Source organism: Myxocyprinus asiaticus, chromosome 1 (assembly GCF_019703515.2).
Source record: "Myxocyprinus asiaticus isolate MX2 ecotype Aquarium Trade chromosome 1, UBuf_Myxa_2, whole genome shotgun sequence".
NCBI classification, from domain to species: Eukaryota; Metazoa; Chordata; class Actinopteri; order Cypriniformes; family Catostomidae; genus Myxocyprinus; species Myxocyprinus asiaticus.
Window position 1 is genome coordinate 46,103,365 of NC_059344.1, and position 144,179 is coordinate 46,247,543.

General features: G+C 40.1%; 1 protein-coding gene across 7 annotated transcripts; it reads right to left on the minus strand.

Moving 5' to 3' along the window:
- Window positions 1-30,216: 30,216 nt before the first annotated feature.
- Window positions 30,217-90,165, minus strand: LOC127443315 (teashirt homolog 3-like). Of its 7 annotated transcripts, XM_051701845.1 has the most exons (5): window positions 88,430-90,164; window positions 87,651-88,038; window positions 42,932-43,079; window positions 37,737-37,784; window positions 30,217-37,516 (listed from the first exon to the last, which is right to left on the minus strand). In XM_051701845.1, the coding sequence occupies exon 5, from the start codon at window positions 37,428-37,430 to the stop codon at window positions 34,119-34,121; it is 3,312 nt and encodes a 1,103-aa protein (XP_051557805.1). In that variant the 5' UTR covers window positions 37,431-37,516; window positions 37,737-37,784; window positions 42,932-43,079; window positions 87,651-88,038; window positions 88,430-90,164; the 3' UTR covers window positions 30,217-34,118. The 7 variants fall into 7 exon arrangements, with proteins under 7 accessions (XP_051557805.1, XP_051557783.1, XP_051557782.1 ...); XM_051701823.1 differs by lacking the exon at window positions 37,737-37,784 and having other exon boundaries at window positions 88,430-90,165; XM_051701822.1 differs by lacking the exons at window positions 37,737-37,784; window positions 42,932-43,079 and adding an exon at window positions 45,506-45,601 and having other exon boundaries at window positions 88,430-90,165.
- Between the last annotated feature and the right edge of the window lie 54,014 nt (window positions 90,166-144,179).

Below are 144,179 nucleotides of genomic sequence, written 5' to 3' on the forward strand. Positions count from 1 at the left end.
GGAATGAGTCATGCGGCTTTGTAACATAATTCACCTTTCTGTAGTTTGTACAAAACCTTAGTTTTACCAGACTTTACCCATTACCCAAAAGATATTTAACCTCAGCTTCCAAAACGCTTTGCATTTCAGGGGATACACAATAAAATCTGTTGAATAGGTGGAGAATTCCCCCACATCTATATTGTGCTGTATTACATCCGTATGTGACGGCATATTAGAAAAGTGATGGAAACTCCAATATAAGAAACTTCAGTTCAGAACAGTTTTTCTTCGACAAATGCCAGAACATATTTTCCAACTCTGTTAATTTTTCTGAATTACAAAGCAGAGGCTGGACACAGTCATCAGGAACATTCCCCCCTTCAGCGCAAGCTGCAACCATTTGAGAGGAAGAGATGGACATTTCCTGTGACCAGCGCAATGGACTTCACTTCAGCACCTTGTACAACAGCTTCCGACCTGGACACATGACTGTAATAAGGTTTCAATAGAGTTACATAACAGAGCTGTGTAGATCTTTTATGGTTAGGAGTTGAAAGTACATAATTTTTGTTCGGACACCTGATGAAAAACTGTATAAGGGCCCACAAATTTCGCTAAAAGGGGTGAACCTGTAATGGGAGCAGCGAAAGCACTTGATCACCAGGGCTAAATTCTCTATGCTCAAAACCAATTAACATTCACCAACAGGTTCACTGTTAACTCCGGTTTTACCAACTCATCTTGCAGAGTTGCTAAAAGGCCTCTCACTCTATGCCCAGACACCAAGTCATTGGGGCTAAAGCCTGCACTCTCCTTGGTAACTTCTCGTGCGGCCAACATAAACCACGGGAGTCCCTCTTCCCAGTCTTTAAGCTCTGTGCAATAAGCCCTCAACTGCTTCAGGGTTTGAGCTCCCTGACTCTGTGGATGATATGCGCTACTTTTCTGATGGTTAACACATAATTGCTGCAATAATTGAGCAAACAATCTAGATGTGAAATTAGACCCCCTATCACTTTGAATAGTTTTTGGAATACCAAAGATTGAAATTAATTCGGTTAATACTTTAACACAAAGTCAGTTGTGAATGGACCATAACGTATACGCAGCTGGATAACGCGTCACCTGACACATGAGTCAAAAGGTACGTGGAACCCGACCCAGACTGACTCAGTAGACCAACACAATCATCAAATGTTCAAAAGGATTGCTCACGGTGGGAACAGGATATAATGGTGCAGGTGCTATGACCTGATTAGGTTTGCCAGTTGGTTGACAGGTATGACACGTTTTAAGAAAACTAGCCACATCTCTCTTCAAGCGAGGCCAAAAGAAATAGCGCATCTCTCTATCATAGGTTTTCTCAACCCCTAAATGTCCAGCTACATCACTGATTTTTACAAACGATGTCACTATCTGAAAGACGGGTTCACCCATGGCACTGTCATTACATGGAGACCATTTACGAACCAACACTCCATCTTGCATGAAATAGCCACTAGCAACACTCTAGATCTTCTTTGGGGCTAATTTCAGCAAAAAATTTTGCCAAACATGCAGCTTTTTTCAGACCCATAATTAGCTCACTACGGGAGATCAATGGACAAGGAGCTGGCACACTCGCTGGTTTAAATTTGCATCTCCCGATGCACAGTTCATGACACAAGTTACAGTGTAAGATACAAACACATCTGGAAAGCCTTGAACACTCTTATCAGACTCATTTGAGAGAAGTGGGGTCGTTTTCACAACATGAGGCGGTGGGACACCACACGTGTCCTCTGGCCAAATCATTTCTAAACCTTCTACAGGTAAAGAAGGTCATAGAGCAATGTCAACATCTCCCTGCATGAGATCTGATTCTAATGGAATTTTATGAATGGGCACAGAAAATATTTGTAACACTATTTTTTGGATCAAAACACTACTCCCTGCACTCAGCTCAATAGAAAAGTAATTTTGACACCAATATAAAGGATTCGGAGGACCCCATATCATGCAATATTCTAACAGGTATTTTGTTAGAAACATTCACCATGGAAACAAACCCAGTAGCGATGAAAGGCCATAATCTCGATCTGACACTGATTGGTCAGCACTACAATGATCCTCAGCGATCTCAGCGGTCACAACAGCTGACGATTTTTCACCAAAAATGCCTACAGATGTACTTCCGTGACTGCACACAGGCTGGGAAACAAGAACTACTGGTCTTGCGGTAGCAGACTTCCGCTTACCTTTAAGCACTGGACATTCTTCCAATGCTCCTTTTCCAGACTGTGTTGTAACAGTTCAAGATACATTCCATTTAAAGAACCATACACTGTTTCATAGAAGGTAAGTTTATTCATCGTCATTGTTCAGCAATTCAAAGTCACATGGAAGGTGCACATTCCAGTGTGACTGTTTATTATTCTGTGTTTGTGTCTCTGCAAATACGAGTATAAACTGGAATTAGATAAACAATGCTTTGTTTAATAATGGGGATTTTCTTCGTCTTACCTTTCCCTTGAGCTTCCTAGTAGGAGGGGCCCACCAACAGGAAGCCATATATATACCACCTTGAGGGGGAGGAGCAGAGTCATTTAGAGTGTTATTGCATAGAATGCATGCATTTTAAAGTGTTTGTTGGTTTCTATGGTAGAAATAGAGCATGTTAATGAAGATGTTATCAGGGTATTACTGACCTGATTCCAGCTACAATCTCAGACTACGAGCCCTCAAATGTTACAAACCACTCGGCTCAAGGCAGAGTAACATGAAGGGGTGGCCACACGTGGATACAATTTAACAAAATATAAATGTTTATTAACTATAAAAAATAAAATAAATAATAACTTAATAAATCCAAAAAGAACACAAAAAGCAGATCCAGGTGATGGTGAGAGGAGGCCAAAACTCTGGGGAGAAGGGCCTTTTTATAAGCCTACTCAATCCAGGTCTCATCAGGTAACTCATTGCACCTGTTCCTAGACTCCACCCTGGAAGACAACAGCATGTGCTGGACAAAATAGCTTCCACACCCAGGGCCATAGCACTGCATTGTATTTAATTTGTTTTTCTATGTAACAGGGGTATATACAGTATGTGTCTCCACTTGCCAGTGATGAACTGGTCAAATAATCACACTAAAAGTTGATTGGTCAGAAAGGTAGTGGGGTTTCCTATTGGCTGGCTGTCTCTCTACACTGGTGTTCCCTGTAACACTGCTCAGTTTGTGTGTAAGGCCAGCGGTGAGTAGTGTGATTGGTAGCTCTGTAAATTAAATTCACCTTTTATTTGAGCAACTTCACTGTCATTAAAATGTGTGGTGTATCATGTGCAACAGTATATTCAATGTTGGCAAAGTGTGTGAAAAACGTGTTTTATTTTAGCACCAGCACTAGGGCCGTTGAGCATGCTAGAATATATCAGCTCACCCTGTGTTATGCTATTTCCTCAGTGAATAAACTGATAGAGAAAGATTGGTTGTAGAACGAGTTTTATTGATGCACAACACAACGCAGAAGGGAAAACAAACCAGTTACATTGGTGCCGTGATCGGTCTTCTAAGCATCCTATCCATGTCGGAGGAGTGGCGCGAGGCAGAGTTCGGAGAACTGTGCGAGGCAGAGCTCGTGGATTGGTGCAAGGCAGAACTTGGAAAAGAGGTCAAGGTTGCTGCGCACATTATTGCACACACGCATGTGAGAATGGAACTGAGACTTTGATTTATGAAATACAGATAATCAGTGTGATATGAACTGCATTTGAAATATTTCCTAATCTGAATAAGTTGTTTTTGTTTTTTTTCTCTCTCTTTTATTTTGGGGTCAATTCAATTGAGAAATCACATGGAGACATTTTATAGAAAAGGTTTGGGAAGAGGTACAGGGATGTGTGAAACTGATGTAACGTTCTCTGTGGGTAGATGATTTTCTAGTTACCCTCTGACTTCCATGCCACGGGTAAACTATCAAAATTGTGTGTATACATGTAACAGCTGAACAACCTAAGGTAAATATGGTAGGTGTGCATAAATTAAAGTCTTCCACTTTAATACTACTGCTTAGGTGGTATTTCTATGGATGGTGGCCAGCATTGTAAAAAAAATAGGTCACTCCATCAGCGAAAAAAATCATATCTTGTCTAGAATAAAGAACAATTGGATGTGGGAGGGGACCTAGAGCAGAACACACTGGCAGTAGTGTACACTCTGAAATGCAAAATCTGAAGTTGGTGTTTCATTCTGACATTAAAGAGCCAGCATATTATCATGGGGATGGATCTGACAAATGTACAATACACGAGTGGGTGGAGCTGATGTCAATATACTTACATAAATGTGAGTATAGCCAAGAATGTCAGGCTGAAGAAGTTTTGGGTAGATTAATGGGGAGGGCACGGGATGATGTAAAAAATAGCCCTGCGTAACTACGCAAAAATTGACTTGAGTAATTTCCCTGGACCGATTTTTGACGTTCTGAAGCAACATTTCAGTAACACGGCATACACTGCTATGCCCCTAGTTGACTTTTATGCTACCATTGAAAGGGGAGCGTCTGTTTGGCTATTGGATAAGACTGAATAGGGCAATTGATGTAACGGAAGACTGTTTGAAAAGACAAGGGAAGAAATGTGTCAATCCATCACAAGAGGTGACGGTCATGTTTGTTAGACATTGCGCGGACCCCAAATGCAGTTGATTTTCAGATGTAAGCCTCAGCAGCACTGGACATCTGCTGAAGTTCAGGAAAGGCTGGATGAATTCCAAAGAGAAAGCAAAAATGCCCAAAGTCAGTTGTCATGTTTAGCTCAGAAACAGGAAACTGTAATGCCAATTTTGCCTCTTGATCATGATGAGGTTGATATTTGTGAGGTATCAGCAGCCAAAGGTAATGTTCCTCAAGTCCAGCAGTCTTCTGCTTACAGTTCTGCTGAATCCCTAGAGCGCCTAATCACACGTCTAGAGCATGTGTTGGATAAGGTCCCAAATGGTGTGACAAAACCTGCTGAGAAATCTGCTTGACTGAGGCCCAAAAATAAAGTGGATGGGCAGGTGGTATGTAAGGTATTTGGAGACATTAACCACACCACCTCTTACCACTGTCATGCAAATGGGCTCTCTTTTGTATGCTATACCCTGAACCACACATTTTGAGTGCCCTAATGCTGCTGCTGATGGGGTTTCAGGGCCCATTCGGCTGCATGGCCTCCTACCCAGCAGGGAAACTGAATGGCCCGCATGTGGTGTGGGGTGGGAGGCTAATACAACTCCCCAAACATTTGACAATGTTGATCTAGAATCGTTGTACTCTACTGTATGCGAAGAAAATGACCAAGACATGACTGTAATAATTCAGAATGCACAAAAACTGTCAATGCATGATGGATTGTTTTATACTGATATTTTGTTAGAGAAGACATTGACAGTTCGAGGTATGATTGATTGTGGATCCATGGCTTGCACAATGAGTCATGTGGCTGTGTCTAGGTTACAGGATGCCGGTGTGGCCTTGAATTGTTTGGTGACTCCATCTGATATAGTACTGTTCGGCTGTGGAGGGGCATGAACAAAACCAATCGGTATGTGTGACATAACCATGACTGTTTATGGGTGGTCTGTTCAAGTTCCGACCTTAGTGGTGGATGGTCAAGTTGATGACATCATTGTGGGCAGTAACGTGATAAAGCATCTGATCAAAGAGATGAAACTTAGGGGAGATTTGATGGGGAAAGTGACGTCCAATGTGAATAAGGATTCTGAGGATAGCAAACTAATTCAATTGAGAGATGGAAAGAGGGAGTTGTCCCAGAAAAAATTGGGACAGTTAAACTGAATAATTCGGTGACACTTGAACATTTACAGGAGCATTTAGTTTGGAAGAAACTCTCTAATCCAAAAAAATTGTCAGCAGGCAGTGCCATCATTGCAGAGCCTTGCAGAGTCCGCTCAAGGCCAAGAAATATCTTGATTGGTAGGACGGTGGTGACGTTGTGGGCTGATGGCTGGGTTCCTGTTAAGGTAATTAACCCCTCGCCTGCACCAGTCACTTTCAGACATAATACAAAGCTGGCTGACATCTATTCCATATGGTATTGGAAGACCTTGACCTTGATTTGCGTGATGCAAATATAATTGTGCCATGCTCAATCAGACAGCATACCAACAATGTAGAGTTTCCTGACAATTTGAGCGCTGGTAGTTTGTCTGATATCAGAATACCCAGAAAAGACAGTGAGGTCAGTGATACTTTGATGAATCTGGGGCTCGCGGACATTGATTTGAGCTCCTGTCAGTTGTCTCCAGAATGGAAGGAGAAGCTTGTTCGGCTAAATACGAAGTACAAGTGTATCTTCTCTAGACACAGACTTGACTGCGGCAAAGCTGAGGGTTATGTACACTGGATTAGACTGAGTGATGAGCGTCCATTTATGCTCCCATACAGAAGGCTTCTGCCTAATCAGTATAATAAGCTCAGGCAGGCTTTGGATGAAATGGAGGAAAATTATCAGGAAATCCAGTTGTGAGTATGCTTCTCCTCGTTTTTTTTTTTTTTTTTTTTTTGGAAGAGGAATGGAGATTTGAGACTTTGTACTGATTTTAGATGGCTCAATGCTTGCACTTTGAAGGATGCTCATCCCCTGCCGCATCAAGCAGATGCTTTAGCTGTGTTGGGTGGAAACACCTTTTTTCTACTATGGATTTTACATCTGGTTATTACAGTGTCAAAGTACATGAGGAAGTCTGCAAATACACTGCTTTCACATCCACTTTTGGGTTTTATGTGTATAACCTCCTTCCTCGGGGACTTTGTAACAGTCCAGCAACATTTATGAGAATGATGCTAGGGATTTTTGGAGATCAGAATTTCCTGAGCCTTCTATGTTACCTGGATGATGTGCTTGTTTTTGCCCCGAATGAAGAGTTAGGGTTGAAGAGACTGGAGTTGGTATTTGAGCGCCTGAAATCTCATAACTTGAAATTAGCTCCCAAGAAATGCCATTTTATGCAGAGGTCAGTGAAATTCCTGGGTCATGTGGTCAACGAGACTGGTGTAGCCTCAGATCCTGATAAAATCAAAGTGATTACTGAAATGTCTGAGTCAGATCTTATGGATGAGAATACAGGTGCTCCATCAAAACAGAAGATACGTTCATTTCTTGGGATGGTAGTATATTACTAGCAGTTCATAGAACAGTGTTCAGTTATTGCAAAGTCACTGTTCCAGTTAACTACTGGGCCTAGGGGTCAGAGACGTGGAAAGGGTAAGAGGAAGTCAGTGTTGAAAAAAATACTCACTGCAGAGGATTGGACAGATGATTGTAGACAGGCATTCAGTCAGCTTAAACAGGCCCTGATTGACTGTGTTTTATTGGCTCATCCTGATTTCAACAGACCCTTTTTGGTTTCGGTGGATGCAACCAGTAATGGCTTAGGTGCCGTCTTCTCGCACGTGCCAGATAATGGGGATACTGCAAGGCCAGTTTGGTTTGCCAGTAAGTCACTTTCATTCGCTCAGTCGAAATATCCAGCACATCGGCTGGAATGTTTTGCATTAAAGTGAGCTGTATGTGACAAATTCAGCCACTGGCTGAGAGGTTGCTCTTTCACAGTTTGGACCGATAACATCCCACTGACATATATCTTGACAAAACCGAAACTTGATGCTTGTGAACAGAGGTGGGTTGCCAAATTGGCACCATATCAGTTCAATATTAAGTACATACCAGGTCCAAGGAATGTTGTGGCAGACACTCTCAGCAGGGAGCCATTTGTGAACATACATTACAACATTTTACTAGGGTCCCTTACAACTCACTGTTGAAAGAAGCATCAGCAGTTCAAGGGGAGGGAGTGCAAGATGTATTCCGATGGTTTGCTCACCCTTTCGAATCTGGTATTGAGCAAACTCATGGAATGCTGACGGTGAATTTTCAAACTCTGGTGAGTGTCCCATTTGGTTCTTGGTCAGTGGCACAAGTGTCCATAGTTATGGAGGCGAAGAGTTCGAATGCAGTTACTCCACATGGTGACCTTTTGTTACCTAAATTGATTCATCATGTTGTGCCCACGGACCAACTAGTACGGAAGGGCTTGTCTCACGAGAGTTGGCGAAACTGACAGTGTGTTGGCTAGAGTGATTTCTCATGTGGAGAAAGGTAAGAAGCCATCTAGACGTGAGTGTAATCGGGAGTCAGTGGGAGTTGTGAGGCTGCTTATATCCTGGGATAAGTTTGATATAAGAACTGGGGTGCTTTACAGTGTTTCAAGGGATGTAGTGTCAAAGAAGTAGACGTTCCATTATGTTGTTACAAAATCATTAGTGGGGACCGTGTTGAGGGGGGTTCATGATAATGCTGGTCATCAGGGCTAACAGAGAACAATGCATTTTGTGAGACAGCATTTTTTTGTTGTTGTTGGGTTTTTTTTTGCATAAACTTGAAAAAAATTTGAGAGATTATGTCAAATGTTGCAAGAGGTATGTATATAGTAAATCCCCTGAGCCAGAGGCTAGGGCTCCACTTGAAAACATTGTTACTTCTGAATCTTTGGTGCTTGTGTGCATCGATTTTTGGTCAGCTGAGGACAACAGGAATAGATCAGTGGATGTTCTTGTTGTCACTGACCATTTTACAAAGATGGCACACACATTTATTTGTCCAAATCAGTCAGCCAAAGCTGCTGCTAAACAGTTACAGAACAATTATTTTTGTATATATGGCTTTCCCAAACGAATCCACGTGGATCAGCGAGCAAATTTGAAAGTGTGCTAATTTCTGAGCTCTTATCTGTTGCAGGTGTGGTAAAATTGCACATGAACCCATATCACCCAATGGGCAATGGAGAAGTGGAAAGATTTAATAGAATTTTAAGAAACATGATTCGAGCACTGCCCCCTGCAGCAAAACAAAAGTGGCCTCAAATGCTCAAATCACTATCATTTGCATACAACTGTACTATTCACAAAACTACTGGATACGCGCCATTTCAACTGATGTTTGGAAGAACCCCAAGACTTCCAGCTGATGTGGTGTTTGGGTCAGTCTTGCGCGACAATGATGTTGTTGCTTATGACGAGTACATCAGGGCTTTACTAAAATACCTAAAAGAAGCAGTGACAATTGCGAGGATGACTGCTGGAAAGCAACTAAGAAGACACGCTGCTCTTTATAACAGAAAGCTTAGAGGAGCTCCAGTGGATTTTGTGGATAGGTTGTCGAACAAGGGAGAGTTTGGGAAACGGAAATTGGTAGACCACTGGGAAAACAATCTGTATGTTGTTGTTGAAAAAAATGCTGAGACACATACTTTCAAAATTGAGAATTCATCCACGGGCCAGATGAAGATTGTTCACCATAACTTGATCATGCCTGTGAATTTTCTGCCTCTTCCTCATGATGTTGCAGGGGGACCATTGAGTGTGGAAGGGTGTGTTGGGTGTGCAGAAACCCAAATGTCTGAGCACTTACCTCTGTCTACATCTGACGTGAGGACTGTGGTATGAGTTTCTGAGCTTGAATGTACAAAAAGTAGTGAGGATAGGACAGAGATGTTGGAGAAAGATGTGGGGAGTCAAGACATGACAGACAGCCATCAATGGTCCAATGAGTAGTATCAGGTGGCTTGGAGGGCTCTCATGAATATCAATACTCACTCAACAATGGAACTGATCGGGACATGAATTCAGGCCTGACTGTATCCCATCATTGGACACTGACTGTCAAAGTGATACAGCTACTGTGGTGACGGTTCAGTCAAATAACCGAACTGATGATGGGTTTTCAATTACTTCAATTAGATCGAGAACTGGAAGAATTATCAGACCAGTGGTGAGGCTCATTGAAACAATGTAAGTACAGAGAGTAGACGACCAGGTTAACGTCCCTATGAAGATTTAAATGTGAGATGTTTTTATATTATTCGTTTTTTTTTTTCTATCTTTCTCTTTTGCACTGGTGATATGTGAATGTAATTGGTAAATGTAAAATGATGTGATTACAAGGGATACCTGTATGTTCATTGAGTGTACTAAACATGTAACAGGCATGTTTACCTATGAGTATGGAGGGGAGTAGCTAACCTCTCCTTTCTCTAATTCTTCATAAAAATAGTCTGTGAACTGGAACACTCAACAACGTTTTTTCTGCAAACATTTGCATTCCACTATAATGCTTCTTTTGCTAGAATGATCTGTTATGAATTCTGATGTTCCTTGTACCTGAAAGTTGTTAACTGTGAGTGATGTATTGAGCCATGATACTTTTTGTGCCTTTGGCAAGTGGAGTTCAGCAGGGGAGAATGTAACAAGGTTATATACAGTATGTGTCTCCACCTGCCAGTGATGAACTGGTCAAATAATCACATTAAAAGTTGATTGGACAGAAAGGGAGTAGCGGGGTTTCCTTTTGGCTGGCTGTTTCTCTGTACTGGGTGTGCCCCCTGTAACACTGCTCAATTTGTGTGTGTAAGGCCAGCAGTGAGTAGTGTGATTGGTTGCATTGGATTGGTTACACTGTCTTTAAAATATGTGGTATATCATGTGCAACAGTATGTTCGATGTTGGCGAAGAGTGTGAAAAACGTGTGTTTTATTTTAGCACCAGCACTAGGGCCGTTGAGCATGCTAGAATATATCAGCTCACTCTGTGTTATGCTGTTTCCTCAGTGAATAAATTGATGGAGAAAGAATGGTTGAAGAACAATTTTTATTGATGCACAACACAACGCAAAAGGGAAAACAAACTATTTACATAAACATGCACTAGATGTACGTTTCTGACCATTGTGCTGTGTCTTGCTGTTTTTTCAGCATCTCGTACATGAGTGTCACATTTTTTAGATGGCTTGCAAAGTTCAAAATAACTTAAGAAAAGCATCATAATATACCTTCATTCTATTTTATTTGTTGAGCTGCATCTAGGTTTTTTTAGTGCAAGAAGTTGTTCTGAATGGATCCTAATACATTTTGTTTTAAAAAGGGTTAGGGTTATCTGTAATAAATACGTGTTATACAGTGCATCGCACATGCTGTTGATCGTATGTAGATCCCCCTCCTTAAACAAACAATGATATATATATATATATATATATATATATATATATATATATATATATATATATATATATATATATATATATCCTAACAAATATATGCTTGTGTGCATGCTTGAGGTGTAATATTCCCTTGTTATACATAGCTCTGAAACACAACATAGACCTATACTAGTGTGGTGTACTGAGATATCACAACACTGGATGTTGTAAAACCCCTCACTTAACAAAGCCATAAGGTCAGACAGCTTGTGTAAGTAGAATCAAGTAGACTTTCACCATGATGAGCTCACTATGTACAATGTGTTCACCCCCTTCATAAGATCAAAGATAGACGCCCAGTATACTTTGTTTATATTACTAGAATAACATGATGATGGCTGAAATATGTCCAGCCTTCACAAACCATCGGAGGTTTTTGAAGGGTCTCACTGCTCTATGTAAGATGTTTTGACACACTTTCCTTTAAAAGTGCTCTCTATAACGATGCTGAAACCCATCTTCTCACAGCTCAAATTTTATTGCTCACAATAAATCTCAAGAATGGCAAAAAGGTGCTGCTTAAATTGAGGTGCGTGTAACTTTCAGATGAGTTGTGGCAGTCAGAATGCTGACTTTGACAAGCATATCAGCATGTCTCCCTGGATTCTGCATCAGAGGCGCAGTTGAAAAACATACCGTGATCTACCTGGGCCGTCTGCTCTGCCGGGACAGAGATAGCAAAATCACGCCACACTTCCCCCATCTGTGCCAAATCCTGCAGTGACAAGCATGAAAACCAGTGTAATCAAAGCATAATTGATTATACTAATTGCAAGGGCATAATTGGATCCGACTCAATTAAAAAGCCTGAGTAATTGAAATGAATTACAAATGACGCATTTATTACCATCGGGGAAAAAAATGTGAGACTGGGAGCAATAGAGAGAGAGAGAAGGCAAAAAGCTTGCAGGGTTGGGCTTTGTCTGCAGAGCTTGGTCCTGATGCACCTGCAATGCTAAATCATCAGCGCCTCACTAGATAGCGCCGGGCCGGGAATGCTTTGTGCTGTTTTTGCAATTCCTCAATGCGGATTTATATCTTTTGCTTCAGGAAAGGTTGTAATATTTCACAACGCACGGCACAGAGTGTGACTCAGTACTGTGCAGACGTTCAGAATGAGTGCTGGAGGGGGACAAGGAGGAGGGTTGAAATACAGTATCAGCATATATTGTAATTTTATTTTGATAAGGCCATACTTAAAAGCCAAGGAGGCTCCCATCTGCACAAAGGACGAGCAGGTTTATTTATTTTACATATACACAAAGCCTACTGCCGATTCCTCAACCATCATTAGTGGTCCCTCTGCGACAGGGGATATCAGCATATGAGAACAGGTGCACCCCCCACCCACCCCCAAAAGCCACAATTCAACAGTAGATTTGATAACATAAACCACTTTACAGCCACTTCCTGAGATGCAGCATGTGTGTAGTTTACGTCGACGTGTGCCTGAGTGTGTATGAGTGTGTGTATGTGCACATGAGTGCGCATTTTTATTCTCTAGCCCTGTCAGAATTTCCTTTCAAACTCGTCTGATCGGGTCAAGTCTCATCACGCTGTCACCCCAGCTCGCTTTTCATTAGTCTGCCTCTCTCTCTCTCTATCTTTCTCTGGTCTCTCTCTCTCCCTCCCGCTCTCTATCTGTCTCTATTCGCCTAGCCAAGCAGAAGAACTCAAACACATGTGCAAATTAAATCTCACTCTCATATACAAAGCAATTTAAATGATATTCATTAGAGCGATGACAAGTCCTGATGAGGCTTCCAGGAGGAGAACACTCCTTCAGTGCTTTCGCCGACTCCGTTTCATGCTCACCGGTGCATGATGCCCGTCGCCATACCATCACTTAAAATACAGAGAGAGGAGAAAGTGAGGGAAAGAAAGAAAACACATATCCCACAACACGAGGGCTTGTCTGAAAACAGCTCCCCCATCCTTTCCCTTCCCCACATTCATAAATGCACATCCCTTGACCCCTTTCTGTGTCTCCGTCTGGCTGTTTGCCTTTTGTGCCCTGTCCAAACATCTGACCTTTCTGCTGACAGATTAAACTTCAGTCTACCACCCCTAAGAAAACATGATAAAAAAGGAGAATTTCTGATGCCTGTTTCTGCATCTCCTTTTTTCTATTTTTACTCTATTTATGTCCATGGCAATTAACTGCTGTCAGCTGCTCTTAGTGTATTAAAAAGCTGAGATTTATTTCTCTTTTTTTTTTATTCTACCCTTCATCCGGACGAGAGCCAATTAATTTGGGCTTTTTTTCTCGGCCTCTAATTAACCCCTTCAGGACTGAGATGATGGCTAATGCCACTAATTGAGGCCAAGCCTGAAATTAGCAAGAAGGGAGATTACTGCATACCCATTGTTCAGAGGACCGCCATTCATTAGCTTGCTTACCCATAATTCATTACAAGGAAAGGGACAAAATGGAGTCGATAATGTAGTAAGCTTGTTGGAGACGCCAAACGTAAATTTCTCTTACTTGCTCCTGGCCTTCTTTCCTCTCTCTTTGTCTGAATCAAAGCTTTGGCAGACATGGGAGTCTGATGTTGTAATCAATATATTTGAGCTGATGTGAGTCTGGACATGTGTGTTAATTAAGCAGCTTGTGGGTGGAAATAATTTGAGTGTGATAATGAGTTTTGAGAGGGGACTCGAGAACAAGATAACGGCCTTTGGAGCCTAGCCACTTACATAGAGCACTGTCTAAAAGGCCCCACCCATTTCTGTCAGACAGGTAGCAATTAACCAATTACAAACAGGATTCATATTAACCACTGTTTTGGGGGATTTAGGTGTGCACCTGTTACCTACCTCAGCGTGAATGTCTTATCAGAAGTCAAATGTCACCCTTTGTGAGGGGTAGTAGCTGTGAGATTTGAGAATTATACTGTAGTCATGTACTGAAGTATTCAAAACATAGCTTTTGTCTATTTTTTATTTTTTTTATTTTTTTTTTTTTTTACTATTTTATAACTGTTTTATTTATTTACAGATAGACATGGACTGTTAATAGCAATGTTGCATTGTTCAGATTCTGACTGCACAGTGAGTTTGTGAATTCTTCAATTTATATTTGATTATTTTTGTTTCCATGCCAACCTCTAAAATTAATTCTATGTTCTTACCTATTTCTTATATGTGAGTTAGGAGCTAAGATATTTAAGAATCATCCTTTGAAGACATTTATTATTTTACAGCACTACTTTTCAGCGGTGGCTGAATCTTCAGCACCACAGCAAAAGAGTTATACCCAAGTAGTGAGCTTGAAGTCTGAATAGAATGTGATACGATAAAAAGAGTGTGTGGCATGAAATAGCACAAAAACAACACCTTTTGTGTAGGGCTGAACGATCAATAGAAATAAAATCAAAATCAAGATATGACCTCATGTGATTATTTTTCCCCATTTTCACCCAATTTGGAATGCCCAATTCCCAGTGCGCTTTTCAGAGAGGTTCTGTGCTTGCGGCACGATTCGGTTTAGTAATGTACAGTAAATGTTTTTAATTTACAGCGCTCCAAATTCACTTGAATTGGCCGCTACAAGTTACTATACAAATCTAAAATGTGACTAGATCTAACTATGTGACACCAGGTTTTTGTGGATAGAAGAGGAGATGAGATCATATCACCTTATTTGGAAAGAGACGCTGATTTAAATACAACTTCGCACAGAAAGTTCCTGGAATTTTATGTCAAAATAAAGGTTCACGGGTTTAACCAGAACCGATAGCAATGCCGTGTACAAGTTTAGACATTATTACAGAAATATTTCTTGTATAATAATAATAATAATAATCATTGTTTTAAAAATACAATTGAAATATATTTAATAATAACCATTGTTATTATTGTTGTTATTATTGTTGTTATTATTATTATTATTATTATTCAGTATTATATTACAATGCTATAAAATTCAAGTTGCATGGGTTCCAAAAAATAATGAGGAAAAGTGGGCTAAGTCCCGATCACAAGAGTACAGTCCACCCCCCGCTGCAAGAGCTGAATTCTGTTGGAAACACTGCATTGTTATATTATAGAGTAACACAGTGTATGATGAATATGAAGACATTGTATGATGGTCTTTGTATATTTTTTGACTATTTAATACATGGACAATTTATAAAAACCACTGATATCTCTGGTTGTCGATCCAGTATTTAATTCTGACTGTAACACGCAAATAAACATATTCTTGGCAATTGTAGTGTTGTGTTTCCAGGACTATTGCTAGAAGATAATGATGAGAAAAAAAAAGAAAAAAAAAAAACTCCCCTAGGCTGATCACTGTTCTTGCCATCCCAGAAAATAAGACACCATAGTTTGTTCAGGCTGACCTCTTAATTATGTTATTCTATTAGAGTTTGGGGTGAAATTGAATTTGTGTGTGTGTGTGTGCGTGCGTGTGTGTTTATTGTGCAGTGTGAGGGGTGCTCAGGTTAAATGGTGCTAAGCACTTTCCCTTATCACCCTGCTTTAGAAGATCCACCTCTGACCTGTCTGAGAGGTCCTCTCCAGTCTGAGCCCCGGGGCAACAAACCCTCCTACATAAGCCAGCCAAACAGTGACAATCAGCTCACATCACTTCTGTGACTGCCCTCAAGCGACAGTCGCAGAAGGATACTTTCCTTTCCTTTCAAAACCAAAGCAGTATGCATACAATCAACGTTTATTTATCTAACAGATAGAACAGAAAACTCCACACATGCTTCTATTTCAAGATGAAAGAGGAGACATTTTTTTTTTTACGAGAAATAATTACATCAACAATGCCAAACATCAGATGTCAAATGACTGTCACAATGTGAAAAAAGAAAAGAAGATGAAAGCCATGCTTTGGTGTTGACACAGACCTGGAGAAAAGTAATACTATTGCACTCATAGCACCCAACATGAGTTGCCCATCCATGTGGCACTCATGGAAACTGTGTTGTGTACATATAAGATGTTGCAGCGAAAGCGAAAGTATTAATACCTGAAATAAAAAAAACAAAAACAAAAACAACGATTACCACAATGCAATGCGGTAATTAGGAGGAGTCGGAAGTGATGGGAAAACGCGAGGGGGAATCATATAAAAGGGAGTAAAGAGAAAGGAGTGTGATATATATGATGATAATGATGATGATGAAGATGAGAACAAGACAGGTGCGATAAGGTGGTGCGCTGTGAACGGTGTGCAGTAGGAGCAATGGTGTGAAAGAAGGGAAGTGCACCCGCAGTTGTACAGTTGTACTGATGAGAAGAAAGGCGGGAGGGAGATAACGACCGGTGTATTGCAGTTTTAAGACGCTGAGATAAAGTTATGTGCCATACTATGGAAAGTCACGCTCTCGCTGCAAACAGAATGACGGACTCCTAGTTGAGAAACTCACCTGGATCATAGCTGGCTGACTACATCATTACAAAGCTTGGGTGATGCCAATTCTGAGTGTGGATGTGGGGCTACGAAACACAGAAGGTGAAAGTGTCGTCTGTTGCTGGCTAGGGAGAGGTTGACTGTGACTGTGTACGTATGACTACAGGTATGAGCCCCGATATTGTTTCTTTTTGCCTCTACAAGTTCATTCATAGTCAACACAAAGCTAACTGACTTTGGAGAACTGTAACCCGTCTCAACGGTGTTGGGCCTCATGTATTCAGAGAGAAGACAAAGGCAGGCCTAACACAGTCGTTAAACCTAACTGAGGCCCACAAACTCCGTCATAAATCTTACTGATAAAAACCACGCCAAAATCAAACAAAGGGAGTCCAAAACAGACTACATATCCCATGAAGCCTTGCTCATTAAAGGATCGAACTCTCAACTCCTATTGGATGAAGCACACAACAGAACGCCCCTCAACCATGACGTCATCAGGAGTAGAAATTCCTCTGAGATGCTTCCGGGATTTGATTCCAGTAACTTTGCTCGCCGTGTGTAAACGCAGCTCATCGCTGCTCTCAGGTGTAGCCTCGTGGCACAAGGAAGTAACATCTGACTTGAAACTGTGGCCAAACAATCTCCATCTCGCTGGACGAGCTGAGATTACTCTGTGTTCCACCGAACACTCTAACGGATCCGAAGGAGACCGCCGAGCAATCCGCATCTTCATCCGTTTGCCTGCAGAAGTGAAGAGAAAAGATTTCTCTTCCCTCTTCAATCAAGTCGACGTCGCTGATTTCTCCGCCAGCCCGCCGAGAATCAGCAGCCGTATCGCCCACCGACAGAGCGAGGAAACAGCCTCCCGTCATCACCCGAGCCTCGAGAAACCGAGTCAGAGTTAAAGGACGGATGAACACCATTCTGAGTTTATCCATTAAAGAACCAAAGACCGCGGGACGGTTTACGAGCCGTCCACCGCGTCTCTGAGTGATAAACTAACAGCTGCTTTCTCTCCCACAATCGTGAAACCGGCTTTGGTGCCGCCACTTTACTCTCTCTCTCTCGTACTAACCACACACGCACATGCGCGACCCCTCACAAACATTCTCGCACACACTTTTGGCTAGTAGATAACTTTGTGATAAAGCTCAGCTTTGTCCCTAAGTTATCGTACAAGCGGAGACACACGGTAAACGGGCAGACGCCATTCGCAGCCATATTCTCTGGCCGGAAATCTCGCATGACATACTCTCCACGAGAGTCATGTCTGCCATTTTGTGTGCGTCCCTCCTTACACACACACACACACACACACACACACACACACACACACCTTCCGTTCATGTGTTATAGGATTATTTTGGTTACCATATCTAATCATGTCACTGTTTAGTTTGTAGTTGTATGTCGGAAGTTTAATGACTGCATTGTATTGATTATTAATTGATATTACTGCATAAATAAACTTTTTGTTATATTTCAAAGATAAGTGTTTTGGTTTGTTTTGCATACACCTGTGTCAAATGCTAACGGGATGTCAGTGCTCGGATTCAAGCCTTCATTGTTTTTTTCCGAAAATCGATATTCTTCGGATGTCGATTTTCCTAAGAGAACAATCTAATATTGAGACTGTTACACTATCTGGTTATTAGTCCCTGATTCCAGGGTGGTGCCCCGGCGATATTAATCCTCATTAATATTCTATTGATTTCTATTGATAATTGATAATTATTTTTGATGATTTTTGAATTTGAAGGATCAATAAGCTAGTGTTAATTTTAATCAATGTTTCATCTATGTTAATAGTTAATGATTATCTTTGATAATTGTTGATTTAAAGGGTTAAAAAATCTAACATTGATTCTCATCAATGTTCTATTGATTTTAATAATTAATAATTATCTTTGATAATTATTAATTATTGCTAATAACCAAACCCGCTCTTGAACGTGGCGCACTATATTTAATTGTGTGCCGTGTGAGGTTTTAATGAGTTAGATTCTATTATTTAATTTAAATAATAATTAATAACTAAAGAAATAATTATTAATTATTTCTGATAGTAACACTGATCTAAACAACCAGTAGAATCTACAACAGATTAGTGTGGCATGGTACAAACCCACGTGGACAAACATTTAGTGCCCACAACTGCATCACACACACTCTATACTAAACTGTACTGTACTATGGACTATTAATTTACGGGAACTAAAAAGGGGTTGTTGCACAGAATATAGTGTAACATTTCTAAAGGACTTGCATTGGTTTGTTTGTTTTCTTTTCTTTCTTTCTCTCATTGCAAACCAAGAATATAGTTGGGTTCTCTTTGAAAAAAAACTTGCGTTTGTTTATATAGTCTTTGTTTTCATGTTTTCTTACTTTGTATGCCTAAAAACAGTTCACAAAAAGTGAATATATGTATGTGAAACTCATCTCATCAAACAAGAACTGAGTAAAACCCTTTATTTGTGATCATATGGTATGTGAAAAATGTTCACTTCCCAATTGATTTATTTTTTTTTATATATATTTTGTAACTGTGGTAAAAGCTATTTGGGGAAAAATCTGGTGTTCTACTAACCATAATATTAATTTTGAAACACCACCATTACAGAAATGGCGCCCAAACAGGGACGCGAACATTAAAAGGTGGAAATACTTGTGATTGAACAATTACAGAAGTATCTGTGTATTAACTGTGAAGTGTATATATACTGGCTGGTAATTTTTCTATCCTTGCTTTAAAGTTCATTTTGGTGTAGATACAAAAATACTTCATTTACAGAATTAACTGTGACTCTGACTTTGACTGGTGCATCAAACTTATGGTCAAAGTGTGTATATGTGTGAGACATTTATTGTTGCATTTTCCCTGTTTACACATACTAACAACCATTTAATCCACCCACTACTTCAGTAGATCATGGCAGACATGATACAGCCACAGTCAAATCTTGTGGATATTGAGGTTCCAGATGTAGTCATTCCAGTCTTGACACCTGTTCCACAAGCTGGTCAGCCTACTTACCCCTATACTTCCCCCCCCCCAAACAATACCATGCAACCAAGAACAAATGTACATTTAAATCCTTCAAACATTACTGATAGCACTCCTGTTCAAGCTCTTGTATGGAATCATAACCACAACCACATGCAATTATGCACTTTGTCTCCAGTGGATGCTGCAGCTAACGTTTCCCTATTATCTTCAGTAGCCCAGTATGATTTGCCAGGAACTGTTCCAACGCCTGCAAGAGAAATTGGACAGCTTACCACTCAGGTACAGGGTAACTGGGAAAAAATTTATGAGTTTATAGAAGAACAGGAGGAAGCTGTAAGCAGACTTACCAAAGAATTGAAGACAACTTCTAAGCAACATGATAAGCGAAATGAAAAACCTTGCTATTAAAGTGGAGGACCACACACGCAACACATTTTTGGCATTTAACACACCTTTTCATGAAGTGTCTAATATCTGACCACATTCAAGGCCAAAAGGCTACGTCTTGAATTCTTTTGTAGGTTTTGTAAGATTCCCGCATGACCATTTATGGGACTTGCATGGTAGTGTTGTGGAATTGTGGGAATAAGGTCTTTTGGTATGAAGATACGGTAATGGTAGGTGTTTTCTGACAAGTGAGTTTTACGATACAGCTTGTCTTCGATGACTTCATATTTCTCCTGGTCTGCAGTACTCTCTGGCAGGTTCTGGAATATTTTTACACTTTCCTGATCTCAGTGCTGTTCCTCCCAGATCCATTCAGTGGTAATGGGTAGTGCTTCCATATCCTGTCTTGGTGTGTACAAGTTACAACTGGCATGGGGTGTAATTCTTGAAAGTGCATCAGGTACTACATTCAACTTTCCTTTTCTGTATTCGACTATAAAGTCTAATTTCTGTAACTGTAAGGCCCATTTCATAAGATAGCTGGTTGTCTTGGAGCAGTTCATAACCCACTGTAGGGCAGAATGATCTGTGACAACAGTAAATAGTCTGTGGTCAAGATAATATTGCCTTTTGTCAAGTGCCCACACTACTGCTAAGCATTCTTTCTCTGTTGCAGTGTAGTTCACTTCAGCACGGTTGAGGGTTCTGCTTGCGTAGGCTATCACTTCCTCCACACCTTGTGTCCTCTCATTTGGGTCAACACCGCACCCAGTCCAGTCTCGCTGGCATCTGTGTACACGATAAAAGGATGTTCTATGTTAGGGTGACTGAGGATGGGTGGAGACATTAAGCTCATTTTTAGTTGTTCAATTGCCTGTTGGCATTGGGGTGACCACTGAAAAGCTTGGCCTTGAACACCGATATTGTTTCTTTTTGCCTCTACAAACTCATTCATAGTCAACACAACGCTAATACTGACTTTGGAGAACTGTAACCCGTCTCAACGGATTAGTGTGGCGTGGTACAAACCCACGTGGAAAACACTTAGCACCCACAACAGCATCACACACACACAAATACACATTTCCACAGTCCCACCTTTTCAGTGGTATGGTTTGTGAGATAATGAATTATAGAATTATTTTGTACTATGGCTATTAACTCACAGGAACTAAAAAGGGGTTGTTGCACAGATTATAGTGTAACATTTCTAAAGGACTAAAAGACTTGCATTGGTTTGTTTTCTTTTCTTTCCTTCTCTCATTGTAAACCAAGAATATAGTTGGGTTATATTTGAAAAAACGTACGTTTGTTTAGATATTCTTTGTTTTCATGTTTTCTTACTTTGTATGCCTACAAACTGTTCACAAAATGAATGTATGTATTTGAAACTCTTCACATCAAACAAGAACTGGGTAAAAGCCTTTATTTGTGATCATACGGTATGTGAAAAATGTTCTTGTCCCAATGTTTTTATTTTTATTTTTTATTTTGTAACTGTGTTAAAAGCTATTGGGGAAAAATCTGGTGTTCTACTAACCATAATATTTATTTTGAAATGCCACCATTACAATGTACATATATGTAAGATAAAATCTGGGATAAAACACTTGTAAAATTGTTGGTTGGAATTAGGCTAAATAAGGTATAACAATCAATTAAAAAATTGTCTCCTACAAAAGGGTTTCAAGGTCAGAGGTATGCACACCCCAGGAGGTACTCCAGCAGGTTTAGAGAATACTAAATTTTATTTTGTTAAACCAATAAACCAATCATTTACATATTTTTATATATATATATAATAACTGTTTATTAAAACAATTAATCTAATGATTTTTTATTTTATTTTATTTTTTATAGCTTAACATGTTCAGTTACTTTCTAAGGAAAGAGAGCAAAATAATATGTGTAAGTTTTGTACATTTGTGTGGATGACAATTGTAGATGAACACATGGAGTGGTGGTGGTGTAGTGGGCTAAAGCACATAACTGGTAACCAGAAGGTTGCAGAAGGTTGCTGGTTTATTCCCCACAGCCATCACCATTGTGTCCTTGAGCAAGGCCCTTAGCTCCAGGTTGCTTTAGGGGGACTGTCCCTGTAATAAGTGCACTGTAAGTTGCTTTGGATAAAAGCATCTGCCAAATGCATAAATGTAAATGAACACATGTATAAAGACTCTGGACAGATACATTTTTGCAAAAGTACTCTTCGCTTGTCTCACTCTCCATACAATGATCTTTAATATTTTGTTGCATCAAATGTATCAGTCAACCAAACCAATATCAAACTAACAGAAACATTGATAGCTAACCATACTCATCTGTGCTGGTGGAGCTTTAGAGATGTGATGGCTCAGGATTGTCCATTCTAATTCTAATTTTGCTCACAATGAAAAAATTAACTGTAACTGTGCCAACAAGCCCGGATACGTGAATAGTAAGATTTATGGAAATGCGAAATGATATCCTGTATAATATGGGTTAAAAGGAACACGTTTCAAGTATGGTGTCAATGAAGGGGTAGTTGACACTTACTAATGGGGATGTGGAGGTCCTACAACATCCCTAAACAATACTGGCTAGCTTACAGTGATTAATTAGCATTTTATCTACTGTATTTGTAACTTGTTCTTGTTACTGCCAATCTCTTAAAATACTGTTACTCAACGTGCTGACCTATTTCCCAGCACCTGACTCACTAGTCCTCACACTCATCTTAAAGAAATAGTTGACACAAAATATGACAATTCTTTTATCATTTACTCACTCTTATGTCATCTTAGACTTGTATACCTTTCTTTCTTCTGTGGAACACAACTATATTTTAATAGAGACATGATCTTTGTTTGTCCACACAATGCAAGTGAATGGTGACCAAATGTTCTAATTCCAAAAGGACATGAAGGCAGCATAAAGGTAATCTAGAAGACTCCAGTGGTTTAATCTTGTTTTCTGTCTTCTGAAGTGATCCCCACTCTACGTTAAGCACTAGGAAGTGTAATCAAGCTTGAAATTATGATCATGCCTAGAAACTTAATGGCAAGATGTACAGTGAAAACAGAGTTACATTTTGGCCTGTTCTAACCAAAAACTGATTGGAATGCTTCAGAAGACATGGATTAAACCTCTGGAGTCGTATGTAGCCCTTTTCCACCGTAATGGTGATGGTTCTCATGTTGAGCCTATGCTCGGCTGGTTCACGGCCAGGGCAATTTGGAGCCTATTGAAAACCGGACACGCTTTTCCACAGACTTGAGAACTGGATGGTGACGTAATGGATTACGTGGCCATGTGGTAGTTTTATGTGACTGCCTCAACTGCCCACAAACAAACATGGTGCGTTACAGTCTTTGTGTAAAGCTTTTACTCCTGTTTACTCATATTAAGGACCTATTTAAACACACAGAGAAATGCAATTCAACATTATTACATTGCTCAACAAGATTGTTAGAGATGACGTCTAAACTCAAGGCAACTGGTAATGTAGGTGCATTAGTTTGTATACATTTTTTTAATGTGGCTTAAATTGCTAAGTACTATAAACTGAACAGTGGAGTCGTTATTAACATTGGTGTAGCAGGTGGTTATATTTGGGTTTTTGCCATAGCATATAACAATGTTGATGTCTTCAAATTTTTTACTTAACAGATAGCCGCAATCTTCCTAACAAAGTGATTGTTTCCCTTACTGAAGAAAAAAAAATGCAATAAAATAAGACAAGAGTGTAAGGAAAGCTAACAAAGTTGGCAACTGAAATAATTTACCGAGGTTAGCTGCAGAGGAGACCAGCGATTCAATGTTTGAGCGTGACTGACAGAATTCTATGCACCGATTAGTTAGCTGGCTGATCGGTGACAAGACATTGTTGCTCCGTCCACTGCCGCTTTTGCTTAGTTTCTTCTTGGTCCCTGTCCTCTCTTTACATGTTTTAAAAATTTGTCAATGTTTTGGGTGATCGTCCGATTGAAGCCGGTGTGCATAATTTCTTGCCATATCTTCTCGTAGACTTTCTTTTTCCCTTTGCAATCTCTAGTTTATCTCGGATCTATGATGAAGGCCATATCGAAAGGAGAGTGTTCATTTCCTCTGCGATTCCTGAACATTTTTGATGTCTGATATTTTTGTGGATTTTCTATTGTTGTATTGCAATGGAGTTAAGAAGTACTCCTTGCTGCAGATGGTAGCTACTGTTTTAGTTTGGAAAACTTTATCTGGTGACAAATTAGTATCCCGCCCTCCGCCTCCTGACGTAATCGTTTGTGTAGAGACCAGCAAGCTTCTGGGGCCGGTGCAGAACCAGATTTTACACCCTGGAACGGCCTTTTCTGTGGTGGAAACACCTGGAACAGTTTGAATTTGCAGCGGCACAGGAACCCGTCCACAAACCATGCCGGTGGAAAAGGGCTAATGGAGAGAATAAAGAGAGAATTATCATTTTCAGGAGACAATTCCTGTAAGCTGTTTGCTTTTGCTGGGAAAGGCTGAGCTCTAGGGGTGTGCACGAATTCAACTGCTGTGGCCTGTCATTCACCCCCAGGCTCAGGTCAAAGACCAGGGGTGAGTGACAGGGCAAGAGGGCCATGTCAGGGCCATGTTTGTTTAACACTGAAATGGTATGCAGACTCATTAGTGACAATAATAAAGGCACACACATACACAGATGCAAACTTGCCATTTTAGTAAGGCATTGTTATTTGTGTGTATATATATATATATATATATATATATACACACACACACATATACACTTAATACAGTATTAACAAACAAGTACAATGTGTAAGACATTTGCATTAAGGGACTTCACCTTTTGCTGACATTACAGAAACAGTAAGTACACTGTGACACGTGTAAGCGTAATCCCATTGCAGGCATTATTTTATCAATGAAAAGGATAGTAGAAAGCATTGCATTTTTACTATTATTTCTTTCTTTCAAATCTTTCAGCAAAACAAAATTGTGGCAAATCCAATTTAATTTGGATTCTCATGAGTGTATCATTTCAAAAGTCTTTGTTGTCTTATTTGCAGCTTTTGAACAGCTTCCATGCTCGTGAAACAATATCATCTACTTGCAGCTATCTGGCATCAAAATCTTATGAACACTGTTTTTAGCATGGCAATATTTAAAATGCATAATTTCATTTAGTCTCCAGGGTGTAGGTGCAGCACAAACTGAAATAATGTTGTTTTGAGGGCAAATTAAAATGAATTATTATATAAATAAAGTCATGGTGCAGGCATCAGCAACTCCCAAACGATCTCAGACAGATTTTATTGTGTTACATGCACTAAAAGAATTACCCTCTGTGTCCCTTTTATAAGCCTTATATTATAGGGGCTTTTTCATTCATCTTTGTGTGTGGGGAGTTTAATGTCTGCCCTTGTGTGATGAATACTGAGGTGTGTATGTGCATCTGTATTGCAGCTAACAACGTTTGTACTAGGTAATTCTTTCCCTGGTGTGTTTTGTCTGTCCATAGGCACATAGGCCATGTGGGAATGCGAGGAGGTTGGGTGGGAGTGAGTGTGCGCTCACTGAGACCGTATTACCTCTTCCTGCGTGGAGTGTGTTGTGTCTCGAGTGATTGGTGATCACATTTGTAATGGCACTCTGCTGCAAAACGCCATTATGCCTTTTGTCTTGCTGAGCCTCTAACAGCCAACCAGCTCTCAGAGTAAAGAGGTATAAATGAAAAACAGGTACACACAGACTCTTAACAAGTGTACTGTATGTGAGATAATTTTGCTGTAGGAGACTAGCTATAGGTGTGTTAAGTAAAAACTAAAGAGTGAAAATGATGCATTTAAAAAAGTTATAGTCAGTTTTGGGGAGTAGTTTACTAAAAGTTATAACACTACTAACTTAACATTTTTCAGCAGCGTAACATTAGCTCAGTTATTTGTAGCTTTTCCAATAACGAGCTACATTGTCCAACGAGCATCTCTGGCATTTGTTACATTGTATTGCGAATGCAGCAATGGAACCGAGGAGGAGACATCAAACACACTCACCTAAACTGTCCTCTCTCTCATGTAGCTCTAGGGGGAAAAAAATAACTTGAATGTGAATCGTTTCTTTCGGACAGTTCATGTAAATGAACCAGGTGAAACAAACAATTCTCTTATACTGTATTTAGCGATAGTAACTCAGATTCATTTTAGCAAGTCAGTTCTTTCGGACTATATATGTAAAATCACTTCAATGAGTGATTCACTTAAGCCCCATTTAGCCTTAAAGTCACTTTTCTTTTTTGAAGTGACATTTTTTGTTAATTGCTGCTATCACTATATTTCGATTCAGTTATATGAAAAAGGGTGAACTAGTTTTATTAGTGTATATTAAGTATACATTTATGCTAATTGAATGTTGACGCCCTGTTTAACCCTTATGAAAATTAATCATGATTTTACTATAGTAATAGACCTGTTCAGCTGTGACATCAATTTGTAGGTAAACCCAGAAGTCTAATTCGCCATGGGTTCCCTCAGGATTTTCCTAAGGTTTTATAATGGGTTTTTCAACTTATGTGTAAAATAAGGTCTGTGGTAAACATTACTTGACAATACATGGTGTTTTGTTCTACAACATATATTACACACTTTCATACCTCAAATGTCAATTTTGATGCCACCGTGTGATTTTTTTAAAAAAAAGTATACAATTCAATACGTTTTCAAAATTCACATTTGAGGTATGAAAGTGTAATATATGTTGTAGAACAAAACATCTATGTATTGTCAAGTTATGTTTACTACAGACCTTATTTTACTCATAAATCTAAAACTCCCATTATAAAAATCCCATGGGAACCCATGGCAAATTCTCTTCCGTGTTTGTGGACAACAGCCTTAACAGCTCTATTATACTGTAGTAACTATATGTTTTTTTGTTTATTCGTTTGTTTTTGCCTGAAACATGGTTTTACAATAGTAATACTGTAGTAAGCATGTTATATTTTTTATTTTATTTTTTGTAAACATGGTTTGATGCAATTAACTAAGGTTTTACTACAGTGATACTGTAGTATCAATATAGTAACCATGGTTTTACCAGAGTAATATAGTTAAGTATAATGTAGTTTTTTTTCTTATTCAGTAGCTTGTAATATAGCTAGTGAAGAGTAGCTTCACTGTAGTGTAACTATAAATTATGAGTAGCTTGTAGCTTGGGAAGCTACAGTTCCAAAGTACAAAGTACACTGGTTACAATTCTTTTTCATATTCTAGTTTAATATGGACAATCAGCTACAGGATAAATAAGCTATTAGTAGGCTGATTTCCTCAAAAATGTTAACACTATGGCACTTTCAAAATATTGATTCGTTTATTTTAGCATCCCTACTGCCTGGTACAACAACATTGGCTCAGCCGATGCCGTGAGTTTGGAGCAGGATTATCTGTTTGTCCAACCATTGGAAGACAAGGGGATTATTCGGGAAACTCCTAGTTCCCTTAGCTGTGTGGCATATTGATTTCTTGTTGTGCGAAGGACCGTTCAAGCCCCATTTAAGATTTCTATTCTGCACGTAGCCGGGAGCACACCAAGGCCCCGTAAATTAGGGAAATTGCACATTCATCACTCGCATTATTTTAAGATACTTTGAAAACCTGACAGCTTGAAGATCTACGGTGGTGCATTACAAAACGTTACAACTCCTCCCTTTCTATCTCTCCCTCTCCCCTCCTTGGGGTAATGTAGGGGTCATTGGGACACGCCCATGATTTTTTTTTTTTGTGTAGGACTGTGTGTGAGTTGATTGTCTGTGCATGTGATTGAGAGAATTTATAAGGTACCCTAAATTAGCATTTGTCATGGGAGTGCTTCCAAGGTGAGACTGCAGATGGTGAGTGAATTACAGTGCATGTAAATTACACAGGGTAAGAGAGACAGCTCGCCTCAAAGACGTCAGCAGACAAAGTGAAGCCTTGGGTCAGCGCAGCAGTGAATCAGTCAGGCCCGATTGTTGACGAGTGAAGCACATGGATGTGCGTGTCACCTTCATCATTGTAATTTGCTATGTGCTGGATGCACCGGCGCCTGCTTATTGTGTAGGACAACTGAACATAGTATGTGTGTTTGTATGTGATAGCGCAAAAACAAATAGATTTCCACCACCATGCATAATCCGCAAATTCGTTTATCTGAAAAGTCCAGCAATACATGGAGTCTCTCAGAAGTTCAATAGCATTACAACACGGCATCCATTTGTGTTGGAGAGTGTTGTGTGTGAGGGCTGGTTTGTGAGTTTCACTGTGCTTTAGACACTCTCTTCTTTTGTAACAGTGCAATGGAGATAAAGCCACCAATGTGTGGCTTAGTCCTGCTCAAGTAAACCTCTCATTCTGAGTAGATTATGTGTATAGACCAATTATGCTCCTCACATCCTGGGAAATATACTCATTGTTGAGGTATTTGAGGTGTTTGGGCACAAAGCAATCATATAGGCCTTTTCTACACACAGATACCTTTGGCTAGGTTTTATTGTGAATGTGTGTGCCTGTTTACAATTTGTTTACTCCCTGTTGTGTATTGGGTCAAATACAAAGCACACCAATTTCTAAAGACTAATATCAGCATATTGCTAGGACCAAATGAATCTGGCACTTCTTGACATGACAGTATCTATCATAAATAGCCTGGGTTCCTTTAAAAGATGCTATTAGCATCAGGGTGGTGTGGGATATTTTTTATTTGTGTGTGTGGGAGTGTGTAGGCATTTCTTGATAGTTAAATGTTGTGTCTGTGCTTACTTGTTTTCAACTTTAATAATCCCTGAGTTCTGTGGCTTGCCTAGGCTGGAACAGAGGAGAGAAAATGCTTTCTTACACTTCAATTATATTTTATTTTTTTGTTACTAATGAGCACTGTAAATATGGCGCAAGACTTCAGGGAAGCCTGTGAAGGCTGACATTTTCACACACAGCAGCACCTTGCCACCACACATGATGTCCCCTCTACCTGTCTCTTGATGTCTTCGAGTGTGTGCATGTGCATGCTGAATGCTTTATAACAGAACTGACTAGGAACATATACAGTAACTAAACAGAGTAAACCATTTTTGAGAAAACGTTCCACCATTATGAAATCTATCATAAACATTCCCTTACTTCCAATGATCTATTCACACAGGCTCTCTCTCTCTCTCTCACTGTGACTCTATTTCTCTCTGTCTCTTGCTCCCTAAGCCAGGCAGAGGTGGGTAGAGTAGCCAAAAACTGTACTCAAGTAAAAGTACAATTACTTAAAAAAAATTATTACTCAAGTAGAAGTAAAAGTACTTACATAAATAATTACTTGAGTAAGAGTAAGAAAGTATCCAATTAAAAGAGTAACTCGTTACATTCACAAATGACATAATGGACGTTAACTTCCCTATATTCAATTACATAATACACATTTAACATGTATTACAGAATTATTATTATTATTATTAATGGAAATGCTGTCATCATTCACCATCATGTTGTTCCAAACCCGTATGACTTTCTTTCATCCATGCAACACAATAAGGAGATTTTAGACAGAATGTTTGCCTGAGTCACTATTTACTTTCAGTGAATGTGTTTTCTCTCCATATTTTGAAAGTGAATGGTGACCGAGACTGTCAGTCCCTAACATTCTGTCTAACATCTTTTGTGTTCCACATAATACAAGGCATCACACTGGTTTGGAACAATATGAGGGTAGGGACATTAAGACAGAATATTAAATTATGGCTGAGCTATCACTTTAAAGACATAGTTTACCCAAAAATGAAAATTCTCTCATCATTTACTCACCCACATGCCATCCCAGATATGGATGACTTCCTTTCTTCTGCAGAACACAAATTAAGATTTTTAAAATAATATTTTAGCTCTACAGGCCAACATTTTGATGCTCCAAAAAGCAAATAAAGGCAGCATAAAAGTAATCCATAAGACTCCAGTGGTTTAATCCATATCTTCAGAAGTGATATGATAGGTGTGGGTGAGAAACAGATCAATATTTGTCATTTTTTGCTAGACAGCAGGGGGCGATATGCAGAGAAGTATGTGAATCACCAAAAACTCAAGAAGAATGCGAAAGTGATCTGTTTCTCTGTTTCTCATCCACACCTATCACATAGCTTCTGAAGATATGGATTTAACCACTTAAATGGTTAAAGAGTCTTATGGATTACTTTTATGATGACTTATGTTTGTTTGTTTAGCTTTATAATGTTGCCACCCATTCACTTGCATTGTATGGACCTACAGAGCTGAGAAATACTTCTATAAATCTTCATTTAAGTTCAGCAGATGATAAAAAGTCATACACATCTGGGGTGGCATGAGGGTGAATAAATAATGACAACTGTAATTTTTGGGTGAACTATCGCTTTAAGGGCTCTTGTCAGATCTGGATGAATTTGTCAATAAGAGAGGTTTGGAAACATTTATTGTAATTATTACAGTGAAAACATGAAAATGTCCCACAAGGACATTATATATTATGCTGAAATATAAACCAAAGCAAGATCATGCTTTATTAATCCCTTCTTTTGCTATTTCATAGCTTTTAAAGTCCTGTGTGGATTCTTATTTTAGTGTAGTTACAGTTTTCAGTGTTGTAAGTATTTAGATCATTAGTTCTGTACAGCAGTACCACCGCTGTCTAAATGCATATACGCAGCCTAGTGAGTATGGCACCAACCCCGGTCGTGGAACACTCGCTGTGTCTGAAAGCACCCCCATCCACTATATAGTGCACTATTTCGGGTGTCTGCCATTTTGTAGGAGGGTCTGAATTCTGAGTGAGCCACTCGTTCCCTACTTTTGTTCACTCATTATTACCGACAATGCACTCTAATTTTGAGTGTACATTTGGTGTACACTCGACGACGGTTAATTGCCCACAAACCACAACGGGGAAGATGTACGAGCTGGGAGTTTACTGCTTCCTTCACTCCTGCAATGTTTTATTTCATGCTGAATGTAGTAAATTACTTTGACAAATCATTACTTGATTAAAATAACATAATAGCATATAGAGAGACAAAACATACAGATACATTTTAAAATGTACTCTTTATTTGATAAAATGTGTTTACTCTTTATATTAACACACAGCATATATTAAAATGACCGAATGACTAAGAATTAAGATTTATTGTATTAATATATTATTTAATAAGAATAACAAGGCCCAAGTATTTTTAAATTTCTTATGTGACGTTGTTTCTGCGACAGCCCCAGAGCTCCGATACTTGGTGTATAGTCAGCGTCCGAATTCACTCATTTCGTTAATTTACTGCTGAGATATAGTGCACTAACTGCCATTCACTATATAGGAAATAGTGAATGAGTGAACGATTGCGGACACAGCCACTCTTCGCCATACAATTGCCTCGCGCCCGCACATCTCACGCGCGCCCCGCACACCTCGCTGTGCATGGGCAGAAATGCTGTCTGTTCGCGCTCCAGTTGTCGATCACGCGAATGGCCGTGATTTACACTTAACTTGGATTTATACAGTTAATCCGCCTGAAGTAGCTGCGATAGTTTCCAGAACCCCCACGAGGGCACGGGGGAAATGCATAAATACTGCTCATGACATGTGGAACGCGGGACAAAGCGCACTGATATAGTGCTGCACTGATTTAAAAATGTTCACTTAAAAACTGGTGTCATAAGAGCCCAGTTACATTATCACCCTGAAAATGACCATCTCATTACACAGAAAAGCTCGCGTTAGGATTAGAGCCAAAACTTACCTCAGCGTGCTGCCTTAAATTGGAGCTGTGATTTTAATCTTGAAATATCAGCATGTCTTCGTGTTAAATGAAGGCAATGCATGACGAAACTATTCTTTTTTTCACTGTGCGGAGCGAAGAAAGTGTTGCAGCAGTGATTAAGTGACAGTCTGTGACAGCGGCTCAGCACGTGCAGCTGTGTGAACTTCCGCTCTTGTAAAAGTCTCATTTAATAATCTCTCAATAATTACACATTAATTAAAATTAAACCCAGTAATGTAATGACAGGAACGCCACCCATTGTAAAGAAGTAAAAGTAAAAAAAAATAAAAAATAGTTTGAGTAAAAAGTACCCACTTTTAAACCTACTCTAAAAGTCCACCTCTGAAGCCAGGCATTAACACATGGTATCATACAGATTTTTTTTTTTGTTTGTTTTTTTTGTGCAAGCTATGCTAAAGCAGAATTCAAAAGTCAAACACTATTTGTGGTACTGTTGCCATCCTGGATGAGGCCCAAAAAAATAGTTCATTACATAATAGGAGCCTGTGCTAATTACAATTGTGAAAATGCGGAAAAAGTGACAGTTAATGCCAGAGCAATTATTAGCAAGATTACGCTGTAGAGAGAGAAAGGCACATTGCTCTTCACAATGTCTGATGCTTCCCTTGTTAAGCCATATTAAGAAACACTGTGAGTCGGTGTGTCACCAAGCAGGGTATTAGATGAGAGGAGGGAAGTGATAGATCTGCCAAAAACACACGATGCCACTAAATTCTGCTGCATCAGAGATAAAAACGTAATTCTTGAGAGATCAACAATAAATGTTTACACACACACACCTGGCTGATTTTAAAATGCTCAGGTCTGGTGGTCGATCCCTACTGCCACACAACACCTTTTCATACACTTGTCATCTGCTATTTAACTGACAGCAGCTCTCTTTAATCTTTTCATTTCTTATCCCCCGGCGCCCGACAGACTTGTGAGTCATGACACGTCAAGTTATTGCAAAAAACCCAAAACAGTTTCAATTTAATGCTGCAGTAGAAAAAAAAAAAAAAAAGGTTATATGAAGTCATATAATGAGTGCTTCATTGTCAACAACAACAAAAAGAAACATGGCACAGAATGCATAACAGTGCCTGTTCTGTTAACATGCCAATATTTTACACATAAGATTTCCATTCACTGGCAGCTGTCAGTTACTTCAGTAAATTAACTGCCAAAATGTCACGGAACTGTCAATGGAGGTAAGGTAACCATGGTTACCTTTCATATCCCCAAAAATGATGAAGCTGCAGTGTGGTTTTATGGAGGAATAATTAGACAAACAACAAAATAAAATATACCAATCAAAAAGGCATTCTACAATATGAAACAACAACCTAGAGTGTTCATAAATAAAAGGTTACATTGTGAAATTCCTCCTTACATAATAAAGTAGCATCTTATAGTACAACCATTTAAGTGACATGATGGAACAAGTACTGTCTTGTACAAGAAGTTTAACCCTTTGAGCACGAGGTGGAAATATAACTTTAGGGTGTTACTTTTCATGATTTTTTTCTTCTCGTTTTCATATCATCTGATTAAATAACATATTTATAAAACTATTGTGCAAAACAATTTCATTAATGTCTTCATATATTGTGCACCAGTAGATAGTCATACTCATCTTAAATTAAAAAATATAAAATGATGCATAATTTAGACAGAAATAAGTTTATATGTTTTTATGTACACATTTTTACACCGACCTGAATTCATAAAGGCCCCTGATTTGAGCAAACTAAAAGACTGCTATTTTGGATTCGCATATATTCCTGCACTGCAAGCTTTTGGAGTGTAAGGAGTGATCTATCAGATGATGTGATTTTTGGGTGGTTAAAATAACCTAGAACTTGCCTACTCAAACTTGTATGAATTTGGCAATTTCCAATCTCTAATTTCTCTCTTTTTATTTATATTTTTTAATTTGCGTACTCAGAGGGTTAAATGTTTTTTTATTTCTGCTGACACCAGCATATTAAGGTCATGTAAAAAAAGGAAAAATAAGAGAGAAGGAAAGAGAGAGATAAATAAAAGCCGAGATTTAGTTATCAAATATTGAACTAAACCATTTCATTAATGCATGCAGCTTACTGCATCTCAAGGATGCCAAAAATCCAATTTACACAACTTTCAAATACATACAACTTCATTTTAAGTCATTTTTTTATTTTTATTATTTACCTTCATATTTTACCAGTGACAAAAGCACCTCTTCACTAAGCATTGCACAGTTAGAAAATTATCATTTGTTTTTCTATGTTTTCCATTTTTAACTAAAAATGCAGAAAGTGAATGTCTCTGGGGCTGAATGAGTGTTCCCCTGAGGAAAACTCCAAAAGATGTGCCAAAACTAAACAGTAGTTTTCTGGCACATATGTGCAGTTTGTTCTTCGTTATTTACTTTCAATTCTTTTAATATTTATTTTTATTTTTTCATAAGAAATGTTAGTCAAAAAGCTTGAAAAAACAAACAAAAAACAAACAAAAAAAGGACCGTAATAGAGTTTTTTTCTCCTTGGCCATTGCTAAGGTTTTTCAAGTTCACTAACATACATAAGATGGTCCTCAGGGGATTTACCATGGGTCTTACTCAGATGGAGCTTGACAGCGTGCTTGCTGGCAAAAGTCCGGTTGCACAGTTTACACTGATATGATGTACCATTAGCATCCTCATCTGGGGAAGGGGAGGGGGAGAGTGAATGAGGACTGGGGTTGGGGATTGAATGGGCCAAAGAATGCACCTGGGCTGCGAGCAGTTTCTCAGAGAGCCCCTTGGTGTGGCGTGAGATCTGGCTAACAAGTTGTTCTCCAGATAATTTAGCCAGGTCTCTAAGCCGGAAGCCTAGATGTGACTCAAGATGGCTGACATATGTGGAGGGGGAGCGGATTTGTGATGCACAGTCACTGCAGAAGAAGACAGGGTGGCCAGAGTCAAGATTTTTCAGGAATTTTGTGCCACCTGTCCGCCTCAGCTGGTATTTGACATTGGCCAGCCAGTGGCTGATGGTAGTCATTGAGAGGCCAGTAAAGCGGGAAATATGCATGCGCTCCTGCGGACTGAGGTCTGACATTATGTACTTGCCATCACCTGTTTGCCTCAAACTAGAGGCAAACTGTGCCTGCAGGATAAGTAGATGCTGAGGGTTCCAGTTGGATTGCCGGCCTTTTCGTTTCTGAGCAGGAGAGATCTCCTCTGATTCCTCAGGTGTCGATCTGTCTATATCTGAGCGCTCTGAAAGACTTGTTGGTGTGGAGGACTTGGAAGTGTGGTTCTCTGTGAGGTTGCGTAACATATCAGAGATGTCAGAAAGGGCATTCTCACGCAAAGGCGAGTTGGACATGAATGAAGCCACTGCAGATGAGGCCTTCGTCATAGTGATGGTTGATGAGGGTGAAATAGAGTTGGGAGTGGAGGTGGAGGAGGACAGGGCAGCAGATCCGAGGGAGTTGCTCTTATCGCTTTTGCCTTTGGTCAGATCAATAGGCTGGTCATTGTTGATGTGGTAGAAGTAGCGGTCCAGATGCTCATTTGTTTTTTTGGTCTGAGAAGGAGTGGAGGCAGCTACTGCTGCCTTCTCTGCCAGGCTGTTGCTCATCTTGAAAAGCATGCTCATGGGGTCAAGGGATGGCAGAGCAGGTTTGGCAGCTTTGCCAAGGTGAACATTCATGACAGACTGAAGCGCACTTAAAGGGTTGACGAATGGTTGCTCTGGAGAATGCTCAGTTATAATAGCAGTGCTGCTGCATAAGGTGGAAACAGGGGTTTTGGCAGCATGGTCAGTGCCATTTTCCAGAAAATCTTTTGTGAGAACATCACCATTTGAGTCTTTGTGAGCGTTTCTGCCACCATTGGTCTCAGGGGTTTTGGCTCCTCTTCTTTCCTTGGGGGACTCCCCTCTGGCTGATTCCCCTGCATCACTACTGCAAGGAGAAGGAGTGGTCCGTCTAAGTGGGGAAGACCTAGCTCCAGGTTCCCGCATCTTCTCCTCTACTTTGGCCACTTTTTCTGTCACTTTTTTGACAAGCTCCTCCATGGCATGGAAGTTGTTTTTGGGCAAAGGGGATGTTTGGCAACTAGGTGGGGAGATTAGTGGTTGGCTCTTGGTAGGAGACATGATCTCTTCTCCAGAAAACAAGTATTTCAAAGGGGAAATTTTCCCTGAGTTGCGCAGAGAAAGTTTCATAATGTTTGGAAGCTGGTAGGCAGCGTGAATACTGGTGTAGCCTCCCCAGCTGGGTGTGCCATTCTGTGCTTTGTTGATGGCAGATGTTACTGTATTCTCTAGAGACTTCAGAATGTCAAATCCCCCCTTTGGGCTTTCTTCAAGATCTTCCTCTGTCAAGTATGGGTATTTAGATGAAACTTCAAACTTCTCCTCTGTCTCACTTTCTGTTGCTTTCTTGTCTTTGCTATTATTTGGCTCCTTGGTACATTCTACTTCCTTCTCCTCCTTTTTTATCTCCATGGGTGTGATGGATGGGGAAATACTAGGGGGAGTAGGAGCAGGAGGTGGTGGGGAGAATGCAGTGGCAGCTAGTGGAACTGACTGTACCTTGTCCTCATTAGTTGGTACGATGTTAGGAGCAGTTGTGTGCATTGAATCGATGGGTTTGCCTTTCTTGATGGCAGAGTTAGTGACCTTGATGAAGTGACCTGTGACCATCATATGGGCTGTTAGCTCCTGCAGTGTGTCATGTGAGCTTCCACACTCCATACACTTCAGGATCTGAGATTTACGTGACTCAAACTGCCATGCATAGCTTGCACCATTCTGGTGTCCGTACCGATGGTTGGGTGTGATGTAGGGATTATGAGTCTTCTGAAGGTCACTAGGATCAGATAAAGAGGGCTTGGGGGTGCCACCATTGGAGTCTGGTGAGCTGGGGAGTTCTAGCTCAATGGGGGCTCGTTTACGAGCTGAGGAGATAATCTTGGCTGCCACAGGTGTTACAGGTTCCTTAAGAGGCACTTTCTGGTAGTGTTTCGTCTTGATCATGTGAACACTAAGGTCCTGCAGTGACTCAAAAGAATGACCACAGTACATGCACTTAAGAACTTTCTGTGCATCCTCTTTTCCTTCCATCTCCAAGAGGGAACGTTTGCGAGGCTTTGACCAGCGCTTGGCACCTTCACTGTCTGTCTCATGGTTATCATCTCGATAGTGTCCTGTCTCATTCATATGTACGGTGAGCTCAACCAGAGTGTCATAAGCAGCACTGCAGTCTTTGCAACGGAACTTGCTTGCACCAGTGAAGATGGATCCATACAGTTTGGTGCTCTGTCTGTATAGCTGCACAGTACTGAAGAGGTTTGGCTCGGATGCTGGGTGCAGCAATCTATTCTGGTTCTGCGAAACATGCTGCAAGGTCTTAGCCATAGCTGTCTGGTGCCAGTCGTAACCTCCACTACCACAGCTACTGCTGCTGCTACTACTGCTGCTGCTACTACTATGACTACGTGGGGGCTTTTCTGCTGGCTGCTGAGACATATTCAAGTTCAGAGATGACCAGTAGGAGTTGGTCAGGAAGCTAGTGTAGATAGCTTTCATCTGCTTCAAGCTGTCTGGGCCTAACGGTGCCGCTTCCTCACTGATTGGCATGGCCGTTGTTGTCATCATCATAGATGAAGTTGAAGAAAGTGAGGTGAGGGGCTCCTTGGCTGAGCTGTCCTCTTCGTTCTTCACTGATGCACTCTCGAAGTCTGACATGCGGTCACTGGACTCACTCAGGTGTGACTCGCTGTCCATCTCATGGCTTGAGAAATCAGCAGGTGGAGAGTCGTTGAAGCCTGGCCTATCTTTAAGGAGTAAGTCCTTTTCTTGGCACACATACTTCATGGCAGGTTCCTCCTCCACAGCTGAATCCTCTCCCTCAGCGTCCTCATCTAGTAAAGCAGCCCCCTTTAGCTCCTCTGGTATATATGCTGCAGGTAAGAAAATAGATACAAGAAAAGAAAGAAAAGACATGTTATCACAATGTTCAATGGTACACACACAACACACTGCCTACTATGTTGGATAGACAGCTGATAGAAATGTCAGGCATCAGTCAGGCATTCCTCAAGCACTGACAAACAAAACAATCAGTCAGGCTTTTTCATATCATAAACTGTTGCAGTAATTCCTTCTCTACTTTCCTCTCACATTATATTGCCACATGGAATGAAGTAATGTTCCTCCCTTCCTTTTGTTCTGAAAAAATAGTGAGACAAAAAAGAGGGGGAGGGGGTTTAAAAGAACAGAAAAAAATTACTCTTCAAACCAGAGTTGCCACCTTATTCTTCTCAAGGGGCAACAGCTTGAAATTAAAACTAAATTTGAAATTAATGAAGCACATTCTGGAGGTGGCATTCGTTTCTGAAGTAATAAATTACTTGTATCAACCTCAGAGACAGCAGTTCCTGTCTGTCAATTAATATGTCTTACGCTTCTTCAGCAGCCCCTAATGCATTCCCAAACAGACACACTCGCCATTTAAATTAAGAAAGCATTCTCACTCATTACCCAGCTAAGGCTTGCCTGCCTGTAAATAAAAATGATTGTATGTACATTTTCAACATAAAAATCCTTGCAACAAACACATTTCAGAGACAATTACAAAAGATTAGAAAGTTATTATTTACAGTTTAGCCTGGAAAATGCAACAGCTCATAAAATGGTCATGTTATGCATAAGGCAGCATGATGAAATATGAAACAAAAATATACTCTTTTTAACTTCAGTGCAAGAGAGACAGCACAAGAAATGTAATACATTGAAATAATTCTGTGCATTTCTAACTGTGTCTGTTAATCACACTTCTGACCAGGTATGTAAACAATGGAGGGAAAAGACACTCCATTGGTCACATTGGTTTTCTGTGAACACATTCTATCTTGTCTAAATACCACAAATGTCAAAATTGTCATACCAAAACTTCAACACACAGCAGATAGATTTTATTCTAAATATATGTCAATTTGTCTACAAGGAACATTTGATGATGCTCCAGCCTTTGTGCAATAAAGACAACAGTTTGAAAAGAATCACCTATCAAACAATTTTATGAATAAATAACCTCTTTTTAAGATTTCTAATGGGATTTCATTTAAGCTTTTCGTAAAAAAAAAAAAATTAAATAAAAAAATAATAAAAAAAAAAACACTGTCATGATGCAACCATGATGGTTGTGTATATAAAAATACAAAAATACAAAGAATGCTATGAAACCAAGGACAGTCATTTTGTAGCTGTTGGCAGAGTGACACAAAGGGTTTGGCAAATGCACAATGTTTTTTTTTTTTTTTTTGGTTGTAATGTACATACCTCATGGCATCAGGCATACTGTGTTCAAATGTTTTAAAGTCTTTACAAGTATACTATATCTCTTTATTTTTCATTTTGTAATGCAGTGTGCTTAATATTTAGTATTAATTTGTTATTAATATTTATTATTATTATTATTATTATTATTGTTATTATTATTACAGAATAATACAATTAAACTGACAAATCCAAAAAAAATAATGTAATATTATTTTTATCCTACAAGTGTAAATTGGAAAAATGACGTTAAATATCTGAACTGAATGGCAAAAAAAATAATTAAAAACTGAATAAGTCCCAGAACAAAAGACTTCTTTTCCAAGACAAGAAATGTATTTATTTTTTAAACAACATTATTATTAGGATTCATCCTCTCACACACATCACAGCCAGTCTGTGAAATTTAATCGCCCCCTACACAAATCAAAACCAACTGTGATCGTGCAGCACACACAAACATACATGCACACACTCACACACAGCCATCTGTTCTGAATCAGCCAAAACGACAGCTGTTTAAGAGAACAATGCCTTCGTTCAGGAAGCAGAAGAAGCCGAGCTTTACATCAAGGCCAAATAGCAATGTAAAATCCCCTTCCTTCAAATATATACACTGACTTTAAACCTACTCACAATTATTTCTATATACACACACACAGACATATGTGCATACACACACATAAAAAGATGTCACTTGTACCATGAAATCTTTAGATCCTAGTAAACCACTACATGTAAAATATTAAGGTCAACCTTGAACATAATTACACAAAATGATTAGCTGGTAATTAATGTTAAAAAGGAGGGTCGGGTGCTGATGGGAGAAAAGAATAAGCACATGAGAGAGAAAGTGTTTGCTCATCACTTCAAGAATAATGTCGCTCTCCGATGAAAAACACGTATCACCACTTTTGGCAATTTTGAATTTTTACCATAGACGGAATGCACTGAATGACCTCTTCCTACTGTTTGAATTGTGCATCGAAATGACCAATGAAAAGATGTTTAATCAGGCTATCTGTTTAACAAGTATCTCCATTGGCCTTGAGAAGTGTCCATCAAAACCGCGTATATCCCGCCCTTAAGTTTTGAAGAACATCAACTACCACACATTGTGCTGGCTCTGTGATTTCCCTGACAACCAAAGCCATTCATGCACGCACAATGTCAGGAGGCTTTCAAATGTAGACTATACCAGCCATGTACGGTTGCCAGATTTCCATTTTCACGAAACTGCGAGTGAAAGCTAATTCTGAAAGCTAATTTTGCGTTAGACCCAGAAAACGCGTCTCAAAACTGAACTGTCCACTCAACAACTGGACTAGAAACCTTAGTCATAAAACTGATTTCGATCTAAAATAGTAAGTGAAAGCTCAGATTATATCCAAAAATAAATTCTCTAGCAATTGATAACCTACCAACTGTATTCTGGGAAACAAGAACAGTTAGACTAGAGTCTGTAACTGAACATGAGCCATTGGAACCCATGATAAGAAAGCTGTGTATGTCCACGTTCGCTAACAAAAATCCAGTTAAAAAGTCCAATTAAAATAACAAACTGTTCACTAACAGATATGTAATGACAGAATTCTATTTTTTGTGCTAAAGGTGAGTAATACATGTTATTTTTTATTCATTTCGTAGGATTGTTTATGCGAAAAAGTTTTTCCATGCTCTTGAAAAATACATTTTTTGGAGATACGTGCTTTTCATCAGACAACGACAATAAGCAAACCTGTCTTACGGTAACCTTGACCTGAACGTGATTGTATGTGGAGCACAGAGTTTAAGTATTACCGTTGAGGAGACGTACGCCCTACAGCAAATCTGAAGGAGATGTGTGTACATGTTTTTGTATGTGTGCATATTTTGTTCAAAACTCATTCTCCGACACCAAACACAGAATTAGGTCTGCTTGACAACGCCACAATCGGCCCCCGGCTAACAGGTAACCTGAGAGGGCTGGAAGACAAGAAGAAAGCAGAGGCAGGGGCTAATGAGAGAGACAATCTACAACACACACACACACACACACACACACACACACACACACACGAGTTGGTGCATATTCTGCCTGTAATCCAGGTTCCCAAGCCTCTAGTGTACCCAGAGTCTGTGTGTTCTGGCTGGGAACAATATTTAGCTTTCATCACTGGACCTTCTGAAGCCTGTGCTCTCCAGGCCTTGCCACACAGGTGCTGTTTTAATTAGAAAACCGGATGCTTGGGTGGCAGGGTGGGGGGGTAAAACGAGACTGATCTCCCAATGATTTAGCATCAGATTAGAAGAAGAGCTTGGTCTGATTTACACTCAGATGTCCAGGGAGACAACCAGCAGGGAATGCTGTTTTCTAAGGCAGTGAAGAGCATAACCTTGAAAACTTAGATGGTCGTCTGGGTCTGGGCTGTGTTTCCCAATAACAATCGATTTTAGTGGTTAAGAGCGTTTTATACGAGCAATTTTACGAATGTTCATTATTTTTTACGTTTGTTTCCCAAAACTGCACTTATTGTTTTTACAATAATTTTGTGCAGAACGAACTTTTACACAATCTGCTTCTATAATCAGGTGTGCATTTGTAATATTTCGTTTTCACAAATTCCTCTCGATATAAAAGCTTTCAGGATTAGTGAAGACAGTGGAGGCTCTGTGTATGATCCTGCTATTTACAAGCATTCATTGAATATTATCCCGTGTTATCGTGAAGCGCAAAATAAGGAGATGTTTGGAAGATGCGCTTTAGGGACATTCACCAATAAGGTCTGCTCTTTACTCCCAAAAGTGATAACGGTGACAGTAAAGCTGCATGTGCAGTGCTACACAACTTTTAGTGCTGGCGAGTGAACCTTTGGGTGTCAGAAAGGAAGAGGAGACAAGGATAAAAGCATCTGCCAAATGAGTAAATGTAGGATGAGCAAATATATGGACAATTTTCATGCATGGCAGCAAGTTAATGACTTTTTTCTTCTCTTTCTAATATTAATTTATACAGTTGTCTGCATCAATCATGACACAACATTGTTGTTAACAACTTGTCCAACTAATCCACACAAATAACTTTATTTGCTTACTAATTAATCTATTCATCCATTTAGACTACTTTATGTGTTTCATTATTATTATTATTATTATTATTATTATTATTATTATTATTATTAGACTTGTCTGTTAAAATAAAAATAAATAAAACACATATATTCTGATATTAAAGTCTCAGCATAAAGTGTAGCTATTACTATTTAAATTGTATAAAGTGTAATTTTGTGTTTGTCCTGCAGGTGTCTGCTTGAGTCCTCACGATGCTCTCAGTGCAGTAGGAATACTCCAGAGCACTCGTTAATCTACGAGCATTTTCAAGAACTACTTAATTTACAATGCTTTTGGGAAATGGGCTGCAAAACTAAGATGAATCGTAAGTTGGATTCTACGATCTACTTAGGTTTATGGTGCTTTTGGGAAACGAGGCTCTGGACTATTAGAACACATACTATATGCAAAATCATCAGAGCGGAAACCTTAACACATATCCAAGTAATATAAAATCCCCAAGACATTTAATCAAAAGAATAAGATTTAATGCAATTGAATGTTACGCAAGTACATATCAAAAGCATGTGCAATCTTTAGAATTATTTCAGGAACTAAGGTGCTCTTATTAGTTAACATGAATGCACTTGTAATCCTCATGTATATTTTATATAATATAAATTACATATAACAGAAAATTTACATTATGCATTGACAAAGCTATCAGTACATTTTAGAACTTTTACACAGGTAAAATACCACTTTGGTTAATCTGCCAAGTGAGCATGGTTACCAGCCTATGCAAATAATCTCAAAGTGGCCAAATATCAGCAAATTAATCTACCTGGTCTGTATATTGGTCTAGCACTAATCTACTCTACATCTGACAGAGCATGTGAATGTTAAAAGTGAATTTTTTTTTTTTTTTTAAATAAATAAATAAATAAAAAACAGACAAAAATGTCTCAACCTTCAGTTGTTATGTATTTTTAATGTATGATTCTTACTGTGCAAGAAAAATGTAGAACTATATGTTTGAATCAGGTTAACACCCCTCATCTGCTGGTGTTTGGTCTTGTTTGCAATCTGCCTCACTGATACAGACAGCAGCTGAAGTCGGCAGCCCAGTCCAATACTTCTGGGTGTTCAGATGAGCTGGAGAGAGTGAAAGAGTGAGTAGTTGGTAATTAAAGCTGCTATATATAGCCACCAAAGCCCACATTTATAATGGGAGGTATCTCTCTCTAATATGCCAATATCTGCAATGTGATATCATTAGGAGGAAAATGGTTTGTAGCCTTAAGCAGACAGGCTGTCTGTGTGCGGCTGGAGGATATGAGATAGCACCAATCCACTGCTGCTCTCCTCTTTCTCCTCCTCCTCCCTCACTCCTTTCCTCACCTTCCACCATCTCTCCTCAGCTATCATGACCCGTGTTAATGAAGTTAATTGAATCTGGGATCAATAATGCTTAATTATTGTAATTTGACATGCACAGACAAATTGGTGGGGAGGCCAGATGTGTATGCACGCATGTGGACATTAGATGAGAGTGTGTGTGTGTCCTGCACAGGGACGGGTGAGAGGGCATGGCTGGACAGAGAAGGAAGAGAGAGAAAGATGTACGAAACAGACAGGTGTGCCATCGATTCCAGAGAGATGCTCCATCGACCAGGACTGCTGACTGATGGAGGCCCTACTCCAAGGCTAGCCAGAGAGAAATAAAAAGCTCTGTAAGACCATTCTTGCCAGCCTGCACTGCCCTGCCCACAAATGGCACATTGAGATGGATTGGATGGATGGAGGTGTTTAACAGAGAGAAAACATGGAAAAGAAAATGTCCGATGCAGATAAGGGGGTTCTACCTATGCAATCAATGATGTTTTGTTTATAGAGTTCTTGGTTGTTACAAAGCGATAGTTACCATGGCTATAACCGTAATGAGTTCCGTTTCCCTGCATTGTCTCAGCAACCAGATAGAGATCAGATATTTTTATTTCTGATTAAATTAAAGGAATATTCCGAGTTATTTACAGCCTTATATCCATGGACAACATCTGTGACTTTAGTGTGATAGTTTAACATTTTATTCACGGTGCAGCATGCTTGCCTGCTAGGTTTCCATCGCAAGAGTATTACTGTTAACATGTTTTCCATTAGTTTTTACAAAATGAGCAATGAGTTTAAATTAGTGAGCATGTTTACATGCACAACCTTATGCTTAAGCCGGCAACCTGTAAGGTCATATAAACACCTCAAAAGGTTATCTTTTATCGGGCTAATGTCATAAACAGTTTAACCAAAAAATAAATAAATATTGACACAGGTAGATTTTTGCCCATTGCCCCATTTCACGATACATTACTGTTTTTTTTTTTTTTTTACTGGCTTATCCAATGCAAACATGCTTGTTTACTTTTTGACATAAAAAGCATTGCGATTCAAATGTAATCGCGGGTTTACTGAATTGACTTTTTTTTATTTATTTTTTTATAACCTGACAAAAAGCAGCAAATTGCTCTGTATGTATTTGTCATCATTGTCATCAAAATTGTGGTAGGCCTAATCGACAGTATGCTACAGGGGCAATAAAGTAGATATTGTAAATAACCTGGGAATATTCCTTTACAACAGTAACTGATTTCCAAAACCTTAAGTATGCTTAGAATTAGTAACATGCACTAAACACCTTTAAAATCTTTGCATCTTTTGTTATTATAATAATGTGAAAATAAAAGGTGGTGTTTGGGAGTGAGAGAGAGCAAGAGAGAGCAAGCAAGCTGGTGTGGATTAAAGAAAAGAAACAGGGCTGGAGGTGCATTGGTGCTGGCAGAACTGAGAGAAAGAGCTGGTAAACACAGACGCTAGCGCGGCTAATCGCCCGCTCATGCCACTCATGGGGAGAGCCCCTGACAGTGTGTGTATGTTTACACACCCCCGCTCTCCCCCCTGCATGTGCACAGCAACCGGTAACCACACTGGAGAACAGAGCTTCCCCCTGCTGCCATAGCACCTCCACTGGAGTTAACACTCCTACACGGCATCAAGATTCAACAGCCTCCAACACACGAGCGCTCAGTCATACAAATGATCCATGTGCAACACAATAACGTACAACAAAAAGTTGATTTATATACAACAACAGACTCGGTGCTGATGCAGGTGTTTAGAAAACGGCAGCAAAGCGATCAAACCTCAATTAGCAATCTGCTAACGCTAACAGACTTTAGAAAAGAGGCCGAGGGGGCCGAAGCTGCGCGGCCAGCTAACCCTTCCACAGCTGATATCATGACTGCCATATCTTCCCTCAATGAAAATGATGACACCAAATTTAATAACATCGCTACCTTTATGCAGGCCAAGCATAACTCACTAGAGACAATCAGTGGGAAAGTATGTGAAATAGAGGAGGCAGTGAACATGCATGAGAAAAAGATGGTAGCCTTGGAAAACAGGTGTGCACTCCTGCAAGCTAGTGTGGATAAGCAACAAAAGAAGCTGGAAGATTTGGAATCGCGCAGCAGGCGTAAAGACATCAGAATACTCGGGATCCCAGAGGGCTCAGAAAAAGGGAGACCTACTGAGTTTGGCGGAACAGATCCCAGCTCTGCTTGGAGCGGAACATTTCAAGTCGCCCATGGTGGTTGATCACACACATCGAACCCTGGCACCTAAGCCTGCAGAGGAACAGCATCCAAGGCCTTTAATTGCAAGACTTCATCACTACTATATTAAAGAATGCATCATCAAATTGCAAAATGCATCACAGCAGTTCCCTTTAAACTACAGTACATGGGCTCAAGGATGCACATCTTTCCTGACCTTATTGAGGCATTGAGAACGCAGCGGAAAGCTTTTGATGAGGTCCGATAGAGATGTAAGACAGCCAAGTTCAAGTACGGATTTCTCTTCCCGGCGCGCTTTTGTATCATGGTGGACGGAGTGTCGCATATCTTTGAAGATGCGGGGAAAGCACAAAAATTGATTGACGGAAAGCTGACTTAAACTATAGGTTGGACAATCCCTTAATCTAATCGAAATTGGAACATATATACTGGACCAGTTTCATTACCTTACTGTAAGTTTTAATATTTGGTTTACTATGATTAGGACAATATATTGCTCATCATAGACAAGATGATTTTAAGATGTGGTAAGGTAATATTGGTTAAAGTTGATGTAACAAGGTTAAATGGGCAAGGAGGAGGCGGGAACCAGCTGAACAGTCAAAATAATGTTTAATGAAAACTTAAAAGACACAAACATAAACATACACGGCAGCTGTGTGTGGGTCACTCTCCCGAACTGCCACATCCAGCTCTGCCTTATCCCTCTCCTCGGCTGATTAGCTTGATTGGGGGCCGGCCGTGCGGATTCACGGCCCGGCCCCTGCCCTCCTCCTCATCACAGTTGATTATGCTAAGTTTGTGTCTTAGTTGCCAGCTGGTTTATTTTGGCTGGAATACAAGTGTTCCATATAAATGTTCTCCAGTGCAAGTTGAATGGGATCGTTGATAAGGTTGAATATTTGTTCATAATGTGTCAGGTTAGATTTTAGTTGGTCTAGATGCCTGGTAGAAGTCATAGTTATATAGCTAATTAGTCATTAAGGGGTTAAAGTGGAGCCTCAAGGTATAAGCTATGGGGAACGATGCGTGTGAACCCTGTATTCGTTGGGGAGTTAGAGAGGGAATTCAGAAGATGGAGTGACGGGGGGATGGGACAAAATTAATGGGAGCTCTATGCATTGGTGGTTGTGCTTTTAATAGACAGTTTAGGAATATAGACAGAATATTTTTTTCTTTTACTATGACAACACCTAAGAATGTAGATCATGCGCAGCATCGTGATGCACTCAGGTTAGTTATTTGTAATGTGAAGGGCCTGGGCAGTCCGGTTAAAAGGGCGAAAGTTTTAGCGCATCTTAAATATCTACAACCTGATATAATGTTCCTTCAGGAAACTCATGCCACACGAGGTATATAACCAGTTTTGCGTGCAAAATGGCTTGGACAGTCATATCAAGCTAATTTTGGAGCTAAAGCAAGATGGGTTTCCATTTTATTTAGAAAAAAATCCCCTTTTCTCTTTCAACAACGGTTATAGATCCCAATGAAAGATATATCATATTAACTGGTACATTATGCTCAACCCCGGTTAACGTTTACAGGCCAAACTTGGATTGCCCTGATTTTTTCCGTAAAATGTTTACTGCGATTCCGGATCTTCACCATATGAATTTGATTATGGCTAGCGATATGAATTGTGTTTTGGATGTATATTTAGACAGGTAATCATCTTTTCCTATTCATCAGTCCTCCGCTAGTTTATGCTTAAATACAATTTTAAAAAGCTCAAACATAGTGGACATATGGAGGTTGTTTAATCCAACTGGTAGAGAATATTCTTTTTTTTCTCCAGTGCATAAATCATATTCTCAAATTGACTATTTTTTGTTAGATTCGAGACTGATATCATCCGCGGTAGATGCAGCTTATCACCCTACCTTAATTTCTGATCATGCCCGGTGTCTTTATGCTTGTGGCTAGCAAATGCCACAAGAGGGTGCCCAGGTTGACGACTACACGCCCCATTGTTTTAGGACAGGGATTTTTGTGCGCAGATAAAAGAAGAAATAGATTTATTTTATAGAATCTAATGACAGAGGTGATGTGAATGATCTATTACTTTGGGAAATTCTGAAGGCTGTTATTAGAGGTCACATCATTTCATATGTAAAAAATGCAAGAGGACACAGAGGGCTCAGTTGGAACATCTTGAGGCAGAGCTAGTTGACCTAGAACAACAATACTGGTCCTCTCCAACTTCAGACACCATAAGTAAAATCACAAAAATTAAGTATAATTATAATATTATTTTGACCAAGCAAGTGAGTTCCCTTCTTGCAATAAAACAACTGCATGTATTTGAGATTGGGGACAAGCCAGATAAGTTGCTCCCAAGACAGTTAAGGCAGCGGCATGGATCACAAGCCATTCTCAAAGTTAAAGATGGGAGAGGGAACATTGTTACGGATCCTCTGAAATAAATAGATGCTTTGCAGAATTTTATTGTAATCTCTATAGATCAAACTGTAATACCAGTCAGACCAATATTAATGTTTTTCTTGAAGAATCTGAACTGCCGCAGCTTGACAGTGAAGATCTAGGGGAGCTGGATGCTGATATCTCTCTTGAAGAATTAAAAGTAGTTATATCCCAATCACCAAACAATAAGGCACCCAGCCCAGATGGGTTCACTGCTGAATTTTACAAGGAGTATAGTGATGTTCTGGCTCCCCTGCTGCTTCACATGTTTTAATATATTAAAGTGAATGGTTAATTTTCTCAAACATTATATCGAGCTAACATAGCTTTGTTACTCAAAAAAGATCGGGACCCCACCAACATTTCTTCGTATAGGCCTGTGTCTTTACTCCCATATGAAACTAAATTGTTAAGTAAAATCCTTCAGTCCCATATAGCCAAAAATGTTCACCCTGATCAGACTGGATTCATCCCGAATCAATGCATATATTTCAACTTGTGGCAAGTTTTTAATATTATATATGGCCCAGCTCACTCTAAAGAAAATGCTGTGGTGATATCTCTAAACGTCAAGAAGGCTTTTGACCAAATCGAGTGGAGATATATGTGTTTGGTTTTGGAAAACTTTGGGTTTGGTAAGGCATTCATTAATTGGATTAGAATTATCTATAAAGAACCTAGTGCATCAGTCATCTTCTCCACCTTTCCAATTGCATAAAGGGATGCGACAAGGAGACCCATTATCCCCTTTTATTTTTGGCCTTAGAGCCGCTAGCCCATCATATCTGCTCCAGTACAAACATACATCCCATATCTTGTCAAGGTACCTATCATAAGATTTCAGATTATGCAGATGATGTTTTGCTTTTCATCTCAAACCCTAAAATATTTGTTGCTCCATAATTTCATCTAATAAATGTATTTGGGTCCTTCTCAGGATATAAGATCAACTGGGAGAAGAGCGAACTGATGCCCCTATCCCAACAAGGAAATAAATAGTTTTTGGACTCTACTCCATTCAAAATAGTTTCAGAAAATTTTGTTAATCTAGGTATTACAGTAACAAGAAAGTGGGATAAATTACTACAGCCTAATTGGGATAGGAGAATAGAACAGATGAATAATAATATTTAATTCTGGAATACATTACCAATTTCCATGGTGGAGAAAATACATGCAGTAAAAATGGTTGTGCTGCCCAGGTTCCTCTACCTTTTCCAGGCCATTCCAGTGTTTATTCCTCAAAGCTACTTTAAAATTAGGTTCAATTATTTTTTATCTTATTTGGGGGGTAAGCAACCTTGGATAACCAGGAAACATCTCAGTAAAGCCAAAACAGAAGGAGGGTACTGTCTTCCTCAATTTAAATTATATTACCTTGCAGCCCACTTGACTATTTTTTTTTTTTCTTTTTGGTGGAACTGTCTTCTAAGTCACAACATTCAAGACATGCCTTCTTGGCTTCAGATTGAAATTTTTTTCATGTAAGCACCTCACTCCTGGCACCTCTCAATAGTCCAGTGAAACTAAAGAAATCTCTGTGCGATTACAATCCAGTCATTCATAATTTGTTGAGAACATGGAAAACATTTATGAATATAATCAAGGCCCCGAAAATGTATTTAGATAGTCCTATCTGTTGGAATCATGCCTTTCAACCAGCACTAACCGATTAAATTTTTCAAACTTGGAAGAGCTTGGCATAGTCAAGCTGAGAGACCTATATATTGATGACCATTTGGTATCCTATTTATTTACAACAAATTACAACAAGGTTACCAATTACCAGCCTCTCATTTTTTCGCTATCTACAGTTGAGGCATTTTTTTGAGAACACACATTTTACAGTACTGGACAGGTTGGCAGGTATAAAGCATTATGAGAAGGGTACATTGTCTATAGTGTACGGGATATTTCAGGAACTGAGCTCTGCATCCTCGGGTCCATTTAAGCATGCCTGGGAGGTGGAATTGGGTATTGAGATTTCTGAGGAGGTATGGGAATCATGTATTGGAAATATACATGATAGCTCAGTGAATTCTCAACTGGGTCTGATACAATATAAAGTTGTTCATAGACTTAATTTTCCCCAAGTTAAATTGTCTAAATTTTACCCGGAGATCTCACCCTTATGTCTGAAATGTTCTATTGTAGAGGGGACGCTTAGCCATCAGTTCCTGACATGCCATAAGCTCAACACATTCTGAAACCTACTATTTGGTCATCTTTCAAGGGTATACAATAGAGTTATAAAGGCTGACCCCATTATTGCACTGTTTGGTATTGTTGCGCCAGAGGTGGGGCTGAACAAGTATGAGGTACAAGCTGTGTGTCTCAGTACATTATTTGCAAGATGACTTATTTTACAACACTGGAAGTCTAAAGCAGTAACAACTATTGATATGTGGGTTATGGAGCTGGGAAAGACTGCATTTGGAAAGAATTTGCTTTGCAATGTTAAAGGAAGAGCATATTTTTCCAAGTATATGGGAGCCATTCATTAATCTGATGGGTTAAATTGTTGCTTGTTTTTATGCATCAATGCTGCTTAAGTGCACATTGTGTCAGGTCATGTATAGTGCTGTTGTCATAGATATCTTTTGTCATCTTCATGTTAATTTGTAACCACCAAAGGGATGTAAAGTCATGATTATATTGTTGGAAAATAATAATAATAATAATAATAATAATAAAAACAGCACAGCATGGAAACTCACAGGAGTAAAAACATGCTCCACCTCTTCCAAAATGCTATCAGTCACTAACGAACATAAACATCCACCAGGAAAGTCCCTTACAACATCAGAAGGTTTTCCCACAATTGCTCATTTATCCAGGATCAAATCAAACGCCCATCTGTCCTAACTGATGAGCATTTACACAAGTATGTATTTCTTCTACTCAAATGTTTAATAGAAAAATGATCAATTTACTTCAACAGGTCACAGCTCAATAGCAAACCTGATAAACACTTCAGTTTTTCAAAGATCACAGTCTCAAACATGGACTGGAGGAGAATCTGCTGCAACAAAATTTACTGAGTAGTCTATATTCTTAAAAAACTACAGCAAGTCCCTTCTCAATGGTGAGTGAAGCTGTTCTCTGAACGAAAGCTACGCTTGCAGCAGGTGTTTCCTGTATGGAAGTGACACCAGATTAACTTTGTGTGCACTGTGCTCACCTGTGCAGACTAGATGAGATAGTTGAGGGGGTGGATTTACTCCTATCTCTTCGACCTGTTGATGACTTGAATACAGTGCATCCGGAAAGTATTCACAGCGCTTCACTTTTTCCACATTTTGTTATGTTACAGCCTTATTCCAAAATTGATTAAATTCATTATTTTCCTCAAAATTCTACAAATAATACCCCATAATGACAATGTGAAAGAAGTTTGTTTGAAATCTTTGCAAATTTATTAAAAATAAAAAATGAAAAAAAATCACATGTAAATAAGTATTCACAGCTTTTGCCATGACACTCAAAATTGAGCTCAGGTACATCCTGTTTCCACTGATCATCCTTGAGATGTTTCTACAACTTGATTGGAGTCCACCTGTGGTAAATTCAGTTGATTGGACATGATTTGGAAAGGCACACACCTGTCTATATAAGGTCCCACAGTTAACAGTGCATGTCAGAGCACAAACCAAGCCATGAAGTCCAAGGAATTGTCTGTAGACCTCCGAGACAGGAGACACAGATCTGGGGAAGGGTACAGAAAAATTTCTACAGCATTGAAGGTCCCAATGAGCACAGTGGCCTCCATCATCCGTAAATGGAAGAAGTTTGGAACCACCAGGACTCTTCCTAGAGCTGGCAGCCTGGCCAAACTGAGCGATCGGGGGCAGCATCATGCTGTGGGGATGTTTTTCCACGGCAGGAACTGGGAGACTAGTCAGGATCAAGGGAAAGATGAATGCAGCAATGTACAGAGACATCCTTGATGAAAACCTGCTCCAGAGCGCTCTGGACCTCAGACTGGGGTGAAGGTTCATCTTCCAACAGGACAACAACCCTAAGCACACAGCCAAGATAACAAAGGAGTGGCTCCGGGACAACTCTGTGAATGTCCTTGAGTGGCCCAGCCAGAGCCCAGACTTGAACCCGATTGAACATCTCTGGAGAGATCTGAAAATGGCTGTGCACCGACACTCCCCATCCAACCTGATGGAGCTTGAGAGGTCCTGCAAAGAAGAATGGGAGAAACTGCCAAAAATAGGTGTGCCAAGCTTGTAGCATCATACTCAAAAAGACTTGAAGCTGTAATTGGTGCCAAAGGTGCTTCAACAAAGTATTGAGCAAAGGCTGTGAATACTTTTTATTTTTAATACATTTGCAAAGATTTCAAACAAACTTCTTTAACGTTGTCATTATGGGGTATTGTTTGTAGAATTTTGAGGAAAATTTAAAATCCATTTTGGAATAAGGCTGTAACATAACAAAATGTGGAAAAAGTGAAGCGCTGTGAATACTTTCCGGATGCACTGTACATTCACAAGCAATTGTTATAATCAAAAGGTAATGAAAGCATTTTTAGTAATTTGCATGTATTCTGGTTATGTTATAATCATAAATGTTGCAGGTCATTTGTGTATTTGACCTCTGAGGTTTGACTGAGGGTCTGACCCATGTCAGGAATGCAGTTAACAGTGCTTACTCATTCAGCCCAAACATATTAGGACAAATATACATGTGAGTTGTAACTATTTCATTGATCACTAATTCAGTTTAAGGAAGAGTTTTATTGTGTTTAAGTTTTTCTTAATTACTGACACATGCATTCTAATTCATCACTAAAAGTATATTTCTGCATAACTTTGCTCTGTTGCGTTTGGATGTACTGTTCTCTCGTCATGTTGTTCCAGCTGGATAATGTTAAGGTAAATCAGTAGCAAAACTCGATAGCTTGAATATTTGGATTCAAGAATATTAGAGTGGTGGTGGCATAGTGGGCTAAAGTACATAACTGGTAATCAGAAGGTTGCTGGTTTGATCCCCACAGCCACCACCATTGTGTCCTTGAGCAAGGCACTTAACTCCAGGTTGCTCCGGGGGGTTGTCCCTTTAATAAGTGCACTGTAAATCACTTTGGATAAAAGCATCTGCCAAATGCATAAATGTAAATGCAGAACTTGTACAACAAATATTTGTACTCGTAATTTGAAACTTACACTTACATCACCAATGTGAAAACTTATAAAATAAAAATTTGAAGATGAATGTTGCAATCTGCACTCACAGACAATAATTCAAAGCTCGTGTTCTGAATTAAAGGAATAGTTCACCCAAAAATGAAAATGTGCTGATAATTTACTCACTCTCAGGCCAGTTTTTTTTTTCATCAAAACAGAATTTAAGACTTTTAGGAGTTCATTTCAGGCCTCCTCCTCTAAACAATGCAAGTGAATGTACTCCATTTTTTGACGGTCCAAAATGTATATTTAGGGTGCATCAAAATAATCCACATGACTCCAGTCGAAAAATTAAGTTCTTCTGAACACAAACGATTGATTATTTTGAGAAACAAAACAATACTTATATACTTTTTAACTACAAATGTTTGCTTCCATTCATCTCTGTGACGTGCGCTCATGAGAGGGATGACGTAAGCTCGTTGGTAAGGTCACGTGTCACGTGGAGGAGGAGGCAGGAAACACGTCATTGTTTACAAGAGAAACTTGCACAGAGCACAGACCAAGCGCCGTTCACAAACCAAAACAGTCCAAAATAATTTCAAAACAATATAAAATAAAATAATCATTTCCAAATAATAATAATAAAAAAAAAACAATGTAAACAATGATGTGCTTCCTGACTCCTCCTCCACGTGATGCGTGACCTTACCAACGAGCTTATGTCATCCCTCTCATGAGCGCACGTCACAGAGATGTACGGAAGCGAACATTTGTAGTTAAAAAGTATACAAGTATTGTTTTGTTTCTCAAAATAATCAATCGTTTGGGTTCAGAAGAACTTTGATGCACCCTAAATATGCATTTTGGACTGTCAAAAAATGGAGGATATTCACTTGCATTGTTTAGAGGAGGAGGCCTGAAATTAAATCCTAAAAGTCTTCAATTCTGTTTTGATGAAGAAAGAAACTCAGATACATCATGGCTGGCCTGAGGGCGCTAAAATTACATTTACTTATTTATGAAAAATAATATCTTTATAAAATTATTGATCTCTTTTCATTGGTTCAGTTGGTCTAGTGATAGCGTGTCCGCTAAACATACATATCGACCTGGATTCAAATCCCCTGTGAACACCTGTATTTTTATTTACATTGTTATAACAGCAGCCTTTACTTTTCAAAGGTTATGTGCATGACAATATTGTATGTTTATAACTATCCATGACACAGCCAAAAGATGATCTTTCAGAACAGTGCATTTTTGTTTTGTTTTAAATGAGAGTAAATGAGAATAAACTCTGAGAAATCATGATACATTTCTTCATAAATGTAATAATTCTGTTTGTTTTGCAAAATCTTGAGATTTTCAATCTTAAATTGGTTTGACAATTTTAAAAAGCCTCTTAACTATGTATGGAAAATGTCGTTTTTTTTTTTTTTTTTTTTTCCTCAGTAATTCAAGCATTCTCAGAAAATTCAATAGATTATACTGTAATTGCTGGCTGTCAGATTCAGTTACAATTTTTACTGATTTATTTAAAGCAATTTTATAAATTGTTTGTCTGTGTATGTGTGTTTTACAAAATAGTTTTCATTATATCTGTTAAAAAATACATCAAAATCTGCAGCAAAGCTACAAATGCATCCTGTCTGACCTGGTTTTGAACACAGGTCACTCAATGTACTGCCAGTAAGCCTAAACACTGCACCAGCACCCCAGCTCTATTAAATCCATCACTTTATTGATTTTCAGGTTAATCAAGTCATTATTCATTCTAAAGAAATAAAGGCAATTGAAAGTATATTATTTACACATATTAGCCTATGATGCTTTAATGTTGCAAATAGAATAATTCCACTTGCGATTTACTGCTCTGACAAGTGTAATCGGCAGTTCCCATTCAAACCAATTGCCCACGTTAACATGGGAAACCAGATGTTACCCTGTGAAACTGTTAAAATCGCTCTTAAACTGTGTAAAAGTTCATTAGAACAGACATCAATGAAACAAAACGGATTAATATTGATACCAGAATTTTTTTTATAATGTGCAAAATGTCTTTTCTTTGCTCCTTGGCAATTCACATTGAACGACTCTGCTGAAAAGGCAAGTGAAATTATTCACATGCACGCGCACATCCCCAGTTAACATGATCCCCAGTTGATCCATATCACTGTCTCTGCTTTGCCCTAACAAAAAGGCGTGGGCTGGCACTGTGGTGTGACGTCATCGTGTACAAAAACGTCCCATTTCATTGGCTAGGCATCAACCAATAAAACGACGTCACTGACCCCACCCCCGCCGGACACTGGTCTTGCTCTCTCACATCAGGATTTTACAAGTGCACAAGTGAGTTTTGCTACAAGTTATTTGCAAAAGTAGTTGCAAAAATCAAGGCGGGAAGATTTAAAGTTGCAATGCCAGATTTGAGAGGTTGTAAGTGACAATTTGTGGTTGTACTGCGAAAATGAATTAAAGTACAAAAGTTAATGTGTAATAAAAGTTTGTGTCTGTAATTGTATTTATGTGAATGTCATTTTACACATTTATGACTACTTGTCGGCAATTGTGAATTCAAAACACAAGCTTTGAATTATTGTCTGTGAGTGCAGATTGCAACATTCAACTTAAAAAAATTAGTTTACAAGTTTTCACATTGGTGCTGTGTGTAAATTTCAATTTATGAGTACACATATTTTATTGTGCAAGTTCTCAAATCCAAATATGCAATCTCTCGAGTTTTGCTACTGATTTACCTTCATAGATAAAGTCTGATCTGAGGTCTGAATCCTGATTCATCCTTGGGAGAAAAGACAGCCTATGTTGTGTTCTGTATAATGATGTCATTGCAGGGATTGTTTGCAGTTTTGAGAATCATGTGACTAAGTCAGAAGAACTGGACGCCAGTTTATCTAAAGAGAAGACTCACCTCTGACCCATTTCTGCTTACCAACTTAGTCTAGTGTCTTAAAAATATAATCTTTAAATGATTGCATTCACGTAGTTAAACAAAACACTGTGGTTGTAAGATTTCTAGAATTGTCTGTACTGTTCACCTATCAGAACTCTGTACCCATAAGAGATGATGTTAATTAATTTGCATATGCCTATAATTACTGTTGTTTCTGTAATCTAAATTATTTTGAGATTAGATCCTCAACTCATTTTCTGTTTCTGTCCTTTGCCATTGGAAATATTCATTGATTGAAACTTCATCTTTGACTCCTGGTCATCATTGTTCATGCTGGTCTCTTTACTAGGTATAACTGTATTTCCTTACATAGCAATGAGGAAAAAAATACATGCATATATTTGTCTATATCTTTGAAAGAGAAATATATATATATATACAGGGACATGTATCTAATACAATGTATACATGTATTCTAATCTTAAAAATGTTCTTATCCAAAGGCATGTGCTTAAAAGTAGCCAACAAGAGGCCAGAATACGTGTGAGTGTGCAGAGCTGTAATCTAGGCAGAGGGTGGTTACTTTGAGAAAGCTAAAATACATAATTACACTATACTACATAATTTCCATATTTGTGCTTTTTATGGTTTTGATGACTTTTCTATTGTTCCAAAATGAAGGAAATAGTAAAACTTTAATGTAAATATGGGCCTAGATAAACTCAGGTTTATAAATGATCAGTCTAGTGTGTGTGTGTGTGTGTGTGTGTGTGTGTGTGTGGACACAGGCTCTGCTGTCTTTAGCAGCCCTCAAACAGACACCACAAACAATTATAAAACAGGGAGACTATGATCTCCAGCAAATGATCCACCCGCCCGCCTTTGTTATTCAGATTTGCTCCACTGGAAGAAGTCACAATCTAAAAGCTCGGGGCAACCAGAGGTCAGACACAGACACTCACATAAATGTGGAACCCCCAAGAGGCAAAAAAGTGAGGAAGAGGGAGGGACGGTTGTCTTTGAATGAGTTTACATTTGTATCTTACTGAGATAGCCCTCTCTGAATCTCTGTTTTGCTCTGTGTGTTGTGCTGTTCCTCTTCCCCTATCAGTAATTACACCCATAACATGTCTTTCCCTTCCTCCCTCCCTCTGTCCCACTCGGAATCACAGTAGTGTGTCAGTCTCCCATTAGAGAGGGTTGCTGGGTAATGGGAGAGAACAGATCTGCCTTGCTGTGATCCCCAGGGCCTCACTTGGCTCAGCTACCACACACACACACACATTTAAACACATATTAACATCACAATATAAACACGCTTATGTGTGTGCAGTGCACAAATAAAAATATATAAAGAGAAACAACATCAGACATAAATATAGGAAAACAGTGTGACGCAAACACACAAGACACGCAAATAGACAAGATCTCTCATTTAAAACGAAAAAAGTCACTCTGTTTCACCCACGTATACAAGCCCTGAACTTGGCAGATATGTTAGGCAGCAAAATAATAGGCATTTTCCAACCCATAATGCAGCGTGTTAGCCGGTGGCAGTCCACTGATTTAGGTACTACGTTGAAACGTCAATCTAAAGGCCTTGAAAGAGCAAGGGAGAGAAATAGAGGAGAAGGAGGGGAGGTGTAGATACACAGAGAGAGAGGGCCTGGAAAGCAAAGCAGAGAGAGAGATAGAGAGATGCTCCAAATGGGAGACATGCACTCATCTAGTCGCTGGCTCTCTCCATTCAGCGTGTCACTGGGTATCCATTACCTGCCACTCTCCTCTGATCTGTTTAGACAGCACTGATCAAAAGATGTCATTTGACCTACTCGTCCACTCATGCTGGCCCGCTGGGGTATGTGGCCTGCAAGCGCGGGGCGGGGAGGGGGTGCCTCTCCTGTAAATAAAACGACATTATCGCTTCAGCATCCCGTCATGTTCTCTGGACGATTATGATAATAGTGGATCTGTCAGCACGTAAACGGACAGGGCAGCCGCAGCGCTAATATGCAGGATATAGCCTCTCTGCCTCTGCCTCCTTCGCTCCTGCTCCTCTCTTTATTGGGTCGACTTTTCCCTCTCCTGCGCCTTCTCCTCTCATTGGATGGCACCCGAGAAGCAAGCCCTGCTTGTTGAGGATGTCAGGGTTAATCTGTTAGCATCGAGCCAAGCCGTGGAGACAAACAAAACGAGATTTGCCTTATTCTGATTTGGAGGCCGACAGGGCAGAGGGTGTAGATGAGCTGGAAGGGGACTGATTGTCTATGATATTGCTCGCGCTGTGTTTGAGAGGTCTGCAGATGAGCAGCGGGGCAGATGTGAAAACAGACACATACTCTAAACAAAGCCAGACTGTGACAAGCAGGAGAACGTGGCCGGACCGAGAGGGAGCCGGGGATGCCAGAAAGAGAGAGAGAGAGATGCATGCAGCAGTGTTCATGTGTGTGCGCTATTGTTTATGTTAAATCTTCGTCAGTGTTTTATTAAAGTTTTATGTTGACTGTTCAGCTGGTTCCTGCCTCCTACTTGCCCATCTTAAAAACCTTGTTACACTGGTGCCAAAACCCAGAACTGGAGGAAGATGTGCCGTCAGAGAGCCCTCTCCACTGATGGAGGATCGTGACGCCAAGGTTCAATTGTACTGGAGCGGTCTGCCGGGAGATGAAGGAGCCGCTGCTGTCCGCCAAGAAGCGGAGGAGCCATTGCCTCTGCCAGGGGATGGAGGACCCGCTGCCTTCCGCCAGGAGACAGAATACAGTGCTATCGCCCAGCGTCGCAGAGGATCGCTGGACAGCTGACTGAGGACCGAAGGGCGGCGTGGTCGAGAACCAAAGTTTTTTTTTCTTTTCTTTGCTCTCTCTCTCCCTCTTGCTCTCTTTCTCTCTCCCCTCCCCTCCCTTCATCCTACCCAGGAGCAGTGTTCGTGTGTGTGCGCTTTTGAAAGTTTAAAATTCACTTTTCAGCTGGTTCCTGCCTCCTCCTGCCTTCTCCTTAAGAACCTCGTTACACAGACATAGGAACAACACATTGGCACACAGACACATCACAGAAAATGAAGAAAATTACACACACATCCAGGCAGTTGGACTCAGTAGGGCAGGATGGTAAAAGGCTGGGAAAAGTGCACGGTTTTAGAGGGGAGAAAAACGGCATACAATAAAGCGAGAAAACAACACTGCTCGGAGGCAATTTAGACTGCAAAACACAAACCATTAAGTTTGTGCATTATCTTTTAATTTAATCTGGAATGATTTATAATCCATCACGCAAGGCTTCAACCATATCCAATTATTCTCTCTGCCTTGATTGACAACAAAGGTGATTTATTAAGCTAATAAAAAGTGATGTGTACCCAGCCCCCCTCCCTGGCCCTCAACACCCTCCCACCCCCTTTTGAAAATAGCCAGTCAGGAAGACATTTAAAGAGACACTCTGTGTACAGCAGTGCAGCCGTTTAATACCGCCAGGGTCTAGGGTCAAGTTTGTCTTTGTAACTGCAGTGGATAATATTAGGAAGTGCGTTGATAAAACTGATCTGAGATCAGTAGTGTCAAGACAGAGCATTGCATTAATAAACCTACAGCTAAAATATATGATGATTTTTCCAACCTGGTATCACAGAATCACATTCATACTGTATACTAGTGCCCGACCGATTTATCGGTCAGACGATATTATCAGCTGATATTAGCCTTTCACAGATATATCGTATCGCCGATATGCGCAGATATGAAAACTTTTTTTCAGAACATACAATGCAGAAAACAATGCTTTAGAATTGGTGTCATAACATAGTTTGTCCAACAGAGCGTGCTCCGACTCCACTCTTTACAGTGAGTACAGCTGAGCTGCCGGTGGTTCTGCAGACAGTGCAGAGTTAAGCGGTGCGGTGTTAAGCAGTGCAGAGTTCAGCGGTGTCTTCACGGTAAGTTGCTAACTAGTTTGTGAATTACATACTGTAAAGTTAATAAACAATGAGCCCATCATTTTCCCTTTTCAATATAAATAATATAATGTTAACCCTGTCCCTGACAATGTCACTCATGTTTATCACATCTGTTTGCTATGTTAGCCAGCTATAATTTGTCAGAGCATCTTTTTGCAGCTCAGCAGACAACGGTGCGGTGGTAGACTGTGTCTGTTGAGGGTTGAATTCATGCTACATTGTTACCTAATTGGTGAGACGCAATGCTGGAAAGTAAATAAAGTCCATCTTTTACTCTCCGTGACAATTCGCTTATAGCTAACTAGCTAATCACGTAGCTACTTTCATTGCTTGTCAGCTGAGAGAAAGCTAATGTGTAAACATGTATTCAACAAACTGTTTTGTTCAGGATTCGCAGTTTGGTACCCCTTTCAACCGAACAATTCCAGTCCGAACATTTACAAAATGTAATATTTAAAAGTCTGGTTTTCCACCGTTGAAAGTTTTCCCTGAACTTGTATAGCAAAATACAGTGTAACACCACTGCCGCTGTTTATCTCTTGATTTGGCAGGTGTAAATGCAGAGAAGCTGTGCTTCTTGTTTTACAACCTGCCCCGAATTGACTGGCAGTATAAAAATTGTCAGCATTTGACTGATACTAAACAGTACTACTGATGTTCATTTTATTTTTATTATAATTTATTTAAATGGTCAGCAACTGACTGATACTAAACATACAGTACTGATTTTTATTTAGCTATAATTTTAATTTATTCTTTATTTAAATGGTCAGCAACTGACTGATACTGAACATACAGTACTGATGTTTATTTAGCTATTTACTGTAATTTTATTTATTCTTTATTTTCTCAGTGTACATTTCTAGAATTTGTTGACAATGTATAATAATAATAATATCAAATATTCTTTGATAAAAATATTTAAGAAAGCAGCCTTCTGAGTACCTTTGCATAGTCATATCGGTGCACATATCGGTGCACACTAGAAAAGGTCTGTTTTCATTCCAGCTGAAAAATTATCTATATCGACCATCATATCGGTAATCTGTGAATTTTCAAAAAAAGTAAAAAAAATCCCATATCGGTCGGGCTCTACTGTATACCCACATTTGAGCAAAATTATCTTTACGTGGCTCTTTGTACTTATCATGGCAGTTTCATAGTGAAATATACACTAGAGGTACTACCAAAAAAAAAAAAAAAGAGAGCAAAAGCACAGATTTTAGGTTCATAAACACTTACTTTCCACCCTGTTGCTCTAACAATTCTTATGACATCATCTAAACACTTTTACTACAAAGCATGACTTATAAGGTGATACATTTTACCATTTGCATTTACTAACCAACTACTTTTACAAGACTGAATGGCACGATCAAATTGTGCAGTAGCTCAACTGATAGAGCGTTGCACTTGCAACGCAATGGACTGTATGAGTCCTTAAGAGTACAGAAGTTAACACATGAGCTGAAAGTGTCATAGGAGTACTAAAACATTACGTGGTTGCTACATCAAATTGTGTTTTTCATGTCACATTTGATTTCTATTACACTATCGGTTAGGTTTAAGGTTTAGGGTATGGATATTTTTGTTGATTTAAAACTTGATAGAGCATTAACCTTCAAGACCTCTTCTGTTTGGGAGAAAATGTCACTTGCTTTTACCACCACTCATTGGACATTTAACCTCGGAACTGCCGTGATATGTGTAATATAATTTTGTTTATTTTAATAATTTCCATGAGATAAGGCTGAATTTCATGACTTCATTAAATCAACAATTAAATGCAGTAGCTTTCCAACTGATGCACTGTAAATTAAATTCACAGATGCCTGGTTCACGTGAAGCTAACTTATTGTTTGTTTACCCCTGTTGACCAGAGAACCAAAGAAATGGATATTCAAATGGTATGTATTTTCATCAGCAGAACAGAGACAGGTTGTAAAACAGTAGAAAAGATGGTCTTGGTTTTGGCAGGGAAAAATTTCATCATGTCTTCGGTTTGTTCATTTCAAGTGTGTAAGTCTCATCTTGTTGCTGCTGCTATGGGCTAATGCTCAGCTCAATCTATGGATATTAATGAAAAGCAGAGTTACAGAGTTCAACTGCATATCAATAGGCTGCTTTTCTTTGGGACACCCCTAAATAATATTAAAATATTTACTGTGCCAACAATAAACGTAGCCTCCTAATCAGACTTTAACCCTCCGAGTAAAATATGCCTTCTGTTAATTTTATTTGTCCCTACAGCTATGAGGCCAAATGTGTGTGTGGTGTGTGTGTGTGTGTGTGTGTGTGTGTGTGCACGTGTTCTGAATGGCTCATAAACCACAGGAGGACACATTAATGTCCACAATGTTCAGCCAGCCCTGGTAAACACACAGCCCCCTCAACTAATGATGCAATAAGAAAACAAGCCATCACAGCCACTGTAGCTGACAACAGATTTAAGATCTTAATATCACATACTTAAAAAGAAAGTAAATACTTATTTTATGGACCAACAACATATTTCCCCACCCTTATTTTTACAAAATTCTCTGAACTGTCGGGGAATAGCAGGAGGACTAAAACACTGGAAGGTAAAGAGCTATAGAAATAAATGAGAATTAAATGTTGTAAATAGCAAAGTTTCCACAGAGAGAGAGAGTGAGTGAGTGAGTGTGTGTGTGTGTGTGTGAGAGAGAGAAAGAGAGAGAGAGACCAAGGCTTGAAACCTCATTTTATCCTCTCTGGCTTCCTTTTTATTTTTTTATTTTTTTCAGATAAGCAGACATGGCTCTGGCAGTACATTCTCCCAGCTCATAAAATCGGGGCCCAGGGCAGAGAACCCTGTTCTCTCTCTTTACAGGCTTCTACTGTTAACGAGAGAACGGCTCTCGTTACAGCTGTCCCGGCGCAGCCGTAGACCTTTGCTTTGAGATGTTTAAAAAATGTCGGCCAGCTACGCCAGGTCACTGTGATGCTATAGAGCCATTATTTCTCTATCTTTATCTCCTGCCCTTCTCTCTCCCCATGTTTGTGTCAATTCTGTGAACAGAAAGAGAAGAAAATCTATACTATACACAAATAGAAGAAAGTGTAGGGAGGGAAAATGGTTTCACTTGTGTGCTACGTGCTGAAATGAAACACAATAGGATGTAAACAGGATGTGCAATGAAGACACCACCAATCCAGACAGTTGGGTTTATGTATGACATAACACAAACCTACAGACAGACTGAGAAATACAGAACAATGGCTGTATGTTTATTTTTTTATTTTTTTAAATGCATTATTTTAAAATGCATGCTTTTTAGTGGTAATTAAAAGACTTTGTATACAATAATAAGGCCACTGCACTATATTTCAATTTTAAGTCTTCATCTGACTGCAAATGAAGATGAAATATCTTACTGAATTTGAATAATAATAATAATAATAATAATAATAATAATACCTTCAAATATTACAATCATTTTTACAAAATGGTGCAATAAACTCTCTGGCTGGCTACTATTTTAGTGCTGAGAAACAAAATTGCTGCATATCAATCACATTTCAGAACTATTTCAATAAGGTTAGTTTCCCCCAGTGTCAGATTGCATTCTGCATATTTTCTCGTTAATTTGGCATTTTAAAACCTGAGCTCTTATTTGGAATACAACTTTGATTATTCTGTTTGTCTTTCTATGATTTATTACATGACTGAAATTAAAATGCAACTCTAGATCTTTTAAAATGGCATTCGCTCTAAAAGGGCATTCGTTTACTTTGATATTGCATTACAGACAAGTTATTCCTAAAATCACAGAGAATGATGGATAGCTAGTGCTCCACTGCCATCAACACCTCTTAGAGAGTGCCACGCTCTGATTGGCTGGGCCGCAGGACTCTCTCCACCCTCCCTCTCATATCCTAGGGGCCAGAGGGCCAGTGATCTGAACTGGGAACTGATAGAGTATCAATTTCAAAGGCTTCGCCTGTTCTACGGCTCCAAGAGAGGGAAGTATGAAATATAGCAGGAAGAGGGACGCCACATTTAATTATCTCATTATCACACAACAGCAAACCAACACAAATGGAGCAGCCCAAAGAGTGATCCCTAAAACTCTGAGTGGTAAAACGGCCCCTCTGTGCTCCTGTGTGTGTGTGTGTGTGTGTGTGTGTGTGTGTGTGTGTGAGTGTGTGTGTGTGTGTGTGTGTGTGTTTCTGAGAAAGAACGTCAAAACTCAGAGAACTAAAGGCTTGTATTTAGATGTTTAGATGTACAAGCTCTTTTAAACTGCCATTTAAACGCACACTCACACACACCCTCAGGGCTTATGCTTGGGAAGATCATTAACCTCTCCATACCCAATTAAAGAGAGAGTATGTGCAAGTATGTGTGCGTGAGTGTAAATGTTTGCCTCTATATGTGTGCGTGAGATATTGCATCTTTTCCTCTGTGTGTTCTTGATGTGAATGTTTTGTATATTAATCATATGGTGGATGAAATGTGGGCAGACATGCACAAAAGCTAATCAGAGTGTCTGCTGTGAGTGTATAAGGATAAGGAAGAGTTACCACCTAGCATTGTGTTTGCAGGATGGAACTCCACAGGGGAGCGCAGGGAACTGCGCCATGGCCATGAACTTCACAATAACACCACAATACAATCAATACCACACGCACACACACACACACACACACACACACACACACACACTAAGCACACAACTCACGGCTAAAAACAAAAAAACATGGTTCCTGCAATAACCTGCAGCACAGATGTTACTGAATAGTATGCACTGCTACCAATAGCCACTATGTCGCCTCATAAAAAACAATCATACACACAATAAGACACTTTGCACATACTGCACATGTATGGTCATGGTCTCCTGAACAACTTGAGCTGGGAACAGTACACACAATCACCCACTGAGGGAACTCTAAATGTCGCAAATATTCGCAAACACCTGCTTTGCAAGCCTAACTTGCTCAAAAAACTATAAGAATCAAAAGTGCTCAGCTCAAGGCCATGCAAAGTATTAACAGTACTTTTATTCATTTTTCTTAATTTAGATTATTATTATTATTATTATTATTATTATTATTATTATTATTTATAAGACAACAGAGAGACAGCAGGAAAAAATGGGAAACATGATTAGTGTCGGGAATCAAGTCAGGATCAAACTCAAATTACCTGCATATGAACACTACAGCTTGATGTGTTGAAGCATGTGCGCTAATTACTTTTAAAGGGCTTGCCAATTTAGTTTAAAAAAAAAAAAATATCTCAATATTTTTCAGCCTTTGCTGATATTCGATATGTATCTTGAATCTAGATTATAATGTATTTGCTCTGAAATGGCTTAAAATTTTGTTTTTTCTTCTTTTATTCAGTTAGAGGAACCGTCATTTCAACCAAATAGTTCTTTTGGTTACCAAGAAGTAAAAAAAAAAAAAAAAAAAGCTATGTATATTAATAATAATAATAACAATAATAATAATGCAAGAGGTAAAAGAAGATACTAATCACGACATGTTTTCCACACTGTTTTCCACTAAACTAATACAAGGAGGAATATGTAAAAACATTTATTTACATGTACCAAAATAATAATTCATATTAATAAATAGAAAATATATATATTTTTTTTTATATATTTAGCATACATACATTTGTATGATATTTATTACTATTATTATTTAACATTTTAATAAAAAAAGTCACAAAAAGACCTCCATGAACATTTCTGAGTGGTGATGCAAATGGAGATATTATGCAAAAGGAATCAGAGGTAAAGATTGATTCAATGAAACTGCAGTTTCAACTGATTCACGGACTTACCAATTATAATGGCATGTTTACTACTGAAGTTTAATTCAGAGAAACTATTAAAATATCCCTGTGTTAACGATGTCATCCATTATTAATATTTATAACTTACTGCCAATAATCCATTTGTCAAAAAGATATAATGTATCATTATCATTAACATTTTTAAAAGACATCACCACCTTTCACTCCAATGGAATGAAAACCCTGCAAGACAAAGACAGACAGCATGAACACTCCCTTCTTCCTTTACAAATCTGTCTCTCTGTGTGTGTGTGTGTGTGTGTGTGTGTGTGTGTGTGTGTGTGTGTGTGTGTGTGTGTATGTGTCAGGAAAGATGAAAAACACAAGGCTCTAAAGTTTGCCAATTTTTGCTTGATGCCATCTCCCTAGTCTCATGTTTTTTTTCCACTACCACTTCTACACTCACTCCTTTCTTGCAGCACCTCCAAATAATAAATAAAGCATGTGTGTGTATGTGTGTGTGTGCGCGAGCGGGCTCTGTTGATAATCCTCCAGAGCTGAAGCTTATCTGCATTGTAGAGAGGTGCGAGGCAGACAGTCCCTATCGCAGGTATTAATGTAGCGCAGTTCCCTGTGTCATGATGGAGAGATAAGCAAACACACTGCCACATCAGACCCCATCACACACACACACACACACACACACACACAGAAAACAGTCAGAGGTACACCAGATTTTTCCCCCCCCTCAGCATTCAGTGGAAAAACAACTAACAGAGAAACAGAGAAAAACCCAAAGCTCTCTTATGGTTGAATCTGTATTTGTGTTCAGTATAAGTAATTAATAAGAAAATTTAATTGGGGAAATTTTCTGGCACAGAGAGAATGCAGCAAGTATGCGTTTAGATGGTGAATGAGTGATTTGTAATGGCTGCTAGAAGTGTGTGTGGACACACAGTAGACACAGTGAGACAGCTGAAAGATCAGAGCTCTGGCCCAACTACGCTCATGTCCAGCATGTGTGGAATTCAATTACATCGGCCACAATTCATTTAGAGTCATTTAGAGCCTTCATTTACCAACCACCTACACAATCACACACACATTTAGCTATTTACATGGGGACATACCTTAGACTTCTATTGATTTTATATAAAACTAAATAAAATTACTATAAGCTAACCCTAACCATGGCCATTAAAGAGAACGTTTTGCACTTTCAGATAAAAAAAAAAAAAGAAGAAAAAAATATATATCCAATTGAGGGCATCCCATACAAACACACACAAGCCACCACACACGCACACACACTAAAATAACTCTTGCTCAGACAAGCATGGGTGCACGAAACACAAGATATGCGGTCAAGATCGGCAGCGTCATAACATTTGTGGTCTAACACGCACAGCTGGAAGCACAGAGATGTACTCTGGCATACAAACTTTTCCCCCAATGAATTCCAGGGTTGGGTGACTGGATCGAGGCAGAGGAATTCATAAACAGTAGGGGCCTTATCAGCCTAGAGAGGGACATCCTCTTAAGCGCACAGCAGACGTGATGTGGACCGTGTCATCAAAAAGCGCCAGAGACAGAAGCAGAAAGGAGGGAGGATTGAACTGTACTCATTAATTTCTTTTTTTTTTTCTTTTTTTTTTTTTTTTAGGTAAAATGCTGAGCAGTGGTTCTCAACTTGGTTTTGCTTCAACACCCAGATTGTACATTAGATGTGAAGTAACGACCGAAAACAGTACCAGCACTGTTTATTTTACAAAGATAAACAAAAATGTCTTGAAAATCAAGCATTGAAATGTAATAATATTACCAAGAAATTCAAAGAAATATAGGAAATTCCATATAGAGATATGGAAAAAGCATACGGAAAATTAACATAAACAGGAAAACTTACAATTTAGCAAACTGTATAAAAACAATGGAAGCTATCTGAATGTCTGTGAAAATCAATGGGACTCTAATGGGCTTTTTTTTTTTCACAGTGATTTTTTACATTTTATTTTTAATTGTATTTTACATTATATATTATCATTTTGCAAAAATACTAGATATAATAAATAATAAAAATGTATAATACATATTATTATTTGCATTTGCATTGTTTTCTCCTGCTATCAGAACAGATTTGAAAGTTATTTTTGAGCTGGGACCCTCCAGCTGAAAACCACTAAAGCAACGGCAAATATTTAAATATTTTTTTAAACAAAATAGCCCCTTTTTTGTGCAATTTATCATAGGCATATGAATAAACAATTTCTGCTTAGGCTAAATGGCAATTATAAAAAAATATATAACTACAGAAAAAAGTACAATAATGTATTAAACAACTACTACTAGCCTACAACTACTACTGAAAATGTACATTTCTTGGTAACTTTTATTTATTTATATGTTACATAGAAACTTAGGAAGAATAAAAAGAAAACTGATCCACACTGTATTTAGAATAACTTGCCATTAGGCCTAATGTGTTTTCCGTCTGTAACTTACAGATGTGATGCCAGGGGACTTCAAGGTTGCTTCTATAATTATGCAACTCAATGAGACTAAAATACCACTGCAGCCCCCTGCGATTTTTGGGAAATGTTATATTAGCAGTCCACTTGTTCACGGCTAGCCATGCTGGGGCCATTTTAACCATCTAATTTCAGAGACATTGTTTTTAACGTTAACGGGCCCCATCAAACATGCACTTTGCATTGGAGCGAACGAAATTTGCATCAGCAATCAATTGTAAGAGATAGTGTAATGTTTACCGGAGCTATAGAGTTCATTGCATAAATATCAGCTTTAGGGACTGACCCAGGACTAGGTCAATATACAGTATAACCTCACAGTGACTCAATAAATCACTTAAATCTATGTCTGACATAAATGCAACTACAGAGAGAGATTACGCTGATAAGCCATTTAGCTGCACATTTCCTGAGACCCACTGACTGAACTTATGATTGATTAGGCTATGTAACACGAGCAGAGATGTTAGGAAAACATTCTAAACATGGTGATTTACCCTAATGTAAATAAGCATTTATTTATAATTGTCTAAACTGCATTGTACGTGTAGCGTGGAGGAGGGTGGGGCCGGGCCGGAATGATGCATACCCGGACCCCAATCAGCCTGATGAGGCGAGCAAGGGATAAAGGCGACCGGAGATGGCAGTTCCAGAGAGAGAATTACAGGCAGCTGCCCTGTATGTGTTTATGTTTGTGTGCTTTTGTTTAAGTTTATTATTAAACTATAAGCCGGTTCTCATCTCCTCCTTTCCCTCTAGCCCCTTTACACTGGTGCTGAAACCCGGGAGGGAGGAGGGATGCCCATCGTAGAGTCCTCGACACTGCCGTCCACCCAGGGGAGCGCCGCTGCCATCTGCCGGGTGACGGAGTGGCCCGACCGCCCGGACACGGGGAACGGCCGCCGTCCACGAGGCGAGGAGGGACTGGACTCCCCAACCGCCTGGAGTGATGGAGCCGTTGCCAGGGGCAGAGGAGTGCCCTGCCGGCCGCCAGAAACACAGAGGGGTCGAGGGGAGACCGCCGTCTGCGAGGGGAGGTAGGAATCGACTCCCCGACTGCCTGGAGCAGTAGGGAGGGACATTCTGTCCGCTGGGGGTCGGAGGTTTGACTCCGGTCCGCCTGGGGAGGAGCGGCTGTCGTCCGCCTGAGGCGGTGGAGAAGTGATAGAGGACCACACGACGGCGCATCAGAGAACCGGTGAGTGAGTTTCTTTTTTCTCTCTCTCCTCTCTCTCTCGCTGTCACTCCGTGTTGGCCTTTCCCTCGCCTGTTTTTCAAGGGACGCCATACCAGGGGCTCCCCGGCCTGAGGCAACGCAGGGAGGAGTGTAGCGCGGAGGAGGGCAGGGCCGGGCTGGAATGAAGCACGCCCGGACCCCAATCAGTCTGATGAGGCGAGCGAGGGATAAAGGCGACCGGAGACTGTAGTTCCAGAGAGAGAGAGAGAGAATTAATGGCAGCTGCCCTGTATGTGTTTATGTTTGTGTGCTTTTGTTTAAGTTTATTATTAAACTATTATTTATATTGTCAAGCCAGTTCTCGCCTCCTGCTTTCCCTCTAACCCCTTTACAGTATGTTATTTTAAAAAAAGTTCAGAGCTGTGGCCACACTGAGTGGCTCATGTGAGTGACACTGATTTGAATCTGCTGCAATGTGACCTGATCCCATTCTGCATCCCCAATAATTTCCTTTTCTCTTTCTACTGTCTCTGTCAATAAATAATTAAATTAAATCTCCTGCTGCTAATCCAAGACTCTTTTCTAGAGACATTTTCAGAGTGAAGGCCTCTTATTTTTGCAATAAATAGTGGCAAAAGAGCACATTATTTAAAAAAAGAATTATAAGGCTCATCACATTATCTAGAGAAAGGGGCCATCCACATAGCATGCATTCTTATGTTCCACTGCTTTTTAATTGTTGGTCTATATAAACGCACAAGATGGACGTATTTGACCGCTTTCAGCATCTTGTCTGCATTTGATTCCCTTCCGCTGTGCTGTGTCTAACTGTTTCTGAATGCAAGAACATGTCCTATGTTTTGTTTATGCTAAACATATGATACACTAATTAGATATGTCTTGAACAACACTACTTAAGTAACTATCCTGAGAAAAAATGACTGTAACACTCAAACAGACACTAAGTTAAGAGCCTTGACATTTTCCTCTCTATAATTTTATCAGACAATGTTGAGGAGGTTTGAGACTAGTCGTGTCTATATAAAGGATGTTTGTAGTGCGCAGCAATGCTAAAGAGTAAAGCTATTTTTTTTCATAAAACAAAGTTCAGACCATGTCAGTGTGACGTCCGTAAGTGCGTTTTACCGTGTTTTGACTGGCCTTTCAGTCTGCACCTGTGTGAGAAGATTACAGCGAGTTTTTTATCTGATAATGACAAACCAAACACTACTAACAACAGAAAGCATGGACACTCTCCCTCATGTTTAAACTAGCATGCGGGAAAAGCTATTTTAAAAATGTTTTACACCCTCTGAGTTAAAACATTGTATGGGTATGCACAACAATTGTTCTGTGAATTCTGCAATTCAGAATAAACTTGGACATAAACCTAACGTGTGAGAGAATGTTTGGTTTGGGGTGTGAGCGCATTGTTCTGGGTCTTATCTATGTACAGTGCATAGAGAGAAATGATGGAGAAAGAGAGAGACAGAGAACGAGACAGAGACAAAAAGAGAGAAAAAGACAGACCCATGGGAGAGCTGCTGTTAGAGGCAACATGACCTCATATTACCTCAGAAACATGTAGGTGCCAGAGACACTGCTGTCTAACCAAGTGAACAGAGACACAGGCACAAACACTCCACACACCATGTTACTGCAAATTATTACACAGCTCTCTGGAATATTTGATTCTGATTGGTCAATTGTAGCATTCGGCAGTCAAATACTTTAAAATGAGTAATAATTGTACGCTAAACCTGTTTGATTGTTGTTGCAGGTAACTGATCTCCATTGCTCGCTGATTTGGAGTTTTTAATGGTCAATACTGGTACCAATATATTACTGGTATAATGGTGATATGATATATACAGTACACTGAATACAGTATATGTGTTATATATGTATCAGTATTGATCATAATACAATTCAATTATAGCAAATGTATGCATATCGGCATTATATCGGTAATATATTTGTAACGAACATAATACAACTGAAAGATAACACACAAGATATATGCAAAATATTAATGCACAATTTTAATTATTTTATTTTTTTTACTTAAAACCCAGTAAGTTTCTTCCTCATTAAAAAAGTTTTACTTCTAAAGAAATTAATTGTAATTTTGAATTATATGTATTAAATCATGACCACTCAAATGAAATGAAGTCATATCAGTAACATTATAAAGACTGTTTTATTTTACATGGAAAGGGTTTCCTCAAGTTGGATCACATGGCCAGCAAAATATTTATCTAAGTAATTACTAGTGTTGTTACGGTACCAAAATTTCATTAGTCGGTATCGATACCAGTGAAATTTCACAGTTCTCGATACCAATTTCGATACCACAGAACAAATGTTTTAATATGATAATGTGCTATTGAACACACTCCTTTGGCCTATTTAAAGTTAAATTTCAATATAAATAATAAATTAAAAGATATGCATGTTTCCTTCAAGTGTTAATAACACTTGTTTGTTTTTAAGCAGGGCCCTACTGAAATCTGTTTTATTTTTTCCCCAAACCCTTTTTTCCTTTTTTTTTTCAGAATTCCAAGTTTTAAAGTTTAATTTCATTTCATTATCAAAATGGTGACTAATCAAAAAAAAAATTCCTTCAACTTTTAAAAACTTTTAACAAGTAAAAAATAGAACAGTTACTTGTCAACATACCTTTGCATTTTTTAACAAACATTTATTCAGTACAAAAGCACTCTTGCTTGTGATATATTGCTTAATTTGTATTATTATTACAATCATTATTCATTAACTATTATTTATTATTATTATTATTATTATTATAATCATTATTATAATATCTACAGTTATGATTACATTTTACTATACAGCTATAATACAGTTATTTGCCATTTCTTCAATTTCAGGTGTTTAGCTTTTATCATGAATCGTGCTTCTATTTTGACATGTATTTTTGACAGAAGTTTAACTTCTCCGGATAAACAGTTCGCTACATGGCTCAGTGTGATCGTTAAAGTGCAAATGCTGTGATTTCATTATATCAATTATATAAAAATAATGCTTCAGAGTGGATTAGTGCTCTGCTCTGTCATCTCTCATTCAGCAAGAATGATTTTCATATTCAGTTTCCAGTGTATGAGCAGTCTGCTTCACACATTCATTTAAAGTTCATGCAGTTCATACAGACTAAGACTGCAGCTTTTTGTGGTATTAATATTCACACTACCACAATTTTAATTTGATTAGTTGTGCATTTCAGTGTAAAATGAGTAACAGAGCACACGCTCAAATAAGCATGTGAGCATTTTAAAGCAGCCATGTGTCAGTCATAATGTGCGCTGGTACCGGATAGAATCGGTGCTTGGTACTACCAGTACTGTAGAATCACTGGTATCGATACACATTTTTATTTTAGTACCGACTTGGTACCAAAGAACCGGTACTTTTGACAACACTAGTAACTACCCTGTTATTGGACATTTTCACTTCTAAATTAAATAAATCATTCATCAAAACAATCATCAATTAAAATCTTATATCACGATATCAAGACAGTAATAGTATGTTTCTTTTGTTTTTGTTTTTCTGGAAAATCAATAAAAAAATTGGTTTATGTATTAAATAACCATACTGTAATGGCTATTTTTTGATAATCCAGTCAGTAAATTACATAACTTATAAATAAAAACTACTTCCTCTTATATCATTTTCTCTATATTTGGAACTTGGCAAATATAAAGTACAAAAAAAAAAAAAAAAACTCAACTTTGTTTTAAATCAACTTTACCGTAATGCTAAATTTCACATTATGCCACATGTCATATATATGTTGTTGACAAATATTATTATAAACTTTCCTCAAGAAAGTAGATCTTCTCAAATCAATGCAAACAAATTAAATAATAATAAAAAAAAATCCAACAAAAATAAACACTTGCAGAGACTATTCAAAATCACAAACACTTCTATATATAAAATAAATATAAACACCATGCAAAAAACAAAAACAAAAAAGAAAGGCCGATTTAAAGTGGAGCACTTTATTTTTTTTTTTTTAATTTATTTTTTTTTTTTATGGCTTTCATATTATTTGACTTGCTTTATTTTGAGGTGGTAAAACAAGCACAGTTTGCAGATAATTTTTTTTTTTTTTTTTTTTTTTTGCTCTTTGTCGGTACTTGTGAACCCACACCACAGATGTCGCACCTGTTTTAATAGTATGCTCCTCTTCATTTTCTTGACTTGTTAGGGAGTCGTCCCGTTCTGTGGAGATGCCCTTCTCAGTGGGGTTATTTACACTTTGTCACTTCATGCGTTTCTGCTGATCGGATTGCCATCTGATCATGAAAAGACCAGGTGTAAATGCCTTCCAAGAAGGATTTGAGACTAATATAAATCTAACCACCTAAGGTGGTTTGAGACGCATTTCATTCAAAAGTCGGTCAAGTGTAAATGCATCTAGCTGTTCAAGCCACATATGTAAACTTTACTCTGTCCAAACAGCACAACATCAACATAGGGAAAACAAGAAATTTACAGTACCAGCTGCAGTATTGGCTTAGGGTTCACACAGGGTAATAAACAATAACAAATTATGAAACGGATGCACTTTGTAGGAGAGACATCTTTTTTGTTTTTTTCGAAAAGCCCCAAGGGGAAAAATACACAGTGTGCGTACACCCAGACACACGCAGCAAAGTTAAATCCTTTAAATTTGCTGCCCTGCATTACCATTATCATGCAAGTAAACTGTTTTATTTGCATATACCGCAGGAATTGAAGATTGGATTTAATTTGTGGAGACGCATTGATGTGGCCAAGTGTAAATGGAATGTGCTCATTCAATCGGAGAGCAATTTGATCAGTAAAAACACATGAAGTGACCAAGTGTAAATACCCACACTGGTTTAATTCACTCATTCTCACATGAAGTCCTGCCCACTGATAGATATGCCCATGCTACGCACATGGATATTTACATATTACGATATAGCAAAATTTCAATCGATTGACACAGCTGGTATATTTAGTACAATTTAAAGATAGTAAATAAGATGTATATCCATTATTGCTCATTATAATGCACACCTTTTTGACTGAAAATGTACTAAAAATCGATTTATGACCACTGTAAATTTTGCACAGTTATCGGCCGATTTCAAACTCAAACTCGCCAAATATTGTCCATTTAATTGGCTTGGGCTGCGTTGATCGTAGAGACCACTGGCGCCAATGCTTTTGGGAAATGCACAGGGCTATCTCTACAAAACATCAATGATTTTCTCTGACCCCTGTACCTGTTCTAAAATCTTTAGAAAATTACATGAGAAAACAAGGTGGATCAAAATGCTTTTCTGCATTATATGAACATCTGTACAGGTGTTGTTAAAGCAGCCCCGAGATATCCCAACAGTAACTCACTATTCTGAGCTGCAGGGCTGTCAGTCTCTCACTGTATCCAAATAACAGTCTCTTCCTTCACTCTCAGAGTAACATTAGCCATCTAAATAAGTGAGACATCTTAAGCTAGAGTTAAAGAAGGCACACCATGTAGGCCTGAGGCTTTGTGGGAAAGGCGCAGCACGTACACACACACAGACACACACGCTCTGGCACACAGGAGAGCTAGCGACATGGATTTGAAGAGGAACACTTTTAAGTACGTGTTTGTAGCATTTGCTCGTATCACAGCGAGGTACTCAGCCCTTTCATGTGGTTCCTCTCTCTCTGGGTCTCTCTCCCCTCACTCACTCTCATCTCCTCCACCAGCCCTTTTATTATTTCTCTCCCCTCTTTCTTTCTCCTCCGATCTCTTTTTAATTAATTACAACCTGGTCTAGTAACAGAGAGAGTGAGCTTTATCTTCCTCTGCTCCACTCCCTTACTGTGTCAAGAGAGAGACTGAGTTAAAGAGAGAGAGAGAGAGAGAGAGAGAGAGAGAGAGAGAGAGAGGACATGCCACACGCCAGTGCTTTCCTTCTCTTCCACTCTCTTCATTTCCCTCCTTTTTCCCCCTTCACTCTCTTCTCAGGCAACCCTGAGCAAGTGCTAGCAAGGGTCATATCTTTTTAATTATCTTTCTTGCCTTTGATTAATTATTCCGACTGACAATAGCGTGTTTCTAATGCTTTTCACCTGCCCGTCTTGATTGACAGTGCCTCTGTCTGAGTCAAAGCAAACAGCTGCTGCCATGATTGCCTAGCAACCAGGAGGTGATGGATGAGACCCAGAGATGGATGGCCACAATAAATCATGTCTCCTGCTATAAAACTGGAAGAGAGAGAGAGCAAGGGAGGGAGAGTGGGGTACTAGGAAGGGGAAGAAATAGAGCATACAAAAACAAAACAACCTATTCTCTCCATCCTATGTTTGTTTGAATGCTCGCTCTCTCGCTCTCTCTCTCTCTACCTCTGGAATGGGTTTAAACCTATCTTTATAGATTGACCTGAGTTGTCAACCTCCCTCAGAAGGGTGCAGCTCAAAAGTGGGGTTTCGACAGGCAGAAGAAACCCAGAGGGTTACATAGATTCAGACTGCTTAGCGCTCTTTAAGTTCATCATAGGGTGGGGCCTGTCATAAGTTGGGACACGTTTTAGGTGCTGGAAAATTCTGGAACAATGAATCCAAGTACTCCCACCACGTCCAACGAGACTGCAGTGCATGACACAAAGCAAAATAATTCATCAAACCCATTTCAATGCAGCCAAGAGTGTAATGTATCTTGCATCTTTGGTCATGTAGTCCCCTATCGCAACAATGGACAAATATATCAAGTATTGTTGAGAGCTCAGCTGCCACCGCCAGAGACTAAAGGAATCTGACCAGCCCGTGAACTTCAGGCACACAGCAAGAGTGCACCATAAAACCAAATTATCAGACCAGTTGATTCCTAAAAAATGATTCCGAACTTGTGTGATGTTTCTCATCTTGCAGTCAAAAAAGGGATGGAGGAAAATATGACAGAAATTTTTTCATCGTGGACTGGGTGCGGAGGATCACGTGCGATTAGAGTGCTCAGAGATGTTTTTCTTTGTCTTCTTGCGTTAAAGTTCGGCTTCAATTCCCACTAATGAAGCCCAGTTGCTCCCACTCTTTCCGCGTCCATGATGACAATAGTCACCTCGTCCTGAGGGGCTGTCAAAAGACTTTACGACCTCGGTGAAAAACGTGTCATGGGGAGGAAAACAAAAAAATGAAAAAGAAAAAAGACAGGGTTACCTAGGTTACAGGACCACAGTGATGACAAACAAAAACACTTTGAGTTTTGTTTTCTAGCACCATCACCCCTTGTTTTATTTTTGCCCTTTCAGGCACGTAAGAAAAAAAATGGGTAGGAGTGAGTGGGTGAATATGTGAGCAAAGGAGTGCGGCTCCTCTGGTATCTGGTAACGAACAGTGCAAGAGCTCGGCCCATCCATCAGAGGAAGCCCACGTCCTGCTCGGAGCTTTCTCTTGTTCTCTCTCTCCCTCTCTGAGCCCTGCTCAGGTTACAGCTTTACACGGCCAGTCTAAATAATATTCAAAATGATGAATGACATGGCCAGCCTCGTATCCATCATCAATTTCTTTTTTTAAGGAGCATCCATCTTCAGTAATGCTCCTTTGAATCATAGGAAAGTGAAAGAGCTCCAATTCACTCAAGCAGGCCCCTAGAGAGGCAGAAGGAGGGACAGAAGGAGGAGAAGAGGGAAGGTAGGGGACAGGGGATTTGGGTTGTGAGTGATCCCTGACATCCCGTCTGTGCACAGGGACACGGCATTCAAACTGATCAGAACGAGAAGTGAGGGGCAATATGTAGCCTACCCTACTTAAAAAAACTAAAACTTACAGCTCAAACTTCCTGTGAGTATTTAAACTATACACAAATGACACATACTTCATGCCCAAATATGCATACTTCCCTACTTTTTAGTACAGCAAAAGCAGTATGTCAGTTGAGTTGAGCAGCATGTCAGAATCCTCAGTATTCATTAAACAATGCATGAGAAATACCCAAATGACCTGCTACATCCAGCGAGATTCTGAAATGTGCATCCAATGGATATTTTTCCTGCCGATAATCCATTTCACACTCAAAAAAAATATTTATTTTTTTTAAAGGCGGAGAACAGTGAGTCAGGTGACTCTTTTCAACTGTATTCCTGTGCTACACATATCAAGAAAGTTGGCCCTTGTGGTTAAATTGAACCTGCTTAACAAAACTAGAGTAAATTATTTTTTGCAGTTGTTGTTACTGTGTCATATACTGTACAGTATTAGGGTCATGGGACAATGCCTACGTTCTCCGATTAAATTTTTCCAGGAATGGTTTTGTACTACTCACCTGCATACCTAAACAATGTCCTTTTTAATGGCTGAGAAGTACGTTCTTCATCAAATGCAGTACATATGTGAATTCAGACACAGCTATACACTTACATAAGGAAGAAAGGAATTCGGTGTAGACTGAGGGGTAGATCTGAGTGGCATTGTTACTGGACTTACTGGAGCCGTGTGTCCCCCTCACGCGCCCTCCCCTCCCCTTCCCTGGCTGTGCAGACCCCTCGGTGGCATAGAGGCTATGGCAATTCTCCGAGGGGGGGGGGCAGCCCCTAACACTGGGCTCCTTGACAAGGGCCCGTTTGATAAATGACACATGTCATTCTGTCAGGACAGAAGGGTGTGTCCATGATCTATGACCGTGCTGAGGAGCTGGGGAAATCGACTGTTTGGCATGGAGCACCTCTCTCTCTCTCTTTCTCTGTCCTGCTATCTGGGTTCAGGACACCTTCAAAAAGGCCGAAGTGTTGTGTCTGTGCATATGGGAGCCCAAGAACAGACTGGCCCTTCTTTTCATTCTCCTGTTCCCTTTTTTCTTGTCTATCCTTCCCTCTCACTCTTTCATACCATCCCATTTTTTTTAAGGAATAGGAAACAGGCCAATGAAGGAATTAAAAGAGAAAAAACCTATGTATGAGAAAGAAAAAGACAACTCCCTAAAAAACCCTGGCTCAGAGTAGTGGGAGAGGGCAATGGTATCAATCAAAGTTAACTTCGGCAACAACGCGACTACTATTTCAAATAAAAACTACATACGGCAGACAAATGACCTTAACACAAGACTGAAACCCGAAACGCCTCACCGACTGAAACTCTCTTCTCATCCCGTCTCTTCTCTCCTCAAAGATACGCTTCGACCGACCCCCTTTACTGTAAATCTCTCTGTCTTCTCTTTTTCCCTCCTCTATCCCATGATCTTTTCTTTTTTAACACACTGGCAGTGGGGCCCTGACATCTGCAGAGTGCATTTAAAGAAAAAAAATGTGTCAAGGAAGCGTGATCCCCCCCCTCCACCCTCTCCCTCTCTTTCATTAGCTCACTGGCAGGGTGGCACTTCTCAAGCTCATTACAGCCAGAGGATTTATGGTGCCGAACCCAATGGCGGAGAAAAGGCATCTGTCAATAATTGCAGGGAGTAGCACACACACACATCTTGAGAAGCTTTGAAATCTCATTAGGTATGCAGTTATCAGGCATAAAGATCAAAAACATTACTCAACTCAGACAGAATCCTACCAAGAAACATTAATTAGCAACAGGCCCACAGTATAAAATAAAACAGACTTCCTCTCTCCCTGTCTCTCTCGCCCTCCCTCCCTCTCTCTCTGCCCCTCACACCTGCCTGCCTCTGCCAAGAATCCAAGCAACTAACCCTACATACAAACATGCACAATCATACACACTGGGGATCACACGGGAAGGAAATGCCGACGTGACATTACACACAGGAAAACACACATCATCATACGTAAACACTCATATATGTACGCAGAGGTTCTGCAAATGCGCCCAGACGTGGACACACACACACACCAGGGACTCCGACAGAGTTAACAACATCCCCTACCCCCAGTCTCCGTGTTCCCCTGTCTTCCTTGGCCCTCATTAAATAAAACACAACGCAGAGGGAGGAGGGATAATTCCCAGCATCTGAGACTGATCAGAACATGAAGATCAGGAGTACGCAGTCGTTTGAGGCCGCCCCTCTCTCTCTCTCAATCCTTCTCTATTTCTCCTGGTCTGGGTAGTGAGGAGAGAAGAAGGAAGAGGCCTGTCAGGCCTGAGAAGGATGTAAGAGCTCAGGCTGGCCCTGATTACTAGGGACCCTCTCTCATTCTCTGCTGCTCTGCCTTTCATCACCAGCACCACCATCAAAAAACAGCCAGCATGTCACACACACACAGAAAAAAAGCAGTGTAAGACTGATGGCTGTCACTATTCAGGCATGGCATGCTAGAGGACAGAGCTGAGTGGAGCGTTGGGGCAAGACCCCTGCCATTTCTGTGGGGGAGTCACACACACACAAGAAATACAGATTTAGAGCAAAGGCCCAAGTGACACTCTGAACCCAACCCCTGCCGCGAACCAAAAACAACCCCCCTGCCAAAATATTTACCGTCTAGTCCCTGCCCCCAACTTTCTCTCTCTCCTTCTCTCTACATGTCCCCATCGCTCTCTGACATAACAACAGCACAGACAGGGATTACTTCCACTAGGGGTGGGTAAAAATATCGTTTTTCCAATGCATCACGATCTTCATTTGAACGAACTCGATATCGATTCTTAAATCCCAAGATCAATATTTCACTCAATGCGTAACCCTACACTACAATGAGAGGAAATCACTCGCATTTGCAACCAAATTTCACGCTATTTGACTAAAGTGAATATATCTGGCAACTGCTTGGTAAATGTTTACATTTCACTCACCAGTAATTGTGTAGTTTAGTCTTGAAATGTTCAGCAGCTAGATCCTTTCACAGCGTGTTGAGAGTAAAAGTTGTTCCGTGTAATGTGTGTCAAAGACGGGATCCACACAACCCATTTGTCATGGAATGCTGTCTCTTTTAATACCCTTTCTGTTATTTACAGTCAGCTGTTGATCAAAAACAACTACAAAAAACATTTAATTCTAATCATGCATCGCACAGATGAGGTAAAGCCATTCGAGTCCTCTCTAATTAACATGTGCTCATTTCAAGGCACTGTGTTTACAGAAATGCCGTTTTTTTGTTAAAGAGACAATACCAGTTTTGGCACATGTTCAATAAATCAATGTAAATACTTGTAAATAGTACAAATTATGCAATTTAACAATAAATATGTAACAACAATAATATATGAAATATAATATCTTATTTACTGATTGAATACATTTATTTGTTCATTTTTAAAAAGCCAAAGTGTGACCAAAATGATGAAAAAGTAATAAAATATAATTAGTAAAATGTATATTTTCCCAATGAACCAAGTTAAAAGGTACCCTGTATAATTAACAGCATTAGCTGGGAGATAATTTATTTTATATGTAAGGAAAAGGGATATTATAAATGAAATAAACCCATATGAATCCATATTGGATCAAACCGAATCAAAATCAGAACCAAATCGAGAGCTTGTAAATCAGAATCAAACTGAATCGGGATATCTGTATCAATACCCAGCCCTAACTTCCACGCAGCAATATTCCAATGGACTACACTGGAACTTTCACAGTTGCATGTAGCTGCCAGAGTGGACTGGCCTTAGACACACAAAGACCTACAGTATTGCTCAAGCTCAGAAACAACTCAAGCAGACGGAAAGAGTGCGGGCCGGATGATTCATTAGTACTGTGATACTCAGAGCCACCTCTGTGCAAGGCTAAGCTAATATCCCTCACGGTACTGGGCGGACAGGGTAAAAATAACCATCTACCACAGCCAGACACATAGATCCCAGAAACCCTTTTCATTTCCTGTCTGCTTCCAGACCGCCCTAACCCCCGGAAGATGTGGGAGACACGGTTGCAGCAAATCATGTAGCTGTGAATCTTGACCAATCACCACTGTGAACTAACAAGCATGTTTGGAGATTCAAAACCGTTTATTGGGTACTAAACACTGTCTGAACTGTCGATCAGAAAATAAATTAAGAATAATTCAGTGTGAAAACAATTTTATCTAGACTAATCACAACTAACCTATGGTCAGGGATGTTCTTAAGTATGTTTTTATGTGTGAGCAATATGTGCTAATTTATGTACACAGCATATTGAACTGGGAAAACACTTTATGAATTTTTGATCAGTATTATAAAATAAAATATTTTAATGAAAACAAATTGATCTTTATCTGTGCTAATAACAACAAACCTGTGGTCACGGATGTTAGTGTTGAAGTTACACATTGGAACAAAGTAAATGCAAGTACGTGCTCATTTATGTACAGTTAAAGTAGCCTATATTGAACTGGGCAAAATACTCTCTGAATTGTCGATCTGCAAAATAAACAAGTATTAGCAAAATAAGAATAAAAACTATGGATCAGAATCTGATCAGCACTTACAGCGATACATTCTATCCATGAGAACTGCTTTATAAGATAAGTACAATTATTGTGGTACGTGTAGTTTCAATTCTCTGAACGACAAAACAAATTAATTTCAACACATTACAGCAAGTTACAAAACAACCAGCTGAACCAAACTGAAACACGTGGGAACCTTGACAGTGAACCTATGTAAACATTTAGGCATGTTTATTTTTCTGGTATGTTTTTTTTTTTTTTTTTGACATGTAAATATGTTTCCCAAAATGTTCGCTTAAACCTCGCTAACAACAAACAATTTATTTTTGTACTTTGTCGTTTCCTCAGCTATATTTAAAACAGCGTAATCAAAACTGGAGTGACAGTTATGCAGTCTTATCTTTTACAATTTTTATTATTTAACTGGATAAACAGATTCAAAATTACCCAGACATAAAATCAAAGACAACGCAAAACTCTTAGCCAGCAAGCACATTTTTACAATCTGTCCAAGTAGCAAACACCAAAAGCCTCTAAGCTAATTTAATATATATACATTTATTTATTGATTTATAAACTGAATTCCACACAGCAAGATAATCCGAACCCTATATTTTAACATTCTTTAGAATTTTATATGATTGTGTACAACAACCTGAAAGATATCAGGTCAATATGCTGCATCCTTCAACAGCATGAAAAAAGTGTTGGAGCACGTGTAAACGTAAACACACAAACACACTGTTATGTGTGTCGCATGGAATTGCCTTGCACTCTCATTAACCCTGCTGCAGTCTCAATTCATTGTCATATCTTCACCAAACAATCTCTGGAAAAGAGGGGATGAAAAGAAGGGAATAGATAGAGCGAGAAATACAGGAGAGATAGAGAGAGAGAGAGAGAAAGGAGATAGTAATGGGATAGAAAGGGGAAAAATGAGGGAAGGATTCAGCCTTGTGAGCCAATTTAAGAAATAAGTGCTGATGCATCAGCTATTGACTGTGTGAACGCTCCTGATAACACTCAAGGCGAAACTGTGAGGGAAATGACAGCATCAACCACCTGCAATAAACTGCAGCCCGCGAGACCAAGGGAGCCCTAATTGACAGCTGTCAAGCTAATGGCAGCCATGACGGAGGATTCGGGGAAAAAAATTCTGTTTATCAACCATCAGCCCTGGCTTGGATCCACAGGGAGGAGAACTTCCCCTCCCCTCTCTCTTTCTCTCCTTCTATCTCTCACTCTGACTGGCTGATAGGTTATTCAGCTTTTCCCTTAACCCCCATCCCTCCTTCCTTCATTCTTTCTCTCTCGTTCTCTCTGTTCCTGTGCTTTTTCCCCACCTCCTCTGCTCTTAACTCTCCTCATTGTTGCTCACTTCTTGCGGTGAAAAAGGCGGAGGACAGCCATAACTAATCATAGTGTCAGTTGGCTGCCTGGGAGCGCAGGGTTTGGGCCAGAGCAATGTGAGCAGGACGAAGACTCAGGCCCCATAATCCACACTCACACACACACTGCTGAAGGAACATATACACAGGGCCAACTGCAGCCCTCTGTCCAACCGCTGAGTGCAGGAATCAGAACCAGTGTAAAAACGTGAAAATGAAAGCAAGGAGAAATATGTAACAGCTTGATTTCTATGATTTAAGCAAACTCCAACCATTCATAATTTCACTGTAATATTCTGTCCAACGGGCAAAGTAACATCCTTTTAGCTCTCTTGATAAACTGACCCTCTATTTACAATAAAATGTGTTCACGTCTTTCATTCATAACACTGTCAAATAAGGAAGACGTTCCTGAAATACTGATACAGAAATACCTATTAAAGAGCTACAGATGATTTTGTTTTCTTTTTTTTAGATCATATGCTTGGTGCATGCAAAACATCTAGATTAAAATTATATAAATTTGGACATGCATTAGAATGCAAACTTTTGATTAATAATTTTCTGAAAACCAGTAATTTTACAATTTTAAATCCATACAGAGAAAGAGCTGAATGTAATTCTGGACAGTGGTGTACATGACAGAATTTTCTTTTTCTTAATAATGCATATGATTATCATGACTAGGCTTTAATAAGGATAATTAACAATCAAGTCGCCATGTTTCATTATAATTTAATTTAATTGCAGAGGTGTAAAAAAAAAAAAACCTTGAACCAAAGTGGATGACTCTTAATTTATAAATACATCAACCGTAAACACACACAACAAATGTGAAGAAACTTTACGTATGCACAGCTAGACGCCACCAATTGGTATGGTATGCTTTCTGAGAATGTAGGTATGAAAATATATTTTATCTAACCACAACTAACCTGTGGTCAACATGGACTTAATTGTCATGTTACTTTTAATCCAAGTATGTGCATTCAATATATGTGCATGCAACTGTATTTACAAGCCCACCGGTGTTCCCCCGAATGTTCTCAGGTATCCAAAGCTCCACACCCTCTCCGGAACAAGCTTTGAGTTTGATTAATCATTGCTCCCTGTCTGCAATCAATCAAACACACACAAAATCACAGAAATCAGCTCCTTTCCCCAACTGCAATCCATCTCAGCGCAGCCTCAGTTACATTTGTCACAAGCCAAATATTTTTATAAATCATATTTAGTCGCTCTAAACACAATGCTGAGAGTTTGCATTTGTTCCAAAGCAGATGCGATAAACTAACTTATAACTATGAACGGTATAATAATGACCAATATCAACATCATCCGTCTTCATACATCAAATCCGCTCGGTAGAAATGCAGATCCCATTTTGCTAAACCAAGATGAGAACCTGGGCCAAGACAGACACTTCAACGTAGTTTCGACACTTAGGTATTGAGGGCACATGGTGTTTCCAACAACAGTGTGTTTTGATATTAAAAACTGAGATGAACAAAAAGATAGGCCTAGCTTGCAAAAAAAAAAAAAAAAAAAACAACAAAAAAAAAAGTTTAATGTTCTCTTTGACTCCCCAAAACAATTGATATGTTTGGTCTGGTAAAAGCTTTGAAGCCTGTGAACAAAAACACGGTGGGTACGCTGCATTGCCTGTGCCTGAATGAGTGTTTTTTAATTTTTTTTGGTAGGGGGTGAATCACCCTCACTAGACAGAGAGTGCTGTGTCTGACTGTTAAAAAAAAGAGAGATGGAGAAGACTGTACTAACAGAGAGCAAGCCATTTTCCCCCATAAACAAATCACAACAAAGGTGTGCATGTATGCGTACAGAAGCAGTGACGCATTTTCTTTTTTTATGGTTTTTGATTCTGTTTTGTCACCTCGCTGTTATTGCTCTAAGTCTCTTGACCATTAAAAGCACTCTATTCCAGCCAATGTGATTACCCAGGTACCCTGGCCCATTTGTCACCTGCAGCAGCAAATTGAGTTAGTGCACCAACTAAAGGCATGGAGGACTGTGTAATATCAACTTGATTACATCAAACTAGCAGCAAACCTAATTGGGCTGGATGACAGTGTGCGGAGCTTGTCATCTCCAATCATTAGGTCTGTCAGGAATCCATCAGCTTTACAGCTAATTAGGTGAACACTAATGAAGCTGGCAAAACAACTTTTCTTTTTCTACGGCTGAGCGGGCCTTCCAGACTTGGTGGGAGGAGGGAGGTAGAGAGAGAGAGACAGAAAGAGGGAGAGAGAAAGAGAGACAGAAAATGTGAGGGAGGGAGAAATTTTCTCATGCAAAGCTCAAGGTTACAGGGGACTGGATTTCCCAAAGTTCCTAATCAAGGCCCATCATCTGCCATCTTTCCTTTGCTCTTTCCATCACGACGGCACAATCAATTTGTCATCACTCTTTGTACGCCACAGTGCAGTCGTCAACCTTATAACTTGCAGCTGTGAGGGCTGCTGGGAGGGAGGGAGGGATGGAGTGAGAAGAAGATAGAGAGACAGGGGAGGGGCACTGGGTTGAAGAAAGGAGGGAGTAAAAAAATAAAAAAAAATCACAGGAAGTTGCCTCGTCTAAAGAGAGAAAAAGGCTCTCAGTCTGTTCTCGTATTTGTCTTCATCCACTCATCAAAGGCATAAATGCCTGATTTTTTCTCGCTCTCACTCCTCTGAAATGAGAAGCTTCTCAGTCACCCTCATTCCCCTCCTCCCTCATTCCCTCTACCTCTGTGTCCATTAGGCAATGCGTTTTGATAAAGTAAGCCTAACGTATTGTTTGGGGGGGGGCAAAATGAGAGCACTCACTCTGCCAACTTCTGATTGACCATTAGAGCTATTGATGAATGTGGCTGTCAAAAGAGAGACAATTAAATCAAATATGAAACAAAGTTGCTTTGACGGGTCAGACTGATGGAGCAAACCATTCTTCCGTCTCCAGATTAGGTTATTAGTTTTGTGTGTGTGTGTGCGCGCGCGTGTTTTTAAACTTGCAGCACGTGTAGACTGTAGGTTGATGTGCCCTCTATTGGAGTGTGTTCATGTAGTGCTCCAGTCAGACCTTTATGAGTGCAAAAGCGTGTCAGTGTTGATCATGCCCATCAAACAGTACTGATCTAAACTTGAAAATACGTATGTCTTATGCATAAGCATACAGCACAGTAACCTTTAGAAGTATGTAAATACGTAATAGTTACATTGATCGTGTGATTCATCAGTGAATACACAAAGACCTCTGGTGACTTTAAGTAAAGTTTAGACAAGGATTCAAGATCACAAGATGTATGGGTTCTAGTTTGAACTAAAATATGATATCTTAAGTCACCACTTTAAAGAGTGGGCAAATGTAGGCCTATAAAGAAATTAGTAACAATTTAGCCTTTTGTATTATTGCTTTTTTGGTACGTTTTATGGTTATAAGTAAACTGTACAAATTCCATGTTATGAGTCATCCCTATAGTTGTTTATAGCTTCCTTTTTTCTTTTTTTTTTCGTGTTCCTCATATTAGCGGTCTTCAGCGGTGGAAGTAAATGTGGACTTGTGCCTGATCTTTGTGAGAGAAAAAAAAAGTATAAAAGCAGCAATTAAAGATGCTTTAATAGGCGGTTGTCAGGGCATATGTGACGTCACGGGGTTCTGGCGTTGCCAAGGCGAGTGATTTATTGATGTTTATCAGAAATGAATAGATAAAAGAGCAGTCAGATGACAGGCAATCAATCAACCTTCAAATCAAAGATGGCAATTGTTCATTAAAGCCTCTTCTTAGACCCCTTCGTAGCCTACTCCCCAGTGTCTGCTACAAAAATAATCTTTCCAGGAAACGGTGAGGAGGAAAAACGAAACGGAAAACTAGGCGAAAGTTGGTATTTTGTGATCAAATTTTTTCGCACAAAAGCCCCCCAAAACAACGAAGGCGAGCATCAAAGACAGTCATGACAGTCAGCTGACACCCAAGCCCTTTTTTTTCCCACGCGCTTCTTTATAGATCTCTAATTCATGGAGTCAATATCTACGCCCTTCGAGGAAAGAGAGCGGTATAAAAGAAGCTGAAGAAAGAACAATCAAAGACTTGAGTCGACTCAGACATCGTCAGGCGGCTTTAGCGGGGGACTGACCATAGTAGAAAAAAACTACGAGGGTAAAACCACTGAAATAATCAGGTTTTACGGGAATAACAGTTATTATGCAAGTTTAACTGTGTTATTTCAAAATAATAACGGAAAAACAATCTGCTACATTGCCATCATTAAACTTAAAACACCACCCTTTCGTAAAAGGTGGGGGACGTGGAAGAAAAAAAAGAAAAAGATAAGACTGAAAAACTTTTTTCTTCGGATCCAGTGTAACCATCTTCCCACTGGAATAAAGTAGCAGTAGATCATTCCAGATCACCCCCACACACGCGCGCGCGCGCGCGCGCATGCACAGCGTTAATATGAAAATAGCGCAAAAACAGGGGTAAAAAACAGACAATTAAGAGGAAGAGCCGTACCTGCCGAGCGCCGGGGCGCTTGCTGTTTCCTCCGCGGCATGTTTCTCTTTCAGGGGGGCGTTCAGGAGCTTCAGCCCCTGAGATCCCGAGAGCTGCTCCGCTTCTGCTTTGATACACGGCACCTGGGGCGCTTTCACACGCCTGACATGTATCGGCAGTTTAAAAAAAAATAATAATAATAAAAAAAAAATAATAATAATAATAATCAGACGGCGAGATCTGAAGATGATGAAGACGAAGCGGGATTTTCCTCCTCTTTTCCCTCTCACTTTCCCCCCGCTCGGCTTTTGGATGTGACGTAGAGTCGAGCCGTTACAGTGGGGAGAAAAAAGGCTCGTGCCTCAGTGCGATTCTCACTCACTCCGCGCTGGAAGCTGCAACAGGCAAGCTTAAAGGAAAACGAAATGATCGCGTCACTCAAAGTCTGCAAACAGGGGCAAACATCAAGCACTGTCATATTAACTCCTTCCATCTCGAATGGGTTAGCTAGCTCATGTCATGTGGGCAGGCATATGTCTCTCTCTTTCTTTCTACCTCTCTCTCTCTCTCTCACTCACACTCCCTACCGCAGCCAACCCCAATGCACTACAATAGTAAAAGTAGCAAATCACAAACACAACACTATTGATATGCAATGATTGACACTTACATGTATAGTATAAAACCAACGATTTCACTTAATTCTCTAAAGCAACGAATGACCTGACTGTTTTATCTTAATAAACGCATGAAAAGGCAGCAGTCAATGATTAACCAACATAGAGCAAAGCTGTACTTACTCAATCGTTTGAATAAACGTGTTATCCATGAGGAATCCGATCCGAGTATTAGCATACAATCTGAAAAGAAGAAAAAAAAAACAAAAACAAAAACAAAAAAAACAACACGGCCGACGCTTTAATGCGTCGCCGTTAGCTTTTCTGTGAAAATCCACAAGACTCCAAGTCCCCACCGCCTTTCAAACGTCCATCTCGTCCATAATAAAATAAGATAAAATAAATAAAAACGAGGAAAAACACAAAAAGCTTTGAAGAGGAGATGGACGGACTTGTCGCCCGCGCGCTGCCTCGATTGCTTATTTTGTCCGCGCGCGTTGGAAATCCGCTGAGAGCGGTGCGAATCGATGCTATAGGTGTTTGATTGGGTATTCCTGCTTGTAATAACGCACATCAGAAGGAGGGGATGGACTCGGACTGCTGCTGCGAGAGCATGGATCACTGAGCTATTGCCAAACACTTTCTTGGCCGCTAATAGCACTTTTTACCCTTCTTTGTGTGGCTTGTAGCAGGTAGGCTATTTAAAAACAGCAACGGGCGAAGCAGACGTGTCTTCCTCTAGCGCCGAGATGCCTTTCTCTCTAATGTCACGTTCAAAATCCGTTAGCAAACGCTTTCCTTCACAGAATGGACTTTTAATGACGGTAAGATCAACATTTTCCAGATATGCCCATCATCACCGATATGTCACTTATTTAAAAAATAAATAAAAAAATAAATAAGAAGAAGAAGAAGAAGAAGAAGAAGAAAAGAAACTTAAAGTCAATGTTATGAGACAGGTTTTTTTTTTTGTTTTGTTTTGTTTTTTTTTTTTTTTTTTTTTCGTAAGCGTAAATTAGAGTGAAGTGGAAACTCTTCTCAGTGGAGAAAGGGAAAAGTGGTCCGTATTGGATTAGAAATGCAGTCCCTTCACTTTGAGAGGGGCAGATGGGAACTGTTTCCTCTCTGTTTACTAGCTGAGGGTGAGTAGTCACACACTGCCTCTTCTGCAAAATGCGTTCAGGTCCGTGTCTACGCCTTTGAGTTCGTGCTGTCTTCTCTCACGCAAGTCAGTGCTCACATCTGACCGCAAAGGGAATCGCATCGAGCGGACGGGGCATTTGGGAGTCCCGGTGTTCAATAAAAGCCGAATCTCAAGAATCTCTCGAATCTCCGTACGCCGAGCTCACAGGGGCAGATTGAAAGCAAAGAGCAGTCTTTCACGGATCTTGGATGTTTTTGCCCAATCTCACTCCGTGTGTTCATGCCGTTAGATCCGCCCAAGCATCTGTCCGTCTAACCATTGGCGTATCCATCAGTGTAACACGCGCGCGCGCACACACGTACACACGACGCACAGAGTCGCATTACTATACGGAAAGCTTCTCTTCTTCATCGAAAGACTGATGAAGCAATAATAAAAGTTATTATCGGAGATGCATTCATACAACAACAAAAAAAAAAAAAAAAAAAAAAAAAGAAGTTGGACAAAATGTCATTTTATGCAATTGATATATCGTTTAGAAGTAGTGGTGCATTGCAAAGCTGTTTCTTGTCGAAGTGTAAAATTGCTCGCTGCACCGAACATGTGTAGCCTACAAGGCTGTATTTTCAAACTTAGTGAACTAATGTTTTTTTTCTGTATTACCCACACATTATATTATACGATTATACGACGAGTAAGTATTAGCATTGCATAATTGTTTAGAAATGTAAACCATTTTCAGCAAATTCTCTACAAGTAACACACGCAAGTGGATGCAGAGACTGCTTTGAATCTTTAATTTATTTAAAGTTTGACTAGACTTTTCAGTCTCATTTTAAAGCATGCTTTGGCAGTTGCAACGTTGGAGTAAAGTTAATTTCCTTGATTTAACATGTGAATTGCATGACATACCTGGGCTATCTTTATTTCAGAGTCTGTTTTCACCGATTGTATTAGTTTAAAAGCATGTGACTATCAACCAGCGAAAGAGCATTATTTATATAAACAAAATTTCTTGAGAATCACGTCTTTGATTTAACTTAATTTAAACTTTTAGTGACTGTAAAATTATATATATATATATATATATATATATATATATATATATATATATATATATATATATATATATATAAACCCACAAAGTAATAGGCTAAACCGTGCTAATGAAAATAGAGACATTCAGTTGTAACACAGTTCTCCCTTAAATTTGACTTTTCATCAGTGTAGATAAATACATTTATCTAAATTGAGTAATGAACAAATACATATAATGGACACAAGAAAATGTCACCTATAACTTAAAGTGATTGTGTGTGTTTGCGTGCGCGTGTGTGTGTGTGTGTGAGTGTGTGTGATAAGAGTAGCCGCATGAGTGTGTGACCGTGAGCGCGCATTGTCCATTGAAACCGCCCCCTTCAATAGGACGTATCCGAACAAAAAAATCTTAACAATTTTTACATTTTCAATAACACCGGCAAAGGAAGTTTTACCATTTTTTTTTTTTTTTTTTTTTTTTTTTGCGAAGTACAACACTAACTGTGATTATGCTCACATATCCAAATAGAAGAAAAGATATTTCATTGTTTCATTTTAACTTGCTGTGGTTTCCTTCATGTGTACCCTCTATGCTTTAAACTAGGCTCATATGAACTATTAATAATGTCAAATAAGAACTGTTTAAAATGTCAAAAATAGAGACATCTACTTATTGTGAAACACATTTTTGCTGCCACAGGCCTAACAAATCTTCACAGCTTGAAAAAAAAAAAAGTATTTTAAAGGGGCCTTACATTATTATTATTATTATTATTATTATTATTATTATTATTATTATTATTATTATTATGTACAACAATAATGCACAATCTTCTCCATTGCAAAATGTGCAGACTTGTGATTTATTGTTGTTGAGGTACAAGAGAGTGACACCACAGTCAAAAAAATATTTTCTAAGTAGGCTTTATAAAGCTGGACTACATTCCTAAGACAGGAGGTAAACGTTATACTTTAATGCAGCTTTTAATTTTAAATAAAGCTTATCTTAATTTCTTGGAAATTTTGGTTCAGTTTAATTTTATATTTGCAGTAGGCATCTCTGCCACTATATATAGTGAAAGAGAGAGAAGAATACCTTAATCATAAATAATGAGTAATTTAGTAGCACGTGCAGGCTAATTTTAATTGCCACATGCGCTTAAGACAACTGGTATGCTAATATGTGTTATTTGCCACAATAGCATTGCTTTTAGTTGCTTGACTCAGTATTTATTGTCTACAATATATTTTTGGTTCAGCTTAAAGAGCTAACATTTCATTCTGTAAAGTTTCTTGTCGGATATTAATAAAAGAATGCAAGTGTAATGAGAAAAAAAGTAGATCACGATTTGAGTTCTCTAACTTCTCTAACAAAAAGTGACTAACTTTGTTCTGACATACAGAACACGAAAAAAAAACTAGGGATAAAGAAAATATAATATATATATATATATATATATATATATATATATATATATATATATATATATATATATATATATATATATATATATATTCTGCATATATTAGGCTATTTCAGTTCTCACAAGTCGAAAAGAGTTGAGAGTTAGTTTGCATTTAAACTGTGAGCAAATCTGAAATAGCCTAAAAGGACACAAGTCAAAATAGTCTGACCATAGCCACAACACATATATATATATATATATATATATATATATATATATATATATATATATATATATTCTATATGCTACGTTTTATAGTCTAAACGAGGACTATATTTGAAAGTTCTAACCCATTTGTAATTATACAGATGACTAAATACAAATTAAATTAGTCCATACTAATCCAGACACTTTAACTTCAGTTCTATAATTTCACAAAGTATGGTTGGCAAAAGTGTCCAGTGCAAGCCCTAAAGAAGGGAAAGGCAAGGGACAGCACACATTAATAAAACTGTAACAATCATGAGATCGCTGTTTTTTCGCACTCTTTTACAGACTCATGGACTTATATTCTTTGTTTTCTTGTTCATATCTCTTTCTTGTGTAAGTTAAATATTACCTTTAAAAGAAAGTAAAATACTTAGAAGTTAATGTATAATCTAAGGCAATTGTAATCAAGTCACATAAATTGACCAGCGAAGACTCCAAAGTAGCCATGTTTCTTTTACGCTAAATTTTGCAATAATAATAATAATAATAATAAAAATAAAAAAAAAACGTAATCAACATAAATGGCTGATAGCCTGTCAGATCAGCTCCTTCTAAAGCTACAAAAGAAAGTCTTTAATCACATTGATTGATTTTACATTGTCTATACTCTTGTTACTTATAACTAAATGCAAATAAAAAGTTCAACATCATTCCAGACGGTCCTTCATAATCCCTTTCCCTTAACACCTGTTTTACATTTTGTGATTTCTCTCTCTGTACTCGAGCTGACGCACCACAGGAGGGCTTAGAATTCATCCAGCATCTCAGTATGTTCATATTAAAGCGAAACAAAGGAGTGCAAAGTAACAAACGTAATTCACGACACGAGTTAATCATGATTTATAACATTTCAACTTCCTTAGATCTGAAGGTTTAGTTATCCTGTATGATGATGATGATCCTGATGTTTGTGCACGTGTCACTTGCAGTTATTTTGACTGATTCACTGTTAATTTAATTAATATGAATTTGTTAGTGTTGTCCCATGAGTAATGTCGGTATGTTTGTGTTGCAAGATATGTTATAGCCTATTTGACATTCAGACAGTTACAGATGTTCAGGGTAAGCCCAACACGCATACTAACCTATCTCAAATTGATAAAAAGATAATGCAAATATATATATATATATATATATATATATATATATATATATATATATATATATATATATATATATATATATATAAATTATTATTATTATTGCTAATTTTAACTTTACTTTAAGTCATCAAGAATTCAAGCCGCCTAATTAACGAATCTGAAATCGTCGCGTAGTTTAATTAATTTCTTTATTACAATTAGCCTAGCATTTTTATTTTATTTTATTTTATTAAAAAAAAAAATTCTCTCTATTACTGTGCGTGCACGATAGACATCTAGTAATACAATAAACTAAATGATGTACTCCCTAGTTCGGCCAACCTCATGGAGAATGAGCCATTTGTCGATTATTTATACTCTTACCATGCCGACAAGAGCACGTTTATATGAAGCACAGCCTGCACAGTTGGATGTGATCGATAAATAAGTGTAGAGCATCAGTCATCAGTCAGTGGAGGAGAAGTTAGGTGTTCTTGGCCAAGTATGACTGCTCTAATGAGAAATTTGTTTTGGTGAGTTGCCCCTAATATTAAACTCAATGCCATATACAATCCAATCCAATCCAACATGGAATAATACAGCATATGGGAGCACAAAGCATCATTCTCACCCAAACGCACGGCAGGGGCTCGTTGTTTGAGGTTACATCTCTTATGAATAAAGGTTAATATACAGTGAGCACGCCCCACTCACCCATAAAACCAGGAGACCCAGCAGTGCCATGCCGTGATCATGCGAGTCTCATGCAACAAAAGATCAGTTAACAAAGTTAACAAGGGCAGAGGGTTTACCGTCATATCCTTACTCTCTGAAAACAATGGGTAGTAATATATATATATATATATATATATATATATATATATATATATATATATATATATATATATATATATATATATATAACACGTCGTAATTAGAGCTAGAGGAGATATTCCGCCTCTGAACCGCGCACATCTTCACGGCACACTTGTTCCTAGTAGTGTGTGTAAAGAGGGTAGGCATCAGAGAGATCTCCTCAAGAAAGGGAAAACATTTTCTCAGTTACAGACAGCAAATGCCATTTCTAGATATGTAGTGGGGAATAATACCCAGTTTCACTGGATTACGTCCATTCTGCGTTGCGCGCACCCCTTTCCCAAATAATTGTGACGTAGCTGGTAACTTTTCCCGATCTGTGCTCCCTGCAGTGCTCCTTGTGCTGTAGTTCATCGCTGCCCCCTCGAATTTCTGCTGCTTTCTGCACTATAGAAATAGTGTAAGCGTCCCAGAAGCGAAAAATGGGAAAGCGATGGATGATAATAGCAGAATGCTAGGTCAAGTTAATTAAATAACAAAATAAAATGCACCTTCATTATGAACTTATTTGAATTTGTAATTTATCTAGCCAGGTTAAAAAAAAAAAAAAAAAAAAAAATCAAATCAAATGTGGTGCTATACTCAGAATAAGGTCTATTCTCCTGTTGGTGGTGGGCGGGGGACAGTCTTATAGCACCTATGGCACCATGTGAGTCAAAACTGCCACTGTCTAATCACATGTAGATAACTACCTCAGGTACAGAACTGATCCATGCATATAGTTTGGCATAGCTCACAGTTGTTGTTCATCCCTGGGAGTTCAAGTGCTCTCTGAGGAAGAAAAGGACTGCTGGCCTCTTACACAATATTTCCTCTGCCTCTTACCGGTGATATGTGTGGTATGTTCTTTCTCAGAAGAGGTACCTTTAAGTGTTAGAGGCTCTCTCTCTCTCTCTCTCTCTCTCTCTCTCTCTCTCTCTCTCTCTCTCTCTCTCTCTCTCTCTCTCTCTCTCTCTCTCTCTCTCTCTCTCTCTCTCTCTCTCTCTCTGCTTGCAGGGTTGATAGGGCAAGTGCTGACCAGCCCTCTTTCTCTGCCTGTTACTAGGTCACGGAGTGTCCCCCTCCCCACTCTTGTACCTCTTTTCCATCTACTGCCACCAGGGAGAGGGTAATTTAAGCTCTGCTTGATATATCCAATTCATCACTGTCTCACAGACCCGCATCAAAATTAAAGTCTGATCTACAAAGTTAAAGCAGGTTGAGATGAAAATTGGCATAGGTCAAAGAAAGTGGGGGCAGTCAAAACACAGGTTGCTTTTTTTCATCTCCTTTGATTTATACTTTCAAGGAAAAAAATAGAGCGCTTTAAACATTACCCAGTTTAGGTGTAACCACTGGCTTGGTCTTCAGAGCCACAATACAGGACCAGGTGCAGGTTAGTTTGGGAACTTTAGGTTCATGGGTTTGATATTAATTATCTGCCACAAAGTCTTTCCAAAATGTTTTTTTTGTTTGTTTGTTTGTTTGTTTGTTTTTTAAGAAAATTCCGGGTTCCATCTTAATTGACAGCATAAGTAGCATAATTTGATTACCTAAAAATAATTTTGACTTGTTTCTTCTTATATTTAAAATAAGCAATGATATCGGTTATAGGGAGGCACAATGGAATAGAAGGGGGGCCAATCCTACACATTAAAATACTCACTGTTTCAAAAGTACAGCCACAAGATGCAAACATTATATGTGTTAACATAATTTTAATGTGATAAAATCACTAATATTTTATGTTTAAAGTTATATCCAGACATTCAACTTCGTTGCGATGACAATGAAACACTGTTAACCCTCTAATCCCACAAAAATTACAATTTAAACCACTTTACAGCTATAAAAAAAAAAAAAAAAAAAAACAATACACAAGTTTTAACAGAAAAATTAAAGTAAGTGCTTTTATAAAATTATAAGCTTCACATTTATGTCTCTTCTCGAAAAGAGTAGGGGTGTAACCCTGGTGTCCTGGCCAAATTCCCTCCATTGGTCCTTATCAATCATGGCCTTCTAATAATCCCCATCCTTCAACTGGCTGAATCTCTCTCCTCTCCACCAACAGCTGGCATGTGGGGAGCGTACTGTCGCACTATGGCTGCCATCAAATCATCCAGGTTGATTCTGCACACTGGTGGTGGTTGAAGAGAGTCCCCTGTTCACTATGTGAAATAAGAAATAAGTTAAATTCATATTACTTTAGTTTTATAGTTCTTTTTTTTTTTCTCCCCAATTTGGAATGCCCAGTTCTCATTGCGCTCTAAGTCCTCATGGTGGCATAGTGACTCGCCTCAATCTGAGTGGCGGAGGACGAATCTCAGTTGTCTCCGCATCTGAGACATCAATCCGTGCATCTTATTATGTGGCTTGTTGAGCACGTTACCGCAGAGACGTAGCGTGTGTGGAGGCCCACGCTATTCTCCACGGCATCCACACACACAATTCAACACGCGCCCCACCGAGAGCGAGAACCACACATTATAGCGACCATGAGGAGCTTACCCCATGTGACTCCAATTATCCCATGGCCAATTTGTTTGCTTAAGAGACCAGGCTGGAGTCATTCAGCACGCCCTGAATTACAATAGCGTCAATACTCGCTGAGCTACCCAGGCCCCCAGTGCTATAGTTCTTTAAAACTATTCAAAAGTAGCCCCATATTAATGTCTTGACAGGAATGAGAATTAGGCTAAAGGACAGACTTAAAATCTCTTCAATTGCAATCACTTTATACAGCTATATAAAGCTACTAGATCACATTTAATTTTCACAACGCGTTGTTTTCTGGAATTTCTTTTTTATCTACTAGAAGCTTTTTTTGAAAGATTGTATTCAGTGTTTCGTCAGCTGAACGCTCAACACCAATTTAAACAATAGTACAACCCATTGAAGAGACTGTAAGTCTATCCCTCATAGCCTCGTTTTTATTCCCGTAAAAAATTAAATATGACGCTACTCTGAGTCTGAATAATGTACATATACTTTCCTGGTTTTATGTCAGAGCTAGCATTTAATGCATGCAGTTTAGTGCATTTGTTGTTTGATCGTGAAAGTAATTGCTTTTTAATTTTTGAAATAGACAGTGTTTGAGGCTGATTAGATAAAGATTTGCAGTGTGTGTTTGTGCTGAAGATATATGATGGGTGACTGAGTGAGTATACAATAAAGCAGCAGATGTGGGTGAAGAGGTTGATTATGAGTGAATGTTTTGTCTTTGATGTAGTGGTGAAAGAATGACCAAGTAAAAGAAAACAACTTTCAGCTTAATGGGCCTGTGGAACGTACTCTGATTGGATGGAATGACGTAAAGCAGGCATGAGTCAGTCGTGATTGAAGGAACATGTGAGTGTATGAGGGACACAGAGCAGTTAGAAAGGAGGTGGTGGTGGGAGGGGGCTGGAGGAAAGATGTGGGTGGAAGTACTACTCACAGTATCAGCTCACAAGAAAGAGTGATTGTTAGTGTGTGAGAGTGTGCATGATGTGTATGGGAGAGGAGAGAGATAGGAAGTGAGTGTGTCTGTGTCTATGTGCGTCTGTGTGTGTGTGTGTGTGAGCGTGACCGCAGACATGAGTACTCATGGGAGTGTGTATTAGAGCATGTCTGTGTGCGCAAAATGGCACATTTTCATTCATCTGAATGTGTGTGTGTAATCCTGTATGTGATCGCCTCGCATCTCTGTGTGCGGGAGCTGATCCACAGTGCTGTATGGTAAACAGGAACGTTTTCCCTGGAAGGAGGAATTTCACTTAGCAGCCCCCTATAGCAGTAATGGTGGTGGTAATGAGCTGCAGCTGTCAGAGCTCTTTCCGCCTTTCGTCCCTGATTCATGTTCCTGCTGCACAACATCTACAACTGGAACAAATGTTTACCCCAATGAAAACCAGACAAACACGGCCGGCCCGGCTCACAGCTCCTAAAGGAATATCTAATAGCCTTGGCCCTGTTTTAATGCTATTAATGATGCAAGCGGGCTCTGAAATGCAGACCTACATGGTCAAAAACACCGACCATTAAACAGGACTGTTGTTAAATACAACATCTCGGACTAGGGCATGTCTGAGATTTAGATGATCCAAAAAAAATATTATTTATTATAAGTTTAGATAGTATTTACTCTTTGTTTTAGTATTCCAGAATGATGTAGCATGAAGAGAGTCATTAAAGAACATGAACTCATTAGAATAGTGCAGAACACAATCCAAGCATCATGCATTTTTTGTGAAACCTACCTGCTCCAATGAAGGCATATGTGTGTTTTTATATAGCAGATGAAGCTTGACTCATTCTGGCTTCCTGACTGGGTTTACTCAGTATTTTGCTCCCATGAAACTGATATTACTAGAGAGCACAATCTATATCCATTGGAATGAGTGTCATGATTCAGGATTTGGAGTGAGTCACTGATTGCGTCTGAGCTAGGATAATCCGAAATGTGCTTTCATAACTTTTTATAACTTGCTGTCATTATACTGGTGTTTAAATATAGCTGCTGTCTATTCATATTCTGGTTCGCCGTTTTTCCCCCTCTGCCTATGACATTCTAACATCCTTTTTTTATCCTTTTTTTCCCCTTTCTTCTATTAATACTAAAGAATCTAATGCATCAAGTGATATAGAGAGATAGAGTGCCTCAGAGCGTGTTTGTGTTTACCCCATGCAGCCATTAATGCTACGGCTGCATGCCAGCAATGACATTAATCCATTAATCATGATTTTTTTTTTTATTATTTGTGCAGCCCTGCTTTATTAATTAGGTGTGATGTAACGCTGATACGACCTCTCTCTGTCAAACGTCCTTCCTCTTTATGCACACAAACTCCCACCACCCACCTCTCAAAAGACCACACCCTTGAAATTATTAAAGACTCTAGAATGATAAATTATGGAACAAAATAATAAGGGTTTACAAACAAGAAAAGAGTTGTGGAAAACGATGCCGAAATGGCAAGCATGCTGGGGGGAAAAAAAACAAAACAAACAGTTATTCACATTAGAGCCACAACTGGTCTAAAAGATCAACTTCTCCTCTCTCTTTCTGGTGCCTTGTCATGCGTGTGAGAGCCACTTCAATATGCTGGCGTTTATCTTATGCTGACATTCTCTGCTCCATCTATTTTTCAGCCCCCCTAAGCAGAAGCCTCACCTCTAAACACACACTTGGAGAGATGAAGTTAATGACAGAGAAAGGGATAAGAATAAATATACTTAGGAATAGTCTTTGGTAAATTACGTAATCCAGTAAAAAATACTTCTCTAAAATTGTGATCAGATTGATTTACTGATAAGCTAGCTCCCTAGCTCCCAATGTTGTGAATCAGTTCATTTTGAACACTAATTCGGGCACTGGCAATGGTGTTGATCATTGGTAAATGCATTGAACATTGCTGTATAAAAGACACTATCGTGCATTTTGGTTGTAGATATTGTGGCAGGGTGAGCAAGAGACAGACACAGTGGGTGTGGTGTCAAGCCTCGGAGAGGCATTTATTGGGAACAATAATAAATGTAAAAATGTCCAGAAGAAGTAATAAAGTGTCCAAGGGGGAGTCTGGCATCCTCGCGGTGAACAGGGCTCTGTGAAAGGGCGGGGTAGTGTCCATAGGATAGCCCAGGCACTGGCTGGGTCAGTCGGCCACTCACGCTCCTCCAAAGTCCACAGTGCAGGCGTGGTGGCGTCACTGGCGGCCTGTCTTCCCAGGCCCGCGGCAAGCATGAGGGGAAGGCAGCCCCGCATCTAGCCCGTCGGCGGCAACGTGAGCTGTTCACCCCCGGCGACTCATTAACGTGTCCGGGGTTCCGAAGAACGGGTCTGGCAGCACACCATCTCGTCCAGCTCCAAACCTTCCCAGCTCTGGTCCTGGGCGTGCGAGGATGCCAGTGTGGGCACACGTGGAGATTTGAAGCCTCTTCCCGAGAAGAGGTGCACTCTGCATTTTAAAGACAGTGGTGATGAAGCATTATTCCCATCAGGTGTGCTTCAATCACCGCTGACTAAACGAGGCTTATTAATTATGTGCCTCTTCTCGCTCTCCCGCCCAACTCCCGTCGTGAGCCTGGCTGAAGGGCAGCCCTAAGAGGCGGGGCAATGATGAAGAGCTGGAGGGGTGGATCATTCCACCACATCCTACCACCCCCCCCCCCACCCCCAAGCGTCACCCCCTCCCACAAAAGTGCCCGCATTCTCTACCACTGTGGCAGAGTGAGCAAGAGACAGACACAGTGGATGTGGTGTCAAGCCTCGGAGAGGCATTTATTGGAAACAGTAATAAACGTAAAATGTCCAAAAGGGGTAATAAAGTGTCCAAGGGGAAACTGTATTTATAATAAAGGGGGAGTCTGTCATCCTCGTGGTGAACAGGGCTCCGTGAAGGGCGGGGTAGTGTCCATAGGATAGCCCAGGCATGGGCTGGGTCAGTAGGCCACTCACGCTCCCCTCCAAAGTCCACAGCACGAGGGGCGGTGGCGTCACTGGCGGCCTGTCTTCCCAGGCCCGCGGCAAGTGCGAGGGGAAGGCGGCCCGGCATCTAGCCCGTCGGCAGCAACGTGAGCCGTTCCCCGGCGACTCATTAACACATCCGGGGGTCCGAGGAACGGGTCCGGCAGTACACTATCTCGTCCAGCTCTGAACCCTCCCAGCTCTGGTCCTGGGCTTTGAAGATTTGAAGCCGGCTCCCCGAGAAGAGGTGCGCTCTGAATTTTAAAGACAGCGGTGATGAAACATTATTCCCATCAGGTGTGCTTCATTCACTGCTGACTAAACGAGGCTTATTAATTATGCACCTCTTCTCGCTCTCCCGTCCAACTCCTGTCGTGAGCCTGGCTGAAGGGCGGCCCTAAGAGGCGGGGCGATGATGACGAGCCGGAGGGGCGGATCATTCCGCCACAATATTAAAATGTAAAGTTTTATTATTAAATCATTATGAATTCTTCTAACAACTTATATTTAAAATATTGTTTCCCTTTCAAGCAGTTTATGAATGAAATATAATTATAAATGAAATCTCTTTTAAAGAGAAATTAAGGCTTTGACTTTAAGTCAAAGCAAAAGTCTAAATTTAGACTTGTCTTCTCAAGACCTCATCCTATAACAACTTGAGAGACATGACGACATTTCTGGTAAGGAAACAAACAATGCTCACTGGTTTTTACAATGCATTCAGGGAATTTTTAGGGATTGAATGTTTCAGTGCGTTGGAACGATTTTGTGAATGAGACAGCACAAGAAATGAACGACTCCCTGACCAGTGCCCTGACTTCTGAACAAGGGAGCTGATTGAGACGCACCTATTGCACACAAGTCATACACACAGCACCACATGTTTCTTCCATGTACAATGACTCGTTAGGGAGCGCATGCCCTTCAACTCTCAGAGAAACAAACAAATGTATGTGACGTAATTAAAGTATTCTACATCAATTATATTATTTTAAAAAGTGTGTAACCCAAGTATTGTACTTAAAAGTAAATACTGAATATTAGTGTATATTCAGTAACCATATTCTGATTAGAAGAATTTAAAATGCAGAGTGTTATGCTACTTTTTTACTAAAAAGTAATTAGATTACACCAACTCAGGTTACACCCAACACTGCTTAGGAACTGCTTGCTAATTTTACAGGGATAGAAGGAAACAAAGGAGAGAGAGAAAGCAACACCTTTAACTTGTCAGTGTCATAGAAAGGAGTTGTATACATGTGGTTATGTGGACAAACACCACTTTTCTCCTCTCTTCTTTCAAACAGCTTTGTTTGTCAGAGGTGACACTGCAAGGAGACAAGAATCCCCTTCAATAAACCCAATAATCATATCACAGTTGAACCAACATTACACATTATATTTGAATTTAATTCTGAACAGAGGACAAATTCAAACACTCATATCAGCGCACGCACGCACGCACACTATTTTTCCCTGTATTACCAGTGATTTAAGATCTATTTTTGCCTACCAAAGCACTTCAAATTACAAATATGTATGTGTGTCTAAGTGAGTTCTCTAAGGGGGTTTTCCTTTTGAAAAAGGATCTGATTTGGAGAGACTGGATATAGGCAGTGATACTTCTTTCACCTGATCTTTAATGACCAAAGACACTCTTCCCTAGCCAGCAGACCCATTCTTTTTCTCTCCAAACAGGGATCAGTTTGTGTAAGAGCCGAGGCAGGTGCAGGACAGAGGGAACCATAGAATTCTGAGAAGCAAGTTCACGTCAAAGTCAAATTGTTGAGCGCACAAGTTAGCAAGCCAGCTATGTGGTAAATTAAATAAATTGTCGCTGTAGATCTAGTATATGGAGTTGTCTGTGTCTCTGTGTGTGCTTGAATGTGCACAGGAAGGTGACTAATTAAATGAATCTATTAATTATGCAATAGATACAAGACATTGTGCACACATAGAAATCATGCACTTACACTTCAAACAATTCAAAACCGCGAGTGCAATGGTAATAACATAAAATAGGCACACACTGTGTGTGTAATGACTAAATGAAATGAAGCCTGCTGGTTTTCCTGGGCTCACTGTGGCCTGTGTTCAGCTGTATTTTAGTGCTGCGTTTCTCAGCCAAGTGTCATGCAAAGTGTCTGCAAAATGGTTTGATCTAAGCAAATTAATGTTGGACATAAAAGTGTAGCTTTCTCTTGGGCAGAGGCCAGGCTTTTCAGAGAAAAGGGGAAAAGCACTTAGTTGTAAAAGCAAGTTGCACTTTACATTTTGATTAGGTCATTTTTCATGAAAAAAAAAACAAGCTTGAGATATGAGGGTTTAATGTGAGGTATTTATACCCTGTGGTGCTGCTGAGAAATTTCACATTTGTGTTACCTTTCCCCACAAAATTGTACTAAATATAATTTTTTTTTAATATATATATAATTAAATAAATAAATAAATAAATAGTGTGTGGATCTCTCTCCACACACACACACACACACACAGGTGTAACGAGTCTGGTTTGTAGGCCTCCTTGCTCGCACATGCTTTTTCAGTTCCGCCCACAAATCTTATTGAGGTCAGGGCTTTGTGATGGCCACTCCAATACCTTGACTTTGCTGTCCTTAAGCCATTTTGCCACAACTTTGGAGGTATGCTTGGGGTCACTGTCCATTTGGAAGACCCATTTGTGACCAAGCTTTAACTTCCTGGCTGATGTCTTGATATGTTGCTTAAATATATCCAGATAATTATCCTTCTTCATGATGCCATCTATTTTATGAAATGCACCAGTCCCTCCTGCAGCAAAGCACCTCTACAACACAATGCTGCCACCCCCATGCTTCACGGTTGGGATGGTGTTCTTCGGCATGCAAGCCTCACCCTTTTTCCTCCAAACATAATGATGATCATTATGGCCAAACAGTTCAATTTGTGTTTTATCAGACAAGAGGACATTTATCCAAAAAGTAAGATCTTTGTCCCCATGTGCACTTGCAAAATGTTGTCTGGCATTTTTATGGTGGTTTTGGAGCAGTGGCTTCTTCCTTGTGGAGCAGCCTTTCAGGTTATGTCGATATAGGACTCGTTTTACTGTGGATATAGATACTTGTCTACCTGTTTCCTCCAGCATCTTTACAAGGTCATCTGCTGTTGTTCTGGGATTGATTTGCACTTTCCGCACCAAACTACATTCATCACTATGAGACAGAATGCGTCTCCTTCCTGAGTGGTATTACGGCTGTGTGGTCCCATAGTGTTTATACTTGCATACTATTGTTTATACAGATGAACGTGGTACCTTCAGGCATTTGGAAATTGCTCCCAAAGATGAACCAGACATGTGGAGGTCCAAAAAAAAAAAAATCTGATTTTCCCATGATGTCAAGCAAAGAGGCACTGAGTTTGAAGGTAGGCCTTAAAATACATCCACAGGTACACCTCCAATTAGCCTATCAGAAGCTAATTGCCTAAAAGCTTGACATCATTTTCTGGAATTTTCCAAGCTGCTTAAAGGCACAGTTAACTTAACGTATGTAAACTTCTGACCCCCTGGAATTGTGATATAATCAATTAAATGTGAAAAATCTGTCTGTAAACAATTGTTGGAAAAATTACTCGTGTCATGTACAAAGTAGATGTCCTAAACAACTTGCCAAAACTATAGTTTGCCAATATGAAATCTGTGGAGTGGTTAAAAAAATATGAGGTTAAATTACTTTAACCTAAGTGTATGTAAACTTCTGACTTCAAATGTATACCATGTATATAAAATAAAGTTGTGCTCAAAAGTTTGCATACCCTGGCAGAAACTGTGAAATTTTGGCATTGATTTTAAATATGACTGATCATGCAAAAAAAAAAAAAAAACAACAAAAAAAAAAAGACCCCACACACACACACCACTGTCTTTTAAGGATAGTGATCATATGAAGCCATTTATCATCACATAGCTGTTTGGCTCCTTTTAAAATTATAATGATAACAGAAATCCCCCAAATGGCCCTGATCAAAAGTTTACATACCCTTGAATGTTTGGCCTTGTTACACACACAAGGTGACACACACAGGTTTAAATGGTAGTTAAAGGTTAATTTCCCCACACCTGTGGCTTTTTAAATTGCAGTTAGTGCTTATGTATAAATAGTCAATGAGTTTGTTAGCTCTCACATGGATGCACAGAGCAGGCTAGATACTGAGCCATGGGGAGAAGAAAAGAACTGTCAAAAGACCTGCGTAACAAGGTAATGGAACTTTATAAAGATGGAAAAGGATATATAAAAAATAAATAAATATACAAAGCCTTGAAAATGCCAGTCAGTACTGTTCAATCACTTATTAAGAAGTGGAAAATTCAGGGATCTCTTGATACCAAGCCATGGTCATGTAGACCAAGAAAGATTTCAGCCACAACTGCCAGAGGAATTGTTCAGGACACAAAGAAAAACCCACAGGTAACCTCAGGCCAGAGAGAAGCCTGAGCCAATGCCACAAAAAAGCCTGGTTACAATATGCCCGACAACACCTTGACACGCCTCACAGCTTCTGGCACACTGTAATTTGGAGTGACGAGACCAAAATAGAGCTTTATAGTCACAACCATAAGCGCTATGTTTGGACAGGGGTCAACAAGGCCTATAGTGAAAAGAATACCATGCCCACTGTGAAGCATGTTGGTGGCTCACTGATGTTTTGGGGGTGTGTGAGCTCTAAAGGCACGGAGAATCTTGTGAAAATTGATGGCAAGATGAATGCAGCATGTTATCAGAAAATACTGGCAGACAGTTTGCATTCTTCTGCATGAAAGCTGCGCATGGGATGCTCTTGGACTTTCCAGCACGACAATGCCTAAGCACAAGGCCAAGTTGACCCTCCAGTGGTTACAGCAGAAAAAGGTGAAGGTTCTGGAGTGGCCATCACAGTCTCCTGACCATAATATCGTCGAGCAACTCTGGGGAGATCTCAAACGTGCGGTTCATGCAAGACGACCAAAGACTTTGCATGACCTGGAGGCATTTTGCCAAGACGAATGGGCAGCTATACCACCTGCAAGAATTTGGGGCCTCATAGACAACTATTACAAAAGACTGCACGCTGTCATTGATGCTAAAGTGGGCAATACACAGTATTAAGAACTAAGGGTATGCAGACTTTTGAACAGGGGTAATTTCTTTTTTTTCCCCCCACTGTTGCCATGTTTTGTTTTATGATTGTGCCATTCTGTTGTAACCTACAGTTGAATATGAATCCCATAAGAAATAAAAGAAATGGGTTTTGCCTGCTCACTCATGTTTTCTTTACAAATGGTACATATATTACCAATTCTTCAAGGGTATGCAAACTTTTGAGCACAACTGAGAGAGATATATATATCTCTCTGAGAGAGAGATAGAGAGAGAGAGAGAGAGAGAGAGAGAGAGAGAGAGATCACGATGCAGGAGCAGTCGGCTCCATAGTAACCAGTATTAAGTGGACACTATAATCATATCATTAATTCAGCTTTGTGACCTCTTTGTCTCTTTTTTTAAAAGCAGGTGAGAAGGTAAGTGAGCTCCACACTCTCCTGCAAAACAGCTCTCTGCTCTCTCACAGCAGAGAATTTTTACACCATTGAACATCATTGGAGAAGCAGTGGGAGGTCACTTAATGCCTTTGCTGAGAAAACAGACAGATTTTTTGTTTAATTTCACGAGATAAGTAGATATGCAGCCTGCTGTGACTTGACATTATAAATTGTACAGTGTTGTAATAGGAATATGTATTTCTCTGTTGCTTTGTTTCTTTAGTTGTGTTCTTTAAATCAATAAAATATTTATTTTATTTTTTTGGCTTGACAACACTAAGAATCTAAATACATTATTGACTTATTGAAGTTACTTTTAATCGTTTTCTGTTTTCTTTTTTCCTCTCTCTCTCTCTCTCTCTCTCAGAAGAGTGAGCTTCTGAAGACTAAGATGGATAACGATTGTATGTGATCTTGGATTTAGGTCAGTGCCAAAATACTTCACGTTCACATTCATGTAGTTCACATTCATGCTTTCACTCCCACAAACATATGGTTCTGTCATCCACCTATGGCAAAGACAAGAATCAGTCTAGTGAGACTTACTTCCTGATAATTTTGGCTCAAATAATACACTCAAAGACATTAAGAGTAATTATGCATGAAAAGGATCATATACACAGACACGCACATATGAAAGCATGGCATGCACCATGCCGCTGATACACATAGAAATGTGTCTGCCGCTGTTAATATCATTCTCACTGCTAAGTGAACATCTCAGTTACCTCTCATTTCCTCCTGCTCATCATCAATCGCTCTCTCTTTTTTACTCACACACAAGTAGACACATCTCACGTACATCAGCGTCACTGGACACACACATGCATATCCAGAAATGAAGAGATGCTCTGGGTGAAAGAGGTAGAGATGACAAGAAAGAGGGGAGAACACAGGAAGCACATTAGTTATCGGTCTCTGTCATCCTTTCCCTTTCACATCCCATCAGTTACACTCTTCCATCTGCACCCTCACTCTTCTTCGCCTCTAACGGTTACAAACCACCCAGCTCAAGGCAGAGTAACATGAAGGGGAGGCCACACATGAATAAGATTTAAACCAAAAATATTAAAGTCAAAATAATCAAAACATATAATAAGAAAAAGAAAAATGAAGAACAATAAATCTGAAAAATCAACTGAAACAAAACATTCCACATCTCATGTCAGGTAATTCAGAACACCTGCTCCCAAACTCCACCCTGGACGAGACAACGCCATCTGGTGGACAAAAATTAGCATCAACACCCAGGGCCGTAACACCTCCCTCCTTCAAACAGATGTTCCTGGAAGAGGGACTCTGTAACCTTGGATACCTACCAAAAAACTAAATATTCCAAAACATATACATTCCATTCAGAAATTGAAGATGTTTGTATGGTCGCCAGAACAATGCTTTCACAACTGACTTGGTGTTAATGGATACGCAGCTGGATAACATGTCACCTGACACATGAGTCAAAAGGTACGTGGAACCCAACTTGGAGGACTCAGTGGATCAACGCAATCAATAATCAAATGTTCAAAAGGATTGCTCACGGTGGGAACTGGATATAATGGTCCAGGCGCCATGACCTGATTAGGTTTGTCAGTTAGTTGACAGGTATGACACGTTTTAAGAAAACTAGCCGCATCTCTCTTCAAGCGAGGCCAAAAGAAATAGTGCATAACTCTATCATAGGTTTTCTCAATGCCTAAATGTCCAGCTATGTCACCAGGAGCAGTTTGTAATACCAAGTCACGGAAGTCAGCTGGTATGACTATCTGTAACACGGCTTCACCCGCAGCACTGTCATTACATGGAGACCATTTATGAACCAACATTCAGTCTTGCATGAAGTAGCCACTAGCAACACTCTAGATCTTCATTGGGCCTAATTTCAGCAAACAAATTTGCCAAACCTGCATCTTTTTACTGACCCGAAATTAGCTCACTACGGGAGATCAGAGGAAGAGCTGGCACACTCGCCGGTTAACAAGATATGCACAGGTTCATGACATGAGTTACAGCATATGATTCAAACACATCTGGAAAGTCTTGCACACTCTTAGCAAACTCAGTTGAGAGAAATGGGGTCTTTGGACAACAGGAGGCGGTGGGACACCACACGTGTCCTCTGGTCAAATCATTTCCCAAAATAATGTCTACACCTTCTACAGGTAAAGAAGGTTAATCTCAACTCCTCCCTGCACGAGATCTGATTCTAATTGAATTTTATGAATGGGTGCAGAAAATATTTGTAACCCTATCCCTTGGATCAAAACACTACTCCCTGCACTCGTCTCAGAAGAGAAAGGTAATTTAGACTCCAATATAAAGGATTCTGAGTACCCCATATCACGCAATACTCTAACAAGTACTTTCTAAGAACAATTCACCATGGAAACAAACCCAGTAGTGATGAAAGGACCATAGTCTCGATCTGACACTGATTGGCCAGCACTACACTGACCCTCAGCGATCTCAGCAGTCACAACAGCTGACGATTTTTCACCAGAAATGCCAACAGATGTACTTACGTGACTGCACACAGGCCAGGAAACAAGAACTATTGGTCTTGCGGTAGCAGACTTACGCTTGCCTTTAAGCACTGGAAATTCTTTTCCAGACAGTAGTTACAAGTAGAGGTTGGATCTATTTTTCGACTCCGATCTAACTTTTGTGGAGTTGACCTTCCCCCGCCCTCATATTTGCATTATTCTCTGCGATTAGTCACCATTACCTTTGTGAGTAAACGTGAACTCATCCGCGAGAACGCTCTATCATCAGCCACATTCTCAAAAAAAAAAAAAAAAAAAAAAAAACCCCGCATCTGGATTTTTCATTAAATTTGGACAATTTAATCATACTCGTGATATTCGATAATCAGACAACATTTTAACTTGACTGGTCACCGGAGGAATCAGCGCCCCCACTTGGCATTTTTCCCCTTAGCAATCAATCTCAAACGTTCTGCTTCTTGTGTCAATTTAGTTCTCAATTTTTTGCTGAGCTTTAAACTTTTCAAACTCTAGCTCACGCTCTCGGTCCCATCCTCAAGTTCTTACCTTTTCTAATTGGTGATCAAATTAACATTCCTGACTTTGAATTTTCATGAGTTCCTTTTGCTGCTCAAAAGTTAACCCGCCAGTTTCAGTGCCCGCAACCGTATGCGGAGTTGAGGTGGCTTTCGGTGACAGCACTTCCTCATCAGACTACGTATCTAAAGTCAATATTAACCTTTTAGCCAGCTTTTCTTTAAAACAACTTAAGAAAGTGGTTAATGTAGTACTTTTAAAGATACCTCAAAATTGTAATGTTCAGTAACATTCCGCAGCTGATCCTTTGTAATAAAATCAAGTCTTCCATAGGTGCAACAAAAAACTTGTTCAACCCATACATTTTTGTAATTAAAAATAAAAAAAGCACACAACTACTGAGCCACCCAAATTACTTACCAATTAGAATCAATTGAAAAAGAGCCCAATCAAACAATTATTGATCCCCACTAACCCAAATTCCCTTGACTGCGCACAACCAATTGAGCAGCGCAGACAGCACTATGATGCTGGATATGCCCGTATCTAAACTAATAGACCAATTAACTAATATTAACACTGGTCTTCAGTACGCCCACATGCAGCTCAACTGTTAATCAGTCTACCCATGTCCGATGCTCCAAAAACAATAAACTAAAATAACAAACAGCGTTAATCTCTCTACTGCCTAGCACAGGGTTTTACGTAGCTCTGGCGGTCTAAACCGCACTTAAACTTTTCTCCTGCAAACGTAACCCAATCTCTCACTCACCTTAAATTGATCATGTGCATCAAAAGCTCGACCTTCGTCAAGGTACTAGAACCTTGACCACAGGACGATCTTGGTGTTCCCATCTCCAGCACCAGGGGAAAAAAAACATCCAACAAAAGGAAAAATATTTTCAAAGTTAATGAAAATACAGATTTTTCCCCAATCAATAAATCCACGCAGCACTCACAAAACCCAAATAGACCCATTTTACAATCAAATACCATTAAATGATAGACTTGCCAATTAGTAAACAGGACCACCCAAATATTTCAAACCAACACTAACACAATACCTTACACGTAATGTGTTGTGAAAAAACAAATATTCCCAAGGGCATTACTGACCTGATCGCAGCTACAATCCCAGACTACAAGCCCCCATATGTTACAAACCACCCGGCTCAAGGCAGAAAAACAAAGAAAAATAAATCAGAAACTCAACAGAAACAAATCAAGGTGCTGGTGAGGGGAGGCAAACACACTGGGGGAGAAGGGCCTTTTTATGTGCTGCTCATTCCAGCTCTCATTTCAGGTAATTCAGAACACCTGCTACTAAACTCCACCCTGCAAGAGACAACGCCATCTGGAGGACAAAATTTTGCATCAACACTCAGGGCCATAACATAACAGTCTGCCCTGCTGCACTTTACTACAGCAACATATCTGACTAAATGACACTTCACTGCATGCACACACAGATGACCAACTGAAATATTTACAGAGCTGGGTAAAGGGAAAAAAGCAAGAATTGATGAACAGGAAAGAAAGAATATATATATATATATATATATATATATATATATATATATATATATATATATATATATATATATATAGTGCATTCAGAAAGTATTCAGACCCCTTATGTTGCAGTTGCTAAAATGCTTAAAAACAACAAAAACAAATCACATCAATCTACACTCTATACCCCATAATGACAAAGCAAAAACAAATTTTTTAAAACTTATATATATACTATATATATATATAAAATAAAAAAAAATTAAAAATGAAATATCTCATTGACATAAGTATTCAGACCCTTAGCTATGACACTTGAATTTAGCTCAGGTACATCCCATTTCTCTGGATCAGTGGTTCCCAACCCTGTTCCTGGAGGCCCCCCAACACTGCACATTTTCTTTATCTCCCTTATCTGACACACCCAATTCAGGTCGTAGAGTCTCTATTAACGAGCTAATGAGTTGCATTAGGTGTGTTTGATTAGGGAGATATCCAAACTGTGTAGTGTTGGGGGGCCTCCAGGAACAGGGTTGAGAACCACTGTTCTGGATCATCTTTGAAATGTTTCTACACTTTGATTGGAGTCCGTCTGTGACAAATTACATTGATTGGACATGATTTGGAAAGGCACACACCTGTTTATATAAGGTCTCACAGCTGAAAATGCATATCAGAGCAAAAACCAAGCCATGAGGTCAAAGGAACTGCCTGCAGAGCTCAGAGACAGGACTGTGTCAAGGCACAGATCTGGGGAAGGCTTAAAAAAAACAAAAATAATATGGCTGCACTGAAGGTTCCCAAGAGCACAGTGGCCTCCATAATTCTTAAATGGAAAAAGTTTGGAACAACCAGGACTCTTCCTAGAGCTGGCCACCCAGCCAAACCGAGCAATCGGAGGAGAAGGGCCTTGTTAAGAGAGGTGACCAAGAACTCAATGGTCACTCTGGTTGAGCTCCAGAGATCATGTGTGGAGATGGGAGAAACTTGCAGAAGGACAACCATCACAGCAACACTCCACCGATCTGGGCTTTATGGGCTATCAGTGCAAGATGCATGAAAGCCTGCTTTAAATTTGCAAAAAAACACCTAAAGTACTCTCAGACTGTGAGAAACAAGATTCTCTGGTCTGATGTAATGAAGATGTAACTGTTTGGCCTCAATTCCAAGCATCATGTCTGGAGGAAACCAGGCACCGCTCATCACATGCGCAATACCATCCCAACGGTGAAGCATGGTGGTAGTAGCCTCATGCTGTTGGGGTGTTTTACAGCGGCAGGGACTGGGGGACTGGTCAGGATTGAAGGAAAGCTGAATGCAGCAAAATACAGGGATATCCTTAATGAAAACCTGGTCCAGAATGCTCAGGCCCACAGACTGGGCCGAAGGTTCACCTTCCAACAGGACAATGACCCTAAGTACACAGCCAAGACAATCCAGGAGTGGCTTAGGGACAACTCTGTGAATGTCCTTGAGTGGCCCAGCCAGAGCCTGGACTTGAACCCAATCGAACATCCCTGGGGAGACCTGAAAATGGCTGTCCACCAACGGTCCCCATCTAACCTGACAAAGCTTTAGAGGATCAGCAGAGAAGAATGGCAGAAAATCCCCAAATCCAGGTGTGCAATGCATGTCGCATCATACCCAAAAAGACTTGAGGCTGTAATCGCTGCCAAAGGTGCTTCAAATAAGTACTGAGTTAAGGGTCTGAATACTTATGTCAGTGTGATATTTCAGTTTTTTCTTTTTAATAAATTTGCATAGTTATCAAAAATCTGTTTTTTTCTTTGTCAGTATGGGGCATGGAGTGTAGATTGATGTGAGAAAAAAAATTAATTTAAAGCATTTTTGCATAAGGCTGCAACGTAACAAAATGTGAAAAAAAATGAAGGGGTCTGAATAGTTTCTGAATGCACTGTATATGTATGTGTGTGTGTATATATATATATATATATATATATTCAGTATCTTGTGCTATTTATCTCGTACTATTTTTCTGACGAATTTCTTTATCCTCAATTTTCATTACTTTACAAATCCTCCTATACTATACACACAATTTTATGCAGAGTTATAGATCATGATGAATGTTTCTAGTTCCGGCAGACCTAACTAAAGCAGCCTAATTGTGAGTTGAAGGATAAATTAGGTGTATGCCTGGCTAAATAGATGAGTCTTTAGTCTAGACTGAATGAGTGTGTCTGCATCCCGAATCGTGTTAGGGAGACTATTCCATAGTTTTGGAGCCAAGTATGAAAAGGATCTACCTCCTTTTTTGGATTTTGATATTCTTGGAATTATTAACAAGCCAAAATTTTGTGATCATAATGAATGTGACGGAATATAGCGTGTCAGAAGGTCACTTAAGTACTGCAGAGCTAGACCATTCAAAGCTTTGTATGTAGTTAACAGAATTTTTAAATTAATACAAAATTTAACAGGTAGCCAATGTAGCGACAATAAAATTGGGCTAATATGGTCATATTTCTTAGTTCTAGTCAGCACTCTGGCAGCTGCATTTTGAACCAATTGAAGTTTTTTTATTGAACTTGCTGGACATTCTCCCAGTAATGCATTACAATAATCTAGTTCTACAAACATTGGAAATGTGATTTTCAAAGGACAGATTGGAATCAAATATAACACCTAAGTTCTTTGCTGAAGAAGACAACGTAACAGTACATCCACTGAGAGTCAAATTATATTTTAGCTGCTTATTTTTGGAGGTTTTTAGAGGTTTTTCGTCCAATCATTAGTACCTCTGTTTTGTCGGAATTGAGTAGAAGGAAATTGCTGGCCATCCAATCTTTGACTTCATTGATACACTTGATAATTTTTGCTTTGTCATTATGGTATAAAAAAATTGGTAATTTTCATTGGGTTTAGAAGAAATATAAAGTTGGGTATCATCGGCATACAGTGGAAACTTATTCCATGATTTCTGATAATATCTCCCAGGGAAAGCATGTATGAGGAGAAAAGCATACTTAACTTTTTTTTTATTATTTGACAATTCCTCGTTTACACATAAATAGGATAAATAGGACCTAAACCATGCTAATGCAAGTTCACTAATGCCAACATAATTCTCCAGCCTATTCAAGAGAATGTTGTGATCTATCGTATCAAAGACAGCACTAAGATCTAAAAGCACAAGAAGAGAAATGCAGCCATGATCAGGTGATAAGAGCAAGTCATTTGTAACTCTGATAAGTGCAGTCTCTACTGTGATGGGGCCTAAATCCTGACTGAAATTGTTCATATATTCCATTTCTCTGTAGAAATGAACATAGTTGGGAGGACACTACCTTTTCTAGTATTTTCATCTTAAATGGTAGATTTGAAATCGGTCTGTAATTAGCCAATTCTCTAGCATCAAGCTGTGGCTTCTTAATAAGCAGTTTGATAACTGCCATTTTAAAGTTTCTTGGGACATGTCCTAAGGATAGCGAGGAGTTAATAATATTAGGAAGAGGTTCTGAGATTACTGGGAATACCTAAGAGCTTAATTGGTATTGGATCTGACATGTTGTGGCTTTTGATTTTTTTATAAGTTTTGTTAGCTCTTCGTGACCAATAACAGCGAAGAATTGAAGTTGCTCGTGAGCTAAATGATGAGACACTGTTTTCTGAGGTGCTGTGGCAGTTGATTGCATAGTTCCAATTTTATTTCTGATAATTTCAATTTTATCAGAAAAATCATTTCTGTTGTGCTGCGACAGAATATCTGGTTCAGTCGATGCTTTATTCCTAACCAATTTAGCCACAGTACTGAATAAACACCTAGGATTGTTGTGGCTATTTTTCTGAGTTTGCTAAAATATGCTGACCTGGCAGATTTTAGTGCCTGTCTGTAACTCCAGACACTATCCTTCCATGCACCACGAAATGCCCCTAATTTTGTATTCTTCCACTTGTGCTCCATTTTCCAAGCTGAGAGCATGAGTGTGATCATTGTACCACAGTGCAATCTTTTGCTTTAGTTTTCTTTAATCGAAGGGGGCAACACTATCAAGAGTGCTAGAGAAGACTGTAATTATATTTTCTGTTATTTAATCAAGTTCTTCTAGACTTTTTGGCTTACTAAGTATGTGAGACAATTCTGGAAGATTATTAGTGAAGCTATCTTAAGTGGTTGAAAGAATAGTTCTACCAGAACGATAGCTTGGTGTAGATTGAGTGACATTAGCTGATCGCAACAAACAAGAGACGAGGTAATTATCTGAGATGTCATCGCTCTGCGGTAGAATTTCTATAGTATCAACATCAACTCCATATGACAGAATTAAATCTAGCGTATGATTATGGTGATGAGTTGGTCTTGTCACCTTTTGTCTGACTCCAAGAGAGTTGAGAATATCAATAAATGCTAATCCCACTGTGTCATTTTCATTATCTGTGTGAATGTTGATGTCACCAACAATTAAAGCTCTATCTACATTAACTACTAGATCAGGTAGAAAATTTGCAAATTCACCAAGGAAACCAGAGTAATGCCCAGGTGATCTATATACTGTAGCAAGCACAAAAGATGAGAGATATTTTATTTATATCTGATGGTGTTATATTAAGCAGTATTAGTTCAAAAGACTCAAACTTATATCTCGTTCTCTGAGTAACACCAAAAACGTCACTGTAAATTTTAGCAACACCTCCTTGACCCTTCAGATGAGGCTCATGTTTATAACAATAACTTGGGGGAGTAGATTCATTTAAACTAATATATTCATCTGGTTTAAGCCAAGTTTAAGTCAAACAGAGCACATCCAAACTATGATCTGTAATAATTTAATTTACAATTAGTGCTTTCTTAGAAAGAGATCTAATGTTTAGTAGCCCTACCTTTATATGATGTCTATCTTTATTTTATTTACTTTTTTCAAGTTTGACCTTAATCAATTGTTTTTTCTAAATGATTTAGTGAAAGTTTTGTGTTTGGTAGTTCGGGGAACAGACACAGTCTCTATATGATATCTAGGTGATACAGTCTCTATATGTTGTAGTTTATGTGACCTATGTGACATCTCAAGGCAGCTAGCAGATGTTCGGATTAACCAGTTAGTCAAATACTATCATTATTAAGACTATGAGCAAAATTACTAGAGAGGAGAGCAGCACCTTCCCTGGAGGGATGGAGTCTGTTTATCTTTAGCAGGTCAGGCCTAGCCCAAAAACTCTTACAATTGTCTATAAATCCTATGCTATTCTCCAGACACCACTCAGACATCCAGCCATTCAGTGACACTAATCTACTGTAAACCTCGTCACCACAACGAGCAGGGAGGGGGCCAGAGCATATTACAGTGTCTGACATCTTTTTTGCAACTTCACACACCTCTTTAACATTATCTCTAATGACTGGCAAAGCCGGACATCATTAGTGCTGACATAAATAACAATTTTAGAAAATCTACGTTTAGCATTAGCCAGCACTTGTAAATTTGATCTGATGTCAGATGCCTGAGACCCCAAAATGCATTTAACAATGTTTGCTGGAATCTCTATTTCCACATTCCTTACAATAGAATCACCAATTATTAGGGCTCTTTCAACATGATGCTCAGTGGGTGCATCACTGAGTGGGGAGAATCGATTGGAAACCCTAACAGGAACGTGAGAGTGGTGTCGCTTTGATGAGCGAGTATGCCACCGAGACGTCACCCAATCGCCCTGCTGCGGGGGCTCTAGAGCCTGAATCAAAGTGTATGTGTGTTGCTCACTGTTCTTCCCACATCCGAAACAGTATCTACCGACTTCTCTTTCTCACTGACCTCCACTAGTGTTCGGATGTGTGACGCTAGCGAGATGTAGACAAGTGGAAAAAAGCAGAAAAAAGAAAAGAAAAACGAGAGAAACGGGTGCGCGTGATATAATGCACACAGATAAACAACAGAAAAGCAGAAAAACCTGAAAATGGCAAAGGATAAAACGATCAACATAGAATAAGCAATGCTAAGCAGGCTAGCAAGCTACAAACACTTGTGCAGCGTGCCATCAGCAACAGGAAAAAGAAAAATGTCACGTCCAAGTAGCCGTCCAAGTAGGGGTATTCCTCCCTATTTCGCGGTAGCTGGTGTGCAAGAGTCTTTCACTATAGAAACTGCAATCTCCTCCGCCATTTTGAAAAGTATTTTCTCTCCAATGTGGAAAATCCGGTAAGAGGTAAGCGCCTTGGGCCCCTGGGTAGCTCAGCGAGTATTGACGCTGACTACCACTCCTGGAGTTGCGAGTTGGAATCCAGGGCGTGCTGAGTGACTCCAGCCAGGTCTCCTAAGCAACCAAATTGGCCCGGTTGCTAGGGAGGGTAGAGTCACATGGGGTAACCTCCTCGTGGTCGAGATTAGGGGTTCTCTCTCTCAGTGGGGCACGTGGTAAATTGTGCGTGGATTGCGGAGAGTAGTATGAGCCTCCCATGCTGTGAGTCTCCGCGGTGTCATGCACAATGAGCCATGTGATAAGATGCGTAGATTGACTTTCTCAGAAGCGGAGGCAACTGAGACTTGTCCTCTGCCACCAGATTGAGGTGAGTAACCGTGCCACCACGAGGACCTACTAAGTAGTGGGAACTGGGCATTCCAAATTGGGACAAAAGGGGATAAAAAAAGAGGTAAGCACCTTGATTTTGTGTAATTAATCAGTCTTTTGTGTCCCTCAGCTGTGATGAGCCTTAATGCTGAAGTTGTTAGCTATTTCCTAGCTTTAGTAGTGTAGTAGTAATATGAGCGATCACGGAGTGATGTTGAATGTAAACACTGAGTGAAGCTGACTCACTTCACATCACCAACTGGCTCATATTACACACAAAAATGGTCTTTTGCCTCCACCTGTTGGCTAAAATATGTAATGTCACAATATTAAATGTAAAGAGACTGCTCTTAATACATCTGCACTGCTCTTACACTTTAATTTAGAAAGGCACAAACACAAGCAGAGTGATACACACAGTGTCCGAGTGCTGATGGTGTAAGACCATCAGTACTCATGGAACGTCTCATGTCCAATCAGATTTGTGGACCGGAACTAACTGTTTTATATATATATATATATATATATATATATGCCACAACATTAAAACCACCTGCCTAATATCGTGTAGGTCCCCCTCGTGCCGCCAAAACAGCCCTGACCCATCAAGGCATGGACTCCACAAGACCTCTGAAGGTGTCCAGTGGTATCTGGCTCCAAGATGTTAGCAGCAGGTCCTTCAAGTCCTATAAGTTGCGAGGTGGGGCCTCCATGGATCGGACTTGTTGGTCCAGCACATCCCATAGATGCTCAATCGGATTGACTCTTTGTCATGTTCCTTAACCCATTCAGGGAATACCGTTGCCATGAAGGGGAGTACCTGGTTTGCAACAATCTTTAGGTAGGTAGTACGTGTCAAAGTAACATCCACATGAATGTCAGGACCCAAGTTTCCCAGCAGAACATTGCCCAGAGCATCACAATACCTCTGCCGACCTGCCTTCTTCCCATAGTGCTTCCTGCTGCCATCTCTTCCCCAGGTAAATGACGCACGCACCCGGCCATCCACTTGATCTAAAAGAAAACATGATTCATCAGACCAGGCCACCTTCTTCCAATGTTCCATGGTCCAGTTCTGACGCTCACGTGCCCATTGTAGGCGCTTTCGGTGGTGGACAGGGGTCAGCATGGGCACTCTGACCGGTCTGCAGCTATGCAGCCCCACACGCAGTAAGCTGCGATGCACTGTGTTCTGACACCTTTCTATCATGGCCAGCATTACGTTTTTCAGCAATTTGTGCCACAGCAGCTCTTCTGTAGTATCGGACCACATGGGCTAGCCTTCGCTCCCCACGTGGGATTAATGAGCCTTGGGTGCCCATGACCCTGTCTCCCATTCACCGGTTGTCCTTCCTTGGACCACTTTTGGTAGGTACTAACCACTGCACACCGGGAACACCCCACAAAAACTGCCATTTTGGAGATGCTCTGACCCAGTTGTCTAGCTATCACAGTTTGGCCCTTGACAAAGTTGCTCAGATCCTTACGCTTGCCCATTTTTCCTGCTTCCAACACATGAAATTCAAGAACTGACTGTTCACTTGCTGCCTAATATATTCCACCCCTTGACAGGTGCCATTGTAATGAGATAATAAATGTTATCCACTTCACCTCTCAGTGGTTTTAATGTTGTGGCTGATCAGTGTATATATATATATATATATATGTGTGTGTGTGTGTGTGTGTGTATGTATGAAATACTCATTGAAACCTATCCTTTTACAGACACTGATGATCTGCTTATTTCACTTCCTGTCTGTCCATAATCTCAAATGTATATGCCATTTTGCTAATGCACATTTAAGCAAACACAAAGCCATAAAACACAATTAAGTTGTCACTTATTTAGCTTATTTACAAACATTGCGGTAAACATTGCGGCAGTGGGAGTAAAAAATATTGAAAAGACACTGTTGTGTTTGTCCCTCTAGACTCTCCATACACACAGGCCTTGAGGGGTCTCACACAGAAGCTCTTCAGGGGGTTGTTAGCTGTGAGCTTAGCCACCACAAGCGCTACTGCACTAATTATTTTCATACTCAGCCGGGTGTGCAGGGCTGGCCTGCGAGTTGTGCAAATGCTTATTTAAGCTGTGTAACTGACATCCATATGGTTTTTATCACCACAAAGAAACATTTGAACTGGTTACTGGAACTCTGTTTTCATGCAGCCAAGGCTCTGACCTGTCTGTCAAAAACACTCATGTTCTGCTTCGCTGGGAAATTATATTCCATAATGTTCTGGATCAGCATGATTTTTCCTTCACTGAGTCACTGTTGTATGCAAAAAAGTGTTAATAATAATTAAACACGATTTGACATTTCTAGTGCTGTGTCTTTTTTGGGAGGGTGGAATGATTTACTGTAGGGCTGCACAATTCATCGAAACAATAATTGATATTATAATTAAGGCTGCTGCAATTAACTAATTATGAAAAGTGTCAATTCCCACTCACGTTGCATAAAAATTCTGTATATAAAATCTTTTTTTATTTTTAGTGGTTGAGCATTGTAACCCATCACAGATATGTCCGTTGAGCACAACCGCCAGGATATGAGAATATCCCTTAAGAATATGGCTTGCATTTGCCCCACATAAAATAAGTATTTTAATGTAATTTCTATTATTCAAAATTAATAATTGTGTTTACAATATCAAGGGAGATAATCAACAATCATTTACATCTTTTGTCATAATTGTTTAGCCCTAATTTAAAGTATTTATAAATTAACCTATTTAATCCCAAATGTTTCCCAGCTAAGACATTTTATTCACTGAATAGCCCAATTAAATGAATTTTTTTTTTTTTTTTTAAATTTAGTGAAAGTATGTGATTTATTAGACCTTGCAAAACAAATTAAAATAAATAAATAAATAAAAAATAAACAAATAAATAAATAAAAACAATTATAATATATATAACAGTGTCACACATACTTGCACTGAGGCACAGAGTGAAATGTGTCATTCAGTCCTACAGTTGGCAATCATACAGGTAAATGCTGCAATATCCTATGAGCTAACTGATGAGTACACTTCCTTATGAACCTCGGATGCATCCTGTGTCTGATACACCCACTGCAGAATGCTAAAATTCCGGCCCAATTACAATTCTGTTCATGCAAAACATTAAAGCCACAACCCCAAAATGCAGCTAACCACAGTCATTGTCAGAGACAATTGTTTAGGAAATGTAATTCTGTGTAAAAATGTCCAAATGTCTCTCCATACAGTAGTTGTGTGGGCAGTATTACTTTTAAATAAACATTGCAATTCCAGCATGGGTTTGTGAATAAATAGAACAAAAGGCAAAGAAGTGGATTTCCTCTGCTGATTGCAGCCAGATGTTAGCTAGGGTCTGCTGCCGCTTAACTGGCTATTAAGAGGGAAATTCAGTGTAATTCAATAAATAGAGCCACCATAGGAACAATAGCATAACGTGTTATAATGCAGGCCGAGAGCTTTCATGCTCTGCTTTTGCACACAAACACTTAAAGGTAAAAGGATAAACGTATACATGTTGTATAAAGTAGTAACCTGCAATTGCTACCATAATAAGCTATTTCTACCTGATCTAACCCTTAACATGTGTTTATTGGTGGTGGTGTAGCCTACTGTCTTCAGGTTGTTTCAGTTGTGTTAAATAATATTTTTGACTTAAATTAATTTAGATGTTACCACATGAAGTGCATTATTTAGGTTGATATTTATTTCAGTGTAGGTTTGACTTGTGTATTCACTCACCAAATGTACACATACGGTGGACACAAAGAAGATGTTGTGGTGTCCCCAGTGGATTTATTATGGATCTGTTTGCTTTGGTGAGTACATGTCAAGTGCTTTCAGGATCCAAGTTGTCTCTCTCAGATCCAGACCCAAGTGTAATTAAGTAAACTTGCAATGCTAGTGTTAGGAATGCAAGACTTGAATCAATAAAATAACTGAAATTATCCTTACAGAATCAGTGCAAGAGACAGTAAGTAGGGAGGAGAGAGAGAATAGAGAGAGAATCTAAATAATCAAACATATCCTAGAGACAGTAAAGCACGTGTCATTTCCTCCTCTCCCACCCTACTCCACACTCTTTCTTATGCCATACTTGTGTGTGTGTGTGTGCGTGCGTGTGTGTGTGTGTGTGTGTGTGTGTGTGTGAGAGAGAGAGAGAGAGAGAGAGAAACAGATGATCAAATCGTCACACAGATAACACCAGTATGAAGGTTGAGTGAGAGGCAGAAAGGTCAGAGACACTGAGTGAAAAGGATAAAGGCTAATGATTATTTCAACCTTTATCTAATCAATAATCATTTATCCAACAATATTACCAGCAGCTACTGGCCATTCTCTATTATCCCAGCATATATTTTAAGTCCATTAGTACCATGAGTACAATGCACATTTGTTAAGACGTACTTAAACATTTTGCAAACCTGTATACTGTGTGGGTAACAATTTACATTAATGTTCCCTTTAGTTAAGTGTTTATTAAGTGGTTTCGGATTCATAGCAACATGCATAAAAAAGAGAACTCTTATCCAATACTTGCCAAATAGTGAGCATTTTAACTTACATGTTATAAATGCTTAATTGATACACTTATTTATACTTATATTAATCAAAAACATAAAATAATAACAATAATTCTTTATGTCACAATATAGGAAAAAAGAATGTTATTGTGACATTAAAAGGAGGGATTATGTCCTTTTACACTCTGCTTTCTGTAGAAATTAATTACTGTAAGATCTTGAATCACTTGTGTTGTCACTTTCCTTGTAAAAAAAAAAAAAAAAAAAAAAAAAAATTGAAACTCCAAAATCCACATAAAGGGAACATAAAAGTAATTGATATGACTCGGGTGGTTAAATCCATGTGTTCAGACACGATATGATATGGTGAGAAACAGTTCAATATTTAAGTCATTTTTGTCATATATTCTCCTCCCTGCCCATTAGGGAGCGATATGCAAGAAATATGTCAATCACCAAAAACAGAAGAAGGAGAATGAGAAAGTGGAAATTTACTGAGCAGGGAGGAGAATTTTTGTAAAAAAAATAAAAAATAAAATGACTTAATACTTGATCTGTTTCTTACCCACACCTATCAAATCGCTTTAGAATATATGGATTTAACAACCAGAGTCGTCTGGAGTACTTTTAATTTGCCCTTATGTGGATTTTGGAGCTTCAAGATTTTGACCCATTCACTTACATTGTATGGACCTACAGAGCTGAGAAATACTTCTAAAAATCTTCGATTGTGTTCAGCAGAAGAAAGAAAGTCATACACATCTGGGATGGCATGAGGGTGAGTAAATTATGAGAGAATTTAAATTTTGGGGTGAACTTACCCTTTAAGTTTTCTGCAAAACACTTTTCAGTTTTTTTATTCACAGCACATATCATCCAATAAAGCTTCATGACTATTAAACCATACTAACCCTTAAAGTACAGGTTTCTAGTGTTGGCAAATCCTTAATAAATGCTTCTCAGGTGTCCACTTAACATTAAGGTACATTTTCATAGGTTACTAATGTTGAAAGAGTGTATTAAGTAGGGTTGCAATGGTATGAGATTTTCACGGTATGATAACCATCTCAGAAAATATCACGGTTTCACGGTATCACAGTATACGGTATTACACAATTATTATTATCAGTTACATTGACCCTTAAAGGAGTGAAAACAGAAGGGATTTTTTTTTTTTTTTTTTTTTTTTTTTATGGAAGTATGTGTAAAAAAAAAAAAAGTCTCCCTTTTGAAAATAAATAGAATAAGAAAGCTAACAGAATTATAATAATACACCGAATTATAAACATGCTAAAAGAAATAGCATGTAACTATAACATGTTATATAACTAAAGCATGTTTGTTTACATGTTAGCATAACATGTTAAATTAACTACTAAATGAAAAATAACATCAGATGTGTGAGCTTTTAAAGTAATATCCTATGATTATTAACAATTAACATATACTGTAGGTGCGCGACAGTGTAGTCAGACTACTCCTGTCTATACCTTTAACTCAGTGGTGCTCAAATGATTTTGCTTCAGGACCCAGATTTTACATTGGAAATCAAGCGGCGACCCACCATAGTAAAAATGTAACCTGTATTTAATGTATCCTGGGTCACATTTCCTTTTATGTTGCATAGTTCTGTTGATGGTTTTCAAGTACAAGGACATGCATCAAGTGACATTATTTTTGTTGTTGACATCAGTAACAAAATCTACAGGAAGTTTTCTCTCCCCTCTTTTAAAAATTGAAGAGCATATTTACTTATGTGAGCCCATTATTATCCTGTTTGTTTCCTAATTTCAAACATAATTCAAACAGAACATACATATTACACAGGAGGAAAGGCTCCACATTTCCATGGTTAGGTCAGTGTAGCTAGTCTTAAATAACAGTAATAATAATAACAAATTATAGTATTTATGAAAAAATAAGTACTAGATGAAACACATCTTGAAATTTTAACTACAACTGCCACTGTTGATATAAAATGAGGTCTAATAGATTCTACCTTTATATTATTTCATATGAAACTATAACATTTTGTCAAAATATAACAGTTACTTTTACTCATGTAAAATCGTAAAACAATTTTGTAAAGGTGATGATGTATAATGTAAAAAAAAAAAAAAAAAAAGACCACATAGCACAGGGTTGCTGTTTTCCTCCTCAGTGCTGTTTGGGATGTCAGGGCTGCCTACTGCTTGAGAGGTTCGTCTTGACTTCCTCTGTAACACTTTAAACTAGAAAAGTCTCACTAGAATTGAAATTGGTCACATCAGTTTTGAGGTCTGCACTCCGCAATATCAAGGGAAGCCCTGTTGTTGCACACGAGCTGATCCGTTACACTTGTGCGAAAGTGCAGATGAGAAGTCTTTAGCTGATTGCGAGATTATCATTAAATCTGCCTTGGCAGTGCCATAGAGAAGAGTATATTATGATCGCGAGCTGGTTCCGTTACACTCGTGCGAAAGTGCAGATGAGAAGCTTTTAGCTGATTACGAGATTATCATTAAATCTGCCTCGGCAGTCCTAAATAGGCTATCACTTGTGTGGCCGTTGGGGGGGGGGTGCCCGCCGACGCAAGTGCGGGCGTAGCTCCTGGGCCAGCCTGCTGGAGGTGCGGGGACCCGCGCCACTTCCGGGATCAGTGCCCTCTGATGGAGCTGGGGACGGTGGTGCAGGTCTCTGACCTCCCACAGGCTGCCCCCGACCGGGCCGGAGCATACCGGATATCGGTAAGTGTCAAGGGGGGTACTCACTAAGCGTTGGTGTACACCGGGTGTAATCAAACCACTATCCACCAATGCTTGGTTCGACCCAAGGCGTTAGGCACAACTAAAACGGTGAGGGTGAAATGTGTGCACGGGGATATTCACAAGTATCCGGTGGTGACCCTGACGATTACATTCCGGGGGAAAAAGCATAGAGTGGAGGCCGCGGTTAGTTCCCGCCTCACCCATTCGCTGATTTTGGGGACTGATTGGCCTGACTTTAGAGTTTTATTAAAGGGAATTTGTGCGGATGGGTCCTGTATGAAATTAGGGAGATGTGCAATGTGCGATGCTCTGGCAGGAGAGGTGGAGCCGGGGCTGTCCTTGACAGCTCCACGTCATAATGACGAGAGAGGGGGAGAGGCTGCAGCCCCTCCCCTTCTCAGGGAATTCCCTGAGGGGGATTTCCCTTTGGAGCAGTCATGAGACGAAACCCTCAAACACGCCTTCGACCAAGTGAGAGTCATCGATGGTCAACGACTCCAGCCTGACATCGCCCTTTCATACCCCTATTTTGCAATTATAAATGAGCGGTTGTATAGAGTGACACAGGATGCTCAGACTAAAGAGGATACAACCCAATTTTTGATTCCACGGAGCCATCAGGAAATGGTATTCCAGGCAGCTCATTATAATCCCATGGTGGGTCACTTAGGAGAAAGGAAAACACTGAACCATCTAATAGCCCGATTCTATTGGCTGGGCATTGGCGGCGATGTCCGCAGGTGGTGTGCGGCATGCCGCGAATGCCAGCTGGTTAACCCACCGGCCACCCCAAAAGCGCCATTGCACCCTCTTCCATTGATCGAGGTCCCCTTTGAGAGAATTGGAATGGAACTCGTTGGGCCATTAGAACGGTCAGCACGCGGACATCGCTTTGTATTGGTCCAAGTGGACTATGCAACGCGATATCTGTAAGCAGTGCCTCTTCACGACATCTCAGCACACAGTGTTGCGGAGGCACTCTTCAAAATAATCTCCCGGGTGTGGATTCTGAAAGAAATCATCACCAATCAGGGCACAACGTTTATGTCACGGACACTACGCGAGCTGTATGAGTTGTTGAGTATTAAATCAATTCGCACCAGTGTGTACCATCCTCAAACGGATTGCCTGGTGGAACGATTTAATAAAACCCTCAAAAACATGATTTGTAAGTTCGTGCACGACGATGCTAGAAATTGGGATAAATGGCTCGACCCCCTGTTATTTGCAGTACGAGAGGTCCCGCAAGCCTCCACTGGATTCTCCCCATTCGAGCTGCTGTATGGGCGATGCCCATGCGATGTGCTTGATGTATTGCGAGAGGCCTGGGAGGAGGGACCTTCAAACAGTAAAAATGAAATTCAATACGTTCTTGATCTCAGAGCAAAACTCCACATTTTGGGGCAGCTAACACAGGAGAATTTGCTCCAAGCTCAAGAATGACAGCGCCGACTGTATGACAGGGGAACTCAGCTAAGGGAATTTAAAGTGCTTGTATTGCTTCCCACATCGAGCTCTAAATTACTCGCCAAGTGGCAAGGACCCTTTGAGGTCACATGACGAGTGGGAGATCTCGATTATGAGGTTAAACGAACCGATAGAGGGGGCGCACGTCAAATATACCACCTCAATCTCCTGAAATTATGGAGGGAGGCGGTCCCTGTGACGTTGGCTACGGTAGTTCCTGAGAAGGCGGAGCTCGGACCAGAGGTGAGTTCAAAACATAAACAGTTCACCCCGGTCACTTGCGGAGACCGCCTCTCACCGAGTCAACTCACGGAGGTTGCTAGGTTGCAACAGGAGTTTGCGGATGTATTCTCCCCTCTACTGGGGCATACAAACCTCATTCACCACCACATCGGGGTGTCGTGGTACGTAGCCGCCCCTACCGATTACCCGAACACAAGAAGAAAATAGTTTGGGAAGAATTGGATGCAGTGCTCGATATGGGGGTAATAGAAGAATACCATAGCGATTGGTCCAGCCCAGTTGTTCTAGTGCCTAAGAGCGACGGGTCTGTACGGTTCTGTGTGGATTATAGAAAAGTCAACGCGGTGTCTAAATTTGATGCATATCCAATGCCTCGCGTTGATGAGTTGCTCGATCGGTTGGGCACTGCTCGATTTTATTCGACATTGGATTTGACGAAGGGTTATTGGCAGATCCCCTTGACACCAATTTCCCGTGAAAAAAACGCCTTCTCCACACCGTTTGGATTACACTTTCGTTTGGTTTGTTTGGAGCCGACCGCATTCAGCTTATGCCACATTTACAGCAATGATTGGCAGCAGCACATGCAACATCTGAGGGCGGTTCTGAGATCGCTGCGCCGAGCGGGACTCACAGCAAAACCAAAGAAGTGCGCGATTGCGCGGGTGGAGATATGGTATCTGGGGTTCCACTTGGGCCATGGGCAGGTGCGTCCCCAAATTGACAAGACAGCAGCAATTGCGACCTGCCCGAGGCCCAAGACCAGAAAGGGGGTGAGACAGTTCCTGGGGCTGGCTGGCTATTATAGAAGGTTCGTGCCTAATTATTCGGACGTCACCAGCCCACTGACTGATCTCACTAAAAAGGGAGCTCCAGACCCGGTCCAGTGGATGGAGCATTGTCAGCGGGCGTTCACGCAAGTTAAAACTGCACTTTGCGGGGGACCGCTTTTACATTCACCTGACTTCTCTCTCCCTTTTGTTTTACAGACAGATGCTTCAGACAGAGGGCTGGGGGCCGTACTCTTGCAGGTGGTGGAGGGGGAGGAGCGCCCGGTGCTGTACATTAGCCGTAAGCTCTCGTTGAGGGAAACTAAGTACAGCACCCTGGAAAAGGAGTGTCTCACCATCAAGTGGGCGGTCCTCACTCTCTGATACTACCTGTTGGGGAGGGCCTTCACCCTCTGTTCCGATCACGCCCCACTCCAGTGGCTCCACTGCATGAAAGATACCAACGCGCGGATCACCCGTTGGTATCTGGCTCTTCAGCCGTTTAAGTTCAAGGTGGTCCACAGTCCGGAAGCGCAGATGGCTGTCGCCGACTTCCTTTCCAGGAATGGGGGGGGGAGTGGTAGGCAGGCCTGATGCCTCCCCGGCCTGAGTCGGGCGGTGGGGATATGTGGCAGCGGGAGCGTGGTCAAGCATCTCTCCGGAGAGAGACAAAACGGTAAGGACGCTTACACCTGAGCTAAATTATGTCTAACACCTGTCTCTAATTTCAGTGAGCACGGGGAGAGCGGCATAAAAGAGCCACACCGCCAGTAGATGAGAGAGAGAGAGAGCCTGGGTCCCCAGAGTTATTAATGTGAAGATGTTTTATTATTGTAACACTGAAGAGATCATATTGTGAAGCTGAGAGTTTATTATTTTGAAGTTGAAGAGATTATTATTGTGAAGCAGAGAATTTATTATTGTGAGATCAGTGTGGTCATTAAAAAGCCTTACCTGTGAGTAGAGCAACCTGCCTCCCGGGTCCTCCTTACGACTGTCCACTACAGTATATAATATGTAGACTGTGCACATTTTCAAATAATCATTGCACTCGTGTACATGGAGGAGTGACAATAAAAGTTCCCTATCTGTCACTCACTCAACGTTGCGTCGATGTAGTGACACTAGGGGTCATTCTTGGGAGCCCGAGACACCTCTGGTCTTTGATAAAAGGCCAATGAAAATTGGCGAGTGGTATTTGCATGCCACTCCCCCGGACATACGGGTATAAAAGGAGCTGGTATGCAACCACTCATTCAGATTTTCTCTTCGGAGCCGAATGGTCATGCTCACTGAGCTGAATTCCCATGACTGTTCATTCATCTCTGCTGGATCTGACGGCGCATTTCAGCGGCTTCTCCCTCCTCTGCACTGGTGCACTGCAGAGAATGCCCCTGGGCGCTTCGGCAGAAATAAGAGTATAATTCTCTAAAAAAGTATATTTCTCTAAAAGAGTATATTTCTCTAAAAGAGCGGCACACACGGAACATCTTTTTAAAGATGCGTCTTTTTAAAGACGCGTCTTTTTAAAGATGCCTTTCCAATTGTGTGTTATTCCTGGTTGCGCTCATTATCTCTCGCCTTCTGACGGTCACGATCACTGTCTTGAGACGGGTGACCCAGGGACGACGAAACCCGCTGCTCTGGAGCTGGTAAGCAGACCTCTCCATCCCCCAGTCGAAGGCCGGGAGGAGAATCTTTTTGTTACCTTTGCATTTAATTGCGCTGCATCCTCAAGTGGCTGCAGTACTCAAGAGTTCAGCAAGAGCGGTTTCCTTGTTCACTGGGTCACGTATCCGGTGTGCACGGCCGTCATCACGACCACCGTCCACCACTCTATTTGGCAGGTTTGGTGCTCCAGCGGCGGTCTCCCGCCCCTGAGCGCCCAGCTGTGGCACAAATCCGCCCCCGATGTGACAGTCTCCAGGGGTCACAAAGACAGGCCTCTTCCTCCCCTGTTCCAGGCTGTTCCGGGGGTGGTCACAAGGAGCCAGGTAAGTGCTTCGATGTCCCTAGACTCAGCACAGCCACGACATGGTGTGGCACCTCGAGCTCCGCCCTGCCGCGAGGCCCCACCTGCCGATATGGCCAACAATGTTGTCCGTTTGTTCCCCCTTGCGCGGAACTTGGATGTGAGGCTTGCGCTTTCCAATCCTTCGCGATGGCTGGTCCGGACCATCCGATTCGGCTACGTGATTCAGTTCGCCAGGCGTCCACCCAGGTTCAGCGGTATCCACTTCACCTTGGTGAAGGATGAAAACACTGCTACCTTGCTTGCGGAGATCGCTACCCTCCTACGGAAGGGCGCGATAGGACTTGTCCCTCCGGCCGAGATGAAGAAGGGGTTTTACAGCCCTTACTTCATTTTACCGAAAAAAGGCGGCGGGTTGCGGCCAATCTTGGACCTGCGAGTATTGAACCGGGCTTTACACAGACTCCCGTTCAAGATGCTGACGCAAAAACGCATTCTGGCGAGCGTCCGGCATCAAGATTGGTTCACGGTGGTAGACCTGAAGGACGCGTTCCTGCAGTTTGCATTCGAGGTCAGGTGTATCAGTACAAGGTCCTCCCTTTCGGCCTGTCCCTGTCTTCTTGCGTCTTCACGAAGGTCTCAGAGGCAGCCCTTGCCCCGCTAAGGGAGGTGGGCATTCGCATTCTCAACTATCTCGACAACTGGCTAATCTTAGCTCACTCTCGGGACATGTTGTGCGCACACAGGGACTTGGTGCTCTCACACCTCAGCCGACTAGGGTTTTGGGTCATCTGGGAAAAGAGTAAGCTCCTCCTGGTTCAGAGCATCTCTTTTCTTGGTTTGGAGTTCAACTCAGTCTCTTTGACAGCGCGCCTCACGAACAAGTGTGCCCAGTCGGTGTTGGCCTGTTTGAAGGTGTTCAAACAGAAAACAGCAGTTCCACTAAAACTTTTTCAGAGGCTTCTGGGGCATATGGCATCCTCAGCGGTGGCCACTCCGCTTGGGTTGATGCATATGAGACCGCTTCAGCACTGGCTTCAGACTCGAGTCCCGAGTTGGGCATGGCGCCGCGGGACACATCGCACGGTTATCATGCCGGTCTGTCACCATCTTTTCAGCCTTGGACTGACCTCTCATTTCTATGGGCAGGTGTTCCCCTAGAACTGGTCTCCAGGTGCGTCATGGTCATGACAGACGCCTCCAAAACGGGCTGGGGCACTGTTTGCAATGGGCATGCAGCCACCGGCTTGTGGACGGGCCCGGACTGCATTGGCACATCAACTGCCTTGAGTTGTTGGCAATTCTGCTCGCCCTGCGGAGGTTTCGGTCGTTGATCCAGGGCAAGCACGTGTTAGTTCAGACAGACAACCCGGCAACGGTAGCATATGTCAACTGCCAAGGCGGTCTGCGCTCTCATTGTATGTCACAACTCGCCTGCCGTCTTCTCCTCTGGAGTCAGCAGCACTTCAAGTCGCTGCGAGCCACTCACATCCCGGGCAACTGCAACACTACAGCAGACGCGCTGTCACAACAGGTTACCCTCAGGGGAGAGTGGAGACTCCACCCTCAGGTGGTCCAGCTGATTTGGAGTAGATTTGGACAGGCACAGGTGCACCTGTTCGCCTCCCAAGAATCCTCCCAACTGCCCGCTCTGGTATGCCCTGACCGAGGTCCCCCTCGGCATAAACACGCTGGCACACAGCTGGCCCCCTGGCATGCACAAATATGCATTTTCCCCAGTGAGCCTACTTGCACAGACCCTGTGCAAGGTCAGGGAGGATGAGGAGCAGGTCGTCCTGGTAGCACTCTACTGGCCCACCTAGACGTGGTTCTTGGACCTCACGCTCCTCGCGACAGCCCCCCTTGGCGAATTCCCCTGAGGAAGGACCTTTTTTCTCAGGGACGGGCACCCTCTGGCATCCGCGACCAGACCTCTGGAATCTCCATGTCGGTGGTAGACACGATCAATCAGGCTAGGGCCCCCTCTACGAGGCGCCTGTATGCCTTAAGTGGCATCTGTACGCTAAGTGGTGTTCTTCCCGATGGGAAGACCCCGAGAGTTGTGCACTCGGATCAGTGCTTCCACTGTCCCCTTCCACCTTGAAGGTGTACGTTGCCACCAGAGCAGCACACCACGACGCAGTCGTCGGTAAGTCCTTAGGGAGCATGACCTGATCATCAGGTTCCTAAGAGGTGCCGGGAGGCATTAAGAGGAAATGGCCGGACCTTGTCTCGGCTCCTCAGCATAAAACCTGAATGAGTGGTTGCATACCAGCTCCTTTTATACCCGTATGTCCGAGGGAGTGGCATGCAAATACACTCGCCAATTTTCATTGGCCTTTTATCAAAGACCAGAGGTGTCTCGGGCTCCCAAGAGTGACCCCTAGTGTCACAACATCGGCACAACGTCTCGTTCCCTCCATCAGGGAACGGAGGTTACGCAAGTAACCATACGTTATTTCAATAGATTTTGATTAGAAACATACCTCAATTAGTATCAATTTCTTGAAAATATTATTAGAAAGATCATTTAAAATGAAGACACATCTTTGAAAAATAATAACATTATTATTTCACATTATTCAATACCACATAAATATCAAATACCAAATAAATAAATATGTTGTAATAAAGGTTTCCAAATTGTTCTAATTTTTATTAAAAAAATAAAAATAAAAAATAAAAAACACAGAAATTAGACCCCATTCTCTCAACTGTCTGCCACTGATACCATCATAACCTCTCTTTGCTTTTGCTCCCTCAGTATCACAGGAAAATCAGCTCACATGTCTGTGTTTGCATTTGAGAGATATGGAGTGTTATCAAGCACTGACCTGGTTCGCCATCTCATTTAAACACACTTCATCGTCCCAAACATTTTGCTACAAGCCTAGAAAACAAGTACCATCTGATCCAACTTAAACATAAGCAAAACTTCAGCTCAATTCATGGCAATCAGGACCAGAATATTGATATGAAATTGACATTGGGTATTAATTAGGGCAATCATTCACTTTGATATCTGTGACAGATATTGATTGTAATTTTCAAAAGAGCTTAGAGGTATCTAAATGCTTATCTTTTTAATTTTATTTTTATCCTTTTTTTTCCCCCAATTTGTCATCCCAATTCCCACTGCTTACTCGTGGTGGCACGGTTACTCATCTCAATCCGGGTGGACAAGTCTCAGTTGCCTCTGCTTCTGAGACAGTCAATCTGCACATCTTATCATGTGGCTTGCTGTGCATGACACCGCGGAGACTCACAGCATGTGGAGGCTCATGCTATTCTCTGCAAACCACACACAACTTACTACGCACCCCATTGAGAGCGAGAACTACTAATCGTGACCATTAGGAGGTTACCCCATGTGACTTTACCTTCCCTAGCAACCGGGCCAATTTGGTTGCTTAAGAGACCTGGCTGGAGTCACTCAGCACACCCTGGATTCGAACTTGCGACTCCAGGGGTGGTAGTCAGCGTCAATACCTGCTGAGCTACCCAGGACCCCCTCTAAATGTTATCTTAAAGAATATGGACAAATCTATTAAATTAAACAGACTAAACAATTTCAAGATGAAAGGAATTGACCAGAGCTGAAATTAATTGATTGTATAAATCCAGTATTGATATGTTCTGTAGCAGTCAGTGTACTACAGATATCTCAGAATTAACCTTTTACCATAACTGCATAACTTTTAAGAGAGAGCAAGGCATTGTTGTTGCTGTTTGTGTGTGTGTGTGTGTGTGTGTGTGTGTGAGAGAGAGAGAGAGAGAGAGAGAGAGAGAGAGAAAGAGGAAGAGAGAGATATGAAGCTACCTCCTTCCTGCTGTTCCTGGGGTAATCACTATACTTTCGTGAGTGTGTGGGTGTGCATCTGTGTGTACTGTTAGTTATTGGGTATGTGTGTGTTTGTGTTGACCCAGGTCTCACTCAGCTCATCCCTGTGTGTGTGTGTGTGTGTGTGTGTGTGTATATGAAATACTGCACACTAATAGGCAGAGCCGGCCTCTTACATTCTTTATCTCGCAGAGGGCCACTGTGCACTGTCACTTTAACAACCGGGAATTATCACCAACATCCATATTTGGGGTTAAGAGTGTCTCAAACAGTATATAGATACATTTTCCATCAATAAATTCACCCTGAATCCAGCCTCCTCAGCCAAAAGCATCCTGCTTCCTGATTGACGTTTTTACCACAGAATTATACCATGTCTGTCTAAAGGAGAAGAAACATGTCGCCATTCCAAAATTAGCTAGCCATCAACATAAAATAGGATAAGTCCACTGTGGTGTCATCTCACAAGAGTATTGATTGAGGCAGACGTTTGGGATAGGGAGCGGATTTCCCATAAAGCCAGTAGCCAGCATGTCTATTCGAAGACAGGGAAAGAGAACACATGAATGATACAATATACAGGTCTGGAGATTTAAAATCCCGAAACAGGCCTGTTCATTCTAATTTAACTCAAAGGTTTTTGGAGACACAGTTTAATATTTCATTTAATCACTTGCTAGAATATACAGCTATATACAGTATAATACATGTAAACTCTAAGAACCACCCATAGATTTCTGGCTCATGACAACACTTAATGTTTCATTATAAGTGACAGCTTGACCATCCAAATGGAATCATGGCAAAACATTTCCACAAGCCAATCAGAATACATGTAAGTGCTCTGAGAACAGTGAATAAAAAGATTGTTTAACCAGCCAATCGGATGGCAAGGAACAGCTACGGCGTGCCTGCGAAGCTAAGCCCTGCTTAACTAGTCACAGTCACAGCGCTGTAATGAAATCCAGACCGAGACAGGGTTTGGATTGATTTTCAACATCTTGATTTAATATCCTGAATTAATTATTTTAACTTGAATAATATATAAAGGAAAATAAATGTAGAACACTCTGGGGAACAAGATAGGGCTTCTTTCTAGCAGTTATCTCATGGTCAATCTCACCCCGAGAATACTTTCAGCTGTGTGCGTGCCTGCCTGCAAGCATGTGTGCGATCGAGCCAGAGAGTGTGAGACTGTGTGTGTTTGTGGGTGTGCGTATGTCTGCACTGAACGATTTCCTGTAAACTACTTTGGTGGGTTTGGACTTGTATGTGTGTCTGTGTTTGCAATATCGCAGGGAGAGAATGCATGTTTGATTTACTGTTTATTGGATGTGTCCTTACTAAAGGGCTTTGCCTTCAACAGAGACGATACACTCAGGTCACAATACATGAAGAGCAGATGGTCTTACTGCAGGTGGGAGAGAGAACTTAAGCATGACTCCAAATATTTGCGAGGATATTCACATCCAGACTGAGGACATGTTGTTGTGATGAATTTCAGTCAAAATAGCAACAGACTGAACTGGCATGTGTACACATCCTACTGCGTGCAAACTGTTAGAAAAGTGGAAAAGAGTGAATGTCTGCACACTGATATTACTGCTCCAATAATTTAATTTAATATGTGATGTTTTTTTGTTTGATTTTGTTCAGTTTTTTTCTGATGAAAATCTGAGAGGTCAAACATTGCATTTGTTAAATTCTGGCACAGTAATATCAGTGTGTGGACATTTACTTATTATTCCACACTTGTTTCATTGTGTCCTGCACCTATACCCAGCCTGGGTTGTATGTGGAAAGTTGACATTAAATGGGTCAATGATGTGACACATTAATTTATTTATTTATTTGCATCTATTAAGATACTCTTAAATGCATTAAAAATGCAATTCACAAAGCAATTACTTGAATACACCTCTAGTATGATGAACATGTTTTGCATTTCTGAGTTTGAAGGGATTTTGATAGTTTTTATGTATTTATTTATTTTCTGGAGCTTAAAGTAAAAAATGTCTAAGTGGTGTAAACATCCTGAGACAGTGAAACAAATAAAAGTCTAATTAAAAGCTGAAATTCTTGAATAAACAAATGTTGCAATCAGAAGTTTGTGAAGTTTTTGGGGGGGGCGCACTATGCGCCTCAGCATCTGCTGTCATTTTACGTGGCCTACCACTTCGTGGCTGAGTTGCTGTCATTCCCAATCGCTTCCACTTTGTTGTAATACCACTGAGAGTTGACTGTGGAATATTTAGTAGCGAGGAAATTTCACGACTGGACTTGTTGCACAGGTGGCATCCTATCACAGTACCACGCTGGAATTCACTGAGCTCCTGAGAGCGGCCCATTCTTTCACAAATGTTTGTAGAAGCAGTCTGAATGCCTAGGTGCTTCATTTTATACACCTGTGGCCATGGAAGTGATTGGAACACCTGAATTCAATTATTTGGATGGGTGAGCGAATACTTTTGGCAATATAGTGTATATATCTTGAGGGTCACTTACTCATTCTTCATTATTATTATCATTCACATTTTAGAATAATAGTAAAGTCATCAAAACTATAGAATAACATAAATGGAACTATGGTAAATTATGTTGTGAAAAAAAAGGTGGATGGCCAGGAGTCCCAGGAAACCAGAGCAGATCAGACAGATGGCCATGAAACCAAGGGGACCAGAGAAGATCAGGCAAACGGCCAGGAGATCCAGAAGACCAGAGCAGATCAGGCGGACAGCCAGGAGACCCAGAAGACCAGAGCAGATCAGGTGGATGACCAGGAGACCCAGGAGGCCACCTCAGGATAGGGACTGGATCAGGAGGCCTGGTTGATGGCAAACAGAGCTGAAACAGGGTCAGGAGACCACAGACTAGAGACTTGAGCCGTGGAAGGCAGAGCCATAGGAGACTCGAGGGATGAAACCATGGAAGGCGGAGCCGTGGGAAGCTCGAGGAGCAGAGCCATGGAAGGAGAAGCCGTTGCAGGCTCGAGGGGCAAAGTTGTAGAAGGCAGAGCCATGTGAAGCTCGAGGAGTGGAGCCATGGAAGGCAGAGCCATGGAAGGCTCGAGGCTAAGAATCCAGGATGACTGGGAAATGATCTCAGCAGTCGTGAAAATAAGCAGAGTCTCAGGAGCGACCTCTGTGGTCATGGGCATGGACAGAGTCTCGGGAGCAACCTCTGTGGTCGTGGGCATAGACAGAGACTCAGGAACGACTTCTATGGTCGTGGGCATGGACTGAGACTTGGGAATGACCTCTGTGGTCGTGGGCGTAGACAGAGAATCAGGAACAACCTCTGTGGTCGTGAGCATAGGCAGAGACTCGGAGACGACCTCTATGGTGGTGAACAGAGTCTCAGAAGCGACCTCTGCGGTCGTGGGCATAGACAGAGACTCAGGTACGACCTCTGTGGTTGTGGGCATGGACTGGGACTCAGGAACGACCCCTGTGGTCGTGGGCATAGGCAGAAACTCAGGAACGACCTCTGTGGTCGTGGGCATAGGCAGAGACTCGGAAACGACCTCTGTGGTCGTGAACACTGGCAGAGACTTGGAAATGGAAGCCTTTCCTTTTCTTCTCCGGATGGCCGAAGTAGGCAACGCAGGCTCTGGTACGGACAATGCTGGCAATGCTGGCCCTGGGAAGGATGAGACTGGCAACGCTGGTTCTGGGACGGACGAGATTGGCAACGCTGGCTCTGGTATGGACAAGAGTGGCATTGTTGGCCCTGGGACGGATGAGGCTGGCAACGCTGGCTCTGGGATGGACAAGACTTCCAGCTCGTTGACCGTGGCAGGCGTGGGCATTGGCTCGTTGGCTGTGGCAGGCGTGGGCATTGGCTAGTTGGGGAATGGTCTTCTTGGCCCTACGAACTGATATTAGTGGCGGATAATTCAACTTGGAGACAAGGGCAGTGAAGAGCTTCGAGCAATGAGTCACGGGAGGCTGGACTGTGGCATGGCGTGGAGCCGACTCAGATGTGGATGTGACATGGCGTGGAGTGGATTCAGATTTGACTGTGATATGGCATGGAACAGACTCAGTTGTGGCTGTGACACAGCATGGAGCAGGTTGAGGTTTGGCAGTGACATGGCATGGAGCAGCCTGAGGCATTGTGGTGACATGGCATGGAGCAGGCTGAGGTATGGCTGTGACATGGTATGGAGCAGGCTGTGGCGTGACTGTGACATGGCATGGAGCAGGCTGAGGCGTGGCTGTGACATGGCATGGAGCAGACTCAGGCGTGGCTGTGACATGGCATGGAGCTGACTGTGGTATGGCTGTGATATGGCATGGAGCGGACTCAGGCGTGGTTGTGATGTGGCGTGGAAAGGCTTCAGATGTCGAAGACTTGGAATCCGGGATTGGGATTGAGAGAGGAGGTTCCCCCGAAGCGAGTTTTTCTAATATCAGCCTCACATATTCCTCCCACGTGTAATCACCGGTCTCTGGCAATTCCCTCCACTGGCGTGTTGTGAGTCCGATTCTGTATATGGATTTCAGAGCGGCATCATCAAAACCAGTGTTGGCTGCAACGGTGGAAAAGAAATGGGATTACTCCCTTATTGATAAATCCGCCTGGCTTAGTTGAACAAAGAATGCTGCTAGATCCATGGTGCGGTGAATTGTTCTAGATGAGGTCGGGTGTGCCGCTGGGTTTGATGAAGGAGCTGAGACCTTGGTGGTTAGTTGAAAAAAGCCGCTGGATTGGTTCGTGGCGAAGTCTTCTGTAATGATGAGTCAATGGAGTTGAGATTCATGTGCAGCTTTAATAACATTAAACGTAGTAATACAGACAGGCAGGAGTCAATCACCAGCAACAGTAATATCAAAGGCAATCCATAGGGGTAGTCAATAAACAGGCAAGAGGTCAGGGCAGGTGGCAGACAATCACAGGTTATATCCAGGTAAACAAGGCAGTAATAGTAGACAGGCAGCAAAGGGTCAAAACAGGGTAATCAGTTCAGGATCATACACAGGTTATTCAGAAAACTCAGAGAACGCTCAGAAATGTCAGCCAGGGCAAAACAAGACTTCGCAATGACAGAGAGTGAGAGAGAGTCTTAAATAGCTGAGTAAATGGGAAACAGGTGAGCAGGTAATCAGTGCCAGTTAAGGGGATTATAGGAAATGGAGTCCAGAGAGTTAAAGTCAATACCCAGGTGATGGACTCCTCTAGTGGTGAGCGGGAGGAACTCCAGAGGCAGGATTCGTGACAAATATGTTGCCACAATTATATTTTTGTCTACAAAACTAATTTCAAACATTTAAGCATACACCTTCAGGTCAAAAGGTTTTTAAGATCATGAAAAACATTTCAGTCAAGTGACTCCAAACTTTTGAATGGCATTGAATGTACTGTATATATATAAAGTATATATGCAGGTATATATACTTGCTTGATGTTGTGTATACGCACATGTATTCAAGGTGCGAGAAAAGTATTTTAATACCTTTTACTTGATGGTTACACCACAACCGTATTTATAAAGTATAAATATAATAGTTTTATACTTTTAAATATTATAAAGTATAAAACTATAAGTATTATAAAAATATAATATAAAATTTGTTCAAACAGCATTTTGCTTATTCCTTTATAATCATAATGGATCCGTTTCTAAGACATCTTATTACAGTATTTTGAAGACTAAATATAATATTACTATTAGTACTTTTCAAATGTAATATTTACTCTGCTGGACCATTTAAAATGAATTAGTTAAGGCAAAAATATGAGGTGAGAAACTTAAAAGAAATGGTGACCAGCACCTAAAATATACACTTTCCGTTAGACTTATCCTCAAATTTGAACATTAATTCCTAATTTAGATAAAATAAAATAAAAAAGGACATATTATGCATCAACTACCCATGTGCACACTTTTCTATATCTTCTCCATAAGAAGAGAAAACAATACCTGGGAAACATCTAATATTAAACACTTCTGTGATGTCCCAGCAGCCGCTATTGGCACACCACCATCCCGTTCGATTATGTTTATTGATAAGTTAGCTGGCTTTTTTCACTCTGAATATTTGGAACAATCACCAGCTCTTAAGCCTTTTTTCTCCTCTCATTCTGCAGTGAAATGAGAAGGCACATTAAAAACTCATATTGAGACAGGTGCTGCTGTGTCAGAGAGTCTCAGCTCAATTGCTTGCTAGCTGAGGTGCTTCTCGCCTCGTCGTTGACTCCATAACCTGCTCACTTCTGACACACGGATTGTAATAAAAGAAGACTACTGTCGGAGTAGGGTTGATTTAAAGACAGCCCCAGTCAATCAATCACAAAGTTCTGATTAAAAGTACAAGTATCGTTATCCCTCTCTCTGTCTCTATGACACTCCCTCACCTCTTTCTCCTTCTCCACTTTTTTTTTTTTCATTTTAATCTGAGAAAAAAATTAAGGAAGGCCTTTAAATTTCATCGCTTCCACAAAACTCTGGCAAGTATTCATTGTGTTCTACTTTTCTCTTTCAACCTCTCCGCAGGAGGCTGCATTCATGACAACATTATATATGATCTTCTCCTTTCAAAATGCCATCGATGCCTTGGATGAGCTCTGCACTGTGATCTCACAACACAAAAACACCAGTGTAAGATTTTTCTTATTGACACACGCTCACTGGAATAGCCCGCCTGAGCAAGCCAAAGGGCATTGTTCCTCGCTTTTAAAACATTGCTTTCCATTTCTCCTTGCAGAAAAAAAACTAATTATAATGAGGGTGTTTTTCAATGATAAAATGATTTAAAACCGATTGCATTTCATCCTCTTCTTCTCAGCAACCTATTTTTATGGCGAAGTTCAACAATGTCATCAGGATAGAGATGACACTTAATCACACAGACAAACACGCCATTACCCTGCAAAACCTGAGAGTACTGAGCTGAATTAAATATGGTAAACTATCTCATTACACAAACACATTCTTAAAATCTCTGTCTCAGAGTGATCAAAGGTCAGAGATGTGAATATCTAAAAATCCCTCTTTGAATTCATTTAGCTTTAAAAGCCACGGCTCTCTAGAGATTGCAGTCACCTGCTGCTAGCTGGACTCAAGTAATGACTATCATCTTAAAGGCCTGTCTGGTGTGACGATGTCGCTGCATGTTGGAACACATCCGAGCACTCGTTTTGAATGCTTCCAGGAGGAGATCACAAAGTCATTAAATATTTTCTGTCTTTCTCAGCAGTTAGTGTTGATGCAGCCTGCTTGCAATAATGTATTGTGTTGCAAACAAGAAGGATGGCCACTTCCCTGCCTCCTGGTGCAGAGGGGGCCTGCAGGGACACCGAGGCTCAGGTATATGGATGGCCTGAGGATGTCTCCATCATTCATAAAACATGCTGCTGCCGCACGCCACCAAATTGATCTTGCAAAAGAAGCAGGGTGGCATGCCGACCACTTCATTAGTCTTCCACAGCCACAAATCACACTTGTCATAGCCTTCTAGGGACCTGCCGTTACTGGCAATACCACCATTACACACTTACACAGGCTCAGATCCCAAGCACTCCGATGGTGTTCCCAAAATGCTGCACACAGACTACATTGTTCATGGTGCAGTGGTCATGGTCTGACTTAAAAATGTGTGAAAAGAATGACAACAGAAGCCTGTAACTTTTCATGTACAAGGGCCATAACTGGTGTGATACCCTAAAGGGGACCTTTTTGTACATCTATTTAGTTAAAACTCATTTATAAAGAATGCTTATAAATTGTGTTTATAACTGGAATGTTTATAACTAACTAGGGTACTTATAACTGTACCCTTATGACCTATTGTGTACCTTTAAAGGTACATTTATATGTTTTGTTCCATAGGGAACAAAAAGTCAGTATAATCCTTATTATTTCACTTATATGTTTGATTGTGCTTGAGATTTAAAGGAATAGTGTGCCCGAAAATACACCCTCCTGTTGTTCTAAACCCCTATGACTTTCTTTCTCTGGTGGAACACAACACAATATTAGTCAGAATCAGAAACAGAAGGCAGTAACTTAAGTCACCATTAATTTTCATTGTAGGAAAAAAAAAAGAAGAAAAGGTACAATGAAAGTGAATGGTGATTGAGACTAACATTCTGCTTAACACCTCATTTTGTGTTCCACAAAATAAAGAAGGCACCCAGGTTTGGAACAACATGAGGGTGAGTAAATTATAACAAATTGTTGAGTGAAATATCCTTTTAACCAAACAAGACAACAACAGCATTAATTTGAGGAATTAAATTTGCCCACTGAAATAGATCTTTCCCAATTAGAATAATATGTCACTGTTTCTTGAAATGTAATGTGCCAACAAAGGTTGCAATGGAAAGATGCAGATCACAGACAGAGAACGTCAATAGTGGCCTCTTAGCTTGTAAATGTGAAAAGAAAATGCCGTTCTCTCTCTCTCTCTCTCTCTCTCTCTCTCTCTCTCTCTCTCTTCTCCCTTTGTCTGTCTGTTTCTCTATGTCTTTCAGAAAGCAAACTGTTATTGCATTGTGTTGTCTCTTTAAAGTTGCATGGTTACCCCTCAACCCCCCTCATTCCTGCACATTCTATTCCCTCAACTGTCATGCTGCCAGGCCTAAAAGCCTGTCTTGTGAAATGTTCAACATCAGAAATGGTTTGTGTGCATGTCAGTTTGGCCTACCAAAAAATCCTAACAGTTTAGCCAAAGGCACCATAGGCTCGTTCTCTTATGAAGCTTTGTTGTTGTTTTAAAGGACATTGGTTATAGGCTAGAACCGATGCCATTATCAAAGCCACTATCCCTGTCTAAGGCTTATTTACATTATGAACACTGCTATATAAAGATCTTATCAGGTTAACATAACCTAAGATATATCACATCTACTTTTAGCACAGACATGTAGCATATTCAGACCCTTCTGAATGACTGGGTTCCATGAAGCTCATAATTGACATCACTTCCTGTCTACATGGCATTAGTGAGAACACTCAAGCTCTGACAGGAAAAAAGACATATTAGCTGCTTTGCTTAGTCTTCTGCCACCACGACCCTGTCCCGGATAAGCTACAAAAGATGAATAGATGGATAGATACATACCACTCTCTCTCTGCATCTGTGTCTCTCACAAAACTCCCCATTTGACTTGTGAAGCATGATGAACACATTTGAAGATCAGCATGAATAATTCAGTCTAATCGGGCTGTAACATGTTAGCATGTAAGCATGAGTGTGTAAAGGGGGGTGGGGGGATGCAAAACAAGTCTCTACTGGTTAGGCATTTTTGAAGGACGGGCCAGAGTGTGTAGGAGCATCGTTACAAGTGCTGTAGGTCAGAGGGGAATAGGGAGCATCTCCATTACCATTGAAGAGCGGTTTGTTCAGAATTATGCCAAGCTGCAAATATGTGGACCTTTGGGGACAGGGATGCGTCTGATCCCACAGCAAAGCAAAGTTTTCTTTTTTGCCTGTCCTCTTAGCAAAGACTCATCTACCCTCGGGGGTGTTTAAGCCAAATACTATAAGTTAGGAATCCTTCTTTTGAATCAAAAGAGATTTACAGTATATTGAACACAGCCATTTAATAGGATAGATGGATGATAACAAAAAAAAATAAAAAAATAAAAAATCATTATTTATTCACCCTCATGTTGTTACAAACCTGTATTACTTTTTAAAAGAGATGTTAGGCAGAATGTTAATCTCAGTCACCATTCAGTTTCATGGTATGGAAAAAGATGTAATGAAAGTGAATGGTGACTGAGGCTAACATTCTGCCTAAAATCTCCTATTGTGTTCCATGGAATAAAGAAAGTCATACAAGGGTGTGTTTCCTGTACAACAATGTAACTCAATGGTTAACCATCATAGTACGATGCATCGTTGGAAAAATTAACTAGCTAGTCATGACTGTTTCCTGAAACCCAAGTAACAATGTTGTAGTGATGTCCAATTCTTAGCAAGTAACCGGTCGAGCCGGTTCACAAAATCAAACTGAATTGAACTTGAGTTCCGTGTTTATGACGCAAGATGCACAGCTGAAGTACTTGTACTGAATACGCAGCACGTCAAACTGTCCGACACAAAAAGAACCAAATGAGCCAGTCCCACTAACTGTCGAGGATTACCGAGCACTTGCTTGTGATGAGATGTTAATGGCAGTAGCTGAATAACACATTTATAAACCTACAGATTTGTTCTGTGTTATTTCTGAATTATTAAAAAAATGATTTGCAGTCTCGAGAATTAAGTAGGCATTTTTACTTGATAATGTTAACACATTATGAGTAATATATTAGTTTTCTTTTTGTGTTTGTATTTTTTAATTAGACTAAATTAATTGTGTAGCTAACTGTGATGGACAATTTCTTTAACTTATGTATCAGAATCAACATCCTAAAATAACGTAAATGCAGACGACTAGAAGCCCGAGACTGAGTTCAATTTTAATGAGTTGGACTCATACAGGCTAGGCGGCTCTTACGAGTTACTAGACCGGTTATTGAACTAAAAACCTGTTTGAACACAAACCTACATGCTGAATTGGTGCTGTGTCAGCGTTTTTGGCCGAGTCCAACTCAAAAAGAACCTAATGAGCCGGTGCCACATACTGTCGAAGTTTGCTGAGTATTACCGAGGACTTTCTGTGTGTTGAGATGTTAATGACAGTAACTGAATAAAACATTTATAAACCTGCAGATGGTTGTATCTGTTAGTTTTTTAATTATTAAAAAATATTTGCAAATGAAGGTCTCGAGAATTAAGTAGGCATTTTTACTGTTACAAATAAAACTTATTAATAATATATTTGTTTTCTAGATGTTTTTTTTATTTGTATTATTATTATTATTATTATACTTAATGTATTGTGTAGCTGATGGACATTTTTAAGAAATCAGAATTTCATTAACTTTTGTATGAGCAACAACATACTAAAACGACACTAAATGCAGACAAGTAGCCTGAGTCCTGATACCGAGTTCGATATTAACAAGTTGGACACAGGCTAGGTGGCTCTTATGAACCAAAGAAGCTGTTCAAAATGAACAAATCAAACCTAAAGGCAGAATTGAAAGTCAGCTTTTTGGTCTTATCCGACTCAAAAAGAACCGAATGAGCTGGTACCACAAACTGTCGAAGTTTACTGAGGATTACTGAGGAGCTGCTGATACTATGAGCATGCGTGTGCCTCTGACTTGAACGAGCCTAGGACAAAATGTGCGCTTCTTTAATGACAAACAAATTATACTGGAAATATGCTTATGGCTAGTTGTATTAAATAATTTTTTTATTAAAACCTGCAAAAATGTTTTCAGCCGAGAGATGTAAATTAATTGTACTATTGAATCATTGTTTCTGGTGATTTTATTAAGATTAGTTTATTCTCTTTACATGCTTTAGACACTTAGAACATATCCACGTTTGTGTATCAGTGTCTGTATTGGGTGCTTTAGGTGCAAAACTTTAATGTAGGACATTTATCCAAGATGTATCAATTTGTCAGTCGTATTCGACATGCAGGATCACAGAATGAAACACTGATGACAATAAACA

Excerpts from the sequence above, each read along its gene's own strand:
- LOC127443315 (XM_051701822.1), bottom strand. The coding sequence starts at position 45,563 with ATGGGCGACTTGAAATGTTCCGCTCCAAGCAGAGCTGGGATCTGTTCC. Across the intron at positions 37,517-45,505 it reads GATCTGTTCCGCCAAACTCA|CATATATACCAGAGGAGCTA; the intron begins GTAGGTCTCCCT and ends TCTTACCTGCAG.